Source organism: Ovis canadensis, chromosome 6 (genome assembly GCF_042477335.2).
Source record: "Ovis canadensis isolate MfBH-ARS-UI-01 breed Bighorn chromosome 6, ARS-UI_OviCan_v2, whole genome shotgun sequence".
Taxonomy (NCBI): Eukaryota; Metazoa; Chordata; class Mammalia; order Artiodactyla; family Bovidae; genus Ovis; species Ovis canadensis.
The window spans coordinates 114629828-114774006 of record NC_091250.1 but is presented as its reverse complement, the minus strand read 5'-3'; the positions used below and the strand labels follow the sequence as shown (position 1 = coordinate 114774006).

The 144179-nt window shown below is 42.4% G+C and overlaps 2 protein-coding genes and 1 non-coding gene across 3 annotated transcripts; 2 read left to right on the top strand and 1 right to left on the bottom strand.

The window, feature by feature from the left end:
• The first annotated feature begins 52013 nt into the window (after positions 1 to 52013).
• HPSE (heparanase) lies at positions 52014 to 102097 on the top strand. Its single transcript, XM_069594540.1, has 12 exons — positions 52014 to 52658; positions 72481 to 72626; positions 75153 to 75278; positions 84449 to 84622; positions 86967 to 87135; positions 87575 to 87622; positions 88104 to 88197; positions 88636 to 88742; positions 90328 to 90442; positions 93512 to 93630; positions 94794 to 94940; positions 100136 to 102097. Exons 1-12 carry the CDS (start codon positions 52390 to 52392, stop codon positions 100293 to 100295), a joined length of 1674 nt encoding a protein of 557 aa, XP_069450641.1. The 5' UTR covers positions 52014 to 52389; the 3' UTR covers positions 100296 to 102097.
• A 5874-nt stretch (positions 102098 to 107971) lies between these two features.
• Positions 107972 to 132248, top strand: COQ2 (coenzyme Q2, polyprenyltransferase). Its single transcript, XM_069594546.1, has 7 exons — positions 107972 to 108484; positions 117808 to 117974; positions 123347 to 123468; positions 125409 to 125494; positions 126992 to 127125; positions 130505 to 130693; positions 131567 to 132248. The coding sequence occupies exons 1-7, from the start codon at positions 108232 to 108234 to the stop codon at positions 131729 to 131731; spliced, it is 1116 nt and encodes a 371-aa protein (XP_069450647.1). The 5' UTR covers positions 107972 to 108231; the 3' UTR covers positions 131732 to 132248.
• TRNAC-ACA (transfer RNA cysteine (anticodon ACA)) lies at positions 124891 to 124962 on the bottom strand. The gene has a single exon. It is a non-coding gene; the product is annotated as a tRNA-Cys (tRNA).
• Positions 132249 to 144179: the final 11931 nt, after the last annotated feature.

Genomic DNA, 144179 nt, shown 5'->3' with positions numbered 1-144179 from the left:
CCTGTGGCCACTACTGAGTCTTTCAAATTTGTTGGCATATTGAGTGCAGCACTTTCACAGCATCATCTTTCAGGATTTGAAATAGCTCAACTGCAATTCCATCACCTCCACTAGCTTTGTTTATAGTGATATTTTCTAAGGCCCACTTGACTTCACATTCCAGGATGTCTGGCTCTAGGTGACTGATCACACCATTGTGATTATCTGGGTTGTGAAGATCTTTTTTGTACAGTTCTTCTGTGTATTCTTGCTACCTCTTCTTAATGTCTTCTGCTTCTGTTAGGTCTTAAGAAACCTGTATGCAGGTCAGGAAGCAACAATTAGAACTGGACATGGAACAACAGACTGGTTCCAAATAGGAAAAGGAGTATGTCAAGGCTGTATATTGTCCCTCTGCTTATTTAACTTCTATGCAGAGTGCATCATGAGAAACGCTGGGCTGGAGGAAGCGCAAGCTGGAATCAAGATTCCCGGGAGAAATATCAATAACCTCAGATATGCAGATGACACTACCCTTATGGCAGAAAGTGAAGAGGAACTAAAAAGCCTCTTGATGAAAGTGAAAGAGGAGAGTGAAAAAGTTGGCTTAAAGCTCAACATTCAGAAAACGAAGATCATGGCATCCGGTCCCATCACTTCATGGGAAATAGATGAGGAAACAGTGGAAACAGTGTCAAACTTTATTTTTGGGGGCTCCAAAATCACTGCAGATGGTGATTGCAGCCATGAAATTAAAAGACGCTTACTCCTTGGAAGGAAAGTTATGAGCAACCTAGATAGCATATTCAAAAGCAGAGACATTACTTTGCCAACAAAGGTCTGTCTAGTCAAGGTTATGGTTTTTCCAGTGGTCATGTATAGATGTGAGAGTTGGACTGTGAAGAAAGCTGAGCGCTGAAGAATTGATGCTTTTAAACCGTGGTGTTGGAGAAGACTCTTGAGAGTCCCCTGGACTGCAAGATCAAACACTCCATTCTAAAGGGGATCAGTCCTGGGTGTTCTTTGGAAGGACTGATGCTACAGCTCAAACTCCAATACTTTGGCCACCTCATGCGTGACTCATTGGAGAAAACTCTGATCCTGGGAGGGATTGGGGGCAGAAAGAAAAGGGGATGACAGAGGATGAGATGGCTGGATGGCATCACCGATTCAATGGACGTGAGTTTGAATGAACTCCAGGAGTTGGTGATGGACAGGGAGGCCTGGCGTGCTGCAATTCGTGGGGTCGCAGAGAGTCAGACACGACTGAATGACTGAACTGAACTGAATTGAATACTTAGCCCTGGATTAACAAAAGAGCCTGTGTTACTTGCTCTCATGATCAGTCCTGCAGTGGTGGCAAGAAGCTAAGAGGCACCCAGCACACCAGAAGTGGCATGACATGCAGTACAGGGAAACCCAGGAAGCACAGCCCTGAGAGCCAGCACCTCTGAGGTGCTGGGACAAGTACGGTCAAAGCCAAACAATTCTGCCAAGTGCCTGGCCAAGCAGTGATGGCTGCTTGAAATGCACTGAGGAAAATGATGAAGTTAGGTTGTTGGGTTTGGCCTCAAAGGCTATGGTGTTAATGGTTTTCCTGGAGCTTGTTTTGAGGCTATCAAAGTAGCCAGTGTCTTAACACATACATGTGGAATCTAGAAAAAAGGTACAGATGATCTTGTTTCCAAAACAGAAATAGAGACGCAGACATAGAGAACAAAAGCTGGGACATGAAAGAGGAAAGGCAGGGAAGAGATGAATTGGAAGGCTGAGATCGACATATACAGACTACTTTGTATAAAGTAGATAACTGATGAGAACCTGTTGTATATAACACAGGGCCTTACTCGGTGCTCTGTGGTGACCTAAATGTGAAGGAAATCCAGAAAAGAGGGGCTATATGTATACGTATGGCTGATTCACTTTGCTGTACAGCAGAAACTAACACAATACTGTAAAGCAACTACACTCCAATAAAATTAATTTTTAAAAATAGACTTCCCTGGTGGTACTGTGGATAAGAATCAGCCTGCCATGGCAGGGGAAACAGGTCCAAGCCCCAGTCTGGGAAGATCCCACAAGCCTCAGTGCAATTAAACCAGTGTGCCACAACTATTTGAGCACATGCTCCAGAGCCCTGGAGCCAAAACTACTGAAGCCCGTGGGCAGCCACTGCAATAGGAAGCCCGCAAGCTGCACCTAGAGAGAGGCCCCCGATCTCTGCAACTAGAGAAAACATGCTCAGCAGCCAAGACCCAGAGCAACCAAAAATAAATAAATTAAATTAATTTTAAAAGTTAATTTAACAGTGGTTTCAAAAATTTCAAAAACTGACTTCAAAAGTAGCCAGTATCTCTTTCAGCCTGAAAAAGAGGTAAAAGATCATAAATTGTGATGATGCAAAAACGTTAGTAGTGCATTCTGATAAAATATGTTTATATTTTACCTTAAAATACGTTTGAACATAAATTTTCAAAAATTAACAAAAGAGAATAATATTATATTCTCCAAATAATGTCTTTTTCATTGTCATGAAGAGAACCTAGTGTCATAGATATCCCCAGAAAATAGAGAGAAGACCACGCAAAGCCCCAACCAGGTAAGATTTTTTAAAAATATTCTCTTGTCTATGTCGATTGACCTCCAAAGTAAATTTCAAATAATGTGTTCCTGTCTTTTGTTTTATTTATTTTTAAATATAAATTTATTTATTTAAATTGGAGGCTAATTACTTTACAATATTGTATTGATTTTGCGATACATCAACATGAATTCGCCACAGGTGTTCACGTGTTCCCCATCTTGAACCCCCCTCCCACCTCCCTCCCTATACCATCCCTCTGGGTCATCCCAGTGCACCAGCCCCAAGCATCCTGTCTCATGCATCGAACCTAGCCTGGCAATTCATTTCATATATGATATTATACATATTTCAATGCCATTCTCCCAAGTCATCCCACCCTCTCCCTCTCCCACAGAGTCCAGAAGTCTGTTCTATACATCTATGTCTCTTTTGCTGTCTCGCATACAGGGTTATTGTTACCATCTTTCTAAATTCTATATATATGCATTAGTATACTGTATTGTTTTTCTTTCTGGCTTACTTCAGTCTGTATAATAGGCTCCAGTTTCATCCACCTCATCAGAACTGATTCAAATGTATTGTTTTTAATGGCTGAGTAATACTCCATTGTGTATATGTACCACAGCTTTCTTATCCATTCATCTGATGATGGACATCTAGGTTGCTTAAGTGTCCCGGCTATTATAAACAGTGATACGATAAACATTGGGGTACACGTGTCTCTTTCAATTCTGGTTTCTTCGGTGTGTATGCCCAGTAGTGGGATTGCTGGGTCATAAGGCAGTTCTATTTCAAGTTTTTTAAAGAATCCCCACACTGTTCTCCATAGTGGCTGTACTAGTTTGCATTCCCACCAACAGAGTAAGAGGGTTCCCTTTTCTCCACACCCTCTCCAGCATTTATTGCTTGTAGACTTTTGGATCACAGCCATTCTGACTGGCATGAGATGGTACCTCATTGTGGTTTTGATTTGCATTTCTCTGATAATGAATGATGTTGATCATCTTTTCATGTGTTTGTTAGCCATCTGTATGTCTTCTTTGGAGAAATGTCTGTTAGTTCTTTGGCCCATTTTTTGATTGGGTCGTTTATTTTTCTGGAATTGAGCTGCAGGAGTTGCTTGTGTGTTTTTGAGATTAGTTGTTTGTCAGTTGCTTCATTTGCTATTATTTTCTCCCATACTGAAGGCTGTCTTTTCACCTTGCTTATAGTTTCCTTTGTTATGCAGAAGCTTTTAATTTTAATTAGGTCCCGTTTGTTTATTTTTGCTTTTATTTCCAATATCTTGGGAGGTGGGTCATAGAGGATCCTGCTGTGATTTATGTTGGAGAGTGTTTTGACTATGTTCTCCTCTAGGAGTTTTATACTTTCTGGTCTTACATTTAGATCTTTAATCCATTTTGAGTTTATTTTTGTGTATGGTGTTAGAAAGTGTTCTAGTTTCATTCTTTTACAAGTGGTTGACCAGTTTTCCCAGCACCACTTGTTAAAGAGATTGTCTTTAATCCACTGTATATTCTTGCCTCCTTTGTCAAAGATAAGGTGTCCATAGGTGCCTGGATTTATCTCTGGGCTTTTTATTTTGTTCCATTGATCTATATTTCTGTCTTTGTGCCAGTACCATACTGTCTTGATGACTGTGGCTTTGTAGTAGAGCCTGAAGTTAGGCAGGTTGATTCCTCCAGTTCCGTTCTTCTTTCTCAAGATTGCTTTGGCTATTCGAGGTTTTTTGCATTTCCATACAAATTGTGAAATTGTTTGTTTTAGCTCTGTGAAAAATACTGTTGGTAGTTTGATAAGGATTGCATTGAATCTATAGATTGCTTTGGGTAATAAACTCGTTTTCACTATATTGATTCTTCCGATCCATGAACAGGGTATATTTCTCCATCTATTAGTGTCCTCTTTGATTTCTTTCACCAATGTTTATAGTTTTCTGTATATAAGTCTTTAGTTTCTTTAGGTAGATATATTCCTAAGTATTGTATTCTTTTCGTTGCAATGGTGAATGGAATTGCTCCCTTATTTTTCTACTTTCTCATTATTAGTATATAGGAATGCAAGGGAGTTCTGTGTGTTGATTTTATATCCTTCAACATTTCTATATTCATTGATTAGCTCTAGTAATTTTCTGGTGGAGTCTTTAGGGTTTTCTATGTAGAGGATCATGTCATCTGCAAACAGTGAGAGTTTTACTTCTTCTTTTCCAATTTGGATTCCTTTTATTTCTTTTTCTGCTCTGATTGCTGTGGCCAAAACTTCCAAAACTATGTTGAATAATAGTGGTGAACGGTGCCACCCTTGTCTTATTCCTGACTTTAGGGGAAATGCTTTCAATATTTCAGCATTGAGGATAATGTTTGCTGTGGGTTTGTCACATATAGCTTTTATTATGTTGAGGTATGATCCTTCTATTCCTGCTTTCTGGAGAGTTTTTATCATAAATGGATGTTGAACTTTGTCAAAGGCTTTCTCTGCATCTATTAAGGTAACAATATGGCTCTTATTTTTCAATTTATTAATGTGGTGTATTACATGGATTGATTTATGGATATTGAAGAATCCTTGCATCCCTGGGATAAAGCCCACTTGATCATGATATATGATCTTTTTAATGTGTTGTTGGATTCTGATTGCTAGAATTTTGTTAAGGATTTTTGCATCTATGTTCATCAGTGATATTGGCCTGTAGTTTTCTTTTTTTGTGGCATCTTTGTCAGGTTTTGGTATTAGGGTGATAGTGGCCTCATAGAATGAGTTTGCAATTTTACCTTCCTCTGCAATTTTCTGGAAGAGTTTGAGTAGGATAGGTGTTAGCTCTTCTCTAAATTTTTGGTAGAATTCAGCTGTGAAGCCATCTGGACCTGCTTTTGTTTGCTGGAAGATTTCTGATTACAGTTTCAATTTCCATGCTTGTGATGTGTCTATTAAGATTTTCTATTTCTTCCTGGTTCAGTTTTGGAAAGTTGTACTTGTCTAAGAATTTGTCCATTTCTTCCACATTGTCCATTTTATTGGCATATAATTGCTGATAGTAGTCTCTTATGATCCTTTGTATTTCTGTATTGTCTGTTGTGATCCCTCCATTTTCATTTCTAATTTTATTGATTTGATTTTTCTCCCTTTGTTTCTTGATGAGTCTGGCTAATGGTTTGTCAATTTTATTTATCCCCTCAAAGAACCAGCTTTTGGCTTTGTTGATTTTTGCTAAGGTCTCTTTTGTTTCTTTTGCATTTATTTCTGCCCTAATTTTTAAGATTTCTTTCCTTCTAGTAACCCTGGGGTTCTCCATTTCTTCCTTTTCTAGTTGCTTTAGGTGTAAAGTTAGGTTATTTACTTGGCTTTTTTCTTGTTTCTTGAGGTATGCCTGTATTGCTATGAACCCTCCCCTTAGCACTGCTTTTACAGTGTCCCACAGGTTTTGGGTTGTTGTGTTTTCATTTTCATTCATTTCTATGCATATTTTGATTATTTTTATTTCTTCTGTGATTTGTTGGTTACTTAGCAGTGTGTTGTTCAGCCTCCATATATTAAAATTTTTAATAGTTTTTCTCCTGTAATTGAGATTTAATCTTACTGCATTGTGATCAGAAAAGATGCTTGGAATGATTTCAATTTTTTTTAATTTACCAAGGCTAAACTTATGGCCCAGGATGTGATCTATTCTAGAGAAGGTTCCGTGTGCGCTTGAGAAAAAGGTGAAATTCATTTTTGGGGGGTGAAATGTCCTATAGATATCAATTAGGTCTAACTGGTCTATTGTATCATTTAAAGTTTGTGTTTCCTTGTTAATTTTCTGTTTAGTTGATCTATCCATAGGTGTGAGTGGGGTATTAAAGTCTCCCAATATTATTGTGTTATTGTTAATTTCCCCTTTCATACTTGTTAGCATTTGTCTTACATATTGCGGTGCTCCTATGTTGGGTGCATATATACATTTAATTGTTATATCTTCTTCTTGGATTGATCCTTTGATCATTATGTAGTGGCCTTCTTTGTCTCTTTTCACAGCCTTTGTTTTAAAGTCTATTTTATCTGAGTATTGCTACTCCTGCTTTCTTTTGATCTCTATTTGCATGGAATATCTTTTTCCAGCCCTTCACTTTCAGTCTGTATGTGTCCCTTGTTTTGAGGTGGGTCTCTTGTAGACAACATATATAGGGCTCTTGTTTTTGTATCCATTCAGCCAGTCTTTGTCTTTTGGTTGGGGCATTCAACCCATTTATGTTAAAGGTAATTATTGATAAGTGTGATCCCGTTGCCATTTACTTTACTGTTTTGGGTTTGAGTTTATACACCCTTTTTGTGTTTCCTGTCTAGAGAATATCCTGTAGCATTTGTTGGAGAGCTGGTTTGGTGGTGCTGAATTCTCTCAGCTTTTGCTTGTCTGTAAAGCTTTTGATTTCTCCTTCATATTTGAATGAGATCCATGCTGGGTACAGTAATCTTGGCTGTAGGTTATTTTCTCTCATCACTTTAAGTATGTCTTGCCATTCCCTCCTGGTCTGAAGAGTTTCTATTGAAAGATCAGCTGTTATCCTTATGGGAATCCCCCTGTGTGTTATTTGTTGTTTTTCCCTTGTTGCTTTTAATATTTGTTTTTGGGTTTGATCTTTGTTAATTTGATTAATATGTGTCTTGGGGTGTTTCACCTTGGGTTTATCCTGTTTGGGACTCTCTGGGTTTCTTGGATTTGGGTGATTATTTCCTTCCCCATTTTAGGGAAGTTTTTGACTATTATCTCCTCAGATATTTTCTCATGGTCTTTTTTTTTTTTTTTGTCTTCTTCTTCTGGGATTCCTATAATTCGAATGTTGGAGCATTTCATATTGTCCTGAAGGTCTCTGAGATTGTCCTCATTTCTTTTAATTAGTTTTTCTTTTTTCCTCTCTGATTCATTTATTTCTACCATTCTATCTTCTATTTCACCAATCCTATCTTCTGCCTCCATTATTCTACTATTTGTTGCCTCCAGAGTGTTTCTGGTCTCATTTATTGCATTATTCATTATATATTGACTCTTTTTTATTTCTTCTAGGTCCTTGTTAAACCTTTCTTGCGTCTTCTACAGGCTATTTATCTGTGATTCCATTTTTATTTCAAGATTTTGGATCATTTTCACTATCATTATTTGGAATTATCAGGTAGATTCCCTATCTCTTCCTCTTTTGTTTGGTTTGGTGGGCATTTATCCAGTTCCTTTACCTGCTGGGTATCCCTCTGTCTCTTCATCTTGTTTATATTGCTGCATTTGGTGTGGGCTTTCTGTATTCTGGCTGTTTGTGGAGTTCTCTTTATTGTGGAGTTTCCTCACTGTGGGTGGGGTTGTACGGGTGGCTTGTCAAGGTTTCCTGGTTAAGGAAGCTTGTGTCAGTGTTCTGGTGGATGGAACTGGATTTCTTCTCTCTGGAGTGCAATGAAGTGTTCAGTAATGAGTTATGAGATGTCAGTGTGTTTGGAGTGACTTTGGGCAGCCTATATATTGAAACTCAGGGCTGTGTTCCTGTGTTGCTGGATAATTTGCATGGTATGTCTTGCTCTGGAATTTGTTGGCTCTGGGATGGTGCTTGATGTCAGTGTAGGTATGGAGGCATTTGATGAGCTCCTGTCGGTTAATGTTCCCTGGAGTCAGGAGTTCTCTGGTGTTCTCAGGAGTTCTCTGGTGTTCTCAGGATTTGGACTTAAGCCTCCTCCTTCCGATTTTCAGTCTTATTTTTACAGTAGCCTCAAGACTTCTCCATCTATACAGCACCATTGATAAAACATCTAGGTTAAAGATGAAACGTTTCTCCACAGTGAGGGACACCCAGAGAGGTTCACAGAGTTACATGGAGAAGAGAAGAGGGAGGAGGGAGATAGATGTGACCCGAATGAGATGAGGTGGAATCAAAAGAAGAGAGAGCAAGCTAGCCAGTAGTCACTTCCTTATGTGCATTCCACAGTCTGGACCACTCAGAGATGTTCACAGAGTTATACAGAGAAGAGGAGAGGGAGGAAGGAGACAGAGGTGGCCAGGAGGATAAAAGGGGGAATCAAAAGGAGAGAGACAGATTTAGCCAGCAGTCAGTTTCCTAAGTGTTTTCCACCATCAAGAACGCGCAAAGAGATTCACAGAGTTGGGTAGAGAAGAGAAGGGGGAGGGAGGAGATAGAGGCGACCTGATGGAGAAAAAGGAGAGTCCAAAGGGGGAGAAAGCAGTCAAGCCAGTAATCTCGCTCCCAGGTAAAAATGGGTACTGAAGACTGGGTTCTTAAAGGTACAAAATTGATAACAAATACCAAAAAGCAAAGATTAAAACTCTAGAGTAGAGGTTGGATTTTCAAAAATACAATATTAAAGAAAAGAAAAAAAGTCACAAAAATTATAATATATATATATAAAGTTTGCTTTAAAAAATAGGGTCTCTATTTTTTTTGCAAAGTAATAGTAGGTCATAAAAATGAAAATTAAAGGAGTAATAGAGGATTTAAAATTTTTTTAATAAAAAAATAAAGAATGATAGTAAAAATATATCTATATCTAGGACTGTCTCTGATGTTGTTGCGGGCACTGTGGGGTCAGTTCATTTTCGGATAGTTCCTTGGTCCAGCTTATATTTCTCAAGATCTCTAGGCCCCTTCCTATGTAGTCGGTACTAACTACAGGGTTTTAATCTATTGCACCTGCCACTTCCAAGGCGGTCCCCTCTGTTTTAGTTTCTTATGCTCGCTGGTCTCTTCAGTGTCTAATATCCACCCTGACACAAGGGGGAGGTGGTGGACACTGTTTTAGGCTCACTTGTTCGGTCGCACTGTGGGGAGGGAGGGACACTGCAAACAAATAACACTGACGTGTGCTCACAGTGTCTCAGCCACACTGGGCCTGCCCCCGCTAACGGCGTGTGTGCTTTCCCTGTCTACACTGCTTAGGCCCTAGGTTGCTCTGCCGGAAACTGTCTGAGGCTGGCCCTGGGTTGTATGCACTTCGCAGGTCTAAGCCGCTCAGGTTCAGGCACTTGGGTAGTCCTCAGAGGCGCACACTCGTTTGGGCCTGTGTTTTGTGCCCTTCCCAGGTCCAAACAGCCCAGGTGATCAGGTGTTTGGCGAGCGCGGTCGCTGCAACTTGTCGCCTCCCCCGTCCCTGACGCTCAGTTTTCTGGGTGTCCAACCAGTGCACCTTCTCAGGCAGATGTTGACCGTCCAGAACCCCAAGAAGTCTTAGTTAGCAAAGAAGCCTGCTTGCAGTTTGGTAGATAATGCCTCTCTGGGGCTGCGATTGCCCCCTTCCAGCTCTGGCTGCCTGTCACCGGAGGGGGATGGTCTGCAGCCGGCTAGCTCTGTTCAGTCCTTTGTTCTGTGAGTGGGCCTGGAGGTGTCTTAGGTTAGGGCTTTTTGCGTGGTAGCTATCCCACAGTCTGGTTTGCTAGCTCAAGTTCCCTCAGATTGCCCTTGGGGCATTCAGGCCCAGTCCTTACTCTAAGCAATGCAGCCCACACCTCCCTGCCCAGCCCCTGCTTTCTAGTGGCAGATGCAGGCGTCTGCGCTGCTTCTCCACTGGGGGAGTTACCATTGGGCACAAAATCTGTGGGTTTTAATTATTTACTTATTTTTCCTCCTGGTCATGTTGCCCTCTGTGGTTCCAACGCTCACCACAGACTCGGCAGTGAGAGTGTTTCCCGGTGTTTATTAACCTCTCCTTTTGAGACTCCCTTCCCAGGACAGAGCTCCGTCCCTACCTCTTTCGTCTCTCTTTTTGTCTTTTATATTTTTTCCTACCTCCTTTCGAAGACAATGGGCTGCTTTTCTGGGTGTCTGATGTCCTCTGCTGGCATTCACAAGTTGTTTTGTGGAATTTACTCAGCGTTTAAATGTTCTTTTGATGAATTTGTGGAGGGAGAAAATGGTCTTCCCATCCTATTCCTCCGCCATCTTAGGACCGCCTCCTCCCTGTCTTATAATTTTAGAGCTGAGTGAACCTGTCAGGCTCAGCACTCATTTATATTCCTGAAACTTGCACACACACAAAAAAAAATCCAAACTGTTCACTGGTATTATATACTTCCTATTCCTAGACATAGGGAAATAGATTTATATCACCTGTATTGCTGGCTTTTTAAAATGTTTTAACTGTGCACTTACATATATCAGAAAAACTATTCATTTTTTCCTGGGATCAATAGAGAAATGTACTAAAGATCAGCCAATGGCAGTGATTTTAGAAATTATTATGTACTTCCATTTCTGGGAACATTACCATTTAGAAGATTAATGATATTTAGGGAAAACCATAATACAGTATAGTCTATGAAAGATGTCACTCTTCTTATTCTATTTATTTATGACTACTTACTCTATTTATGACTGCTTTTGTAAATGAAACAAATGCTTTAAGATGCTTGTCCATGTAAAAAGGATATATAGGACATCCCTGGTGGTCCAGTGGTTAAAAATCTGCCAGTGCAGGGGACATGGGTTTGATCCCTGGTCCAGGAAGATTCCACATGTCACAGGGCAACTAAGCCCATGTGCCACAACTGCTGAGCCTGCCCTCTAGAGCTCGTGATCCAAAATAAGAGAAGCAAACATAGTGAGAAGCCCACTCGCTGCTACAAGAAAGCAGCCCCTACACTTTCCAACTAGAGAAAGGCCGTGCACAGCAGTGAAGATCCAGTGTAGCCAAAAGTAAGTTAATTAAATAATTTGTAAAAGATTTAATATATATATGTAAAACTGAATCATTTTGCTGTACACCAGAAACACTGTAAATCATCTATACTTCAGTTTTAAAATATTTGTTGATTTGATGATCTAGATAGGCCTAGATTGGGAAACAGTGGGGAGTCTTTGAATCCTACTGATGTCTCTATAGCTACGTCCAATGGCCTGTTCTCAGTCTTCTTTCTGTATGGCATCTTTGAAATGCCTGATTCTGTCAATCAATCTCAAGATCTTATTTATTCTCAGGCTTTGTACAGACACCGATTCTCTGCGCACTACTCCACATCTTCTGTGTGTACATCTTTCCCCTCTGAGCAGGTGTATACCGGACAGACCTCACTCTCCACTATCACCTTAAGATGACAACTCATCTTGCTGGTCCTAAATTCCACTCTCCTGTCTCCAAATCACCTTTCCCCAAATGTTACCATGAACACCCAGTGAAACTTTTATTCACCAGCAAGCCTGCAGCCATGGCTCTTAGAAGCTGGACTGCAATTGAGAAAGCCTGGATCAAATCCCAGATTTGTGTGAGCTTGAGGGTGTCATCTTGCCTCTCTGAACCTCAGTTTACAACTTTGTGAAATGGGGATTTCTACCCTGCCTTGTATGATGGTCATGTGACATTATACACATGGAAACACTTTGTGAAAAGGTGACTGTTCTTCATCAAGATCTCAACAAAATGCAGGTGTTTTTTGAGGATATTTTGCACTTACTGTTTCATTTGATCTAACAACAGCTCTGCAAGATAGATATTATTCCTTTACAAAATGAAATAAATTGGGGCTTAGAATGCTTAAGTGTTTTGCTCAAGGCTGCAAAGCTAGTACTAGGGCTGAGATGAAAAAAGAAAGTGTTAGTCACTCAGTTGTGTCCAACTCTTTGCAACCCCATGGACTGTAGCCCACCGCTTCTGTCTGTGGAATTCTCCAGGAAAGAATGCTGGAGGAGTAGCCAGCATGATCCTTCTCCAGGGGATCACCGCAACCCAGGAATTGAACCCGCATCTCCTGTATTACAGGCAGATTCTTTACCATCTGAGCCACCAAGGAAGCCCCTAGGGCTGAGATGAAAACCTGTGTTTAGTTCCATAGCCCATCCTCAAACAACAGTCAGGTTTCTTGGCTGCAGGTCACAGAAACTGACACTGTCTATTATAACAAAAGGATGGTGAGTGTTTACTGTATTGACTTGAAACCTAAGAACCAGACTTGGAAAATTAGCTGCAACCAAGGAAGCTCCAGGGGATAAAAAAGAAAGTATATGGAGTCATCTTTTGAGCCGTGACAGTTGGGAGGGACACTGGCACCAGACCCTGCTGCCGTCGACAGAGCATCCCCGCAGGCGCCAAGGACAGCCGCTTGCTCCAGATTCAAACTCCCAGTGTCCGGTGGAGCGCGCCTGGTTGCCAAGGGATGGGAGAGCGGTGTCCTCCCATTTCCGCTTCTACTATCAGAGGGAGGGCACTGGGAAAGTTAGGCAGGGACTCCTGCACACCCCCACTGCCCAACACACACACACACACACACACACACACACACACACACACACACACACACACACACATACTCCCTCTCCTTTCCTCCCTCCCCAGAGAGAATAAAGTATTTTCTTTCTTGTCCACTGTCTCTGTCTCTCCTCTGATTTTAACCTCTCCACGCCGTTTGTTTTCAATCCCCACAAAATGAATTCAAATCTCTCCAGTCCCTACTGAAGAGATTTACACGATGGAGCTGCCGGTGTCCGCCTTAAATTCATGATCACCAACCTCAGATGGGCTCAGCCCTGCCCAGAAATCAGGCTACATCTCTCTGATCAACCCTCTTCCACTCAACAGAATGGCTATTTCAAACCTCCATACCCCTCAGATCTCTGAAGGTTGTAAGGATCCATTGTACAACAGGATGAAAAGAAAAATCCATCTTACTGTCTCAGAGGCCAGGAGCAAGTAATCCCAACCCCAACAGCTAGGAGTGATACAAAATTGAGGCTGGACCCTGGGTTACCGCAGAGGAGACCAGAGCAAGGAGGCAAGTTAGGCCGTTTGCAAATTACCATCCCAGGATGCCTCCAGACAGACTAAGGGATGTGCCAACTGAAAATATAAAGATATATTATGTCATTCATTCTGGTAAAGGTCTGAACCTTTTGTAGGTCTTGGGTACAAAACAACAAGTCTTGAGTATACAACAAGTAAAGTTGTATAAAAATACAACTTTACTTATTACTTCTTTATTATTGCTTATCTGTTATTACTATTTATTTTGTTATATTACTCAAATGAGTAAAGAAAGACATATTTAGAAGAGGATGCTGGGATAATTAGTTTAAATTTTAGAGAAATAAAAGCTATTTAAGTTCTCACTTGGATAATATCAAAACCACCTCAAGATACTTTAAAATTATATGAATAAATAGAACAAAAATAAGCTTTAAAAATTTTTTAAATTTTTAACTTTTCAAATTATGAAAGTATGATAACATATTTACAGGAGACTTGGAAAATACAGAACAAGCATTTGGTTAAGAAATAAGCTTTTATCAAATAATTAGAATATGGGAATATTTGACCACATAAAATTTTTATCTGTTATATGTAAAAATAAAATTAGATTTAGAAAAAAAATCTGTGTGGTATGAAAAATGCTGGGAACAAAATAGTTTAGTTGGCAAGGGATTTGTTACAAAGTGAATTGTTTCCCCCTAAACTCATATGTTGAAACCATAACCCCCAACATCTCAGGATATGACTGCATTTGGAAGGAGTCTTTAATGAGGTCATGAAGGTAAAATGAGGAGATTAGGATGGATCTTAATCCAATATTAATGGTGTCCTTATAAGGAGGGGAGATTAAGACACAGACACTCAGAGGGAGGCCATCTGAAGGTACAGGGAGAAGATGATTGTCTACAAGCCAAGAAGAGAGGCTTCGATAGAAACCATTACTGTCAACAAGGTCTTGAGCTTCTAGCCTCCAGAATAATGAGACAATAAATTTGTTTCAGCCACCCAGTCTGGTGTACTTTTTTATCATAGTCCTAGTAAACTAATACAGACATGTATAGATCTTTTACAGAAAATAACACAATTAATAAAATTACTCAAAGGCAGAATGAAAATTCTCATGAAAGAGATGACTTTTGAGCCTGGTTCTAAAAACCAAAGGAAAATTGTTGATACCCAATGAGCTTGTAATCACTGATGTAACCACCGATTTAATAAAAAATGAGTAAATCCAAAACACCAAACTTAAGGCTGTACTTGGGTATCAGTGAAATAAACACTAGCAACAAACTAATTTAAGCCTTGTTGAAACAGATGTATGTCAGATACAAACTTCTTGTTGTTGTTCAGTAGCAAAATTATGTTCAGCTCTCTGCGACCCCATGGACTGCAGCACATCAGGCTTCCTTCCCTGTCCTTCACTATCTCCCAGAGTTTGCTCAAACCCATGTCCGTTGAGTTGGTGATGCCACCCAACCATCTCATCTTCTGTCACTCCCTTCTCCTCCTGCCCTCAATCTTTCCCAACATCAGAGTCTTTTTCAATGAGTTGGCTCTTTGCCTCAGGTGGCCAAAGAATTGGGACATATTCAGGGTTGATTTAATTTAGGATTGACTTATCTGATCTCCTTGCAGTCCAAGGGACTCTCAAGAGTCTTTTCCAACCACAGTTGAAAAGCATCAATTCTTTGGCACTCAGCCTTCATTATGGTCCAACTCTCACATTCATACATGACTACTGGAAAAACCATAGCTTTGACTATATAGATGTCTCTGCTGTTTAGGTTTGTCATAGCTTTTCTCCCAAGAGCAAGCATCTTTTAATTTCATGGCTGCAGTCACCATCTGCTCAAGAAAAGAAACATGTCGCTGTTTCCACTTTTCCCCCATCTATTTGCCATGAAGTGATGGGACCAGATGCCATGATCTTAGTTTTTTCAATATTGAGATTTAAGTCAGATTTTTTCACTCTCTTCTTTCGCCCTCATCAAGAGGCTTTTTAGCTCCTCTTCACTTTCTGCCATAAGGATGGTGTCATCTGCATATCTGAGGTTATTGATATTTCTCCCAGCTATCTTGATTCCAGCTTGTGCTTCATCCAGCGTGGCATTTCACATGATGCACTCTACATATAAGTTAAATAAGCAGGGTGACAATATACAGCCTTAACATGCTTCTTTCCCAATTTGGAACCTGTCCGTTCTTCCACATCCGATTCTAACTGCTGCTTCTTGACCTGCATACAGATTTTTCAGGTGACAGGTCAGGTGGTCTGGTATTCCCATCTCTTGAAGAATATTCTTCGGTTTGTTGTGATCCAGACAGTCAAAGGCTTAGCAGAGTCAATGAAGCAGAGTTGGTTTGTTTTGGAATTCCCTTGCCTTTTCAATGATCCAATGGATATTGTCAATTTGATCTCTGGTTCCTCTGCCATTTCTAAATCCAGATTGTACATTTGGAAGTTCTTGGTTTACATATTGTTGAAGACTAACTTGAAGGATTTTGAGTATTACCTCGCCAGCATGAGAAATGAGCACAATTGTGTGGTACCTTGAACATTCTTTGATGTTGCCTTTCTTTGGTATGGGAATGAAAACTGACTTTTTCCAATCCTGTGGCCAGTATGGAGTTTTCCAAATTTGCTGGTATATTGAGTGCAGCACTTTCACAGCATCATCTTTGTGAATTAGGATTTGAAGTAGCTTGGCTGGAATTCCATCACCTCCACTAGCTTTGTTCATCGTGATAAGGCCTACTTGACCTCATATTCCAGGATGTCTGGCTCTAAGTGAGTGATCACACCATGGTGGTTATCTAGGTCATTAAGATCTTTTTTGTATAGTTTGTCTGTGCATTCTTGCCACCTCTTCTTATCTCTTCTGCTTCTGTTAGGTCCTTGCCATTTCTGTCCTTTCTAGTGACCATCTTTGCATGAAATATTCCCTTGCTATCTCCAATTTTCTTGAAGAGATCTTTAGTCTTTCTTCTTCTATTGCTTTTCTCTATTTCTTTGCATTGTTCACTTAAGAAGGGCTTCTTGTCTCTCCTTGCTGTTCTCTGGTCTGTGTTGCTTTGATAGGGTTTTGTGGTGAGCTAATCTTATGGGAAACAAATGACAAACAGATTAGGTAGACTGAATCTGTTTGTGCCGAGTAACTGTTGCTGTAGCATGTTTGCCATTGTCAGCCCTGGGTCTGCAGCTGTTTCATGGGGATGGATGTGGTGGACAGTCACACAGACAGTCACACAACGCATCCTGATTCCCTTCTAGAGGACCTGGAAAGTTGTGGAGGTGGGAAAACCCAGAGCCACACTTTGCTTCCTATACTTCTTTGTGGCTACAGTCCTAGATACGAAAGAGATGACACCATAAGATGCATGTTCACCTCTACAGCTACTATTCTTTACCTTAGGCTCCTTGTGTGTAAAACAGAGATCACAGCATCTACCTCATAGGGTTCTAATGAGAACTAGTAAATTAAATTATATAAATTGCTTAGCCTGGTGCATAGTATTGTTAGGGGAAGCACACTAATTGAAACCGCCCACCCTGGCCAGGCACCATAGTAACCATTTGCATGAGTTGTTTTATGACAAGAGATCCTGATAAGGAATATGGAACTAATAAGCCACCACCAACCAGAAGAGTTTGGGAAAAGTCAAAAGGAGACACCACGTGTCTATCCGCTTCCCAGAATCCCTCTCGCTAGCATCCATCTTGGCTGAGCAATGCGTGCGCCACCAGGAAAGACTCTGAATTAGAATGATTGGCCAAAGACCACCTGGAAACTAATCCCATCACCATAATACCTGAGCCTGCAAGCCATGCGGCAGAGCAGTTCTCCTGGGCTCCCTTACCCTACTGCTCTCCACCCAGGTGCCCTTTCCCAATAAAATCTCTTGCTTTGTCAGCACGTGTGTCTCCTCAGACAATTCATTTTCGAGTGTTAGACAAGAGCCCAGTTTCAGGTCCTGGAAGGGATCCCCCTTCCTGCAACAGTATCAGTAAGTGTTACCTTTATTACCATCTTTGTCATAGTAGTTATTTTGAAGGTGGAAGTGACGGGCAGGCTACCTTCCTGCTGTGTAGCTGTCTTCCTCTGCCCTGGGGATTTCTACAGCCAGGGTTTGGGGTCCCTCATTAACTTCCTAGTAGCCCCAGGCAGTTGGTTGTGGATCAGGGCTGTGGAACCGTTTCTTTGAAGTCAACAAGGCTCACTCAACCTCTGACTCCATGGTGGGCCAATTTTGCAACATGTCTTTGAGACTTATTACAGAGGCCCAGCCTGGAGCCCTTTCTTCCAGCTCCTGCAAGTGATTTTGTAAGAAAATTGTGAAAATTAGGGTTAGGGTTAGGGTCAGGGTTAGGGTTACCATTTTCGATAGCTCTTTCTGCATATGCATCTGTTGCCACAGTTGAGTCCTGAATGTGCCTTTCTCAGTGTCCCTTTGCCCATTTTCAGAGTTCTGAAAATGAACAGGAAAACTGGCTTAGAAGGCATCACAGAGCTGTCTTGCAAAGCCCAGTCTGGAACCCAAGGGTCCTGCTCAGCACTGTTCTGCTTTATCGGACTCCAAGGAGGATGTCCTGTCTAGAGCTGCCAACTGACTCTAGAGATCACGCCCCACCTCCCCACAGAGCTAACAACAGAGAAGGGGGAAGGGAACTTGTCCTTTATTGACATCCCCTCTGTGTTGGACATACCTCCGGAGGCAAAAGACCAATCGTATTCATCTTGTAGCCCCAGTACCGGCACAATCTATTCTGTTTATCATGTGTTTGTTATATATCTGAACTGAGCTGTTGAACAGGGCGTATTGCAGAATTCCCACATCTCCACTGAGAACTAAGTTTCTGAGGAAACCAAGGGAAAATGACGATGTGCTTATTTCCATGTATGTTTTAGGTTGGTATTTCAGATTGAATTTACTGTGCATTTTATTTGCTCTGAACTGAGAATGGAAGTCCTAACACAGTAGAACCTAAAGAAACTACTGAAACCATGATACCTCTCTCATTTAAGATTGCATTAACTAAATAAGTTAATTTTTTTAAAGATATTCAGATTCTTTGGCTACTATTTAGTAAGTGGTCTTTATTTCTTAGTCAAAGTTCTTTGGGTTACAAGTTAGAGAAAACCAAGCAGAAGAAGGTAGGGTGAATGGGGGGGTGGTTTATTCTAAAATGCAGGGTCACTGCACAGACTCAAAGGAGAGGATGTGCCCTTGGGGTTACAGGGGACGGAACCAGGAGCCAGAAAGCGATCAGACAGCTACTCTCTGTGTCTCCCATGCGGCCTAGCGCATATCTTCCTTTGCTTCGCCCAGCACTTCTGCATCTTTCTCTCTCTCTTTTCATTTCTCTCTCTCTCTGCAGGCAAGCTCCTTGGGCTCCACAGACATGAGGTGCAAGATGGCTGCCCCACCGTAGTAGCTTCACAACCCCCTTCACAGGGCCTCCCATTTACAGACCAGCAGACACTCTCCCACATCTCTAAGTCTCAACTTCCTAGAAAGGAATGACCAAGTTTGGCTTGCATTCCCAACCTTGGTCAATCAACTGTAGTAGGAAACAGTGGCCATCACATAGGACAAGCTTCCTGTAGAATCAGCTCTGTGGACAGGTGGGAGGGGCAGTTCTTGGGGGCACAGAGAGCAGGTAAACACACCATCCTGTGCATTTGACAATGTCTCAGATAACAGTTCCCTGATAGCTCTGTTGATAAAGAATCTGCCTGCAATGCAGGCTACCCTGGGTTGATTCCTGGGTTGGGAAGATCCTCTGTAGAAGGGATAGGCTACCCACGCCAGTATTCTTGGGTTTCCCTTATGGCTCAGCTGGTAGAGAATCCGCCCACAATGCCGGAGACCTGGATTCGACCTCTGGGTTGGGAAGATTCCCCTGGAGAAGGGAAAGGCTACCCACTCTAGTATTCTGGCCTGGAGAATTCCATGGGGTCGCAACTGAGCGACTTTCACTTTCACAGGGAACAAGGACTTTGTCGCTTTGATGTGAAATTGATATAACTCTTATACTGCCTGCATATAGTAGTATCCTCCTTCACATTTAAAAAATGACGCTCTTTTCATGTGAATGTGTATTTGCATTTTAAGTGTGTTTGCGTATGGCCACTTAAAATAAACCACATTAGCTCGGTCACTTTAGTATTTTCCTTATCTAAGCAGGATGGTATGGCTCTGAGAATAGTTATCAAAGTAACTAGAAAAAGTATCTAATGAGATAACTAAAAAAAGAATTTGTGGGTGTTGCTGGGTGGCTAAATCATCCTGGGGGTACAAATTAGGCCATTTGGAAGGGATATTCATTTATTCAGGCCACCAGAGCATCACTGGAGGAATTACTATTCTGGGAAGTCAGGGTAAAAAGGACCCTAGTGACTGAAAAATTTTAGACTGCTTCCAAAAGCTCCAATTTGCACCCAGGGAGTACAAAGAAGAATTTGATTGGAATAAATAGGCAGATAAATAATGCAAAAGCAGAGTGTCTGGGCCAAGGTGGAAGTCATATTTGTGAACTCAGGTACTGAGGGAAAGATTTAAAGCATGTTTCATAGAAAGGTGTGTGTGCCTGCACTTCGTTGCATCTGACTCCTTGCGACCCACCCCATGGACTGTAGCCCACTAGGCTCCTCTGTCCATGGAATTTTCCAGGCAAGAATACTGGAGTGGGTTGCCATTTCTTTCTCCAGGAAATCTTCCTGACCCAGGGATTCAACCCATGTCTCTTACATCTCCTGCACTGGCAGGCGGGTTCTTTACCAGCTGAGCCACTGGGGAAGCCTTGGTGACCATAGCAAATTAATTGGCATGAGGCTGTGACATTGGGGTGTCAGTATCTAGCACATATACCATTGTGGATACACATCTGAGTTTGGAGCCAAAGCCCCAAAATGTCATATCTGAAGTTTTGTAAGAGGAGCAGGCCCCTATTATCACTGCTTTCCAGGCTTTCCCACCCTCACAACCTGTTCTCTTCAACCCTCATCTAAAGCAAGATTCCTCCACTGCAGCAATAGATACTATCAAAGTCTTTTTTTTCTTTATTTTAATGTCCTCATCTAAAGCAAGATTCCTCCACTGCAGCAATAGATACTATCAAAGTCTTTTTTTTCTTTATTTTAATGTCCTCATCTAAAGCAAGATTCCTCCACTGTAGCAATAGATACTATCAAAGTCTTTTTTTTCTTTATTTTAATGTCCTCATCTAAAGCAAGATTCCTCTACTGCAGCAATAGATACTATCAAAGTCTTTTTTTTCTTTATTTTAATGTCCTCATAGGTAGTGTCTATGCACAGAGAATTATTTTTTAAAAATTAGTATCTCAGTTATTTAAAACGTGATTATTTCTTAAGCTTTTAAGAAGTCACAGTCTTTTTAAAATTTTTTATTTATTTATTTTTGACCACACAGGGTCTCCATTGCTGCATGTGAGCTTTCTCTAGTTGTGGCAAGTGGGGGCTACTCTAGTTGTTGTGTGTGACCTTCCCACTGCGGTGGATCCTCTTGTTGTGGAGCGTGGACTTATTTACCCCATGACGTGGGATCTTAGTTCCCTGACCAGGGATCAGACCCATGTCCCCTGCATTTGGCAGGCAGATTCTTAACTATTGGACCACCAGGGAAGTCCCATAGTTTTTAAAACATGTAATTCTTTTTATATATCTGGAAATTTTTAACACTCCCCTTAAGAATAAATTTTTTAAGTGAGTAGATTCCCTTAAATATTTCCTACTATGTTTATACTTTTAACATATTTACCTTTCAAGTACTATTGAAACAAACAAAACTTCCTATTTTAAAATCTTGTAAATTAAACTTATAACACCTCAACTTAAAATCAGGAGCCAAATCAGTTGCTCAGTTGTACATTTACCTGGGAGTTACAAAGCTAAAATATTATGAAAACAGGCCAAATTCTCTTAAAGACTTAAAAATCAAATATGTACAATTTCTTTAACCCAAAGATATTCATGTGATTTTCCTAAACACTCTTATACTAGTTGCCTTCTAAGGTGGAGAGGTGCTTATCCACCAAGGAAAAGATGATGTCATCCCACACCCAGGAAATTATCTTCTCAGGTGCTTGAGACATCGCAGAACAACCAGAAGTTTCAGCCTGACCAGCTTTTCTTACAACCCAGCCTAGGCTGAGCTCCCACCTCTAATTACTATAGTTTTTGTGCCATAATTTAAGGGAGTGGGTAGTGAACAGCAAGGCTGACATCCATTAAGCAACGGGCACAGTGTCTAGGACTTTTAGTGTGTGCCTGCGTTCAGTCTTGTCCAATTCTTTGTGATCTCATGAACTGTAGCCCACCAGTCTCCTCCGTCCATTGAATTTTCCCAGACAGGAATACTGGAACAGGTCACCATTTCCTACTCCAGGGGCTCTCCCTGACCCAGGATCGAAGTGGTGCCCACAAATATATTCTAATTTTCATTTGTTTTAAAATCAGAAGAGAATATTAATATGATAACAATGCATCAGTTCAGTTCAGTTCAGTCGCTCAGTCGTGTGCGACTCTTTGCGACGCCATGAATTGCAGCACGCCAGGCCTTCCTGTCCATCACCAACTCCCGGAGTTCACTCAGACTCACATCCATCGAGTCCGTGGTGCCATCCAGCCATCTCATCCTCTGTCGTCCCCTTCTTCTCCTGCCCCCAATCCCTCCCAGCATCAGAGTCTTTTCCAATGAGTCAACTCTTTGCATGAGGTGGCCAAAGTACTGGAGTTTCAGCTTTAGCATCATTCCTTCCAAAGAAATCCCAGGGCTGATCTCCTTCAGAATGGACTGGTTGGATCTCCTTGCAGTCCAAGGGGCCCTCAAGAGTCTTCTCCAACACCACAGTTCAAAAGCAACAATTCTTTGGCACTCAGCCTTCTTCACAGTCCAACTCTCACATCCATACATGACCACTGGAAAAACCATAGCCTTGACTAGATGGACCTTAGTTGGCAAAGTAACGTCTCTGCTTTTGAATATACTATCTAGGTTGGTCATAACTTTTCTTCCAAGGAGTAAGCATCTTTTAATTTCATGGCTGCAGTCACCATCTGCAGTGATTTTGGAGCCCAAGAAAATAAAGTCTGACACTGTTTCCACTGTTTCCCCATCTATTTCCCATGAATTGATGGGACCAGATGCCATGATCTTCATTTTCTAAATGTTGAGCTTTAAGCCAACTTTTTCGCTCTCCTCTTTCACTTTCATCAAGAGGCTTTTTAGTTCCTCTTCACTTTCTGCCATAGGGTGGTGTCATCTGCAATGCATATATACTACCAAATCAAGTTTGGATTATATTCATCTTTATTCCGATGCAGTAGTAAAAACACAATAAGATTTTTTCCCACAAAGGCAAAAGTGCCCAAAGCTTGCAGAAATCATCAGGCGACCCTGGTTCCTTAGCCCACTTCCCTGGGTGTGTACTCTATCAGGCCCTCATTCTTAAATCTACAGAATTTTCACACCTCACCTGGATGCATCCCTCATGCCAGTGCATTTCCTTAGCTTTTAAGGTACTTAGGGGTCAGAATTCTGTGTTCTTTTTATTTCTTTTTATTTATTTTTTTTCTGTGTTCTTTTTAAATTCTTACTATCTTGAAGGACATACAACACTTACTTATGTTAAAATGCTATACAATTCAGTCATTTCATAAAAGAAGCTGTTCAAATGACAATTGAGCACGTAAAATATGTCATTAGTCATCAGCAAAATGAACATTGAAACCACAATGAGATAGGTTTTTAGTGCCCTATATGGGCATATAATGGGTACAGTTTTTTAAACTGACAACGCCAAATGTTGGCGAAGGTATGGAAAAACCAAGACACTCAAACATGGTTTATAGGAGTGTGAAGTGGTACAGTCACTTGAGAAAAAATTTTGGCAGGTCCTATGACCCAAATAATTCCACTTCTGGATATTTACCCTGGAGAAATGAAAATATATGTCCACAGAAGGACTAAGGTAAGAATGTTCTGAGGACTTCCCTGGCAGTCTAGTGGTTAAGACTGCTTTTCCAACGCCAGGGGCATGGGTTCAATCCTTGGTCAGGGAGCTAAGATTCCACATTCTTTGTAGCATGGTCAAAAGATAAAAATAAATAAAATAATAAGAATTTTTTAAAAAGAAAAGAGAATCTTCTAAGTAGCTTTACTCATACTAGCCCAAAAGTGGCAATGCCCATTGATAGAAAAATGGATAAACAACCAGTGGTGTATTCATAGAATAAAAGTGAAGTCTCTCAGTTGTGTCTGACTCTTTGCAACCCCATGGACTATAGCCCACCAGGCTCCTCTGTCTATGGGATTCTCCAGGCAAGAGTACTGGAGTGTGTTGCGATTTCCTTCTCCACATAGGATGGAAACTGCCTAGAAAAACAGAATGAATTCTGATACATACAACAGCCTGAATTAATTTTGAAGACATCATGCTGACTGAAAGGAATATTATGCAACCGTACATAATGCATGATTCTAGTGGGGTTTTTTTGTTTTTTATTTTTAGTTTTAGAGCAGGCTGAAGTAATATTTGATGAATGAAGTCAGAACAGTGATTGCTTTGAGGGATGGGGGAAGGGATTTACTGAGGAAGGGTTTAAAGAAAGTTTCCAGAGTGATAGAGATTTGGATTCACACATTGTCAAAAGTCATCCAATGTTACATGTAGAATTTGTGCACTTCACTTGTTAAAAACAAAATTCAACTGAGGAAATTTCAAAGATTTTATTGACTATATTCAGTGATTCATGAACCAGGCAGCATCAAATGCAGCAGTCAGAAAGGAGTTCTGAGGAGCTGGACGAAACAAGACTTATATAGTTAAAAGGGAATGGAACAAGGAAGTTGTAGCGGGCAAAATAGCAGACTAGTTATTGCAAGGTCACTTGCCTTAGAGGATGGCAGGGGTCTAAGAAGCCAATTACCTAACTAGTGCTGAGCAAGTGATTCCTGACTGACTGGTTGAAGATTCCATTTCAGTGCTGAAACTGTCCTATCTCAGTTTAGTGACATGAATCTTTGCCTAAGTGACTCCATCTGGGGCCTGTTGTCTTGTTTTTAACACACTGTATGTAAATTTTTCCTAGAAACAAGCAACTATAAACAAATATTGAGCTAGAGGTAATAATTTTCATGTTGAAATGTTGAAACTACCACAGAATTGCACTCATCTCACACGCTAGTAAAGTAATGCTCAAAGTTCTCCAAGCCAGGCTTCAGCAATACATGAACTGTGAACTTCCAGATGTTTAAGCTGGTTTTAGAAAAGGCAGAGGAACCAGAGATCAAACTGCCAACATCCACCGGATAATTGAAAAAGCAAGAGAGTTAAAAAAAAAAAATCTATTTCTGCTTTATCAACTATGCCCAAGCCTTTGACTGTATGTATCACAATAAACTGTGGAAAATTCTGAAAGAGATGGGAATACCAGGCCACCTGACCTGCCTCTTGAGAAAGCTACATGCAGGTCAAGAAGCAACAGTTAGAACTGGACCTGGAACAACAGACTGCTTCCAAATAGGAAAAGGAGTAGGTCAAAGCTGTATATTGTCACCCTGCTTATTTAACTTCTATGCAGAGTACATCGTGAGAAATGCTGGGCTGGAAGAAGCACAAGCTGGAATCAAGATTGCCGGGAGAAATCTCAATAACCTCAGATATGCAGATGACACCACCCTTATGGCAGAAAGTGAAGAGGAACTAAAGAGCCTCTTGATGAAAGTGAAAGAGGAGAGTGAAAAAGTTGGCTTAAACTCAACATTCAGAAAACTAAAATCATGGCATCCGGTCCCATGACTTCATGGGAAATAGATGGGGAAACAGTGGAAACAGTGGCTGACTTCATTTTTCTGGGCTCCAAAATCACTGCAGATGGTGACTGCAGCCATGAAATTAAAAGATGCTTACTCCTTGGGATGAAAGTTATGACCCACCTAGACAGCATATTGAAAAGCAGAGACATTACTTTGCCAACAAAGGTCCTTCTAGTCAAGGCTATGGTTTTTCCAGTGGTCATGTAAGGATGTGAGAGTTGGACTGCGAAGAAAGCTCAGTGCCGAAGAACTGATACTTTTGAACTGTGGTGTTGGAGAAGACTCTTGAGAGTCCCTTGGACTGCAAGGAGATCCAACCAGTCCATCCTAAAGGAGATCAGTTCTGGGTGTTCATTGGAAGGACTGATGTTAAAGCTGAAACTCCAATACTTTTGACCACCTGATGTGAAGACCTGACTCGTTTGAAAAGCCCCTGATTCTGGGAAAGATTGAGGGCAGGAGGAGAAGGGGACAACAGAGAATGAGATGGTTGGATGGCATCACCAACTCAATGGACATGGGTTTGGGTGGACTCTGCGTGTTGGTGATGGACAGGGAGGCCTGGCATGCTGCGATTCATGGGGTCTCCAAGAGTCGTACACGACTGAGTGACTGAACTGAACTGAAGTCTTTAAGGGTATACTGACTATAGCTTACATTGCAATATCAATAAATAAGCTGATGGGCAAAGAATTTAAACGGCCATTTCTTCAAAGAAAATGTACAAATGGCTAATAAGAACATGATGTTCAGCATCATTTTTCGTTAGAGGAATGCAAATCAAAATCACAATAAAATCTCACTTTACAGCTCCTAGGATAAGTATAATGATAATAATAATTTTTTAAAAAGACAGAAAATAACAAGTGTTGCAAACCTGAGACCCAGCAAGTCTGCTTCAGCAAGTTTATCTAAGGAAATAATGACAAGTTAGTTGAAATAAATGTATGTGGGAAGAAGTTTCCCAAAGTGTTGTTTATCATAACACAACCTTTGGAAACACAGTAAATAAACACCGTGGCAGAGATGAATCTCAGAGCACAAATTGAGGTATGCCTTAAGTATAAAACTGTAAATACTTTTTCTGTGACAACTCAATTTTTACTTTGAGCCCATTCCATAGGAGGTGTAACAATCTCAGTCAATTAATAATTTTCCCTCTTCATGCGTAGAAAAAAGGGAACCCTCTTACACTGTTGGTGGGAATGTAATTTGGTACAGCCACTATGGAGAACAGTATGGAGAGTCTTCAAAAAACTAAAAATGGAGCCACCATATGATCTAGCAATTCCACTTCTGCACACATATCCAGACAAAACTCTAATTTGGAAAGATGCATGTACCCTTATGTTCATAGCAGCACTATTCACAGTAACCAAGGTATGGAAAAACCTAAATGTCCATTGACACATTAATGGATAAAGAAGATATGGTGTATACATATATATATATATATATATGAATATTGCTCAGGAATTAAATAATGCAACAACACTGATGCAACTAGAGATTATCATATTAAGCAAAGTAAGTCAAGAAGAGAAAAACAAATACCCTATAACATTCCTTATACAAGGAATCTAAAACACGGAACAAGTGAACACATCTGTGAAACAGAAATAGACTCACAGATACAGCAGATGGGCTTCTAGTTGCCAGGGGTTTGTGGTGAGGTGGGGTGAGGGATGAATTGGAAGTCTGGGGTTAGCAGATACAAGCTACTAATATAAAATAGATAAACAACAAGGTCCTATTGTACAGCACAGGGAACTATGTTCAATAGTTTATAATAAAGCAACATGGAAAAGAAAAATAAACATTTTAAAATAGAAACAAATTGTAAAAAATTTCCACCTGAAACTATCACAACATCGTTCACTGGCTATACCTCAATACAGAATAAAGAGTTTTTAAAAAGGAAATTTTTCCTACCTTGCAGGATTATATCTGAGTTTGAGGAGGGGCACTTGCATGGCGCCAAGGGGTAGTATTTGTAAGGAGCAGGCAGGTAATGGACCGAACTGAGCTTCCAGGTAACCATCAACTCTGGTGTCAGCTGGAACACCTATTGGTCCACCTGCCTCTTGGTCATTGTCAAGACCTTTCTGCCAATTACAACTTCATCAGTAATTTTGAAATACTTACCATGAAAAAGTTCAATTATATCTAAAAATATATTCACTTTATCATGGGAGATTTCAACATTATCTTTGTCATGAAATTAAAAAGGAATTGCTGTAAAATTCTTATAATAGAATTATAACTATTAAAATTTTTTGCTGTTTATTATATACTTGTATGAACAAAGAATTTAATCAAGATGATGGCCAACCATTTTAAGCACAACACTAGATATTAAAAAGTTTTGTTCATGGAATCATGCTCAAGTCTTTTGTTAAGAAAATGGAAGAGACAGTGTTTGGAAGTTGTGTACAAATCAAATATTTAGCAACTACATGCTCTGTATTTTATTTTTCTTATCATAATTATGTAATACACAAAATAGAATGATTGTTTTCACCAAGTGTACAAGGTTGGGCAACTGCACTCTGGTGACATGTTACCTCTGATGCACCTCACACAATCTCCTTAGAGCATTAGGCTTTTGGAAATGAAAGTTTTTTTATTTTTTAAATTTTTTCTTCTTTTTTTGCCTTGTTACATCCTTCCCATGGGACAATGAGTCTGGTGGACCACTTGTTATAAAGGGAAGACAAAAAGAAAAAAAGAGTATAAGTTGGTAAAACAAAATTTCAACTGTAAGTGAATAAGGTCTGAGGATCTAATGTAAAACATGATGACTGTAGTTGATGACACTATATTGAATATTTAAAATTCGCTTAGAGAGTAGAACTTAAATGTCTTCTCTCTGTCACACACACACACACACTAAATATGTGAGGTGATGGATTTTAATTAACAAGATTGAGGAATATTTTCACAATGCATACATATCGCAAATCACCATTATGTACACATTAAAAATCTTAACATGTTGTCAGTATACTTCAATAAAGCTGAAATTTTAAAAGTATTTTTTAAAAGACCCAGAATAATATTGATAAAATAACTGTTCTTGAAATGCAGCCCATAGTCCATAAAGGATCCCAATATCCTGGCAGGAGGTCTATGAGGTCAAAACTCTTTTCATAATAATACTAAAATGTTATTTGCTCTCTTCATTCTCTTAGGAGATAACAGTGCAGTTTTCCAGAAGCTACACATGTAATATCATAACAGACTGACTTTAGCAGTTGATAGAGAATCCAGCTGTCTTCCATTAAGCCAGACATGAAAAGGATTTGCAGAAATGTAAAACAATGCCACCCTTCTCACTAATTGTCTTGCTTTGTTATTGTTCAGATGCTAAGTCATGTTTGACTTCGACCCCACGAACTGCAGCTCGCCAGGCTTCACTGTGTCCCAGAGTTTGCTCAAACTCATGTCCACTGAGTCAGTGATGCCATCCAACCATCTCATCCTCTGCTGCCCACTTCTCCTCCTGCCCTCAATCTTTCCCAGCATCAGGATCCTTTCCAATGAGTCGGGTCTCACATTAGGTGTCTTGAACATGAACGTGAACGTGAAGTCGCTCAGTCGTGTCTGACTCTTTGGGACCCCATGGACTGTAGCCTACCAGGCTCCTCCCTTCCATGGGATTCTCCAGGCAAGAATACTGGAGCGGGTTGCCATTTCCTTCTCCAGGGGATCTTCCAGACCCAGGTATCGAACTCAGGTCTCCAGCATTCCAGGCAGATGCTTTAACCTCTGAGCCATAGCTCTAAAGCCAAATTGTGTTACTTATATTAATTTTAAGTGTGTTTATATAATCATTTTAAATGACTAAACATTTTAAGTTCCTCAGTTTTAATACCTAGTACATTAAATATCACAGATATAAACGCACAAAAACGTTTTTTGACTTCCCAATAAATTTTAATTGTGTAAAGGGGTCCTGAGGTCAAAAACTTTGAGAATCACTGCCAAAGTTTTATTCTGTCACACACCTAGTATGGCAGGAAGCTCTGCAACCACTGAAATGGAACATGGAAACCTATCTGCTGAATGAAAAGATAGCTTGTTTATTGTGAAAGTGGATATGATGTGATTCCATATTTATTTACTTAAAGCATTTTTTTATATGGACCATTTTTAAAGTCTTTATGCATTTGTTACAGTATTGTTTCTGTTTTAGGCTTTGGGTTTTTGTCCACAAGACCTGGGATCATAGCTCCTTGACCAGGGATCAAACCCACACCCCTTGCATTGGAAGGCAAAGTCTTAACCACTGGACCATCAGGGAAGTCATGTGATCCCATATTTAATTTAAAAAGTGTGTATGTGTGTCACCATAAGAAAAATGTACAGAAGGATATATGTCGATTAATGCTAATTATTTCTAGGCTGTAAGATTATGAAGACACCTGTTTTCTTTATTCATTTCTTTATGTACTAATATAAAGCACTTTATTGTGGTAATAAATACATAACTTACAGCTCACCATCTCAGCCTCTTCACGTGTACAATCCAGTAGTGCTAAGTATGTTCATATTGTTGTGAACCATATCTCCAGATCTCTTATATCTTGCAAATTTGAAAGTCTACACTCATTAAACAACCACTCCCCATCCTGCACACTCCCAGCCACTAGCAGCTACAGTTTTACTTTCTCTCTCTATGAATCTCACTAATCTAGGCACCTCATATAAATGGAACATACAGTATTTATTTGTATGTGTGTGACTGCCTTATTTTACATTGAATTATATCCCTTAACGCGAAAGTGTTAGCTGCTCAGTCGTGTCCGACTGCTGGTGGGCTACAGCCCACCAACCTCCTCTGTCCATTGAATTCTCCAGGCAAGAATACTGGAGTGCATTTTCTTCTCCAGGGGATCTTCCCAACCCAAGGACTGAACCCAGGTCTCTTGCATTGCAGGCAGATTCTTTACCATCTGAGCCATACCCCTTAGATTCATCTATCTTATAGCTTGTGACAGGATTTCCTCCCTGTTTAAGACAATAATATTTCATTGTATGTATATACCACATCTGTTTACATGTTTATTCACCAGTAGACATTTGAGTTGATTCTAAGCATACTAATTTTTTAATTTTTTAAAGAACATGAATTCACTTTAGAAATAGAAATAAAATAAGGCGATTTCCATTCTTGGAAAAAGATGACACATTCTCCCTTAAAAAGCACAGGGAACAAACAGAAGGAAAGGGAGGTTTCAGAATTCCTTAATTTAGTTGATCAGCCTGTTGCGCAACACTTGACTCATTGGAAAAGACTCTGATGCTGGGAGGGATTAGGGGCAGGAGGAGAAGGGGACGACCGAGGATGAGATGGCTGGATGGCATCACTGACTCGATGGACGTGAGTCTGAATGAACTCCGGGAGTTGGTGATGGACAGGGAGGCCTGGCGTGCTGCGATTCATGGCGTCGCAAAGAGTCGGACACGACTGAGCGACTGAACTGACTAAGGAAAAAAAAGATTATCCATAATCCTGTCACTGAAAAATTAATCAAGAAAGAAAGAAATGGAAAATTTTATTTGAACTAAATTTGAGGATTTCAAAAAGCTCCAAGAACTGTTCCTCTTTTTAGAAGTCAAGGCAGAGGATGGCCTAGTGGTTTAGACTCCATACTCCCAATGCAGGGCACACAGGTATGACCCCTGGTTGGCGAGCTAGGATCCCCCATGCCGCTTGTGGTGAGTGAAGTCGTTCAGTCGTGTCCGACTCTTTGTAACCCCATGGACCGTAGCCTACTAGGCTCCTCTGTCCATGGAATTTTCCAGGCAAGAGTACTGGAGTGGGTTGCTATTTCCTTCTCCAGCTTGTGGTGAAGCCAAGCAAAAAAAAAAAAGGCAAGGCAGAATTGTATCAGTTTTCTGAGACAGAGGGCTGTACATTAGATGACATATTTTTTAAATTGTCAAATATTTACTTTCTTTGTGTGTTATTTAATTTTTTTTGGAGTATGATTGATTTGCAGTGTTGTGTTAGTTTCAAGTGTACAGCAAAGTGAATCTGTTATACAAATGCACATACCCACTCTTTTTTAGATTCTTCGTAATATGGACCATTACGGAGAATTGAGTTGAGTTCCCTGAGCTATACAGGAGGTCCTTATTAATTATCTATTTCATATACAGTAGTGTGTTTATGTCAGTTCCAATCTTCTAATTTAACCCTCCTTCCCTTACCCCTTGGTAGCCATAAGTTTATTTTTTACATCTGTAACTCTATTTCAATTTTGTAGATAAGTACATCTGTAGCTTTTTTTTTTAAGATTACACATATAAGGGATATCATATGGTATCTATTTTTCTCCAGATGATGTAGTATTGACAGTTTATACAGTCCAGATCTAAGTGTCATCATGACTCCTTATAAGATCGAGAAGGAATGCTACCTTTTAAGGAGTCGTCTTACCAACGCTGGAAGAATGTTGCACCTTACAGCTGAGCAGATATTTCTGTCTACAGGTTTGCTCAATGCAGTAACAGAGATACACAATACCCAGTGTGGGAAGAGAGGAAACTAAAGGGTAGATAACATTTCTCATGTGTAAATTTTTCTTGTCTTGCCATAAAATATGTATTTTACTTCATAATCCAAATATTAATGAAGAAGAAATATGGGTTTGGACAGCTTCTCTGCACATAAAATGTAGAAACCTATCTAGAAGCTGCAATTTACTCTAATTTGACCCTTTTACCCTGAACACTAGAGTCTCCCCAGCCCACTGTCTCCTCAAACTCTCTCCTCTCCAAATTTATACAAAAAAAATCTCATCTAGACACTCTGACTTTCTCATAGGCTGCATGTACATGATCAAGGAATCTGAAAAGTTACCATACTGTAAGATGTATTCTATCCCCAGAGAGCTAAAACCATTGTAAAACCCTTCATGGCATCATATCTTTTAGACAACCTGATGTTGTATTTCTAGCATTTTATTTTTTTAAAAAATTTATTTATCTGGCTGCAAGTCTTAGTTACAGCATGTGGATTCCAGTTCCCTGACCAGGGATCGAACCCCAGGTCCCCTGCATTAGGAGCTCAGAGTCTTAGCCACTTGACCACCAGAGAAGCCCCTCTGAGCATTCTTTTTTTAATGCCCATACACATCTTTTGAAAACTTTTTATTATGGACAGTTTCAAATATATACAAAAGTAGATAAAGAGCCAAACGCCCCTCTATTTCATTCCTCTGTTGTTACATAATCTCAAACTTTGTGATATAAATCAAGAACCATTTTTCTACGTTCCTGGCATCTAAAGATCAGGAATTTGGACAGCACATGGCAGACGTGGCTTGTTTCTGCTCCACAGTGTCTGGGGCCTCAACTGAAAAGAGCAAAATGAGTGGTGTGATTTGAATCACCCAAGCTAGAATCATCTGGAGGTTTCTTCACTCACAGGTCTGTGCCTGTGCTGGGGTGATGGCAAGGCTGAAATTAACCGAGGTTGTTGACTGGAGTGTCTCCCTTTGACTTAGGTTTCTCCTAACGTGGCAGCTGGGTGCCCAGAGGGAGCAACCCGATTGAGCAAGAGAACCAAGGGCATCAGGTGGGAGCTGCGTGGCCTTCATGACCTAGCCTCAGAAGTCACCTTCCGTCATTTCTCTTATGCCACGTGTTTTATAAATTGGTCACACTATTGACAATCATTAATCCTTATGAATGTAGGGAAGGCTGAAAATGAAAATCACTATAATTTTGGACAAAAGGAAATAGGTTATTTCTATTCTTGTGTGTTAGTCACTCAGTCATGTCCAACTCTTTGCGACCCCATAGACTATAGCCCACCAGGCTCCTCTGTCTATGGAATTTTCCAGGCAAGAATCCTGGAGTGGGTTGCCATGCCCTTCTCCAATTTCTATTCTTAGTTAATTGAAAATTAGAATATTTTACATGGTTAACTGTATTTGACAATTCTTATCTGCTCTGAATAGGGAAGTCACAATACTCTTCAGTCAGTTTCATACCTAAAGGAAATGTGAAACTTTCCCATTCACCTTTATATTTCTTTCTTTTTAAATTTTTATTGGAGTATAGTTGCTTTACAATGTTGTGTTAGTTTCCGCTATACAGCAAAGTGGATCAACTATCTTATGCCATATTGATCAAAGTCATTGTAAGCCTGCTAATATTCAAGGGAAGAAGCATAGATCCTCACCTTTCTATGGGAGGATGGAAAGGTCAAGTTACAGAGGACATGTGGTTTGGGAAATACTGTTACTTCTAAATTTAGAAAATAAAATTGCATCCCCATCACCCAACTTCAAGAACTGTTCACTCAGGGTCAATCTTGTTTCATCCACACCCAAACCCTCCTCTGGCTGAGTGTTATTTTGAAGAAAATAGCAAACATCATACCACAGTAACCATAAACATTTCAGCATACACCTTTAAAAGATAAAGATTCTTGAAAAATAGCCACAATGCCATTGTCCTACCTAAAAAAAAATTGACAACTTGTCTAATATCATTAAATATCCAGTCTGTATTTCCCTAATTGCCTCACAAATGTTTTAAAACAAAGTTTCTTTGTTTGAATTGGGATTGGGATCAGGTTATTTCTAGCATTTTTGGATAGATTCTTTAGTATGAATTCACATTTGGCCTGCATATGTCTGAAGAACTTCAGATTGAGGATAAACATTTGTCTCTAAGTGCAGCCACTGTGAAAAACAGTATGAAGGTTCCACAGAAAACTAAAAATAGAATTGCCATATGATCCAGCAATCTCACTCATAGGCATAAAACCCAGAGAAAACTGTAATTAAAAAAGATGCCTGAACCCCCATGTTCATAGTAGCACTATTTACAACAGCCAAAGCATGGAAATAACCTAAATGTCCATCAACAGATGACTGGATAAAGAAAACGTGTGTGTGTGTGTTTAGTCGCTCAGTCATGTCTGATGATTTGCAGCCCCATGGACTGTAGCCCACCAAACTCCTCTGTCCATGGAATTTTCTAGGCAAGAATACTAGAGCAGACTGCTATTTCCTACTCCAGGGGATCTTCCCAACCCAGGAATCAAACCCTCATCTCTTGCATCTTCTGCACAGGTGGATTCTTTATCACTAGCACCACCTGGGAAGCCCCAAAGAAGATATGGTACACATAGGAAAAGGAGTGTGTCAAGGCTGTATACTGTCAGCCTGCATTTAACTTATATGCAGAGTACATCATGAGAAATGCTGGACTGGAAGAAACACAAGCTGGAATCAAGATTGCTGGGAGAAATATTAATAACCTCAGATATGCAGAAAGTGAAGAGGAGTTAAAAGCCTCTTGATGAAAGTGAAAGAAGACAGTGAAAAAGTTGGCTTAAAGCTCAACATTCAGAAAACAAAGATCATGGCATCCGGTCCCATCACTTCATGGGAAATAGATGGGGAAACAGTGGAAACAGTGTCAGGCTTTATTTTGGGGGGCTCCAAAATCACTGAAGATGGTGACTTCAGCCATGAAATTAAAAGACGCTTACTCCTTGGAAGAAAACTTATGACCAACCTAGATAGCATATTCAAAAGCAGAGACATTACTTTGCCAACAGAGGTCCATCTAGTCAAGGCTATGGTTTTTCCTGTGGTCATGTATGGATGTGAGAGTTGGACTGTGAACAAGGCTGAGTGCAGAAGAATTGATGCCTTTGAACTGTGGTGTTGGAGAAGACTCTTGAGAGTCCCTTGGACTGCAAGGAGATCCAACCCGTCCATTCTGAAGGAGATCAGCCCTGGGATTTCTTTGGAAGGAATGATGCTAAAGCTGAAACTCCAGTACTTTGGCCACCTCATGCGAAGAGTTGACTCATTGGAAAAGACTCTGATGCTGGGAGGGATTGGGGACGACCGAGGATGAGATGGCTGGATGGCATCACTGACTTGATGGGCGTGAGTCTGAATGAACTCCGGGAGTTGGTGATGGACAGGGAGGCCTGGCGTGCTGCGATTCATGGGGTCTCAAAGAGTTGGACACGACTGAGCGACTGAACTGAACTGAACTGATACATGGAATACTTCTCAGTGGTGGCTCAGATGGTAAAGCGTCTGTCTACAATGCGGGAGACCTGGGTTCGATCCCTGGGTGGAGAAGATCTCCTGGAGAAGGAAATGACATCCTACTCCTGTGGGTCACAAAGAATTGGACACAACTGAGCTACTTCACTTGACTTATAAAAAAGAACTAAATAATACCATTTACAGTAACATGGATGCAACTAGAGACTGTCATACCAAGTGAAGTAAATCAGAAAAACAAATACCATATGATATCACTTTTATGTGGAATCTAAAATATGGCACAAATCAATCTATTCTACAGAAACAGAATCATGGAAACAGAGAGTAGACTGGTGGTTTCCAAAGGGAGCAGGTTGAAGAAGGGATGGAGTGGGAGGTTGGGGTGAGCAGATGTAAGCTTTCAATGTGTAGAATGGATAACAAGATCCTACTGTATAGCACAGAGAGCTGTATTCAATTTCCTATGATAAACCGTAATGGAAAAGAATATGTGTGTGTATGTATGTATAACTGAATCACTTTGTGGTACAGCAGTAATTAATACAACATTGTAAATGAACTATACTTCAATTTTTTTTAATGCAAAAAAAAAAAAAGGTTTGCCTCTATCACCACACCTAATGATTTCTCCACCTGGTTGCAAATGAAATAACTTAACAAGACCCAAGTTTCTCAGCCACAGTGTTTTCCATTTTCTATTCATTTTATGAATAGATGACAAAGTCTAATGCAATATTCAAATAATTGCACAATCATGCCCAAATAACTGTTCAATGAGAGTTGTAGCAGCCACTGACCATCCAGCTCATTGAGCACTCCAACATGCACTTTGGCCACAATCTGGATGCAAACAATTACCATTACAAGGCCCAAGTCACCAGCGCTAAATCAGTTCCAACACAAGGCCTGTTTCCTACACAGGCCACCTTAACTCCTTATCTGGAGTCAACAAAGCAGGCAATATTTCCACTCCACTTCATAGCACTTATTTCTTAAGAGAGCCCCAAGCTAGCTGATTGTTTAGTCACTAAGCTCTGGGATTCTCCAAGCAAGAATACTGGAGTGGGTAGCCATTTCCTTCTCCAGGGGATCTTCCCAACCCAGGGATCAAACTCATGTCTCTTGCATTGGCAGTTACCTGATGCCTGGACCCAAACCAAGAACACAATAGATAGCATATGCTACATGTAATATGGGATAGACACCTCCTCCCTATCTCTCCAACTACTTCCCTATTTCCAGGGCATTTCTTTGCCCACGTTTGCATTGTTTATACTGTTTATAGAACCAGAGATAACAATGAATAATGTCCCACTTAATTCACTTTATTGTGCTTTTTTGGCATGAGTATAATAATTATCAGGGTCTTCCAGGCTCTTCGGGCTTCCCTCGTGGCTCAGATGGTAAAGAATCTGCCTGCAATGCAGGAGATCCAGGTTCAATCCCTGCGTCAGGAAGATGCCCTGGAGAAGGGAATAGCAACCCACTCCAGTATTCTTGCCTGGGGAATTCCATAGCTTAGTGACTAAACAATCAGCTAGCTTGGGGCTCTCTTAAGAAATAAGTGCTATGAAGTGGAGTGGAAATAATGCCCATCCCACTTCATCATCCCAGAGACTGGTGACCAAAACTGAGCAGTCTGTTTCCTCTGGCGACCTCTGAACAAATCCTCAGCTTACACCACAATAACCTACCTGGTTACTGTGAGTGACCACTGCGACTTATAGGTCCTTATTCTAGGAATACTTCCTGCTTTCTCTGACACCCCTAGGCTTACTTCCTGGCTCCAAGCACCTACTTTCCTATAGACATAGAGTGAAATACACATTTACAGGTATACATCGACATAAAGCTAATAAAAACAAACTGGGAACCTAGTCTAGAGCTGTAGAGAGATGCACATCCATGTTGCATAAACAGACGTCCACCCAAGAGTGGAAACAGAATATCTACAGTTTGCTTTTTAAAATATAAATCTAGGACTCTCCTGGTGGTCAGTGGTTAAGAATCTGCCTGCCAATGCAGGGAACATCGGTTCAACCCCTGGTTTGGGAAGATCCCACATGCTGAGCCCACAAGTACAATGCTACAATTACTAAAGTCTGCATGCCTAGAGTCCATGCTGTGCAACAAGAGAAACCACCGCAGTGAGAAGCCCAAGCAACTAGAGCGGAACCCCCACTTGCTGCAACTTAAGAAAGCCCCCATGCAGCAGTGAAGACCAAAATTTAAAAAAAAAATTTAAATGTTATATAAAATGTAAACCTTGTCATATCACATCCCTTCTCTGCCTGCCAAAAGCTTGAAGCCCTTCCAGTGCCCTCTCTAGCCCTATTGCTACAGGGATATTGCAAGACCCTGCAATGCCAGTCCCTGCACTCTCTCAGTCCAGCACCTTCACCCACGCACAAGCCATCTCCTTGGCCTCGAATACTTCCCACTCCCCAACTTTGCCATGTTGTTTACTCATCATTCAGCTTTCAACTTAACTTTTACCTCCTATGGAACAACCCCACCCACCCAAATTCAAATCTTTCAACATACGCATGTAAAGCACCGTGATCATCTTTGAAGCATCTGCCACACTTGCAGTTTCACTTCTGTGCGATTTTTATTTTTAATACCATCTGCCTCCCCAGGGAGACAGAGTTGCAGAGCACAGGGACTTCTGCTTGCTGCTTCCTACTGCCCAGCCCAGTGCTTGACACGTTATAGGCACCCAGTCATCTTTGAGGGGCTTCCCAGATGGGGCTAGTGGTAAAGAACCCACCTGCCAAAGCAGGAGACATAAGAGATGTAGGTTTGATCCTCAGGTTGGGAGATCCCCTGGAGGAGGGCTTGGCAACCCACTCCAGTATTCTTGCCTGGAGAATCCCATGGACAGGGGAGCCTGGTGGGCTACAGTCTATAGGACTGCAGAAAGCTGAACACAGCAAGTGACTTAGCACACAGGCACACACAACTTGGAATGACTAGATGAATTAATAAACCTGTAAGAGCTCCTCGAAGAATAACATATGCTCAGTACATGTTAACTTCCTTCTTTCCAACCTCTGACATATACTTGCTTTTAGTTTCTCTTTGCTTTAGACTGCAGCGGGATCATTAAAAAAATTTTTTAAACTTCAGTAAATCTTAACCCAATAACTGACAACATAGTAGCTGTGTACGATGCTAGTGGTAAAGAACCTGCCTGCCAATGCAGGAGACATAAAGAGAAATGGGCTCCATCCCTGGGTTGGAAAGATTTCCTGGAGGAGGGCACGGCAACCCACTCTGGTGTTCTTGCCTGGAGAATCTCAGGGACAGAGGAGCCTGGAGGCCTACAGTTCATAGTGTTGCAAAGATATGACTGAAGTGACTTAGCACGCATGCATCACAATCTGAAGGGAGCCACAAATGTCTGCGAGATTGCTCTCACTAAGGGATTTCTACATTAGGAAAATCTTAATTTTTCTAGACAGACAAGTGAAAACATTATTTTCTGATGATGCTCTGAAATCAGCTGTTGTCCTACAACTGTTTGCAGTTGTAGACCCAGGTAAACCTTCTGTGAGTCCCTAAAAACTCAGTGTCACAACTGAAGTCAATCCAAGGTCACATAGAAATGATGCCCCTGCATAATTATTGAGATTCACATGTACTGCTAATCATGATCATCACAAAATTTGGGAGTCACTGAGTCTGGGAGAAAATAGGGGGGAAATCTCTAGACTTAGAAAGCTGGGTCCAAATCTACTTTATAAGGCTATTATGAAGATTAAATGAGTCATAATAATAAGTACTCATCTCTTGAACACATACCTCATATTGCATATGGAGCTAGATTGTGTTACATGTATAAAGTTAATTGAGTCTCAAAACAAGCACTGTGAACTACGCATTATTACACCCAGTTTCCCAATGAGGAAGCTGAGGCTCTGGGAAGTTGAACAACTGGCCCAAACTTTCACACCCTCCCAAATTGCAGGGCTAGGATGCTTGTGTTGGGTTGGCCAAAAAGTTAATTTGGGGTTTTCTGTAAGACAGGGGTTCACAAAAAACTCCAAAAGAACTTTTTGGCCAACCCAATTAAAGCACTCTAGCTAGAATGTATGTAAGCTGGAGCATGCCACAAAACTGTAAGGAGTCTAATTATGAAGTGTCTCTGAAAAGACAAGATCTATTCATATCACCATATAGCTTCCCTCCCGTGTGCCTGTGTACTCTTATGTTATTAATATATTATCTAGCATAGTGGATCAAACCAATTGAGATCAGGATCCAGGAACTCACTGGATCTCAACCATCATTTACGCAAGTCAGTTTTCTTCACTTCCTCATTTATGTTTTCCCAGTTTCCATATTAGTAACTCACATGTGGACCGCACTGACCCACATCTCAGGATGTCACGAGGACTTACTCTTTAAGAAACTTGCGATGATCAATTTTTCAAATCGCCCAAATATTCCAGAGAAACCGGTGTTACTTTTGCCCCATGACGACAAGGGCATGGGTGAGGTGGGGTGGTTGTGGAAGCAATGTCGTGACAGAGGCAGAAAAAGAGCCAAACGTCTGCTTTTCCACCTCCATGTCTGTGGCCATATGATCTCCTGGGAACTTGATGCTTATGCAGGAATTTTTTTCTCATGGATTGCTGAAGGATATAAACCTGATTCAGATTGCAAAATTACTGAGTCACGGATACATACATATGTAAAATATCCAAATTGTAACCTTCCTCAATTGACTATACATTTAATTTTTAATGAGAATTTGGAGGCCCAGTGGATAGGACTTAGAACTTTTGCTACTGGGGCCCGGGTTTCATCTATGGTTGGGGATCCAAGAATAGATAGATCTGTGAAAATTAGATTTAAATTTCAGAATAATTCATTTGTATTTATTGCTTTATTGGAGGCACAATCTAAGCAGAAAATTCTGAGGGTTTTGATGTCATTTGCTTACTCAACTTTGATTGATGTGAGGGTGACTTGAGCTTCCATGAATGCAGTAGTAGTATAAACCCTATTTCTGGAGTTTATAATCCGGCAGGTGAGGACAACAGGGGAGCAATACTAACAGATGTGGTTTGAGTACTATCAAGTTCAGGATGCTGTGAGAGTGTGTCATGGGGGAATTCAGCTGCCTGGAGATTCAGGCAAAGAGTCTTTGAGGAAGTTAACATTTCAGCTGAGACAGACTGCTGTTTCTTCTGGGTTCTATAACTGCTTTCCCATCCGGATTCTGACACTTGGAAATGTCAACGTCTCAGAGCTTGGGTGCTCACATGTAAAATGAGGATAATACCCACTTATCAGTGTTGTGGGAGTAAGTGAGAAGACAGGTAAAGCATCTCTCATGGTACCAGGCACAGTCAATCCCAAGTGCATGGCTGGGTTTCCCAGGTGTGCCCAGTCACCTCCAGCTCTTTGCAACCCCATGGACTGTAGCCAGCCAGGCTCCTCATCCATGGGATTTTCCAGGCATATATACTGGAGTGGGTTGCCATTTCCTCCGTCAAGGAATCTTCCGAACCCAGGGATCAAACCCAAGACGCCTGGATGGCAGGCAGAATCTTTACCACTGTGCCGCCTGAGAAAACAGTCCATGGAGTCACAAAAAGTCCAACAACTGAGCAGGCACCCACGCAAGCACATGGGGCTTGTTATAATGTTGTCGCCACGCATTCCGGGAAACAAACTCACTCAGAAGGACAAAGCAGATAGTGGAGTGCAGTTTATTACACCAATGGGCCCAGGGTAGAGTCTCCTCTTAGCCAACGACCTCGACCAGTTTTTGTGAAAACCTTATATGCTCTAAGTGTATGTGCCCAAACCCACGTACTTCCCCAAATTTCCTGAAACTAGTCTGAACAAAGGAAAAGAAAGATACAATCAAAGTTAACCCATGATTCATATGCCTTAAGCCTAGGTAGTTAACAGTGGACAATTATCAATAGGCCTGTGGTCATACCCCAATAAGCATAATAGAATGTATGATTCTATTCGGTCACACAGATAATTAGGGTATTCTTTTAGGTGATGGGTTCTGGGAGCCTGGTTTTCTAGTTGGTATGTCGTTTCCATAGATACTGGGCTATAGTTCAAAATCCACAGTCCAGCCCAAGATGGAGTCCTGCTTTCAAGACAGAGCCTGTTCTGTTTCCTCCTTAAATGATGAATTATCAGTGTAGGGATCAAAGGGAAACTGAAGAAAACTTTGGCCGACAGCTGAAGATAAATGCGTCAGGAGAAAACTTGGCAAAGGATCCACATTAAAGGGACAGTCGCTACCCCTTATTTGTAAGGCTTTCAGTTCAGTTTAGTTCAGTCAGTCACTCAGTCGAGTCTGACTCTTTGTGACCCCCATGGACTGCAACACACCAGGCCTCCCTGTCCATCACCAACTCCCAAAGTTAACTCAAACTCATGTCCATTGAGTTGGTGAGGCCATCCAATCATCTCATTCTCTGTCATCCCCTTCTCCTCCCTCCTTCAATCTTTCCTAGCATCAGGGTCTTTTCCAATGAGTCAGCTCTTCGCATCAGGTGGCCAAAATAATGGAGTTTCAGCTTCAGCATCAGTCCTTCCAGTGAATATTCAGGACTGATTTCCTTTAGGATGGACTGGTTGTGAAGGAGGAAACAGACAGATCTGGACTCCATCTTAGGCCTATTCATGCTGATCATGCTCGGCCACCTCTCCAATGAACTCTGAACTCTGTGCTTAGTGGCTATGGAAATGACAAGAGAAGGATAAGACCCTCTCTGGACAGGGGAGCTTGAAGATCACATCCAGGTTAGTCATCACCTAAGAGAAAACACACTCTAATCACCCCTCCCTGCCTCCGGACAGGTCATAAATTCTTATTGATTATTAACTGTTTGAACACATAACACATGAATGATGGGGTTATTGTGATTGTATTTACCCATCCTTTGTTTTATGTAAGTCTCAAGGAAATTGGGGTGGTGGGTTCGGACACGTACACATGGGGTATAAAAGATTTTCACAAATGCTGGTCAGGGTCCTTGGCTAAGAGGAGGCTCTGCCTTGGGCCCAACTCCACTATCTGCATTGTCCTTCTGAGTAAGTTTGTTTCCCAGAATGCGTGGCTATTACATTTGGTGCATGGGCCAGGAAACTCCTCACTTTGAGAGGACAGGTCTCATTTGAGGCCACCCTGAGGCTTTGCGGCTTGAATCTCCTAGAGAGAGGAAGGCGCCTCGCCCCTCTGGAAGAATTCAGCCTTTCAAGCCCGGTTTCTTCGCTTTGGCAGGTAGTGAACGGCAGCAAGGGAACTGAGCACTCAGGTGAGGAGGAACCCACCTGGCAGGGTGGAAGAGGGGGCCTGATCACACCCCTGGGAGGGCCTAGAAGGGGCACAGACCCACAATAGGCAGGCAGCAGCGATTGCTTGGTACACAGGTTGACGAGCGTGCTAGGGTTTAGGAAGGAAATTTGTGAAGGTCACTTAGGAGGTGTGTCCACGCTGTCTCAGGGAAAATTATTATCAGCGATCGCCAGGGGATTTTTAGGATAGAAAACTGGTCCTTGTATGTTCATATTCTGCCCTCCCCCAGGAGGTGTCCCATTTGCTGTGAAATTCTTGACCCCCTCAAAACTGTAAGGCTAGAAGGAGGAGGATACATAAGTGAGTATGAATTGGCTTTTCCGGAGATGGCCTGGGACATGGGATATTTAACCCAATTGTGTTTTCATCAGCACCTGATCAAGCCCACCAAGGCAGAATGGACTTGAAGGGAGAAACAGTCTTGGACCACGTGGTGTTCTGGTACGGCTGTGCTGACCAGCAGGTGAAGGCACACCAATCCCCCTTCTCCCTCTGGGATCTGGCAGGTAAGGCTCTTCTCACCCCAATTAAGGAGGCAGAATGGCAATTTAAGTGTCTTGAGTGGAAATATCAGAAGTACAGAGGGTACTGAGAACTTTGTAGACGAAACGAAAAGGAAAAGTAGAAGGTCTGAGAAGGTAAGCAAGATGGGGGGAAGTGAATCTAAGGCGACTGTATTGGAGTGCAGGATTAAAAGTTTTAAGAAGGGATTTGGAGGAGATTATGGGGTGAAGATGAAGCCTAACCGCCTCCACATGCTCTGTGAGGTCGAATGGCCCCCTATGGGAGTAGGATGGCCGCCAGAGAACACCATGAACTTAAAAATAGAGGAAGCAGTCTATACAGCAGTCACAGGAGGGCCAGGATTAATATCCATATACTGACTCATGGCTAGGCTTAGCTCAAGACCCTCCTACTTGGACAAGGTTCTGTATCCAGAAGGGAAAGGGGAAAATATTAATGGCACAAAAATTGACTGATGATAAAAAAGGAAATTCTACAGGATTTGGACGGGGACGACCTGACCTCTCCCCCATACTGGATAATGACGCTCTTGCCTCCCAGTGCTCCACCAGGACCGGACGCCGCCTTACTGCCTGATCCAGGGCCAGGTGAAGTCCTGCAGCAGCCGCTGCTCCTCCACCAGCTCTCCCTGAGGTGCTAGAGCCGCCACCTCAGCAGGCTCCGATCCCGGTAACAGAAGCCTCTGGCCAGAACTTCCAGGATCCAGCTCCAGCCGAACTGCCCAAGCTATACCTCCCACTTCTCCCGGTGAGTACTGACAAGAAGGGGAGGGAGACGTTGGAATTAAGCAGAGACTGCGCTTTGCCAGAGAGCCGGAGGGAACAAAAGAGAACAGATAAGAGATTTGCAATGCTAGCTGCTGCTCTGGGAAAGTCTATCTCGGCCCTCCGGAAAACCTCATCTGCCCCAGGGACAGGACAGTCCTTCAGCCGGTCCAGTCCTGTTACAGCCAAATTAGTGTGCTTGGTGACAAGCTTTTGGCCACTGGAAGAATGAATGCCCTAAGGCAAGGAAGGAAGAGGAAGTTCCCGCAGTTGTGGGGCTTGCTGACTTGGAAATTAAATAGGGCTGCCGAGGCTCAGAGATATCAGGTCCCTGAGAGCCCATGGTAACCTTAAAAGTGGGGGACCAAAACACTGACTTCATGGTGGATATAGGAGCAGAACTGTCGGTAGTAACAAAACCTGTGGCACCACTGTCCAAAAAGACTACCGCCGTAACTGGGGTATTGGGAGAAGTGATGATTAAATCGTTTTGCCAGCCCAGAAAATGTCAGATGGGGGGCACCAAGTGATTCATGAATTCCTCTACATTCCTGAGTGCCCAGTACCCCTGTTGGGAAGAGACTTGTTCTCCAAACTGGGAGCACAAGTGATTTTCTCCCCTGAGGAGAGACCCACCTTCTGGAAGGACACTATGACTTATTAGCTCTCTTTCTCAATACCACCCCAAGATGAGTGGAGTTTGCATGAGCCCCCAAAGGAAGAACCGGGTGGGCTGGAAGAGCATGAGAGAGAGCTAACTCAATTATTCCCTGAGGTCTGGGCGGAAGACAAACCCCTCTCCCCTCAGGCTGGCTAAACATCAAGCCCCAGTGATAATAGAACTCAAAGCAGGCACCATCCCAGTTAGAAAGCGCCAGCACCTGCTACCAATAGAGGCCTGGGCCGGCATACTGCCCCGCATCAATAGATTGAAACAAGCGGGCATTCTAGTAGAGTGCCAGTTGGCTTGGAATACACTGATCCTGCCAGTCAAAAAGGAAGGAGGACAGGACTATAGTCCTGTACAGGATCTCAGGCTAGTCAACCAGCCCACTGTTCCAAACCCCTATACCTTACTTAGCCTCCTCCCGCCGAGGACTAAAGTTTATACTCGCCTAGATTTCAAGGATGCCTTCTGCGTATGCCTCGCCCCAGCATCACAGCCCATCTTTGCCTTTGATTGGGAAGATCCAGTTGGGGGCACCAAGCAGCAGCTCATCTGGACTCCCCCACAAGGGTTTAAGAACTCCCCAGCCATCTTTGGGGAAGCCTTGCTTCTGACCTGAATTCATTCCATCCGAAAGAGTATGGATGTTGGCTCCTACAATACAGGGATGACCTGCTGCTGGCCGCCGAGACCAAGAAAAAATGCTGGGAAGGGACAAAAGCACTGCTCCAGCTGCTGATGGGAGCAGGTTACCGGGTGTCAAAGAAGAAGGCACAGATCTGCAAGGAGGCGGTAAGGTATCTGGGGTTTGTTTTAAAGAAGGACACAAGGTTCCAGACCCTAGTTGGGTCCTATACACTGATGGCACTAGTCTGATAAAACAAGGACAGTGGCTTTCAGGTTAGCCAAAGCAGAAGGGGCCATCAAGACTCAAAAGGGATGGTGGGAATTGCCACGCGGCAAATTATTGGTACCAGAGGAGCTGGCACACAATCTGATAAGCCAAACACACCAAGCGACCCACCTAGGCCATGCTGCCTGCTCACAGGTTAACGCTGCCTCTTGGGTATTCAGACAAAAACCTCTGGGCATTCAGCTGAAAGGCACGCTGCCCTTTGAACACCTGGGAGTGGACTTCACTGAAATGAAACCTCAGTGACACTACCGTTACCTGCTGATCATGGTATGTACGTTCTCGGGATGGGTAGAAGCTTTTTCACCTGGGCTGAAAGAGCGTCAGAAGTAGCCCGGTGCTTGCTTAGGGAAATAGTTCCCAGATTTGGACTTCCTACCAGCATTGGTTCAGACAATGACCCGGCTTTTGTAGCTGATTTAGTACAACAAGTAAGCAAAACTTTAAACATCAAATGGAAATTGCACACTGCATATAGGCCCAGAGTTCTGAGATGGTGGAATGAACCAACCAGACGTTAAAGAGACTCTCCAAGTGTATCTCAGAGACTGATTGCTCCTGGGTGGACTTGCTTCCAACAGCTCTGCTCAGACTCAGGATGACCCCACAGTCCCATGGCTCTTCTCCATACAAAATTGTGTATGGCAGGCCCCCTCCCATAATAAAACAAGTGTCAACAAATTTGCCTTAGGTAAGGGGAGATAGGATTTCACAGCAGATGGAACAGGGTAAGGTAATAAATTGGGTAACTAAGTTTGTACAAGAAAGCGTTGGGGAACAGATTCATGAGTTTATGCTTGGTGACCAAGTATGGGTCAAAGATTGGACACATGATTTGCTAGCCCTTTGGTGAAAGGGCCCTTATGTTATTCTAACTACCCCTACTGCAGTTAAAGTTGCAGGTATTGTCCCTTGGATCCATCATACGAGGGTGAAGAGAACATACCACGCAGACCCCAAAAACGCTCAGTGGACTGCACAGAGGGACCCCGCTGACCCTCGAGAGACTAAGACCATCCTTAAGAAGAAGGAAAAGAAGATCCTGGATGAGCCTCTTCAGGATGAAACCGCACAATCAACTCCTGCTGCTTGGCCTCATTAACGTGATTTTGAATTTAACTTCCGTTTCAACTCAGGACAATGTTTTCATCTCATGGGCACATTCCTATGCAGACTTCCACAGCATTTCCAACTGCTGGGTATGTAGGGCTATGCCTCCATAAGTGATGGATGGACTTCCTTGGTGGGTGTCACTGCTCTGCCAAGGAGATTTACAACCACTCTGCTCTTTTCTGGGATGACAAAAAGAGACTTTCCTCTCTCTTATCAATCATAACCTCTCCTTGCTCTCTTGGTGTAAGACCTAGAGTCAATAGACTCAGGTCTTGAGGTTACATTTGATATAAATGCCAGTGTAACAAAAGCCTAACCTACAACAGTTCAGTTCAGTTGCTCAGTCATGTCTGACTCTTTGCGAGCCCATGAACTGCAGCATGCCAGGCCTCCCTGTCCATCACCAACACCCAGAATCCACCCAAACCCATGTCTGTTGAGTCGGTGATGCCATCCAACCATCTCATCTTCTGTCATCCCCTTCTCCTCCTGCCCTCAGGGTCTTTTCCAATGAGTCAGCTCTTCGCATCAGGTGGCCAAAGTACTGGAGTTTCAGCTTTAACATCAGTCCTTCCAATTCCAAAGAACACCCAGGACTGATCTCCTTTAGAATGGATTGGTTGGATCTCCTTGCAGTCCAAGGGACTCTCAAGAGTCTTCTCCAACACCACAGTGCAAAAGCATCAATTCTTCGGTGCTCAGCTTTCTTCACAGTTCAACTCTCACATCCACACTACTGGAAAAAACATAGCCTTTACTAGACAGACCTTTGTTGGCAAAGTAATGTCTCTGCTTTTGAATATGCTGTCTAGGTTGGTCATAACTTTCCTTCGAAGGAGTAAGCATCTTTTAATTTCATGGCTGCGGTCACCATCTGCAGTGATTTTGGAGCCCCAAAAAAAACGTCTGTCACTGTTTCCACTGTTTCCCCATCTATTTGCCATGAAGTGATGGGACCAGATGCCATGATCTTAGTTTTCTGAATGTTGACCTTTAAGCCAACTTTTTCACTCTCCTCTTTCACTTTTATCCAGAGGCTTTTTAGTTCCTCTTCACTTTCTGCCATAAGGGTGGTGTCATCTGCATATCTGAGGTTATTGATAGTTCTCCCGGCAATCTTGATTCCAGCTTGTGTGTCTTCCAGACCAGCGTTTCTCATGATGTACTCTGCATAGAAGTCAAATAAGCAGGGTGACAACATACAGCCTTGATGTACTCCTTTTCCTATTTGGAACCAGTCTGTTCCATGCCCAGTTCTAACTGTTGCTTCCTGACCTGCATACGGGTTTCTCAAGAAGCAGGTCAGGTGGTCTGGTATTCTTGTCTCTTTCAGAATTTTCCGCAGTTTATTGTGATCCACACAGTCAAAGGCTTTGGCATAGTCAATAAAGCAGAAATAGATGTTTTTCTGGAACTCTCTTGCTTTTTCAATGATCCAGCAGATGTTGGCAATTTGATCTCTGGTTCCTCTGCCTTTTCTAAAACCAGCTTGAACATCTGGAAGTTCATGGCTCATGTATTGCTGAAGCCTGGCTTGGAGAATTTTGAGCATTACTTCAATTGTGCGGTAGTTTGAGCATTCTTTGTCATTGCCTCTCTTTGGGATTGGAATGAAAACTGATCGTTTCCAGTCCTGTGGCCACTGCTGAGTTTTCCAAATTTGCTGGCATACAACAAGCCCCGGTAAATCTACCTTATTTACATGCTAGGTGGACAAGATCCGTGTTTTGATGGTATGAGTATATTGCTGCCTTTTTCGTAACCTCTGTAGGGACAACAGATATCATGATTAAAGCAGAGACCTTGACTAATTTCACAAAACAGGCCCTTCTAGATAGAACAAAAGCCATCCAAGCCTTAAATGAAGAGCAAATCCAAATGAGAAAAGCGGTAATTCATAGTAGAATGGCTTTGGACATACTCACAGCTACTCAAGGACCTGTGCTATGATTAAGATTGAATGTTGTGTATACATTCCTGACTTATCTGGCAATGTATCCACTGCTTTAGATAACATGAAAAACCATGTAAAAGCAATGTCAAATGAAAACATTCCTTTCTGGACTTCGGTCCTATCTTGGGTGAAGGGCGATTGGTGGAAAACTAAATTTACCACTGCTATAGTTAGTTGCCTTGATAGTTCTGCTTTGTGGACCCTGAATTTTACAATGTATTATGAACTTTGTAACCCGAAGGTTGTTGTCATTCTCCCAAATTGGTGGTTGGAGAGCCAGGGTGCAATATATCCCTATGAATGATGCTCATAATATGAGTTAAGAGCATCAAGAGCTGGGAATGAAGGAGGAAACAGACAGCTGGACTCCAACTTAGGCCTATTCATGCTGATCATGCTCGGCCACCTCTCCAATGGACTCTGAACTCTGTGCTTAGTGCCTATGGAAACGACAATAGAAGGATAAGACCCCCTCTGGACAGGGGAATCTTGAAGATCACATCCAGGTTAGTCATCGCCTAAGAGAAAACATACTCTAATCACCCCTGCCTCCAGATAGGTCATAAATTATTATTATTAACTGTCTGAACACATAACACAGGAATGATGGGGTTATTGTGATTGTATTTACCCTTCCTTTGCTTTATGTAAGTCTCAAGGAAATTGGGGTGGTGGGTTCGGACATGTACACATGGAGTATAAAAGATTTTCACAAATGCTGGTCGGGGTCCTTGGCTAAGAGGAGACTCTGCCTTGGGCCCGCCGGTGTAATAAACTGCACTCCACTATCTGCACTGTCCTTCTGAGTGAGTTTGTTTCCCAGAGTGCGTGGCTATTACAGTTGGATCTCCATGCAGTCCCAGGGACTCTCAAGAGTCTTCTCCAACACCACAGTCCAAAAGCATCCATTCTTTGGCACTCAGCTTTCTTTATAGTCCAACTCTCACATCCATACATGACTACTGGAAAATCATAGCCTTGACTAGATGGACCTTTGTTGGCAAAGTAATGTCTCTGCTTTTGAATATGCTGTCTAGGTTGGTCATAACTTTCCTTCGAAGGAGTAAGCGTCTTTTAATGTCACGGCTGCGGTCACCATCTGCAGTGATTTTGGAGCCCCCAAAAAACAAAGTCTGTCACTGTTTCCACTGTTTCCCCATCTATTTGCCATGAAGTGATGGGACCAGATGCCAAGATCTTAGTTTTCTGAATGTTGACCTTTAAGCCAACTTTTTCACTCTCCTCTTTCACTTTTATCCAGAGGCTTTTTAGTTCCTCTTCACTTTCTGCCATAAGGGTGGTGTCATCTGCATATCTGAGGTTACTGATATTTCTCCTGGCCATCTTGATTCCAGCTTGTGCTTCATCCAGACCAGCATTTCTCACGATGTACTCTGCATAGAAGTTAAATAAGCAGAGTGACAATATACAGCCTTGACGTACTCCTTTTGCTGTTTGGAACCAATCTGTTGTTCCATGTCCAGTTCTAACTGTTGCTTCCTGGCCTGCATACAGGTTTCTCAAGAGGCAGGTCAGGTGGTCTCAGAATTGTCCACAGTTTATTGTGATCCACACAGTCAAAGGCTTTGGCATAGTCAATAAAGCAGAAATAGATGTTTTTCTGGAACTCTCTTGCTTTTTTGATGATCCAGCGGATGTTGGCAATTTGACCTCTGGCTCCTCTGCCTTTTCTAAATCCATCTTGAACATCTCGAAGTTCACAGTTCATGTATTGTTGAAACCTGGCTTGGAGAATTTTGAGCATTACTTTGCTAGCTGTGAGATGAGCACAATTGCATGGTAGTACAAGCATTCTTTGGCATTGCCTTTCTTTGGGATTGGAGTGAAAACTTTTCTAGTCCTGTGGCCACTGCTGAATTTTCCAAATTTGCTGACATACTGAGTGTAGCATTTTCACAGCACCATCTTTTAGGATTTGAAATAGCTCAATTAGAATTCCATCACCTCCACTAGCTCTGTTCATAGTGATGTTTCCTAAGGCCCATTTGACTTCACATTCCAGGATGTCTGGTTCTAGGTGAGTGATCGCACCATTGTGACTATCTGGGTCATGAAGGTCTTTTTTTGTACAGTTCTTCTGTGTATTCTTGCCACCTCTTCTTAATATCTTCTGCTTCTGTTAGGTCTATACCATTTCTGTCCTTTATCGACCCCATCTTTGCATGAAATGTTCCCTTGGTATCTCTAATTTTCTTGAAGAGATCTCTAGTCTTTCCCATTCTATTGTTTTCCTCTATTTCTTTGCACTAATCACTGAGGAAGGCTTTCTTATCTCTCCTTGCTATTCTTTGGAATTCTGCATTCAAATGGGTATATCTTTCCTTTTTTCTTCTTTGCTTTTTGCTTCTCTTCTTTTCCCAGCTATTTGTAAGGACTTGTCAGACAGCCATTTTGCTTTTTTGCATTTCTTTTTCTTGGGGATGGTCTTGCTCCCTGTCTCCTGTACAATGTCATGAACCTCCGTCCATAGTTCATCAGATCTCTGATAGATCTCTGTCTATCAGATTTAGTCCCTTAAAACTATTTCTCACTTCTGCTGTATAATCCTTATGGATTTGATTTAGGTCATACCTGAATGGTCTAGTGGTTTCCCTACTTTCTTCTATTTAAGTCTGAATTTGGCAATAAGGAGTTCATGATCTGTACCACAGTCAACTCCAGGTCTTGTTTTTGCTGACTGTATAAAGCGTCTCCATCTTTGTTGCAAAGAATCAATCAATATGATTTCAGTGTTGAACATATTGTATGGCTTTACGTCCTGAGTTTCAGATGTTGGAGCACGGAATACTTCAGTGCTCTGCTAAATACAGTTTTCATGAGAAATTGATAAGAAATGTTTGGAGTTTTGATCTATTTCCAGGTGTAGGTTAGCTAATGTCGAGGTCAGATTTTTGTCAGGCAAAACTGAGATGACTGGGAAACAGCACTCCAGCCAGAGAACACACAGTTCATCAGATTCTGGCAAGCTCTAAGGGCTTCACTCATAGCTCAATTGGTAAAGAATCCTCCTGCAATGCAGGAGACCCCCGTTGGATTCAGGCCTTGGGGAAGATTCGCTGGAGGAGGGATAGGCTGCCCACTCCAGTATTCTTGCACTTCCCTTGTGGCTCAGATGGTAAAGAATCTGCCTGCAATGCAGGAGACCTGGGTTCCATCCTTGGGTTGGGAAGATCCCGTGGAGAAGGGAAAGGCTACCCACTCCAGTATTCTGGCCTGGAGAATTCCATGGACTGTACAGTCCGTGGGGGTCGCAAAGAGTGGGACAGAGACTCAGCAACTTTCACTTTCAGTGGCTCAGCTGGCGAAGAATCCGCCTACAATTCAGGAGACTCAGGTTTGATCCCTGGGTAGGGAAAATCCCCTGGAGAAGAGCATGGGAACCCACTCCAGTTATGCTTGCCTGGAGAATCCCACGGACAGAGGACAGAGGTTCCTGGCGGCCCCAGGCTATGAGGCTCCAAAGAGTGGGACACGGAGTGACAAGCAAGTGTTCCAAAAGCCAGACGAGAGTGAAGCGATGTATGCTCACTGGAGGCTTTAGTTGAGGTCAGAAGACCCGGTGGGCGCCATGGGGAGGACCTGGAAGGAGGAACCGCTGGCCTTTTCGCTAACTGACTTCGTGCTTCAGGGAGCCAGGTCCGGGGTGCCCAGCCCTCCTCCCCGGGAGCTCCTCGGGCCTCCTGGACACTTGGCTCCTGGCCACGTCCGCACCCTTCGAACGGGTGTGGGTGATTTCGTAAGTGGACGTGACACAGCCACCGTGGGGGAAAGCTTACAGGGAAGCGGGAGTGAGCCGGGAGGCGGGCGCGGTGGGAGGGGTGAGGGGAGGAGGGAGACGGGGAGGACCGCGGAAAGCACGCCGCGCCCGGCGTGAGGAAGTGCACAAGGTCTCGGCGCTGTCTGCGCGCGGCCGGCTGGAGGGGCGGCCAGGTGAGCCGGGGATGCTGGCGTGCGGGAAGCCGGGGATGCTGGCGTGCTGGAAGCTAGGGCTGCGGCCGCCGCCGCTGCCGCTGCTGCCGCTGCTGCTGCTGCTGCTGGGGCCGCTGGGTCCCTGCTCCCCGGGGGCCCCCGCCGCAGCCGCACCGGCCGACGACGCCGCAAAGCTCGAGTTCTCCACCGAGCGGCCGCTGCACCTGGTGAGTCCCGCGTTCCTGTCCTTCACCATCGACGCCAACCTGGCCACGGACCCGCGCTTCTTCACCTTCCTGGGGTAAGTGCCGGCCTGCGGGTCCCTGGCCTCCTCGCTCCTGGTCTCCTGACGTCCACGGCCTGCCCGCCGGCCACTCCTCCTCTCTTTACTCCGGGACCTTCTCACCATCTGTCTCTCTCTCCTTTCTCTCTCTCTCTGTCTCTCCCCAGCCCACCCCCGCTGCTGTGTTCCCCGAACCGCCCTTTCCCGCCTTCATTCATTCAGCAAGTGGTGCCTGAGCGCCAACTGATGGCTAGATATTAGGGTAGAAATTGAGAAAAGAAACTTTCCATCTGCCCCAGAAACTTGCCTGCAGGATGGTACCCACCTAGAACACCTGGAGGGCTTTGAGCGCTTGAATTTACTGCCCAGTGTAGGACAAGTAACGCTGTGCCAGGCTCCAGTCTCTTACACGCTGGTAATGTTGTAGCCACACGTTCTAAAAAACAAACTCACTCAGAAGGACAATGCAGATAGTGGAGTGCAGTTTATTACACCAGCGGGCCCAAGGCAGAGCCTCCTCTTAGCCAAGACCCTGACCAGTTTTTCTGAAAACCTTGTATACCCTAGTGTTCATGCCAAACCCACCTCCCCAAATTCCCTGAAACTAGTCTGAACAAAGGAAAAGAAAGATACAATCAAAGATAACTTTGGGCTTCATATGCCTTACGCCTAGGAAGTTAACAGCAGACAGTTATCAATAGGCCTGTGGTCATACCCCAATAAGCAAAATAGAATTTATGATTCTATTAGGTTACACTGATAATTAGGGTATTCTTTTAGGCAACAGAGAGTCTAGGTAGGAGCCCTGCGGCTCTTGCATGCAGGGGGCCTGGTTTTCCAGTTGATATGTCGTTTCCATAGATACTGGACATATAAGTCAAAGTCCACAGTCTGGCCCAAGATGGAGCCTGTTCTGTCTGTTTCCTCCTTCGTTCCCCGCCCTTGATGCTTTTAACTCATAGTAGGAGCATCATTCATAGGGCTGTATGCACTCTGACTCTCCAACCTCTAATTTGGGAGAACCACATCAACCTTTGCGTTACAAAGTTCATAATACATTGTAAAATAAAGGGTCCACAAAGCAGAACTATCAAGGCAACTATAACAATGGTAAATATAGTGTTCCACCAATCACCCCTCACCCAAGATAGGACGGAAGTCCAAAAAGGAAGATTATCATCAGACATAAGTTTTACCTGACCTTCCATGTCATCTAGGGTGGCTGATACATAGTCAGATAAATCAGGAATATATACACAACATTCAACTTTAATTATAGCACGGGTCCCTCTTTGTACTGAAACTATGGTCAGTCTCAAGATGATACCAGCAAGTCCTTGTAGCAGCAGTTGATTGTAGAGCTTCGTCTCTTTTTGTTCTCTAAGATGATCTTGGTTTCACGGGGATCAGTGGGGTCCTTTTATGTAGTCCGCACAGCATCCTCCGGGTCTCGTGGTGTGCTCTCTTCACCCTCATGTGGTGGATCCAGGGAGTGACACCTGCAACTTGAACTGCAGCAGGGCTGGTTAGAGCAACAATATATGGACCCTTCCAATGTGGGGCCAAGGAGTCGCTTTTCCAGTCCTTGACCACACCTGATCCCTGGGCACAAATTAGTGAATCTGTTCCCCAAGGGGGAACGGCACCCTTTCTTGGACAAACTTAGTTACTTGATTTATTACCTTCCCCAGTTGTTCCATCTGCTGTGAAATCTCATCTCCCCTTACCTGAGGCAAATTTGTTGACACCTGTTTTATTAAGGGAGGGAGCCTCCCATACACAATTTGTACAGAGAAGAGCCATGCGACTGTGGGGTCATCCTGAGTCTGAGCAGAGCCGTTGGAAACAAGTCCATCCAGGAACAGTCAGTCTCTAAGATGAATGTTGGAGAGTGTCTTGGAGAGTGTCTCTTTAAGTGTCCGGATGGTTTCTTCCACCATCTCAGAACTCTGGGGCCTATATGTTGTATGTAATTTCCACTTGATGTTTGAAGTTTTGCTTACTTGTTATACTAAATCAGCTATGAAATCCGGGCCATTGTCCGATCCAGTGCTGGTAGGAAATCCAAATCTGGGAACTATCTCCCTAAGCAGGTACCAGGCTACCTTTGATGCTCTCTCAGTCCAGGTAGGAAAAGCTTCTACCCATCCCGAGAAGGTACATATTATGACCAGCAGGTAATGGTAGTGCCAGTGAGGTTTCATTTCAGTGAAGTCCTCTTCCAGGTGTTCAAAGGGCAGTGTGCCTTTTACCTGAATCCCTGGAGGTTTCTGTCTGTGCTGAGAGGCAGCATTGACCTGTGAGCAGGCAGCGCAATTCTGAGATTTTGTCCTGCATAGGGAAAAGAGGTGGGGAACCAAGAAATAGCTTCCAATTAGCTCTTCCAGTTTATCATGGCCTAGATGGGTTGCTTGGTGTGTTTGGCTTACCAGAGTGGGTGCCAGCTCCTCCAGTACCAATAATTTGCCACTTGGCAATTCCAACCATCCCTTTTCAGTCTTGGCCCTTTCTGCTTTGGCTAGTTGGTTTGGGGCTTCAGTGTATTTTGGAGAGTCTAGCATTAGCTCAGGCAGCTCTGCCAAAATGAGAGCTTTAACAGGGGCCCCTCTTGTCACCCCCAAGCCCTCGGCTGGCTTGTTTAGTGGTCTTATCTGTCAGTCTGTTCCATGAGCCCAGGGGGTATCCTCTTTTTGACGTCCTCAGCAGTGTATGACTGCAACCCTTTCTGGTTCCCAGGCAGCATCTAATAGGGTCTTAATTTCTTCCTTATTTTTAATATCTTTTTCACTGACTGTCAAAGGCCTCCTTATACAGAGCCCTGTAGTGTGGCAAAAGCATACCTGGAGTCTGTGTAAATGTTTGTCTTCTTACCTTTTGAGAGCTGGAGGGCCTTGATTAGAGCATATGGTTCGGCCATTGAGCAGACCAGTGTGATGGCAGAGAACTAGCCTCAACGATGGTTTCTTCCATGACTCTTGCATATCCCAAGAGTCATTGTCCCTGTTTCACCAGGCTGGTGCCATTGGTGTATACGACCCAATCTGGGTCCGGGATTGGCTGGTCTCTCAAGTCAGGACTGCTGGCCTATTTCCTTGCAATCATGTGAGGGCCCACCTTCTCCCACAAGAAAGAGAGCTGCCAGATTCAGGGCCTGACAAGGCTCAGTAGTAACATGGGTTTCTCACATAACAGTCTCTGGTATTGAGTAATCTGGGATGTTGCCAGCCATTTATGGGAGTCCCCTGGCAGGGGAGTGTTGACCTCATGTGGGACTTTTAGGAACAAATCTTGGCCCAAAGTCAGCTTGGTTGCCTCCCGGACCAGTAAGGCAACTGCAGCACCAGCCTGTAAGTGTCCCAGCCACCCAGTGGCAACATGGTCCAGCTGATTAGAGATAAGTCACTGGTCTGTCCCATGTCCCCATAGTCTGGGACAACAATCCCGTGGCCATGTTGTCCTTTCCAGTCACATAAAGAATAAATGGCTTAGCAAGGTCTGTCAGGCCCAAGGCGGGTGCTGACATAATTGTACCGGGTTTGAGTTCTCTTACCAGTGGGACTTGTTTTGCAAGCCTGGGGTGGGTTGTCTTCCGCCCGGACCTCAGGGAATTGTTGAGTTAACTTTCTTGACTGTTTAGCCTATCCGGTTTCCCTTCCGGGAGATCGTGCAACCTCCATTCATCTTGAAGGGTTACTGAAAGGAAGAGTAAATAGGTGGTTGAGCCCACTCGAACAGTGGGTCTTTCGTGGGGGGAAAGGTCACTTGTGCCCCCAATTTAGACAGCAAGTTTCTTCCCAACAAAGGTACTGGGCATTCAGGAATGTATAAAAACTCATGAGTCACTTGGTGTCCCCCCATCTGACATTTTCAGGGTAGGCTAGAGACACAAAGGCTGCATTTATCACCATCTGAGATCCAGCTCTCGCTGGGTCTACTGGCGTATAAAGTCTATAGGGTCGCACAATCTTTTTGAGAACTCAGAGGGTGATTTGCTTTCCCTTTGAATCACTTGGGAGGGTTTTGAGATACTCATAGCTTTTTGGGCCCCCCTCTTGAGACCTTGTAAAATAGTCACCTGATATCTCTCCAGGTGGCCCGTCCCTTTTTCTGTGTTACAGTCCCAACTTGGCCTCTCATTGGGGGTAGCTAGTTCTCTCAACCGCTGCGGGTTTGCAGTACACTCGGGTTCCACTTCTCTTAACCATTGTTTGGCCTCAGTTAGGATTCTGTGTCTTTAAAAAAAAAAAAAATCCTGTGTCTTTCCTCATTGCTGAGAAGGGAGACTAGTAGTTGGATTATGTCATCCTATACAGGGCGGTGGGCTCGAAAAATAGCCTCCATTAGCCTAATCATCGGAGAAGGCAATGGCACCCCACTCCAGTACTCTTGCCTGGAAAATCCCATGGACGGAGGAGCCTGGTGGGCTGCAGTCCATGGGGTCACTAAGAGTCAGACACGACTGAGTGACTTCACTTTCACTTTTCACTTTTCACTTTCATGCATTGGAGAAGGAAATGGCAACCCACTCCAGTGTTCTTGCCTGGAGAATCCCAGGGACGGGGGAGCCTGGTGGGCTGCCATCTATGGGGTTGCACAGAGTTGGACACGACTGAAGCGACTTAGCAGCAGCAGCAGCCTAATCATGGCTTGTGGCTCCCCCAAGTACGGTGGAGGGTATCTCTGCCAGTTTAATACATCCGTAGAGGAAAATGGCTGGTAATACTAGGCTACAGGGGGCTGATGGTAGTTCCCTTGAGTCCTGAACTGGAGGCTCTTGTAGCTCTCTGAGGGGCATCTGTAGTGGGGTTCTTCCCCCTGTTCCTTAGCAGAGCGCAGCCTCTGTCTAATTGCTGTGTTTTCTTCCCCCTTCCCATCAGTACTCACCGGGAGATATGGATACAATCTAGAAGGTCTAGCTGAGGCGGAGTTCTGGGGGCATTGACCAGAGGTCTCCATTGCTGTGATTGGAGCCTGGTGGCTCTACAAACTCCGGGAGAGCTGGCGGAGGAGCAGCGGCTGCTGCAGGACTTCACCTGGCCCTGGATTGGGCAGTAAGGTGGCGTCCGGTCCTGGTGGAGAACTGGGAGGCAGGCCCATCATTATCCAGTATGGGGGAGAGGTCAGGTCGTCCCCGTCCAAATCCTGTAGAATTTCCTTTTTTATCATCAGTCAATTTTTGTGCCATTAATATTTCCCCCTTTCCCTTCTGGATGTAGAACTTTGTCCAAGTAGGAGGGTCTTGAGCTAAGCCTAGCCATGAGTCAATATATGGATATTGATCCAGGTGTCCTGGCCCTCCTGTGACTGCTGTATAGACTGCTTCCTCTATTTTTAAGTTCATGGTGTTCTCTGGTGGCCATCCTACTCCCATAGGGGGCCATTCGACCTCACAGAGCATGTGGAGGCGGTCAGGCTTCATCTTTACCCCATAGTCTCCTCCAAATCTCTTCTTTAAAATTTTAAACATGTATCTAATACAGTTGCCTTAGATTCACTTCTGCCATCTTGTTTACCTTCTCGGACCTTCTTCTACTTTTCCTTTTCATTCTGTCTACGAAGTTCTCAGTACCTTATGTACTTCTGATATTTCCACTCAAGACACTTAAGTTACCATTCTGCCTCCTTCCTAACTGGGGTGAGAAGAGCCTTACCTGCCAGATCCCAGAGGGAGAAGGGGAATCAGCGTGTCTTTATCTGCCGGTCAGCACAGCTGAACCAGAACACCACATGGTCCAAGACTGTTTCTCCCTTAACTTTTAAAGTCCATTCTGCCTTGGTGGGCTTGATCAGGTGCGGATGAAAATACAGATGGGTTAAATATCCCACATCCCGGGCCATCTCCAGAAAAGCCAATTCATACTCACTTATGTATCCCCCTCCTTCTAGCCTGACAATTCCTTGAGGGTCAAGAATTTCAAAGCAGATGGGACACCTCCTTGGGGAGAGCAGAATACGAGCACACAAAAAACAAGCTTCTTCTCTTAAAAATCCCCTGGCAATTGCTTGGTAATAATTTTCCCCAAGACAGTGTGGACACCACCTCCTAAATGACCTTCACAAATTTCTTTTCTAAGCCCTAACACACTCGTCAACCTGCGTACCAAGCAATCGTTGCCACCTTCCTATTCCAGGCTCCTGTGGGTCTGTGCCCCTCTTAGTCCCTCCCAGGGAGGTGATCAAGCCCCCTTTTCCACCCTGCCGGGTGGGTTCCTCCTCACCTGAGCGCTCAGTTCCCCTGCTACCGTCCACTACCTGCTAACATGAAAGGTCCGGGCATTGAGAAGCAGAATCCTTCCAGAAGGGCGAGGCGCCTTCCCCCCACTAGAAGATTCAAGCCATGAGGCCTCGGAGTAGTCCCAGATGGGACTTGTCTCCTCAAAGTGAAGAGTTTCTTGGCCAATGCACCAAATGTTGTAGCCACGCGTTCCAGGAAACAAACTCACTCAGGACAATGCAGATAGTGGAGTGCCGTTTATTACACCAGTGGCCCAAGGCAGAATCTCCTCTTTCTTAGCCAAGAATCCTGACCAGTTTTTCTGAAAACCTTATATACCCTAAGTGGACATGCCAAACCCACCTCCCCAAATTCTCTGAAACTAGTCTGAACAAAGGAAAAGAAAGATACAATCAAAGATAACTTTGGGCTTCATATGCCTTAAGCCTGGGTAGTTAACAGGGAACAATTAGGCCTATGGTCATACCCCAATAAGCAAAATAGAATTTATGATTCTATTCAGTTACACAGATAATTAGGGTATTCTTTTAGGCAACAGAGTCTAGGTACAAGCCTCTTCCATGCAGGGGGCCTGGTTTTCCAGTTGATATGTCGTTTCCGTAGATACTGGGCATATAGGTCAAAGTCCACAGTCTGGCCCAAGATGGAGCCCTGCTTTCAAGATGGAGCCTGTTCTGCCTGTTTCCTCTTTCAGTAGGAAGGTTAAAGAAAGAAGGAGGAGGTGGAAAAGGTCATCAAGGAGAATAAGCTTACTTATTATCCTATAATAAAACTTTAATTTTTTAAATTTTTATTTATTTGACTGCATAAGCACACAGGATTTTTAGTTGCCACGTGTGGGGGTCCAGCTCCCAGACCAAGGATGGAACATCAGCCCCTTACATCGTGAGTGAGTCTGCCCCTTCCATTGTCTCAGCCACTGGATCACCAGGAAAGTCCCAATAAAACTTAAAGGGTAGTTTTAGGTTCACAGCAAAATCGTGCCCTAGGTACAGAAATTTCCCATTCCACAGTGATACCTCGGAGAAGGCAATGGCACCCCACTCCGGTACTTTTGCCTGGAAAATCCCATGGATGGAGGAGCCTGGTAGGCTGCAGTCCATTGGGTTGCTGCAGGTCGGACTCGACTGAGTGACTTCACTTTCACTTTCACTTTCATGCATTGGAGAAGGAAATGGCAACCCACTCCAGTGTTCTTGCCTGGAGAATCCCAGGGAAGGGGGAGCCTGGTGGGCTGCCTTCTATGGGGTCGCACAGAGTCGGACATGACTGAAGCGACTTAGCAGCAGCAGCAGCAGTGATACCTGGAAGATTATTACAGTGACTTACAGAGCCTTAACAAAAAGCTTTCTCTCCAAAATGAGGCTGCAAAATGTGGCACTGCTTTATCAGCTGGAATTTTTTTCTCCTTTGAGGAAGACTGAGCCTGGTGTAGGCAGGTTCCCTGGCCCCTGCCAGTGAGTGTGGGCTAATCCTGAGATAGGGCACTACCAGACCCAGGTCATCCAGGCCATTCATCTGGTTCATGTGAGCCTCCAGAGAATGCCACGCCTCTCACCCAACTCAAAACAACTGGGAGTCCTGCCATTACCAAACACCTACAGTCTAGCCTTCTGCTGTCATTGGTAATTCTAGTTATTTATTATGCAAATAGGGCTCAGAGGTAAAGAATCTGCCTGCAATACAGGAGACCTGGTTGATCCCTGAGTCAACAAGATCCCTATGGAAGGGAATAGCTACCCACTCCAGTATTCTTGCCTGGGTAATTCCATGGACAGAGGAGCCTGGAAGCCTACGGTCCATGGGGTCGCACAGAGTCAGACACGACTGAGTGACTTAGCAGCAGCGGCAGCACTGTGCAAATAAAAGCACATGGTCTAACACGACTGACACTGAGCCCAGCCTTGATTCCCAGCTCTGTCAAAACCTGGTGGCTTGGTCTTTACAGGTTGCTTGGCAACTTCAACTTTAGAATGGAACTTCTAAAACCTTCTTGTAGGATTGTGATGCGCATTTGATGAGATAATAAATAAGTACTTAACATAATGTTTGACAGTGTTCAAAATTTAATTGCTACTTTTGTTTAATTGTTTTTTGTTTAATTGCTTTTTTGTTAATTGTTTCCTAGAAATTGGTGAGTATTTGCTAACCATTCATCAGTTCTCTGTGGATTTCTTTCAATGGTCACTAACCTCTATCAAGTGTTTCCTTGTGGGAAGAAGTTCCCACTTTGAGCCCTTCCCCTTACCCATAGTGAGCTGATATTGTGCAGCCCTTGGTGCTGGTTGAGAGAAAGATTACTCTGGTGAAACACTGGGCTACAGGGCTCCATATGTGAGGACCCCCAGGCTTAGAAGGGATGTGAGGAGTGGGGATGGGAGGATGTGATAGGGGAAGAGAGAATGGAAGGTGCCTTACTGCAAACAGAAAAACTAAGTAAATAACCATTTACTGAAATGTGAGAACTTAAGTCCTTTTCTGCTACTGTGGCCAGCATATACCCTACCCCACCCCTCCCCAAAGAAGGGCATTTGAGGATCCCTTTCTGGGGAAACAAGTCCAAAAAACCCCTGAAGTATGACTTTTGGGGTTTGGGTCTGATCACCCTGCAATCAAGCTAACCAACTCACAAGCAATACCCTCCCCCCACCCCCACTCCCCCACCCCAGTCCCAGTCCCAAACACACACACACAACTTCCATCCTGTGATTTAGTGAGTGGAATACCCTCTCCTCTTCTTAAATGCCTCTCTTAATTTCTCATAGCACTCTTTCTTTCCCCACTGATCTCCACCTTTTTGTTAAAGGCTGAAGGATAATGAAAACCAAAACAGTATAGAGTGCAATTAATAAAACTGTTTGCTTACAAAACACAGAGCATTGTTGTTCCCAAGGGCTTCAGGGCTGGCTCCCAGATGAGCTGCTGCTCATCTTCCACGTCTACTGGCAGAGACCTTAAAGATTCCAGCTTAGGACGCATAAGCTCCCTCCCCTTCTCACCTAGGACAGAGCTTCTGAATTAGAGCTTCCGGTGGGTCCATTTCCCCAGGAGGGTTGGCACAGTGCCCAAAATGACCTTGTCATCTCAGAAGACAAAATATTTAGCTTCCATCTCGGAAGACAACCCAGGGCTTATCTGTCACAGGAGCCGAGAGTCACACGGGCATTTTTGTATTTCATTTCCTCAAAAGTTAACTGCTTGGGTGAAGAGCTGAGCAGATGAAAGCTGAAATGCTAAGAAGGAAAGGATTATAAAAATAGTTGACACTCATTGCGCCGCCGTCACAGGCCAGTCCCCATTCTAAGCATCTCCTGGGTATTAGTTCACTTAAGTCCTTGCTACAAAACTCTAAGGTCAGGAATATTATTATCCCCATTTTTAAAATGAAGAGGTTGAATCTTAGGGAGATTCAGCAGCTTGCCCATGGTCAGCCAGCTGTGAGACGAAGGAGCAGAGTTTGAAACCAGATGCTAACTGCACAGACACGAGGACACAAAAAGAAAGTAAAGCATTTTATATATTTTTAAAGGCAGCAGAGGAGGGGTGGGAGAAAAAGATCGTCTGGAAACGAACTGAGATGACTGATGGACCGAATTGAGAATAGAAAACTCAAGGTTCATACCTCGACGGTACTTCAAAGGAGATCACAGCAAATTCAGTCAGGTGGTTCTGGTTCCAGTTTCCCATAATGGCAAACAGATGTGTTTGGTGGTTTGTTTGCTTGTTTCCCACATTTGCAATTAAAGAACATGGAGTACGTAGAACGTCAATGACAGTGGAAGAACAATCTACAATCAGAAAGGAGCATCTTTTCAGTTTGTCCTCTTCCCAGAAGAAACTCATCAACAACCCAGGCAAAGACTTCCTAAGCCCGAAGATCTGGTTCTCAAAGACGGGAGGACAGAGGCCAGCACAACTCAATGGAAATAGAATGTGGGCCTCACGTGCAAGCCTCGTAATATAATTTAAAGTTCTCTAATTCAGTTCAGTTCAGTCACTCAGTCGTGTCCGACTCTTTGCAACCCCATGAATCGCAGCATGCCAGGCCTCCCTGTTCATCACCAACTCCCAGAGTCTACCCAAACTCATGTCCATCAAGTCGGTGATGCCATCCAGCCGTCTCATCCTCTGTCGTCCCCTTCTCCTCCTGCCCCTAATCCCTCCCAGCATCAGAGTCTTTTCCAGTGAGTCAACTCTTCGCATGAGGTGGCCAAAGTATTGGAGTTTCTTCTAATAGCCATACTTAAAAAAGGTAAAAAGAAACAGGAATAACTTATTTTAATATTATATTTTGCTTAATACAAAAGTAGCCAAATTATTATCATTCAACATACAATCAATACAAAATATTAATGAGATATTTTACACTGATTTTCGAGCCAAGTCTTCAGAGAAATCTGGTGTATATCTTATATTCACAGCATGTCTCAGTTCAGACTAGCCACATATCAAGGGTTACCGCATGTGGTTACCATCTTGGCAGTGCGGCCACATTTCAATCAAGACACATATTAAGCACAGTTCACTAATTCAAGATAAAAAATTAGAGTGCTGAGCCAGTGGTAGAAATCAGGAGTGCTACAGAGAAAAAAACAGTGGTGCTACACAGTAACCATGCAGTAAAAATAAGACTCCAAGCTCCCCATGCAGGGGGCCCAGCTTCCATCACTGATCAGGGACTAGATCCCACATGCTTCATGGCATGACCAAAACAAGAAAAATGGTTTGCTTATTTTATTTCAGCAAAATACACCTCCTTTGCCAATTTGACAAATACTTAGTATTTGTAACTTCCAATAATCAGGTTCCTTCATCTTCATTGACAAAGTTGCTTTTCCTCTTGGGAAAAGCACTTATCAGCAATGCTAAATGCAGGTCTGGATAACTGATGTTTGCTTCCCTCGTGGCTCAGACAGTAAAGAATCCGCTGCAATGCAGGAGACTTGGGTTCGATCCCTGGGTTGGGAAGATTCCCTGGAGAAGGGAATGGCAACCCACTCTATTATTCTTGCCTGGAGAATTCCATGGACAGAGGAGCCTGGCCGGTTCCAGTCCATGGGGTCGCCAAGAGTCAGACATGACTGAGCGACTAACACTTGGCTTCACTCTGTGTGCCTGTTGCTGAAAGAAAGAACCACAGCCAACAAAACAACTGAGGGCAATCACAAGCCATAGGCTCATATGTTTTGACCCCTGAGACTCCCCTCTGGTTGAACAGTGCTCACTATTCCCTTCCCTCCCAAACCATTCCCCGTGCAGCCTGCAGCCCTTTGCATAGTAATCCTGCTCCATCCTCCTCGGAGAAAATTCCTGCTTCTTCTTTGCCTTAGCTCAAACTGAGCTCTTCTCTGAAGACCCAAGTGGAGAAATAGATGCTGCTTCTCCTCTGAAGTAGCCCACCAGAGTAGAAGCTGTGCCTTGTCCAACACTGTAGCCCCTTCCCATTACCCAGGGCAGCTTCTAGATCATTGCCCACTGGTTTGAACTCCAGTTGCTGTGGTTCAAATCCCCAGTGGCTTGTTACCTTGGGCAGATGACCTAGCCTCGTTTTGTTCAGGTTCCTTGTCTGTAAAATGAGGGTAATAAAGACACCTACCTCTTTGGGTTGTTTGGGGATGAAGTGAAATAATCTACGCAAAGTGTCTAAAGCATTCAGTTTGGACAACTGCTGCCCGCTGGAGAGGACTGTCCTGATCTGTGTGAGGTTCACTGTCTCGTGTCTGGCTCTCCTCGTCTGCTCTTTGCCACTGCGTCCACTCCCTTCTTTCTTACTCCTCCTTATTGATGATCAGCACTGATTTGTCTCCTCTGCACTTCCACGCCCCGCCACCTTCCTAGGTGACTTCAAGTCCACTTGAATACTGTCTTTCAATTTCTTCACATCTGCATTTTCTAATAATCTTCACTCGGTGTTTTATTGGAACCAGCTTCCACTGGCTTGTGAAATGTGTTCATTTCTTCCCAACTCCACATTCAGTGACATCAGTACCATTATCTTGAAATATAGCCCTGAAGGGAATATTACATCATGGCAATTGTTAAATGCAAAAAAAAAGGGGGGGGGGCAGTTTTCTGGGAGATGGGAGCCAGTTTCCTAGCACACACCGCTTCATTTCAGCCACCTGATGCCATGTCTGTGGCTTGACTCTTCCCATAACTAAGAACCTTTCAACATCTGAACTCTTAAAACTTCTATTCTTGAACTATACTCTCCACTCTCTTAGGTTTTTTTGAGTCTGTGGATCCCAGTACAACTATTTTTTAAGTACCTCTACTAAACAGCCTCTTTTTCTATTCCTTCCATATCTGATTTAGGCCTCTTGGTTTATTCCATGAGTCATTCTTATGATAACACCCCCAAACTCCTGTCTCATTTTCTTCTTGCTAAAACCCAAACCTAGCTTAGTCTAGCTATATTTTCCCTCTTGGGAATCTATAAGGTGGCCATAAAGTCTGGAAATGGAAAATATTATCTAATCATGAATAGTCATGTGTATTAATAAGCCAGTTTTAGGTATTTGCCTCTTCTTTCTGTCTCAATGGACACCCTGTGTAGCTGGGCTGTTACACTCTTAGGGGCAAAGGGGAATCTCCCAGCCACATGGATTGATGCTGCATTAGAAATTCCTGGCCTCCAGATTTAATTGCTCTTTTTTAGAAACAATTTTAAGTAAGTGGCTGAGGTTTCTTTATAATTTATTTATTTATGGCTGTGCTGGGTCTTCCTTGCTGCTCAGATGTTTCTCTAGTTGTGGTATGAAGGCTTTTCACTGTGGTGGTTTCTCTTGTTGCAGAGAACAGGCTCTAGGGTGCATGGGCTTCAGTAGTTGTAGCTCCCAGGCTGTAGAGCTCAGGCTCAATAGTTGTGGCTTAGTTGTTCCAAGGCATGTGAAATCTTCCCCAATTAGGATTTGAACAGGTGTCTCCTGCATTGGCAGGTGGAGTCTTTACCATTGTACCAACCAGGGAAGCCCCCGGACTAACTTGGTCTTTAATGCTACCCTTCATGCTCTATTTCCCTGTCTTTCTCATTCTCCACTTCCTTCAAATCTCTGATCCCACCTCCAACTCATCACTCTTAGCCTATGACCACATTTCTCATTCCCAAAGAAAATGAAGTCACTAGACAGGAACTTGGGCTTCCCATAGCTCCATTAATAAAGAATCCGCCTGCAATGCAGGAGACCCTGGTTTGATTCCTGGGTCGGGAAGATCTGCTGGAGAAGGGATTGGCTACCCATTCCAGTATTCTTGGGCTTCCCTGGTGGCTCAGCTGGTAAAGAATCCACCTGCAATTCGGGAGACCTGGGTTCTATCCCTGGGTTGGGAAGATCCCCTGGGGAAGGGAAAGGCTACCCACTTCAGTATTCTGGCCTGGAGAATTCCATGGACTGTATAGTCCATGGGGGTCACAAAGAATCAGACACGACTGAGCGACTTTCACTTTCAGACAGGAGCTTCTTTTTCTTCCTGCTGTCGAACCTGCAGGTATAGCACGGATGAGTCTAGCTTTCTTCCTTTCTCTCTTCTCAGGCCAGTTCTTCCAGCTCTGCTGTTGCTTCCGTCCACTCCTGCCTCCCCAAGGACTCTGCTCTAGCACTCATCTCTTCTCTCTCCTGTACCTTTTACCCCTCCCTTATTATTGGATCCTTCTTCTTAGCCTAGAAACATCAAGTCTTTCCCCTCTCAAGCACCTCTGCAGTCACTGCTCTTTCTCCTATTTGCAGCCTTTCTTACTGCTAGTGCTTTCCATGTTCCACCCACATGATGACCCCATCATCGTGTCAAAAAATCAATCTCTCCAACATCATTAGTGACCTTACTTTTTCAAGCTTTTTTTTTAAATTGTGGTAAAATTAATATAAAACATACTATTTTAACCATGTGGAGGAGGAAATGGCAAATCACTCCAGTATCCTTACCTGGAGAATGCCACGGACAGAGGAGCCTGGTGGGCTACAGTCCATGGGGTCGCAAAGAGTCAGACATGACTGAGTGACTAACAAACACATTTTAACCATCAGGCTTCCCTGGTGGCTCAGAAGTAAAGAATCCACTTGCCAATGCAGGAGACATGGGCTTGATCCCTGGGTTGGGAAGATCCCCTGGAGAAGGAAATGGCAATCCACTTCAGTATTCTTGCCTGGGAAATCCCATGGACAGAAGAGCCTTCAGGGCTACAGTCCATGGGGTCGAAAAAGAGTCAGACACAACTTAGCGACTAAACAATGATTTTAATCATGTTTAACTACACAGTTCAGTGGCACTAAGTATATTCATGTGATTGTGCCGCTCTCCCCATCATCCATCTCCTGAATTTTCCACCTTCCTACACTGAAACTCTGTCCCCATTAAACACTAACTCCCCAGCCACCCCACCTCCTCAGCCCCTGGCATCTACCAATGTACTTTTTTATGATTTTGACTATTCTAGGTACTTTGTCTAAGTGGATTCAAATAGTATTTGTCTGCACCTAATGTATATTGGAATGCATTTTTAAGTTTCACTTAATGTAGGATCCATGGAATTTATACAGTCCATGGAATTCTCCAGAATACTGGAGTAGGTAGCCATTCTTTTCTCCGGGGGATCTTCCGAACCCAGGGACCAAACCCAGGTCACCCACATTGCAAGCGGATTCTACCACCTAAGCTATCAGGGAAGCTCAATATATGATCACTGACCTTCATTTATTGAGAAATCCAATCCTTGTCTTACTTGTCTCTATTATGGGTTGAATGTCTGGATGGCCCCCCTACAGTTCCTATGTTGAAGTCCTCATCCCTGGCACCTCAGTCTGTGCCCTTATTTGAAAATAATGTCATTGCAGACACAATTGGGCTTCCCAGGTGGTGCAGTGGTAAAGAACCCACCTGCCAATGCAGGAGACCTGGGGTGGATCCCTGGGTCGGGACAATCCCTTGGAGTAGGAAATGGCTACCCACTCCAGTATTCTTGCCTGGAGAATTCCACGGACAGAGGAGCCTGGTAGGGTCGCAAAGAGTCAGACACAACCGAAACAATTAAGCATGCACACACGCAGACATAATTAGTTAAGAATTGGTCATACTGGAGTGGAGTGGGCCCCCATTCAGTAGGACTGATGACCTTATAAAAAGGGGGAATTTGGAAACAGGCACGAACACACAGAGAACACCATGTGTCCTTGGAGCTGTACTGCTCTGAGAAGCTTTCAGAAGCTGGGAGAAAGGCCTGCAGTAGATCCTCCCCCAGCACCTGCAGGGGGAGCGTGGCCTTAACAACATCTTGATTTCAGACTCCTTGCCTCCAGAGCTATGACACAGGTCCATTGTTTAAGCTGCCCAGTTTGTGGTGTTTTGCCACTACGGCCCTAGCAAACCAATTCAGCCTCCCAGAAGCATTTGGCAAGAGTGACAACTGAAATGCCTTCTCATCCCTTCAGATCGGTGTCCCTGCCATCACTCTAAGGTTCTTCATCACCTCTTCCTCAAGCTTGTCTCAGTGGTGCTGTTCCCCGGGCTTCTGACCTAGGCCTTCACCTTCTTTTTTTATTATATTTATTTATTTATTTATTTGGCTGTGCCGGGTCTTAGTTGCAGCATGCAGGTTCTTTAGCTGTGGCATGCAAACTCTTCAGGGTTGAACCCGGGCGCCCTGCATTGGGAGCATGGAGTCTTAGCCACTGGACACCAGGGAAATCCCGAGGCCTTCTTTTTTCACTTTACATAATCTCCTGAGTGGTTTCATCTCATCATTTAAATTACTGTTCAGGCAGTGGTGTGTCAAGCAATGTTTCACAACTGGCTCTCTGAGAGGAGAGGAGACTGATTTTTTTTTTCTAATTTCTGTGGTCTAAACACCCCCACCATGGCTGATTTCAAACTGCCAACAGTTAAACACTGGTTCTCAAAACATAACAGTTGGCGCTCACAAGCTGGTACCAGCCAGTACAGGGTGACTCCCACACACCTCCGCTTTTGTGTCAGAGATAAGTAACTTATTTTTACACATACAGTAAAATAAAAATACCTGCAGACGTTTCTTTCCACTAACGAACTGTTCCAGAAACGCAACACCTGCCACAGCTTTTGTGTGCTCTTTGGTTATTTCCATGTCATGGTGGTGGTGGTGAATTATTTTCCTCCTTTCTTTTTTCCATGTGTGATAGAAATACTGTACCTTTGTTCAGTTTTGTTTTTAAGACAAGCTCGCAGGTGTTTTAAATGTGGCTTTTATCAGAGAGCATCAATATTGTTTCTCAAAACAAGAAAAGATTCCATTGTATCAAGGACAAAAAGGTCCTTGATACAATACTCTGAAACATGTGATTTTGTTTACTTGGCAGAAGTCATAGCATTGGGTTTTAATTTTGTTCAGGAAACGGTCTATGTCTGACCCCTCATGCCCTGTTGTCAGGTTGGACTAGATTGTTCATGCACTTGGGCATGCTTGCTGAGTTGCTTCAGTTGTGTCCGACTCATTGCAACCCTATGGACTGTAGCCCACCAGGCTCCTCAGTCCATGGGATTCCCCAGGCAAGAATACGAACCTTTATTAAGCGCCGGCTGTGTGCCAGGTACTTGTCTAGGTTCTCATCTGGGTGCTGAGGCAATTCTGATGATCCGGACAGAGTCCTTCCTTTTCACAGAGCTTAGCTCGAGATGGGGGTGGGGATAGATAATAAACCAAGCAATCGCAATAGAAAGCTAATTTCAGAGACTGCTGGATGCTCAGAAGAAAACAAAGGCAGAGTATTGTGGTTGAGAGTGACCTGAGGGGGTACAGCCACCACCTCCGGGAGCCAGGCTGTGGTGCTCCGACTTCAGAGGCAGGCGGTACACAGACGCCTGCCTTGAGATCCCACAGCTCCTGCCTGCACTCGTGTTCCCTTCATTTCCCAGAGAGCGCCATTTCAATTGCTCTCCCATCTCAACTGCTTACAGACATCAGCCCCACAAATCTAAAAGAACTTCCTCTGTCACCACACACAACCAAAATCAAAATCTAGGACCAGTATCAGTGCCTGGCCAAAAAGCACCGGGGCAGGGCCAGCCCGAAGTGACTCTGCAGAAGTTCCTTGTATCAGGTTTAGGGGGGCAACTCTACTCGCGGGGTTCACTAGTTCACACCAGTGGTTCACATTAGTGAAACCACGTTAGTCAAAGCACCAAAGATGAGCACTGGAGAATTGATGCTTTTGGTGCTGTAGAAGACTCTTGAGAGTCCCTTGGACAGCAAGAAGATCCAACCAGTCAATCCTAAAGGAAATCAGTCCTGAATATTCCTTGGAAGGACTGATGCTGAAGCTGAAGCTCCAAGACTTTGGCCACCTGATGCAAACAGCTGACTCACTGGAAAAGACCCTGATGCTGGGAAAGATTCAAGGCAGGAGAAGAAGGGGACTACAGAGGTCCGTTGAGTCAATTGGATGGCATCACTGACTCAACAGACCTGAGTTTGAACAAACTCCAAGAGATAGTGAAGGACAAGGAAGCCTGGTATGCTGCAATCCATGACGTTGCAAAGAGTCAGACATGACTGAGTGAACAGCAACAAAAGGGTAACCACACTAGTGATTCACACTAAGCATTCACTGACTTTTAAACTGAGGACTCACCTCCCCTTTATGTCTTTTCTGAGCTCCAGACACACATGGCCAGGGGCCTGATGGAAATGGTTATTGGTGCCCCACTGGTATCTTGCAACACTGAGTCCCAAGCCTGCCTTCATCCCTGTCTCCAGTCTAATGCCTATTTATTTTTCATCTCATCAAATGATATTTCCATCTTCCAAGATGCTTCCCAGGAGTAATCTTGGATTCTTCTCCAACATTCCATTAAATACTCAAGCTAGTATTTCTGGGTTTCCCAGGTAGCTCAGTGGTAAAGAATCTGCCTGCCAATGCGTGAGGTGCAGTTTCAATTCCTGAGTGAGGAAGATTCCCCAGAGGAGGAAATGGCAACCCGCTCCAGTATTCTTGCTGGGAAAATTCTGTGGGCGGAGGAGCCTGGTGGACTACAGTCTGTGGGGTCACAGAGTCAGACATGACTGAGCATGCATGGACACTAGTATTTCTATCTCCACTTGTGTCTTGAATTTATCCACCTTGCTTCATCCCTGCTTTCATTACCTGACCTCAGCCCGTCACTTTCTTTCAATATTAACACAACCACAGTCTTGGTCCTTCTGTTCAGTGATTTACATGGCAGCCTGGGATTCTTCTCTAAAACAAAAGTCTGGTGCAGCCACTCCATTGCTTTAAATCCTCCCATGGTGCCATCTTATAAACCAGATCTCCTTCCAGGACATGGCAGCTCACCAGCCATCCATGATATGGTCCTGCCTGCCCTGCCAGTCTATCCTCTCCCAGCACCTCCCTGCCCTCAGTCTCTAGGTTCAAGCCACACCTTGAGCATCTTAAAAGAACTTGAAGTATTTTCAAGGGTCCCTGAACCTACGGTGGGTCCTGGCACAAGGAGATGAAGCGCAGAGTGAAATTCATTCAAGGATGTTATCAATGAGGAATTGATTGAAATCCCTGACAGCACTAGAGAACTCAGGGAACGGTGGCCTCTTCCAGGAAATCCTTAGAACCTCTTGAAAACAAAGGGGAATGTTAGCTCGCACCAAGTAAGGATTCAGAAGAAAGTCATTTCCCCTTTGCTACGAACCCAAATGAAACTAAACTGTAGGAAGGGGGGACAGGATGTCAAGAAATATTGGCAATTAGATAGTTCTCTGGCATGATTTTCCAATTTGAAACAAACCCACATGCAAACTAATTAACTGGGCCATTTTGAGAACACACAGAGTCAGTCCCGTGTATTTTAAGAGCTATCCAGAGAGCATGGTGGCCAGGATCCCATATGCGAGGCTTCAGAAATACATGGCAGCTTGTTCCTGTTACCTGCGTCTTCTGTTTTCTTAGTTTTGTTCACTAAGTATTCATGACATCTTCACCTTTCTGAGAGAATGTATTATAAATCATTTGAATTCGGTTCTATAACATTCTGTACTATTCTGAGCACCTAACAGGAACATTTTTGGCTTGATGACTTATGCATTTAGAATTGCTTGAATTGGAAGTGTCCTTGGTGGGTAGGAATCAGAATCTTACACCATTCTAAGTCATTTGACTTATATTGAAAAGGATAGTTTTCCTTGGGGTGGTGGAGGTGGAGGTTGGTGAGGGAGAGGAAAAGCACTCGTAAGTCACTTATGAACTTCTCTGGGAACAGAAATTTTTCAAGACAATATATTTTTCAAAGAAACAGAGTCATCTTTCCTGTAGTTTCCACTCTCTTATGTCTTTTCCTCCATCAGTCACAGAAGATTATGAATTCTCTGAAAGCACTAAACACTGTCCTGCTAGTCAGGTTGAAATATAAGCTCTTGGCTGAGTCAGCACTCCCAGTTGCCTTCAGATGCCTATAAGAGCAGCCTTGCAATTAGGAAGATTCCAATTGAGACTATGTCCCCGATAGAGTGATATGACTTCTTTCTCCAGTGCCCTTACAGCTAGATGTTAGAAAATGGGTCCACCGAGAGAGGGGACTCAATGTGTAGACGTAATTGTCTTGGGGAAAAAAATAATTTTAATTTCTTGCTTGTCTTCATAACAGTTCTTCAAAGCTTCGTACCTTGGCCAGAGGTTTGTCTCCTGCATACCTAAGATTTGGTGGCACCAAGGCAGACTTTCTCATTTTTGACCCCAAGAAGGAACCAGCATTTGAAGAGAGAAGTTACTGGCTATCTCAAGTCAACCAGGGTGAAATTTTTTAAAGATTACCCATTTATTTGAGTTCGCTTGAGTCGGTCACGAGCATTCTCAGAGAAGAGTGGTTTGTCATATCACCAATTGATAAGAGATGAAGGGCTCCCAGTGGAACTGTGGGGATGCCTACACAAAAGGAGGAAGCAGTGGGCAGGTTTCCTCCTCTTGATGTTCTCAGGAATGTGAGACATGGGGGGCACCAGGAAGGTGCTGGACACGGCTGTAAGAGAGTTAGTGTTACTCGCTCAGTCTTGTTGGACTCTTTGTGATTCTATTGACTGCAGCCTTCCAGGGGATCTTCCCAACCCAGGGATCAAACCCAGGTCTGCAGCATTGCAGGAGAATTCTTTACCATCTGAGCCACCAGGGAAGCCCTTAAGAGAGTTAATTGTGCTGTAAACAGAACAAAGATTGTAGCTAAAGGGCAGAGCTGCCTAGAGGAACCTGTGGGGAGAAATGAACCAAAACAGAGAGTATTCCCTGCTGAAGAGACAGCACTGATTGAAGCTCATTTATTCCAGAAAATGTGGATAAAAAGTGTAATAAGGGGATGTGGAGCTATGCTCTACATCTAAGAATGGATTTTAAGGCTTGATTTGTTGGGCAGTGGTTCTCAGACTTTACTGACTATACACAGTCACCCAGGGGGAGTTTGAATATTTGAATTCCTGGGCACCAACCTTAGATTACAAGTTGAGCCAGCTCCTCCTTGTGATTCTAAATATTAGGAGTCTGTGGGCTTCATCTGAGAAACACTCTAAGGCACCACGAGGATTTGCCCTTGTCTTTCATAAGTGCTATACAAACATCAAATGGAAGTTAAATTAGTATCTTAATAATTATTGAATGACATCTGAATGACAACAATGTATTATATATATATTAATGAACAATATTTTGCTATTTTATATATTACATTTTTTTGTGCTTAGGAAGTGTTTAGAACAGTTCATCAGTAACTGGGCCAAAGTCGATAAAATAGTAATTAGAAAAAATGAACAAAAGCCAGGAGGGTTTTCCTGGAATAACACACTGGAATATGTTTAGACCTGGCCCTTTCCCCCCAGTCAGTCATACGCGTTTTGAAGTTCTCATAAGTTTACATAGGAGACTGTCCTTCATTCATCAGCTTTCTTCATCCTGGTGGGGAGAGAGGATCACTGGGATTATCCAAGTGCTTCTGAAACATCCGTTATGAGGGGCTTCCCTGGTGGCTCAGACTGTAAAGAATCTGCCTGCAGTGCCGGAGACCCAGGTTTGATCCCTGGGTCAAGAAGATCCCCTGGAAAAGGGAATGGCTACCCACTCCAGTAGTTTTCATTCTGTCTGCCCTCTGATGGATAAGGATAAGAGTCTTGTGGAAACTTCTTGATGGGAAGGACTGACTGTGGGGAAAACTGGGTCTTGATCTGATGGGCAGGGCCATGCTCAGTAAATCTTGAATCCAGTTTTCTGCCAATGGGTGGGTCTCTGTTCCTTCCCTGTAGTTCAGCCTGAGGCCAAACTATGGTAGGGATAAAGATTTAAGGGAGGAGGAGGAGGGGACAACAAAGGGCAAAATGGTTGGATGGCATCACTGACTCAATGGACATGAGTTTGAGCAAGCTCCGGGAGATGGTGAAGGATAGGGAAGCCTGGCATGCTGCAGTCCATGGAGTCTCTAAGAGTTGGACACGACTTAGCGACTGAACAACCCACTCCAGTATTCTTGCCTGGAGAATTCCTTGGATCGAGGAGCTTGATGGGCTGCAGTCCATGGGGTCACAGTGTCAGACCCGACTGAGCGACCAACACGTTCTGAAACATCCTTTTTATGAACACAGGATGGATGAGGCACCCGCTGTCTGGAAGCCAGAATGTGAAGCTTCTAAGAAAGGAAGTCACGGGGGGCCAGCCAGTCCTGGCAGCCCGAGCCTGGCAGCCCTGCTGCCTCATGATAAAGAAGTATGACAAGTACTGTCCTGCCGGACAGGATGGGGTGGCTTTGTCCAAGTATACACGCTGTGGTCTCGGGAGCTTTGATGATACCAGATATGAAGGAATATAAGTCAGCATTCCCTGTCCTACCATTTTGGCAAGAGGAGATTGCCACAAAGCAGATATAATCCATGCAAAGCAAATTACTGTGTATTTTGACAGTGAACTTTAAGAGAACTGAACAATGTTTTGTCTTCCAGAGGGGTTATCTAGTAATTTCAAGTTTCGGAGGAGCCTCCTGAATTGCCAAATAACTTGAAGTTATGTGCAGTGTATCTGTGTCCAGTATATGTGCGGTGTTTCTTAGGAAACATGCCTTTGGCTGTTGGTTTTTTGTTTTTTGTTTTTTTGTTTTGTGGTGATTGGTCAAGCAGCAAATTTGACATATATAACAGAATACATCTTTCTCTGATCTTAGACCCCAAAACCAGAAACTCACCTATCCTGCTTTAGTTCACATATATAGCTAGGTAAATAAGCGTATGGGATTTCAACCTTATCATTGTAAAAGTAGATTCTCTGAATTATTCATTTCATTTGCAGATATTTGCAAATCCAGATCCATCCCTTCTGATGTGGAGAAGAAGCTGCAGTTGGAATGGCCCTTCCAGGAGCAAGTGCTGCTCAGAGAACAGTATCAGAAAAAGTTCACAAACAATACCTACTCAAGTAAGAAATGAAAGGCACCCTACTGGTGTCCCAGCCCCCGAAATGTTTGGATGGCTTGAACTTGGACTAAAATTTAAGAAGCCCTATAGCAGTCATTGAAGGCTGCATAATCTTCAGATGTTAGCAAGAGTTAGTGGACAATCTTGAACCTCAAGTTTCTGTTTTCTTTACCTGACTTTGCCTACTAGCCAGGGAGTCATTCAGTCTATTTTATCCATAGTATCGGTAGTATATATATATCAATCCCAATCTCTCAGTTCATCCCTCCCCACCCCCAGCTTTCCCCTCTTGCTCTCCATACATTTGTTCTCTACATCTGTACCTCAATTTCTGCTTTGCAAATGAGATCATCTATACCATTTTTCTAGGCTTCCCAGGTGGTGCTAGTGGTAAAGAACATGTCTCCCACTGCAGGAGACATAAGAGACTCAGGTTCGATCCCTGGGTCGGGAAGATCCCCTGGAGGAGAGCATGGCAACCCACTCCAGTGTTCTTGCCTGGAGAATCCCACGGATAGAGGATCCTGGTGGGCTGTAGACCATAGGGTCACGAAGAGTTGGTCACAACTGAAGCAATTTAGCATGCATGCACACACGCATATTGCTTTTCGAAGTAGATAACTATTGAGAACCTACTGTATAGCTCAGGGAACTCTACTCAGTGCTCTGTAGTGACCTAAATGGGAAGGAAATTCAACAAAGAGGGAGTATATGGATACGTATAGCTGATTCACGTTGCTGTACAGCAGAAACTAACACAACATTGTAAAGCAATAACAATTTTAAAAGTGAATCATTCATTCACAAGCTAATGATGACCTTAACTGCTCTGAAGAATTAAGAAGTCAAGGAAGACATGAATACATTCCTTGAGAAAAAGTAAAATACCAAAGTGTGAAGAGTGAAATGTGAAATCATTCACACCTCATTGTCCATACTGTTTCGCCTCTCAGAAGCAGCCCCTGTGATGAACTGTGTATCACTGGCAGGACAGTTTTCTCATTTTCTTTCCTGCATGGCTTTGAAAACTTAGGACTAGCTCAGCTAACCAGGAATTTATTTCCATTCGTGGAAAAAGTTTTCCAGTGTTTAAACAGGATGATGTTGTCACGTGTATCTGTGGGTATGCTGTGTGCTCAATTGTGTCTGACTCTTTGCAACCGTATGAGCTGTAGCCTGCCAGGCTCCTCCATCTGTGGAATTCTCCAGGTAAGAATACTGGAGCAGGTTGTCATTCCTAAACCAGAGCATCTTCCCAACCCAGGAATCAACACATGTCTCTGGCATCTCCTACACTGGCAGGCAGACTCTTTACCACTCTGCCACCTGATGTTCTTACGCAGGTCTCTAAAACAAACAAGCAGTCCTTATCTAACTGTGAAACCTGAAAGTTGATGCTTTATACCCAACTAAGGGATGATGTTGCCCCAGATCTCAGTTAAGAAAATGTCCTGTGTAGATACTCTACACCTATCTTCTTTTGACTTCTGAAAAATAAATGATCTTGAGAAGACTCTACACATGGGCATCACCAGATAGTCAACACCAAAATCAGATTGATTATATTCTTTGCAGCCAAAGATGGAGAAGCTCTATACAGTCAGCAAAAACAAGACCGGGAGCTGACTGTGGCTCAGATCATGAACTCCTTATTGCCAAATTCAGACTGAAATTGAAGAAAGTGGAGAAAACCACTAGACCATTCAGGTATTACCTAAATCAAATCCCTTATGACTATATGATGGAAGTGAGAAATAGATTTAAGGGACTAGATCTGATAGATAGAGAACCTGATGAACTATGGACGGAGGTTTGTGACATTGTACAGGAGACAGGAATCAAGACCATCCCCAAGAAAAAGAAATGCAAAAAAGCAAAATGGCTGTCTGAGGAGGCCTTAACTGTGAAAAGAAGAGAAGCAGAAAGCAAAGGAGAAAAGGAAAGATATACCCACTTGAATGCAGAGTTCCAAAGAATAGCAAGGAGAGATAAGAAAGCTTTCCTCAGCAATCAATGCAAAGAAATAGAGGAAAACAACAGAATGGGAAAGACTAGAGATCTCTTCAAGAAAATTAGAGATACCAAGGGAACATTTCATGCAAAGATGGGCTCAGTGAAGGACAGAAATGGTAGGGATCTAACAGAAGCAGAAGATATTAAGAGGTGGCAAGAATACACAGAAGAACTGTACAAAAAGTATCTTCATGACCCAGATAATCAGGATGGTGTGATCACTCACCTAGAGCCAGACATCCTGGAATGTGAAGTCAAGTGGGCCTTAGAAAGCATCACTACAAACAAAGCTGGTGGAGGTGATGGAATTCCAGTTGAGCTATTTCAAATCCTGAACGATGATGCTGTGAAAGTGCTGCACTCAATATGCCAACAAATTTGGAAAACTCAGCAGTGGCCACAGGACTGGAAAAGGTCAGTTTTCATTCCAATCCCAAAGAAAGGCAATGCCAAAGAATGTTCAAACTACCGCACAATTGCACTCATCTCACACGCTAGTAAAGTAATGCTCAAAATTCTCCAAGCCAGACTTCAGCAATACGTGAACCGTGAACTTCCTGACGTTCAAGCTGGTTTTAGAAAAGGCAGAGAAACCAGAGACCAAATTGCCAACATCCACTGGATCATTGAAAAAGCAAGAGAGTTCCAGAAAAACATCTATTTCTGCTTTATTGACTATGCCAAAGCCTTTGACTGTGTGGATCACAATAAACAGTGGAAAATTCTGGAAGAGATGGGAATACCAGACCACCTGACCTGCCTCTTGAGAAACCTACATGCAGGTCAAGAAGCAACAGTTAGAACTGGACCTGGAACAACAGACTGCTTCCAAATAGGAAAAGGAGTATGTCAAGGGTGTATATTGTCACCCTGCTTATTTGACTTCTATGCAGAGTACATCATGAGAAACGCTGGGCTGGAGGAAGCACAACTGGAATCAAGATTGCCAGGAGAAATCTCAATAACCTCAGATATGCAGATGACACCACCCTTATGGCAGAAAGTGAAGAAGAACTAACGAGCCTCTTGATGAAAGTGAAAGAGGAGAGTGAAAAAGTTGGCTTAAAACTCAACATTCAGAAAACTAAGGTCATGGCATCCGGTCCCATCACTTCATGGGAAATAGATGGGGAAACAGTGGCTGACTTCATTTTTCTGGGCTCCAAAATCATTGTAGATGGTGATTATAGCCATGAAATTAAAAGACGCTTACTCCTTGGAAGGAAAGTTATGACCAACCTAAACAGCATATTAAAAAGCAGAGACATTACTTTGCTAACAAAGGTCTGTCTAGTCAAGGCTATGGTTTTTCCAGTGGTCATGTATGCATGTGAGAGTTGGACTGTGAAGAAAGCTGAGTGCCGAAGAATTGATGCTTTTGAGCTGTGGTGTTGGAGAAGACTCTTGAGAGTCCCTTGGACTGCAAGGAGATCCAACCAGTCCATCCTAAAGGAGGTCAGTCCTGGGTGTTCGCTGGAAGGACTGATGCTGAAGCTGAAACTCCAATACTTTGGCCACCTGATGCGAAGAGCTGACTCATTGGAAAAGACCCTGATGCTGTGAAAGATTGAGGGCAGGAGGAGAAGGGGACAACAGAGGATGAGATGGCTGGATGGCATCACTGACTCAATGGACATGGGTTTGGGTGAACTCTGGGAGTTGGTGATGGACAGGGAGGCCTGGCGTGCTGCGGTTCATGGGCTCACAAAGAGTTGGACATAACTGAGCAACTGAACTGAACCGAACTGAAGTTAAATTGGGTAGTCAACATTTCTAAGAGTATATTTTTGACATTAAATCATTTCTTTGTAAGATTTTACTATAAACTATTTGAATTCCAGTGTAGTCAATGAATTTTTTAAAATATTTTTAATATATAAGGTACAGGAGGAAACTAACATGTAAGAAATCAGAAAATAGGTTATATGCTAATAGAAAATGTAGTCCTCTAAATTATTTTTTGCATTTTGAAGCAGAGGGCTGTGGGGGAAATATTCTAATCCTTTACTGATATGATCTATGGGACTTCCTTGGCAGTCCAGTAGTTAAGATCCTGTACTTCCAATGGAGGGAGTATTGGTTTGATCCCTGGTTGGGAAAGTAAGATCCCACATGCCTCATGGTGTGGTCAAAAATTAAAATATATTTTAAAAAAAGATTTTAAAAAATAATATGATCCATGGTTGAACAAAATTTGGCATAACAGGGCCTTCTCAGATCCCATTAAAGAATGACACAAGTCCAAGAGGCCCACACAGTAAGATCTCAGTTGTAATAAATCATCCGATATAGGCCTGCTAGAGAAGATGCCACGGTATTAGGCATATAGAGTCACACATGTTTTCTTGGTCATCTTAAACATATTCCAATTTACCTTAAATTTTTCTTTAAAAATGTTTGCTGCCTCGCATGATCTTTTTAGAACCAAGATGGTATGTTTTTAACATCTTTTCCCTGCCTCTGGAACTTGGACCTTCCTAGTCTCTACACCAGGGGAAAGCCCTTCTTTCACTAACTGTATCACAGGGTCAGTATAATCCCAGCCACCCTGTTGGCAATGCTACAGTGTATGACAAATACTACAGATAGTTAATTGTGTTTGGAAAGATTTTGACTTCTGAGTTGAAAGTTTCTATTTTAATCTGCATGTCTTAGAAACATACTGATAGGAAATTTACTGCATTTGGTCTGGGCACCAACTCATTGCAGGAATAAGTATCTAAGAAGCTCATAGATGTTGCCACACTTGGTTCTGTATCATGGCCAAGGCTGGTAATTTCTGAGTAACTGAGAGTGGTATCATGTGATGGAAGAGGTAGCAAAAGTCTATTTTGTTTTTTGCTTAGTTAATGGCCTGTCCCTTTGAAACAGGTGTCCTAGAAGCTCTAGGTAAGTTTTCTAATTACAGGCCACATCGGATGCTGTGTTTCACTTAAGTAGAAGATGACAATAACATTTGTCATGAGAATATAAATTCACATTGTAAATCTGTCTGGGCAGAAAAAGGAAGCAGTGTTACAGGTGTGATTTTGGGTGTGACTGCAGAAAGGAGGATTCCTTTATTAAAATAATCATATTTAATGAGCTATTTTTTTTCTCTCTTTCTTCTCCACCTTCCGCATTGTTCCACTCCCAGACTGGATGCTGGACACACTTACACAAACGGAAATGGTACAATAGTCAGTGCCTAGGTTTAATGGTTCATTTAGATTATCTTGGTCCCGGGGAGTTGTCCACCCTCTCAGACAGTGAGAGATAAGAGACTGGATAACGCCTGGGAATCGGATAACTCACTATGAGTTTTCTTATTTTTATTTTGAGGAGGGAATAGGTTGGGTGAGTTTTATTTTTAAAATTTTTATTGAAGCGTAGTTGCCGTGCACTGTGTTAGTATCTACTGTACAGCAAAGTGAATCAGCTGTGCGTATACATACATCCCTTCTGTTTTGGATTTCCTTCCCATCTAGGTCACCACAGAGCACTGCCTGGAGTTCCCTGAGCTATGCAATATTTTCTGGTTAGTTATCTATGTCATACAAAGTATCAATAGTGTCTATATGTCAATTTCAGTCTCTTAATTCACCCCATCCCCCACAACCCTCCCACACCCACCCCGCCACTTGGCGGGTTTTTTATTTAATTATTTTTTGGCTGCACTGTGTCTTTGCGCTCAACTAGAGCTCTCTCTAGTTGTAGTGCGAGGGCCTCTCATTGCAGAGGTTTCTCCTGTTGGGGAGCACAGTCTCTAGGTATGAGGGCTGCAGCACTTGTGAGGTAGGGGCTCGGTAGTCTAGACTCAGGCTCTAGAGTGCAGACTCAATAGTTACGGCACATGGGCCTAGTTGCTCCTCGGCATGTGGGATCTTGCCTGACCAGGGATTGAACTTGTGTGTCTGCTGCATTGGCAGGCAGATTCTTCACCAATGGACCACCAGAGAACTCCTGCAGTTTTATTGGTCAAGAGTGGATTTGAACTCTGTAAGATACAGCCCTTATCCTAGGAGGAGTTACTGCTATAGAATTTGAAGCTACTTAAAGTGTATTTGGAAAGAGGAGATAGAGGAAGAGGAAGGTATGAACTGAATAAATACTTGAAAATGTAAACATTCTAGGTTTCTTGAAAACGCTATAAGCTTTGTTGTGGTTCTAGGCAATCACAGTGCTTTACATCTATAAGAGTTTTCTGTGGTTTACCAACGGTTTTCCCATGTGCTATCTCAGCTTGGTTCTGTGAGGTAGATGGATGATGGGACCAGTTCCAGGTCTGTAGATCAGTACCTTGGGCTCATGCAGGTTGAAGGGTCATCGCTGATGATTCAGTCTGTAAGTGGGAGGGTAAGGCCCAAACCCAGATATATGATTCTTGATTGAGGACACGTTCTCAGCTTGATTTGCTATAGATGTGTAAAATATAGCTGTGACCATGAATGACAGTCAGAGGGCCTTTATAACAGGCTCTAGTAATCTGGCACTGTCCCCAGATAGTTCTGTGATATTGGGCAGAGCTCTTTATCTCTTTGGGTGTCAGTTTCCTCATAGAAAAATGAGGATGGGCACCATATTGTAGGAGTAAGTATCTAAGAAGCTCATGGATGTTGCCACACTTGGGGAAGACTCCATAAAGGCCATGAAGGCCCACGCTGTCCTCCACTGCAGCCCCAAGAGCCCAGGAAGAAGCTGCAAGACTCAGAGCTTTTCAGCCCCCGATGTCTGTAAGTCCTTGATGAGAGGCAGTAGTCTCGTGGAAGCGGGTGACAGAGCAAATATCAAAAACACCGAAAATAGCTTGCTAGTGTCATTACCGCTCCTCAGCTATTATGGGCAGTATTAAATCTATGGTTTCACTGCTATGGTGACCCAAGTAGTTCAGCCTGAAGACTCAGAAGTGAAAGTGAAGTGAAGTCGCTCAGTCGTGTCCGACTTTTTACTACCCCATGGACTGTAGCCTACCAGGCTTCTCCTTCCATGGGATTCTCCAGGCAAGAGTACTAGAGTGGGTTGCCATTTCCTTCTCCAGGGGATCTCCCCAACCCAGGGATCGAACCCTGGTCTCCTGCATTCCAGGCAGACACTTTAACCTCTGAGCCACCAGGGAAGTCCAGACTCAGAAACAAAACCAAGACAAAACCGCTTTTAGGGAGAAAGCTGGTAAATTTGCCAGATACAGATTTTTTTTTAACTAGCGGAGGGACTTCCCTGGTAGTCCAACGGTTAAGAGTCCAAGCTCCCAATATAGGGGTATAGGTTCAATCCCTAGTCAGGGAACCCAGAGGACATGTCCAGAAAAGATAGAAATTTTAAAAAAGGAAAATGAACTAAAGGAGTGAATTTCTGTTTAATAGATAACTCTAAATATACATTAAGATCACCAGATTTTTGCAGATACTAACTGATTTAAAGACGACACTCAAAAATTGTTGCCAGTCTTCCCTGGTAGATTAATGATAAAGAATCTGCCTGCCAAGGTGGGAGACACGGAATTCAATCCCTGGTCTGGGAAGATTCCATATGTCACGGGGCAACTAAGTCCACGTGCACCAACAACTGAGTCAGTTCTCTGCAGCCGGAGCTCCACAACAAGAGAAGGTACGGCAGTGAGAAGCCAGTTCACCACAGCTAGAGAGTAGCTACCTGTCCTCAGCTAGAGAACAGCCCACGAAGCAACAAAGACCCAGCACAGCCAAAAATAAAAACAAATAAGTAAATAAAATAAATACACCGTTGCCAGTCTCAGAAAGAAGTTGCTATTGCTATTGCTAAGTCACTTCAGTCGTGTCCATGTGCGACCCCATAGACGGCAGCCCACCAGGCTCCCCTGTCCCTGGGATTCTCCAGGCAAGAACACTGGAGTGGGTTGCCATTGCCTTCAACGCATTAAAGCGAAAAGTGAAAGTGAAGTCACTCAGTTATGTCCGACTCTTAGCAACTTCCTGGACTGCAGCCTACCAGGCTCCTCCGTCCATGGGATTTTCCAGGCAAGAGTATTGGAGTGGGGTGCCATTACCTTCTCCACAGAAAGAGGTTAGAGGCTAGCTAATCGTTAAAAAACTGAGTTCAAAAGTTCCAAAGCTTTAATAATCCCTTAGTGATGCTGTAATTTTTTTTTCACAGCACATCTAGCCCAAAAGAAATGCCTAAGAGTTTTCAATTAAACTGTTAGGTCCGAACAACCTAATAGTAATAGTTTTCATCATGTCCAACAGATGCTAATGTGTTCCCTTGCAAATTTAAAAGATCCTGCAGTACCCTTGTAAGTCGAGTTGCCTGGTTAAATTTTAATTTCAAATAAACAATCATTTCTTTACTGCAGGTTTTTCTCAAATATTGTATTTGACATACACTAAAAACTATTCGTTATTTATCTAAAGTTCAAATTTAACTGATGTCAGATGTCCTGTAAATTTATTGTCTAAACTGTCTCAGTAAATTCACTCCTCAGGGTGCCTTAAGGCCAAAGGAAAGGGGGCAACAGAGGCTGAGGTGGTTAGAGAGCATCACTGACTCAATGGACATGAATCTGTGCAAACTCCAGGAGATAGTGGAGGACAGAGGAGCCTGGTACGCTGCACTTCATGGGGTCACAAAGAGTCAGACATGACTTAGCGACTGAAAAACAACGAAAGGCTACCTTGGCACTGAGTTTGGAAACCATGTCCCTAGAGCTCCAAACCAGTTTTTTAAATGTAAAATTTCATTTGTTAATATTTTGGATTAATAAATTATATACATGATTTTTTCAAACAATGTTTTAAAAAGCTAATCAAAATTACCAAGTTATTTTGTGAGTGAAGATTTTTAGGTTATGAAGAGTGGGATTTATGTTGACTAATGAAAAGTCTGGCCTGTGTGTGCTGAGCATTGAGTTTCCCCAGTTCACCTGAGGTCACTTGAGCAAAACCCAAGTGTCAGACCAAAGCCTCTGGTACCTTCCTTGGACTTGATTCAGCAGCTAAAGCAAACAAAGTCATATTGGCTTTTTTTTTTTTAGTCCAATTTTTCTGGACTCCTATTCATAATTATAAGGACTCATTAGGACTAGAATTCCTTCCATTTAACTACAGAAATAGTAATTTATTACGAGGAGCAAATCTGGAAGCCTTCATCACTTTGACATTCAGGTGCCGACCTAACCATGTAATGGCAACATTTTTCTTTTAGAACACTCAGTGGATATGCTGTACACTTTTGCCAGTTGCTCAGGACTGAACTTGATCTTTGGTCTAAATGCATTACTACGAACTGCAGATATGCACTGGGACAGTTCCAACGCTCAGTTACTCCTGGACTACTGCTCTTCCAAGAATTATGACATTTCTTGGGAACTAGGCAACGGTAAGTGCCTCCCACCTCCAGAAACATTTCAATAATAAGGAGACCCCCCTTTGGCATTATTTGTTCCTATTTATGACCTTTTTAATAATAGTAAATGTGACTTTTCTCTTGGAATATTTGTATAAGTGCTCAATGGTATAAGTTTGGAATTGTGGCAGAAAACTCCTTACGTAGCCCAGATGTTATGGCTCATCCCAGTTTACATTTGAGCACTTCCACAGCTCCCTTGCCTGCCAATGCAGGAGATTGTAAGAGATGAGGGTTTAATCCCTGGGTCAGGAATATCCCCTGGAGGAGGAAATGACAACCCACTCCAGTATTCTTGCCTGGAGAATCTCATGGACAGAGCAGCCTGGCAGGCTACCGTCCATGGGGTCACAAAGAGTTGGACATGATTGTAGAAACTTAGCACACACACACACAGCTCCCTGATTCCTTTGAGATCTTTGGGGTCACTTGGCAGGTCACTTGGCAGGTTGGACTCAAGCAGTTTGCTTCTGCCTTTCCATCTCTTCCTCTGTTCTCCGCTTGTCATTTAATCTCGGCAACCCCATCCTAACATTCATCATAGGTTCAAGCTAGAAGTTCCAGGACTGAATTCCCTCTGGGTCAAGCTCTTGAGTGTCTCCTTCTTCATTCTTTTTTTTGCAAGAACTTCTAAATTCTAATTAAAGTGGGTCTTCTCTGGTGGCTAAGATGGTAAAGAATTCTTCCTGCAATGCAGGAGGCCCAGGTTCAATATCTGGGTGGTGAAGATCCTCTGGAGAAGGAAATGGCAACTCACTCTGATATGCTTGCCTGGAGAATTCCATGGACAGAGGAGCTTGGTGGGTACAATCCATGGGGTTGCAAAGAGTCAGACACAACTGAGTGACTAATACTTTCACTTGTAAAGTGCTAATTAGCCACGTTCATTGAAGTGTTTACAGTGCTTTGTCTATACATCAGCTAATGGAACTAAACAGAAAATGGAAAGTGAGATGGTGAATACAGTTTTGACCTTCATTTCATAGATGACCAAAGAGGCACAAAAAGTGTTAGCTAAATATATAGCTGTGCGCATACATCTGTGCTTAGTTGCTCAATCATATCCAACTCTTTGTGACCCCATGGACTGTAGCCCACCGGGCTCCTCTGTCCATGAGATTCTCCAAGGCAAGAATACTGGAGTGGGTTGCCATTTCCGCCTCAAGGGGATCTTCCCGGGGATTGACCCCATGTCTCCTGTCTCCTACATTGTAGGCAGATTCTTTACTAATAACGCTAGGCAATTATGAGTTAGAGAAATCTTAGAGGAGTTAGCATTTGAACCCAGGCAGTCTGGCTCTAGAACGAGGTCATTGCTCTCTTGAGACTTCTGTTCTGGAGGTAAGGAGCCAGACCTACCAGAAAGCAAGCAAAGAAGTGATACATATCTATAGTGGCATGTGTTATGAGAAACTCCAGCCACAGATTTGGGGGCTCGGTGGCTAAGGATAACTAACAAGGTGAAGCACTGAAGCAAAATGGAAGGGTAGAGGCAACCATGTCTTAGCTAGATGCTGCTGACCAGGCTTCCTGCAGCAACTATGTGAACCATAGGTCATCCTTACCTGTCTCTGTACATCCCTGCCTCCCAACTTTTCTACCCTACCCATCCCCAAGTCTTTCTGCTCTTCAGGGCAAGATAAAACAGTGATGTCATCACGTGTCCCTCTTCCTTAGGCTCCATTTTGCAAAGAGAAGGTCTGGTTTTCAGGGTAAAGGAGAAGAGTAAAGTCATTTGGGAAGTAGATTAGACATTTCCCGTGCCTTCCTCCCATCTCTTCAGTTTTGTTACTTCCAGATTACTTCATATATAATTTGCCCTTGTAATTCTCAATAAGACTTTTTTTAAAGAATTTGTCTTAATTTTTATCTGCTATTAAGATAACTTTTGACATTATAGAGGCAATATGGAGCTTCAAAAATTCTAATTAGTGAAGATGACACACGCGTATGGCAATATAAGCTCAACAAGACTTTTAATTACATTGTAGAAATGGGTTTTTAAATGCCTTCTCCTCGCAGTCTTTTTTAAAGTAAATTAGGCTATTAAATACTGGATATAGACTATTTCCTGAATATCCATTGGTTTAATATACCCATCATTAATTTCCAACTGTTTTATTACCCCCTCATACTTCAGTTATATAACTTAAATTTTTGTTTTCTTGTAACATCTCCTTTATAACTAGGTATTTTACCTTTCTTGACTTTGGATTTTAAGGTTTCGTAATGTGAAAAATGCCCTGTTGCTTTTATGTTTGCCTCTAAATAGAAAAAAATTCTAGGTGAGCATTTATTTTGAGAATTGCTCTTTCAGAACCTAACAGTTTCCAGAGGAAAGCTGGTATTTTCATCAATGGATGGCAGTTAGGAGAAGATTTTATTGAATTGCGTAAACTTCTAGGAAAATCTGCTTTCAAAAATGCAAAACTCTATGGTCCTGATATTGGCCAGCCTAGAAGAAGTACTGTTAAGATGCTGAAGAGGTAAGAACTAGAGGAAGCAGAACCATTCTTAAAATTATTTTTCTTCGGTGGAGGATCCTCAATAAACCACCTGTTATTAAATAATCTTTGGACTTCCCTGGTGGTCCAATGGTTAAGATTCTGTGCTTCCATTTCAGAGGGGCCTGGGTTTGGTCCCTGGTCAGGGAAGTTCCAAGTGCCACATGGTACAACCAATAAATAAGTAAGCCATTTTGTTGCCTGACTAGATGGTTTACCAAAAGAGCAAACACTGACTGGCTCAGAATATCAAAGATTTGGGGGCAAATGGCACCTGTGATTAAAAATTTGTATTAGAATTAGGAAGTTTGTGTTGCTTTATCCTAAAGTAGTAACCAGCCCATTTATAGGGAAAATAACTTGTGTGCATATATTATCCATAAAAGAATTAAGTGATAATATAATAGATTTTTTTTTCTAGTTTCCTAAAAGCTGGGGGAGAAGTGATTGATTCAGTTACTTGGCATCAGTAAGTATGTCTCCTACTGTTAATACTAAGAAAGTACAGCTAGCTTTACTTATGACCTAGTTTTCAAAACAATGTTTTCATTAAGTGCTAATTGACTTTATAGTGTCTCAAGCGGCATTGTACTAGGATTTTAATATTAATAAAGCAAAAATTTTAACTAATTTTAAGTAACATGGTGATTTCTACAAGATCAAAGCACACTTTCATTTAAGTCATAGAACAGATATGTGGCTAAAATGAATACACTTGCCAATGAATGGATAACCCACAATACATACACTTATGACTATGTTTTCTCAAGACAGAGTAACTGGTCTCCTCCCATCTTATTCTCTCCTTAGTAGAACCTCTGCCTTTTTTTTTTTTTTTTAAATAGCACAGGGGTGGGAAGAAGTAGAAAGGAGGACAAAGGTTGCTAGTTAACTTAAAAGCAGAAAGTAAAGTTTGGTATTTCTTCCTGAATATGTTCTGAATAATTCAGCTACTATGTGAATGGGCGAAATGCTACCAAAGAAGATTTCCTAAACCCTGATATACTGGACACTTTTATTTCATCTGTGCAAAAAACTTTCCAGGTAATAGTCTTTTTTTTTTCCCCCTCTCTTTTTAATGTAAAACCACAGTACTTTGTAGTCTAGCTAGTCCTAAATTCTGTGGGTATATAAATGTACATGTTTTTCCAGTTTTAGAGAACAGGCACTAGGTCTTATTTACCTTCAGTTCCTTCCTCTTGGGTCTTACCCATGTATATTGATTAGAAATTAAAAATATTTCCCACAGCCGTTCAGTAGAATAACTCTCATAGTCTGTAAGAATGGGGTTATTTGCATTCCTTCCACACCTAGTATTCCAATAAAAGTTAATTGCCCCAAACCTAAATGACTGTGAACATATTTTATAACTGTATTGGATGGTGGGTCTTGGGAATGCAAGGTTTTGAATGTGGAGTAATCTTTAGCATCATATTTTGTCCTCTCACTTGCAATTACAAAGGAGACTTTTCTGTTCCACAGATTGTTGAGAAGATAAGACCCCACAAGAAGGTTTGGTTAGGAGAGACCAGTTCTGCATTTGGGGGTGGAGCACCCTTGCTGTCCAACACCTTTGCTGCTGGCTTTATGTGAGTGAGCCTGCACTTGTCTCAGGGACCATATAGTACTCTCCTGTTCTTCTATTCAGCTGAAATAACTCATCGGCCAAAAATCAAGGACAATTTCTATGGCAAAACTCCAAAATTCATGCCAGATTTTACAATAAAATAATTTACTAAATTAGTTGGACATCTTTAATGCGTGCCTCAGATTAATCATTGTATGAATGAACTGCTTTAGAAGTTTTGTTCCTTAATTATGGCCCAGAACTATGTGAAGCATTCCTTTCTCTAAAGAAGCACGTGGTAAAAGAGTGTATCAAGAGCCTTGACCCTGAGAAGGATACTGAGTACTTATAGCTCTGTTCATAGATTCTCAAGACCGTTTAGAGCCTGGAAGTAGGAGGTCACACCCGAGGGGCTGCCAATGAATGTGAAGATTTACTAAATCACCACCTTGTCCAACCTCCACAAACTTGATTGCTTGAAAACCAACTTGTTTCAGTTCAGTTCAGTTCAGTTCAGTCGCTCAGTCGTGTCCGACTCTTTGCAACCCCATGAATTGCATGCTATTACTCGGTTAACGCCCTTAACCTAACGTTCTGTATCCTCACTGAGCTTTATTCTCTTTCCTTTCCTACCCTCATTCTTAGAAGCCCTGAATAAAGCACACATCTTTATCCTTATGTAGGGGCATGAGGAACAGAGAAAACAGTGGAAGTGTTTGTTTTGCCACTAAATAAAGATGTGGAGGAGTCCCCTGGTAGTCCTGTGGTTAGGACTTTGCCTTCCAATGCAGGGGGTGTGGGTTCGATCAACTGGTTAGGGACCGCATGTCTCTAGATCAAAAACCAATCGCCAGTCCAGGTTCGATGCATGAAGACAGGGTGCTCAGGGCTGGTGCACTGGGATGACCCAGAGGGATGGGATGGGGAGGGAGGTGGGAAGGGGGTTCAGGATGGGGAACACATGTACACCCATGGCTGATTCATATCAATGTATGGCAAAAACCACTACAATATTGTAAAGTAATTAGCCTCCAGTTAAAGTAAATAAAAATAAAATTAAGTTAAAAAAGAAAAACCAAAACGTAAAACAGAAGCAATACTGTAACAAATTCAATAATGACTTTAAAAATGGTCCACATTAAAAAAAAAAAAGATGGAGGAAAGAGATGTCCATAGAAGCTTTATTATTTTGCGTTTCACTGACCACCAGCAACCTTTACTTCTATCCTCAACATGGGGATGGTGGTGGAGAGGTGGCGGGTGGGAGGGGGAGCATGGATCCAACAGGATGGAGAACAATTGTCCGTATTGTCTAATTGTCTATAGCTGTGGGCATCTATGGCTTTGTAGACGTTATCCTACCCTGATAGGGACTCCTATGGCATATTAACAGTCTTCAAGACTTTGTTATCATGCAGCAGTGTGAGAGCACATGAAGAAAAGGATAGTCTCTATTTCATCGGAATGTCTTATTCATGACTAATACCACTTTTCTGGTTTTCTGTCAACTCTTCCCACACAGAGGAATAAATCAGAATAGTGTAGAGGTAAAATTGAGTTATTTTGTTTTCCAAATCTGAAGAAAGCTTGGCCTCACTCTGTTCCAGGTGGCTGGATAAATTGGGCCTGTCGGCCAGAATGGGCATAGAAGTGGTGATGAGGCAAGTGTTGTTTGGAGCCGGAAACTACCACCTAGTGGATGGAAATTTTGAACCTTTGCCTGTAAGTGACCATTATTTTCCTATTATTGTGAGTCGTTTAAATTACTGAGGTCGCCCATTTTAAGCTTTTATGAGGAGTCAATTCTCTCGTTAAATTCAGGGCTCTTAGTAAGTAGCCAAACCATGGAAAGGTGGACTGGAAGAAATCTTAGAAGAAACCCACTGTAACATTTTTGTGTCTCAAGAGATAGAGACCCAGAAATAATGATTTCAACGTGAGTCACTGGGGTCATGTCATGAGATTTTTTTTTTAAGGGGGTAATTTGAAATTTTATGACTTCAATTTTACATGATAACAAACTTGAATCAACTAGTTTTCAAAGTAAATCAAAGTTGAAATTGCCATTAGTATCCAAAGTTTCAAAATGTTTTTATGTCATGTTACTTAACTTTTAGATGACCTAGTACCATGTATTTGTTCAAAAATATCACCCTAAGATTGGCTATTTTGTTAATAATCTTCAAGATATTTATGAATAAAGTCTCATTTCCACCCTATCTCCAACTACATCTGGTGCTAAATCAGGAACTGTAGCCTTTCATATAAAAACCACCTTGAAGATATATATATATGAATAGTATAGATATAGCTCTGAGAAGTATGACCTTGATTTTTGTTGTCTAAAATAGCATTTGAGAATATCTGTTTTCTAAGAATAATTCCTACGGGAATTATTTGAACACTGTAGGAAAGCTAAGAAGGTCTGCAAAAAGCACATGCTAAATATAAGCTAGGCTTTTGTGGTTTATAGATATCCCCCTAAAATTGCTTTTAATCTATAGTGGTCCAAGCTCATGGAGCACACTGTTCATAATAAAACATTTCTACAAAATGGAATCTCTTCCCCAAGTCATTTATAAAATGAGTTAAACCAAGTATGATCATTTCACTGAACAAATATCCAAAATCTACTACTGGCCATTTCTTAAATGGACCTTGAACAAGGAAGAGAAGTTAATAATTTCTTCACAATGTGCTCTAAGTACAATATCTAGAAATTCGCTACTTTACCCCGTCACTCTTTATAACTAATGCCAGCTATTTATAATGTTGTCTAAAGCTTCAAACACAAACTTTTGACTTAAGAACTCTTTGTATATATGCTAAATATATTTCTTCCTCAAGGTTTACAAGTCAGCTAGAAAAACTTGAAGGAGTAAATGGTACCATTGACATCTGCAGGATCCTAGGGAATCAGCCTTAAAGCTATTGTACATGTCTGTTTTCTTATTTGATTTGCATAACAGTCCTGGAAGGTGGCAACACAGGTGTCTTAGATTCATCTATCTATTTATTAATTGTTTAATTGGAGGATAATTTCTTTATAATGTGCTGGTTTTTGCTGTACAACAATGCAAATAAATCATAATTTTATATATGTGTGTGTATATATATCCACTCTCTTTTGAACCTCCCTCTCTCCTCCCATCCCACCCCTCTAGGTCATCACAAGACGCCAGGCTTGACTCCCCATTTTTCAAATGTTTTTGTTGTTCAGTGGCTAGGTGGTTTCCTGTTCTTTGTGACCCCGTGAACTGCAGCACACCAGGCCTCCCTATCCCTCACTATCTCCTGGAGTTTGCTCAAACTCATGTCCATTGAGTCAGTGATGCCATCCAACCATCTCATCCTCTGTCGTCCCTTTCTCCTCCTGCCCTCAATCTTTCCCAGCATCAGGATCTTTTCTAATGAATCGGTTCTTTGCATCAGGTGGCCAAAGTACTGAAGTTTCAGCTTTGGCATCAGTCCTTCCAATGAATATTCAGGGTGGATTTGCTTTCTCATTTTTCACACAGGGACGTTCAAATTAAGGGATGCTTGTGGGATTTGCTGGAGGTCACACTGTCTTGTTATTCTAAAGAATCCTATACAAATCCTGGCTCTTAACCTGCTTGCTTTCTATCCACCCACCCACCTCCCCTCACAGAATCGTGCTAAAGTTATGCCTCTTTTGAAAGCATTTAATTGATTCTTCTCTGTAAAACCTTAAGTCTCCAGTGTAAAATCTAAAGCAGAGAAACAAAAGCTGTTTGCCTATTAAATCTGCTTTATCTCAGTTCAAGGGCTTCCCTGTGGCTCAGCTGGTAAAGAATCCACCTGCAATGTGGGACACCTGGGAGGAAGGGCTGACGTTATATATATCTAGTGAATTAAAAAATAACTTTCTTATTATGAAAAATTTCAAAGTAAAGGGAAAAATATATGAAGCCCTAATCTTGTTTAATCCATAATCCTACCTGTCCCTCACCTCCCACTTACTGGATTACTTCCAAGCAAACCTCAGGTATATCATTTTATCTGTAAGTATTTCAGTATGTTTCTCCTTTGGAAAAACATAACACAATATAATTATCACACTTTAAAATATTGACAATAACTTCTTAATATCATTAAATATTTAGTCAGTGTTTCACATTTTCCTTACTGTCTCAACTGTCTTTAGCAGTTGGTTTATTCACATCAGAATCCAAACAAGGTCCATATATTGCATATATTATGTCTCTTTTTTAAGCATTTATTATATCTCTTAAGCCTGTTAATCTTTAACTTCTCCCTCCCTCTCTTTTTTTTTTTTCCCTTGGAATTGATTAATTAAACAAACCAGGTAATTTGTTCTATAATGTTTTCTACATTCTGCATTTTACTAAGGTTTCAGAGGCAGTTCTGTTCCACAGATAGAAGTTTTTATCTTTCAAACTTGGCTTTGTATGTGTATATGTGTATGTGAGTGTGTATCTAAAATTTTTGCTTTGAGTTTTGAATTCTTGGATGACAGACAACACAGAATATTTATACTGCCTCTGAGCAATCAGTTATATTCTTGAGATCTACCTCCTAGCAGACATAGCCCTCTGAATCATGGAAATATAGTCCTCTGGTGATGAACAGCAGCAACAAGATCCTGCCCTCAGATTCACGGTGGCAACACAGACCAAAAGATGAATCTTTTAAATACCTCCAGGATAACAATCACACTGTTTGTAGGATAGCTATTTGTTTGACACTGTTTTTGTTAAAAAGTAAGTAAAGATCTATTTTGTCCCTCCCCTCTCCAATCACTCCAACTAGGATTATTGGCTCTCTCTTCTGTTCAAGAAACTGGTGGGCAACAAAGTGTTAATAGCAAGTGTGAAAGGTCCAGACAGACACAAACTGCGAGTATATCTTCATTGCACAAACATCAACCAGTAAGTGTGTAACACACCCTTTACCAATCAAGTTTTAATAAGTAAGCACACAACTTCCTACTCTAACACCCTGCTGTCTTCTATTTATACAGTGGATCTAATGTGTCTCATTGTCCTTTATTTGTTTTCATTCTCATAGTGATATGGTGCCAGAGTCAAGCTAAAAAAAAAAAAAAAGAGGTTAAATGTAGGCATTTACAGTCCAGCAAAGATTTGTACAATGATTTGATTAACATAATACATAATAAAAATATATCCTGAATTTAAATAAAGAATAGTACAAATGTAAGCACATAAAACAGATTTCATATGCATGATTAATCAATTGAATGACTATGGATGAATATAAATATGAATTCATATGAGTGAATAGTTATGTGACTATACTTATCATTTTGAATCATATCTGATTAATTTAATAAAGAAGAAAAATTAAAAGGTGACTGATAACAACTCTCATGTTTTCAGAAGTTTTAACCCAATTTCTGGAATTGAGAGGCCATAGAGATTTTTATAGTATAGTACTCTGGCTTTAGGTAGCAAAAAATATTCCTAAGTTTGAAATTTTTCTCTTCTTAGTTTCAGTTTGTCTTTCCTGATAGAATAATACCAAAATATTAATTTTAGCTACAAAGGCTATCCGCGGTTTCCTATTTCACTGAATGGGAACTCTGTGTTTGGTGAGTGGCCCCATTAGGACTGGTAGGGAATGACTTAGGTGGATAAATTCTGTAAAATGTTGGTAGATTTAACTTTCTTATTTGTGTTGGTCTTTTCATAAGGTTAGAAAAAGTCTTGGTTTATATGGTTTATAATATGAATTCATATGAGCCCACAAAATTTTCCTTTTATCATTTAGCTTTCCTAAGTTTGAACATGTATGAGCTGACTGACTTCCTCACAAGTCAGTCTGGCAAAGCAGCAAAGATTGCAAAGTGCTAAAGCCCAGGAAATGGTTGTGTAAAGAGCAATATTTTTATCACATTTTCAAAACAGGACCACATCAGCTGTCTGATACTATCATAACTGGAAGATGCAAAGAGGGTGCAGCATCACTAAAAATACTAAATACATTTGGTATTATCTGTGATTATATTGTAACCAACTACTTAATTGCTTAAATTAAATAAACACTTTTATTGAGTTCATGTATTTGCTTTCAGCCCTAGGTATAAAGAAGGAGATTTAACTCTCTATGCCTTAAACCTCCATAATGTCACCAAGTACTTGAAGTTACCACATCACTTTTTTAACAATCGAGTGGATAAATACCTCGTAAAACCTTCAGGACCTGATGGCTTACTTTCTAAGTGAGTAATTTTCTTGGTTCATTTCCAACTTTCACCCAAAGTGAATTTTATTGGTATTTGCCAGAATATTGTGTGTTGACAGGGAGCAAAAGAAAAAAAATCAACTATTTCAAGTTCTAACAATTCTTAATATTCAGGAAGTTATATGCGAATACACACCAATACAGGTGTAACTCATTTGGAGAATCAAAGCAGAAGGACGGGAAGACAAACAGCAGTTATCTTACAGAAATGTTTTCATTTCAAGACAACTTGGTGTATATCAGGATCCACTCAATGCATTTAGATTATTTGCTCCAAAAAAATAATCCTTGGTAATACAGTCACTAACGCAAAAATACCTGTATGTAATTGCTATATAAAGGCATAGGAGTTGCTATAAAATATCATGTGTCATGGATGTGATTCTCTTACAGTATCGCAATAGTTTTTTATTGGTTAGAGTGAAGAAAAAGGGTGGTCAGAAATGTGCCTTTAGGTGAATTATTTAAAGTTGGTTCTTAAACATTTTACTTTTAAAAGCCCATGATTGAATATGTCTTAAAAAGCTTATATTCAACAGAATACCCAAGGGACTTCCCTGGTGGTCCAATGGTTAGCACTCCACGCTCCCAATGCAAGGCACCTGGGTTTAACTCCCGATCAGGCAACTAGATCCCATATGCTGCAACTAAAGTTTGCATGCCATAACAAAGACTGAAGACCCTGCATGTGCAAATAAGGCGCAGCCAAATAAATAAACAGTCTTCTAAAACCAGACTACCCAAGAATGAGTTAGGCATGACAAATATTTCTGTCCAGCATGTGTTGGAAGGATCTCTTTTCTTCATGGCTATTCTCATACTATGTGTGTGTGTGCTCAGTTGCTCAGTTGTGTCTGACTCTTTGCCACTCCATGGGCTCTGGCCCGCCAAGCTCCTCTGTCCATGGGATTATCTCGGCAAGAGTACTGGAGTGGGTTGCCAGTTCCTCTTCTAGTGGATCTCCCATCTCTGCAAATGCTCTATGAGTGATGTTTTCAGTGACAGCATCAGAACCTGAAAAAGTGCCATAAACATGCTTTCTCCAAAGTCCTATCCCCATGCTGCGAAGTCGCTTCAGTCGTGTCCAATTCTGTGCGACCCCATAGACGGCAGCCCACCAGGCTCCTCCGTCCCTGGGATTCTCCAGGCAAGAACACTGGAGTGGGTTGCCATTTCCTTCTCCAGTGCATGAAAGTGAAAAGTGAAAGTGAAGTCGCTCAGTCGTGTCCGACTTTTCACAACTCCATTGACTGCAGCCCACCAGGCTCCTCCGTCCATGGGATTTTCCAGGCAAGAGTACTGGAGTGGGGTGCCATTGCCTTCTCCGCCTATCCCCACAGACAAACATTATTAACAATGGGTATCACTCCATGGTTTTTTTCCTGTCCTTTATTTTACTATATATAACTGTAATCATACAACTTCTAATAGGAGAAATTGAAGGAGAACCCACAAGTTTTCCCAAGTATCTTTCCATTTATAGTCTTTGTAGACATTTTAATGGGCTGCATGTTTTATAAAATACCATGGTTTGCTTACTCATTTTCCTACTGTTTTCTCCCATACTTTTTCCCCCGTTATAAATAATGTATATTTGAATAACAGATACTTCTCTCTTTGGGGATTTTGACACTTTTTAAAGCTCTTAGCATATTTGTGTCTGGCACCAGGAAGGGAAAAACTCTGAAGTAACCGAATAACAGTTGTAGAGTTAGATGTATCTTAAGAGGGACTTCGCTGGTGGTCCAGTGGTTGAGACTCTGTGCTCCCAATGCAGGTGTCACAGGGTCGATCCCTGGTTGGGGAACTAAGATCCTGAGTGGCATAGCAAAAAGCAAAGTCTTCGAGATCATTTTTGTTTAGCCTTAGATGGGTATCTAGGGCCATTCAGCCCTGTTTGTTTCCTCTCTGTTGGATCTCACAGCATCTGCTGGTGACTGTTCTCTGTGGCAAGGAGTAGGTGCCTTTGGACCTTTCATCTGCTGCTCTTAGTTCTATTCCCTGGAGCAGAGGATGGAATCTGCACTTCATGCCTGCGGACAAGTGGGTTTAGAGGATTTTTTTTTTCTTCTCTTTCTGGTAGGGGAGAGTAGCATACACTCTGTGTTAATTTTTATTTCCAATTAGGTGTCAATGTTGTAAAAATTGACAAGTATTAAAATATCTGGATTTCTAGCTTTCCTTTGAAAATAGGTGCTCTGGCAACTCTGGGGTGTTTTCCCAATTCGATGGAGCTGAACTGGGATTATTCACTTTAGACAACTCATCTAGCTCTCTGTTCCCCTTAGTCCCTATGTGACCCTGCTGTCATGGGCCTGTCCTACTGCTGGTACGTCACTTCCTTGACCCCGAGGGCATTTGAGTTTGCTACTCTTAATCTGAAACAACACAGAATGCTCTGTTTTCTCCAGAATAACTCTCAGATATTTGAGGGACAATCGGACTGTCTTCTCTCCAGGCTCAATATGCCCAGTTTTTTCAGTGATTCTTCTCTATGCTTTTTTACCAGACCCTGTTGCATTCTGATCATATATTTCATGCTTTATACTTGGAAAACTGGTGAAATTGTGGACATTGTTGTATTACCCTAAGTTCTTCTTGATGACTATATATTACTTATATTTTTCTCTCTTTAAAAGGTTGCAAAAGTATCCCAGATACATTTAATGAATGCACAGTTTGCACACATGCTCATGCTAACAGCCTCAGGGGGTTAAATAATGATTACCTTTAAAAAGTTAGTTTTCACTTATATAACTTCTATAGTGCCCATATAAGGTCCTGTATCATAAGTATTTAATAAATATTTGAACTGAATATACGTTAACATAAAAGCAGTATTTTATAGTTATCTCAGATGACTTTTGCCCACCTTCTCCAATTCTACCAAATCTGTTGCTTGCTAATTCCTTCCAGCTCTATTTGGTCTGAAACTTGACAAGCATGTCTTCTATTTCTTGTCACCATATTACTAACTTAGAAATAGGAAATAAGACACTACCTTCAAATAAAACCCTACCCTTATTGGCCAGCCCAATAAGGAAATATTCCGCATGCTTTAAGCTTACACTCAGTATGCGGATAACACCTTTTAGATATATTCATAGCTGATTAAACAGTGTAGACAGGTAGATTAGATATTACCTTGCCCATGTTTCATCATCTTAACCCAGAGCAGCATTAATTTACAGTGATCAGACTTAGCTTTAAACCCTGTGACCTCTCTCAAAGACTTTCTGAAACGTTTTTGTGCACCTCTGTCACAGTCCTCAATCTCTTGCAGAAGAGCTCTAACTATCACCATTTAGAGATGTTGTCGAGACCTATTTTTGTTTGCGGTTTCCTGATGGTGGTCATGGCGTTTCCTCCTCCACCCCTTGCAGGAAGTGCTGTGATATAGGTGCTGAGACAAAGCTCGGGTGCATGTGAGCTGAGTGTAACTGCAATGCAGGCTTGTTAGCCTTCAGCACAATTATGGTTATCTTATTACATCTTTAGGTACAGAGCCCACAACTGGGCATTTAAGCAAGGAATAATGGAAACTAATTTCTCTGCTGACTGATACTTGGTAAGGATAGAGTGTGAGAGCTCTTTAAAAATGAAAACTTTGTAACAATGCTAAACTGGAAACAAACAAGTGTCTAACACTAGACAATTTAGTAAATAAAATGCTGGTACAATGGAATCTTGTGCAGTCATTAGAATGATGCAGTGGATGAATGTTTAATGGTGTGAGCAAATGTTAGGATATGTTAAGGGGGAAAGAATTAAGTTTTAAGAGACTATATACTGTATGCTCATTTTTGTCCATATGAAAATATGTATGTTCATACATACATTAAAAAGAGATGAAGAAATATACATCAAAATCTTAAAAATGGTCATGAGATAGTTTGCTTCTGTTATATTTATTTATCTGCATAATAAGGATGATGATAGATAATACTTTTACATGCTTATTATGTATAAGGCACTGTTATAAGTATTCTACATATAATATATGTATTACAGGTATGACATAAACTCTGGCATTAACCTAAATTTTCAACAACATAAAACTTTTTCTTTATAAAAATTTCATAACATAAAAACCATTTAAGAAAAAGATAAAAGAGATAAAAATATCATTTAGAATTATGGAAGTAAGTATCAATAAAACTAAAAGTAGACTAAAGCTTTTTTCCTAAGCTCTTACTTATATAAGATTTGTTGCCGTAAGAATATATTGCTGTGTTTAGTTGCTTCAGTTGTGTCCGACTTTTTGTGACCTCATAGATTGTAGCCCACCAAGCCCCACTGTGCATGGGGATTCTCCAGGCAAGAACACTGGAGTGGATTGCCATACCCTCCTCCAGGGGATCTTCCCAACCTAGGGATGGAACATTGCATCCCTGGGTTGCAATCTCCCACATTGCAGGCAGATTCTTTACCGTCTGAGCCACCAGGGAAGCCCAAGTATATATTAATTTGATTTCAATAATAATAAATATACATAACACTTGTCCTTGATTTTTTTCTATTTTTGACTCAGTTTTTAATTTAAATTTTAATAGTGAGATGCAAAGAAAACAATTATTTTTTTAAATCCATGGTTTAGCTAAAGAAAATCATTTTTCTTCACCGCAGCAATATATATTCTACCAAAGTAGCTTAACAGCTTAAGAAAATGAATACATACCTCCTGGGAGACGGGAAGTAAGAGGGTTTACAGACATAGTTACAAGTGGGAAATTGACAATCATTTTGTATGTTAAATTCATGCAAGTCATATTCCATCCTATATATTTGCTTCATATCTAGATGTTTACAATTACTTACCATTCCCCCCAAAAATGCCACAAATCCAGAAGTGTGTCATCTTCATCCTTTTTACACCTCCATCATCTTGCCTAGTATGGATTGTATGTGCTTCATTTTCTGTAAAGGGCCGGATAGTAAATATTTGGGGGCTTTGCAGACCGTATGGTTTCTGTCACAACTGTTCAGCTCTACCAGTGTAGCTTAAAGGTCATCTCGGTCAAATACTTACCTGACATAGTGTTCAAATACAAGTTACATGATATAAACTGCCACAGGAAAAAAATTGGGGCCTTAAAAAGTTCTCAGGACTTTTATAGACTAGATGGAAGATGTACAGCTTGGCTAACCTGGATGCATCTTTCCCCTTTGCAGATCTGTCCAGCTCAATGACCAAATTCTGAAGATGGTGGACGAACAAACCCTGCCAGCTTTGATAGGAAAACCTCTCTACCCAGGAAGTTCACTGGGCATGCCACCTTTCTCATACGGATTTTTTGTGATAAGAAATGCCAAAGTTGCTGCTTGTATCTGAAAGTGAAAGACATGTACTAGCCTGGAGATTGAATTTTTGAGTGTATTGATAAGAGGAAAGCAAAATTCAAACTATAGGAAGGCAAGCAGATGTATTACAGACCCAGTGGGTGGGAGATTTCGAGTCCTTGGGAGACTCAGTATGAGATTTAGCACAGAATTTTGTTCTAAGTGGACCCCTGCTAATAAGGCCAAACACCATGGTTATATGTTTACATGTAGTATTTTAAAGTTATTAAAAATGTACATGATATAATACAGCCAGGAGCCAAGTATGTGAAGGATATATTATTAGTTTCAAGAAAGTATTTAGTTGTTTTTATTTAAAATAAAACAGTTACTAGGAAAGTGTCAGAGTCTTCCCTTATATGCTATCTCTACTGACTGCTATAGAAAAAGTTTGCTATCACAAGCTCCGAATCGTCTATGAAAGAGAGACAATCTCTTTGCATCTTAACGGAGAGCTGAGTTCAGTTGCTGTTTCCCTTCCCTTTGTTGTTTGTCTTTGTCAGTAATACCATGTGAGAAGACAGATGGCTAGATGTGATAGTATTTTCTAAAAAGATTAATGACAATTCAGAGGGAAGGGATTATATACACTTCAAATGAAATAAAAAATGACTGCAAATGAAATAGATTTACCAGGAGGAGAAAATTTAACTCCATACATTACAACCATCTGTTCGTGTTTATCTCTGTTAGTCACGTAGTCGTGTCCGACTCTGTAACCCCATGGACTGTATGTAACCCACCAGGCTCCTCTGGCCATGGAATTCTCCAGGCAAGAATACTGGAGTGGTTGCCATTCCCTTCTCCAGAGGATCTTCCCGACCCAGGGATTGAACCCAGGTCTCTCTCATTGCAGGCAGATTCTCTACTGTCTAAGCCACCAGAGAAGCCCCATGCTTACCTTTAATTTACCTTAAATTCTTGCTTTAGTTGGCTGCAAGTAACAGAAAACCCTGATTCCAGTGGCTTGAACCACCAGACATTCGTAATCCCACATAGTGAGAAGTTCAAGTTGGGTGAGCTCCACTGCTGAAAATGTCACCAAAGAAACAGGTTGCTTGTATCTCTCTGCTCTGTCACCAGCTTCATTCTCAAGCTGGAGGCATGATGTCTGTAGCTCTTCCATGGGCCCATTCAGACCTGGAAGTAGCCAGAGAAAGATGAGCCCTTTTTCTGTCTTCTTCATAGACTTTTGAACGTCTCAGAGGTTCTCTCACCAAACCTCTCTTCCTGTGTCCTTGTGTCATACTGGCCAAGAGAGGGTTGTATAGCCACTGTCTTCAACTGCCAACATCAGTGAGATTCCTCCAGTTGTCTCCTAATAATCTTGGAATGAAGGGTGTTGAGAAGTCTGTGACATTGATCACTACAGCTCCCTGCTTTTATCAGTAACAGAATGTATTATTTTCTCCTGTATCTTAATTCTACTGCTAACTGCTGCTAACTCGCTTCAGTCGTGTCTGACTCTGTGCGACCCCATAGATGATGGCAGCCCACCAGGCTCCCCCATCCCTGGGATTTTCCAGGCAAGAACACTGGAGTGGGTTGCCATTTCCTTCTCCAGTGCATGAAAGTGAAAAGTGAATGTGAAGTCGCTCAGTCGTGTCTGACTCCTAGCGACCCCATGGACTGCAGCCTGTAATTATATTTATGCCTGTTATGAATATTGTCTCATTTAAGTACATTTATAAGGAGCTAAAGCTGGTACCTAAAGTTTGGATGCTTTAATATCTTTAAATTTTATATGTCAGTGGTTTTTATATTTTCACATTTGAAATAAAGTAATTTTTGTAACCTAATGTTACAATGATTATTCTTTTAATAAAGCGTAAGCCTACAGATCCCTTGTTTCCTTCACCACTTTGTTTATACCCTAACCTTTGTTTGTCCTTTCAGCCTTCCCTACACCAAGAGTTGACCTTGACGAAAAGAGACCATCAGGCACAAACATAATTCCCTCCCTCATCGTGGAGATCGGATCATGATCAAAGTTCAATCCAGTCTATTTTTCTTCTCCCTGTCCCTTCGGCCACTTAATAAATTCAAGGCCCAATTTTTCACTGGTATTGTTATAATCTCCTAATTGGTCTCTTTGACTTTGCTTAAAATTCTTAAAAATTTTAATGGGCTTAAATGGGCTTAAAATGTGCTTAAAAATTAAAATGGCTCTCCATTCCCTTAGTAGATAGGCCCTTCCAGAACAGCACGGGCTGTTTTCTTTGGCCTCAATTCTTGCTGCTTACCCCATGAATTCTGTTCTCCCACCCACACGCTGGTTGAACAATCTGGACAAACGGCCTCCTTCACCTTTTGCTTCTGGACCTTTAGTGCTGCTCCTTCTGCTCTGCATCTGGACTCTTCTAATCGTCCTCTCTATGCGGCAAACTTTTATGTTTATTAAGACCCAAGGTCTTCCCTGGTGGTCAAGTGGCTAAGACTCCAAGCTCCCAGTGCAGAGGGCCCAGCTTCGATCCCTGGTCAGGGAACTAGACCCCACATGCTGCAACTAAAGATCCCACATGCGTGCTAAGTTGTTTCAGGGTCGTTCATGTCCACCTCTGTGCGACCCTATGGTCTATAGCCTACCAGCCTCTTCTGTCCATGGATTTCCCAGGCAAGAACACTGGAGTGGGTTGCCATTCCATCCTCCAGGGGATCTTCCTCACCCAGGGATTGAACCCGAGTCTTTCATGCCTCCTGCATTGGCAGGCAGATTCTTTACCACTAGTGCCACCTGGGAAGCCCCAAAGATCCCACACATCACAGCAAAGATGGAAGATCCCCCATGCTGCAGCTAACATCTGGCACATCAAATAAAAAAATATTAAAAAAAGGAAAAAGACCCAGCTCAAACAGCAGTTTCAATGCCTTCCCCATCATCTGAGTAGCTTTAGTCATATTTCTTTCCTCCTATAGCAGTTTAGACATTTATTTTTGTATGGTTGATGATAGTCCACTAGTTTTTAAATTAGTTCTTAGGTTACTTTATCAAATGCAACTTATATGTTTATTTACATTCCCATAGACCTTGCAAAGGACACTAACACGGCTAGTTTACCTGAAACTGCAGCACAACAAACTTAATAAGGCAAATCTGCATATTTAACAAAATATTTCTAAACATACCTTAAAAAATTTAAAACACAATTAAAAAAAATTCTTATACATCTAAAAAAAAATCACACAAAAATTTAGTAGATCAAGTTCCCTAAGCATTTAAACACCTTAAAAACAACATTAATTACAAAACCTATATAAACACAATTTGTACGAAAATGTCATTTTCTCATGCCAAAGTTACAAATTTACTATCCTAGCCAGAGTTAACAGAATTACCAGTTCAGGGCCTCTATACCAAGTACGGTAACCATTAGCATTTGACTAGAGAATCTAGAAACAGGATATAGAACCACTAGTGTGTTGGGTTCAACCCCTTCCTATGCTTAGGTAGAAGAAAAGTCTGAGATAAGGACTTGGGGTCCAGTAGTTTATTTGGGATCTCAGGAAGCAGGCATGAGAGATCAGGGAGAGTGAGATGGAGGAAAAGGAAAAGCCAGTATTGAAGTTTGTTGTTGAATTTGCTGCAATAGGCAATGAGAGTTCAGTTCCACCAGTACCACTGAGAAACAGGGATGCCTTTCATAATTTTTCTCTTATTATTCTCATGTTTCTTAGCAGGTATCATTTCATACTCACTTTATTGTCAATTATAATTTTCACAAAGAACATCTGCTTCACATAAAATAGTTTTAAGGCCAAACTGAAAGCAGTTAGGAACTCTCTTCAGAGAGGAGCCAAGGGAAAGACATTCAAAGAAAGTGTGGAAACAGGAAAAAAGAAATTATCTGGCTATCATTTGAAACTTAGTTTGGCTATTTGTGACTGGTTATCCTTAGTATTTTGATCGCCTAACCCTGAGGTAATTACCAATTAAATGACTGAGCAGGTATGCATTTAGACCACCACAGCACAGAATCACATCAGTCTAATAACTTCCTTGTTGAATTAATGTAATAGAACACATGGAGGAGGAGGGTTGTGTGATCAGGAGGTATTCCCTGGCAATGCTGACCCTTGGCCTAAACATCATACTTGTCCCCCAGAAACCCTATGAAGACCCACATCCTCAAAGAGTACCCTTATCCTAGGGTCAGTACACACTCAGAAGCTCTCTGTTGTCCTCCACTGAATCAGGGTTGCAAGAACGCCTATCCCTCTGTAGCAGATCCCAACTGGCAAACTATTGCAACATTTATAACTGGGGGTGGGCGGGGTGAGGGGGATAGGTAGGAAAAGTCCACCTTGGATGGCTAGACCAGCAAAGGCAGCCACTTTAGAATGTACCTCATCCTCAGAGGCAGGCGTATGACCCTTTACCTGAAGTGCTTATCTGTCTCAGTCTATTTGTTTTGGCTGCAAATGAATGGCAGTCTCTAGATTGCTATTTATCACTGCCCTCCAGTTATGTGTCTTTAACAGTGAGCTCATCTGTTTCCAGCTTCTGAAAGAGTAAGTTGCATAGCCAGCTGGAACAAGTACGCTTCAGCACGCTACTGCTCTCTCGTCCTTGGAGCATGTCTTTTATTTTCACAGAAAATGTCCTAAGCTAAGTCTAGTGACCTGACTACAAACACTTGCCTGTTTGTTTCTTTAAGGAAGGAAGAAGTTTATGCAGGTTAAGTTTATATTAGGACTAGAATGGCTATATCTTTTAAGTCCCCTTCTGACTTCTATATACATGCTAAGTCACTTCAGTCGTGTCCGACTCTGTGTGACCCCCATAGACGCAGCCCACCAGGCTCCCCCGACCCTGGGATTCTCCAGGCAAGAACACTGGAGTGGGTTTATAACATTTATATATGGAACACATATTTATGAATATTTATATAATATTGTCATATAAGAAAAAGATTTGATCTTTGCCCCCAGTTCTTGGCACAAAGTTCCTGAAATCCTTAGAATTTCCTGAGTGGTAAGAGTGTCTTATCTCATTCGTAAGGAACCCCCTTTGAGCACAGCAGAATTTATACTAAAGAGGGGACTTTTAGAAGTGACTGTGTTAATCGCTCAGTTGTGTCTGACTCTATGTGACCCTATGGAGTGTATGTAGCCAGGCTCCTCTGTCCATAGAATTCTCCAGGCAAGAATACTGGAGTGGGACGTCCTGCAGGATGGAGGCTAGCAGCAAGAAGAACCAACCACCTGTTAGTGAGTTGGAACTTTTACTCCCACTCAGACCTCCAGAGGGGGCAGAAGGACAAAAGACTGAGTTCAGTCATCAATGGCTAGTGATTTTGTCAATCATGCCGATATAATGAGGCCTCCAAAAAACCCCAAAGGAACAGGGTTCAAGGGCTTCAGGATTGGGAACACATGGTGGTGAAGGGAGAGTGGTATCTGTCTAAAGAGAGTGGAAGCTCTGTGCTTGCCCTGTTCATCTCTTCCATCTATCTGTTTCATAGTTATGTTCTTTTATTAAGAAAAAAAAGCAAAACTGATCATTGGTAAGTGAAATGTTTTCCTAAGTTCTCTGAGTCACTCTAGTAAATTAATCTGGATGGCAAATGCATGCATCCTCAGTCATGTCTGACTCTTTGCAACCCCATGGACTGCAACCCACCAGGCTCCTCTGTCCATGGGATTTTCCAGGCAAGAATACTGGAGTGGGTTGCTATTTCCCACTCGGGGAGATCTTCCTGACCCAGGGATCAAACCTGTGTCTCTTGAGTCTCCTGCGTTGGCAGGTGGATTCTTTTACCACTGTGCCACCTGGGAGCAAAATTTATCACCCCAAAATATGTCTCTTTGGCGTGAAGATTACTGTAGACTGGTTGTTTTCTAAAAAAACAAATGGATCAGGAAGAGTTTTTATCTCCTTCCCTCTTCAATTGCCTACAAACTGGAGAAAGAGGATTTGTTCCAGGAAGGGAGCTATCACCATAGATAAGTACAGTACAATGTGAGCTAGGTTTGGTAGACAGGGAGGAACCTAGCAAAATCTGTTTGTTAAAATTCTCTGTCTGGGGAATTCCCTGGCAGTCAAGGGGTTAGGACTTCAGCTTCCACTGCAGGGGCCACAGGTTCAATCCCTGGCCAGGGAACTAAGATCCCACAAGCCATGCAGCATGACCAAAATAAAATAAAAATAAATAAATAAAACTTCATTTAAAAAACATTTGATAAAAAAAGTGAAATTCTGTGTCCTATTATTTCTATATGGCCCAGCAAATATTTGTTTACCAAACATTTGCTCTTCTTGTTCCCTCTGTGAAATTTCTTTCTCTTTGAAGTCCCAGACCCCTATCCCTTTCTCTTTAGTCCAGGAGATCATATATACCTCATTTTACCTGTCTCTGGGGGCTCTCATGTTAGGATTCCTCCTACAAATGTAATTAAATTTCACTTTCTCTTATTAATCTGTCTCATGTCAATTAAGTCTGAGACTAGTCAAAAGAACCTAGAGAGGCAGAGGAAAACTTTTTTCCTCCCCCACAAGGATAGCTCAGAAGCACAGGTAACAATCCAGACTTTTGACGGGCTTTGCTGGTGGCTCAGAAGGTAAAGAATCCACCTGCACTGAAGGAGACCTGTGTTCAATACCTGGGTTGGGAATATCCCCTGGAGAAGGAAATGGCAACCCACTCCAGTATTCTTCCCTAGAGAATTTCATGGAAGGAGGAGCCTGGTGGGCTACAGTCCATGGGGTCCCAAAGAGTCAGACACAACTGAGCCACTTTCACTGAAAGGGGACTATCAACAATCTTACAGGACTCAGCCTAAAACCTGTGGGAGCTGATGCAAACTCCAGCTAGATAGCGCCAGGATTGAGTAAAATTTCAGGACACTTGAGTGTTGCAGAAGCGTTTGATGTGTGGGAAATCCACACGTCTGGTGTCACAAATCATATAGTGCTGTAGTTGAGAATAGATAGGTACAGGAGAATGTGTCTTTTCCTTTACAAATATAGAATAACATTTCCCAGTGCCTGGATCCCACTGTCTACAACTAAACAGAGTGTTCAGTATGGAAGCCCTTCCACATTCATTATGTTTCTTCTTCCCCATTAAGCTGGAAGGAGGAGAAGGGGAAGACAGAGGATGAGATGGTTGGATGGCATCACCGATTGGATGGACATGAATCTGAGCAAGCTTCGGGAGTTACTGAACTAGTGTGAACTAGTTTCCTAAATTTATTAAGGACTACTTCCTTGACCACCACCACTGGAGACTCAAGATATCACTGAATTACTGATCCGGGTTTTAAAGATAGGCGCTTAAGACTAACCTAATTCCCTGGAACACTAAAATTCAAACGCAAGACTTGCCCACAGTCACTCAGTAATGATTAAATGGGATAATACATGTAAAGTGCCTGTCAAGGAGCCTGGCACAGAGGGCCACCCAGGAGTTGACTAGAATGAAGTGCTCAGACCAGATGTTCCAGCTGCAAGCTCACAGGAGCCCACACACTCGCTGCCTCTGGGTTATGCGAACTCTGAATTGACTATCAAATTTAAGGTTTTCATTTGTGCAGTGAACGTCCCTTAACCCTGAATATGGCTTTAGTTTACCTTCTTGGCTTTTGGCCGTTTGGTGACCTTTTAGCTTTAAAAAGGAAACAGTTTCTACTGCAAACCAGTATTGGGCTTCCGTAGGTTTTTCTCAGGTGGTTTTATTTTATTTTACTTTTCCCTATAACAACTGCTACGTATTTTGATACCAGGAATTCCTTCCTCTGAGGAACTCCTTCACAGCGCTAGGTGACCGCGACACTTTTCACTTCACGTTACTCGAAAGGATCAGGCCACTGGGCCATGGAGCCGGACCGGCGCGGACGGTCATCCCGCTTACGTCACCCCGCAGCCTGCCGCTGACCTGACGCTCGTGAATGACGTCAGGCCGCTGCGGGTCCAGGCTCTCCCGAGCGCCATGCTGGGCGCTGGCGGCGCGAGACTCGTGCAGGGCCTGCGGGCTGGGACGCAGGCATGGCTGTGGGGCGCGCGCGGCCGCTCCCTGGCCCTGGTGCACGCGGCCCGCGGGCTCCAAGCGGCGAACTGGCAGCCCTCGGCCGGGCGGGGGCCGCGCGGGCGCCCGCTGAGCCTGTCGGCAGCCGCGGTCGTGAACTTGGCGCCCCGCCCTCTGCAGCCCTACCTGCGCCTCATGCGGTTGGACAAGCCCATAGGTGAGTGCGGACGGACGCGGCGGTCCGGGGGCTGGAAATGAAGCCCGAAAGCCGCGGCTTGGCCTCTAGGTGCTCCTTACCCGCGAGAAACCCGAACAGGGCGATCTCCGAAGTGCCCGGCCGGCTGTCACCCGCTCCCTGAATCCTGAGCGCCTGAGCGGGGCAGAAACTCCGCTCATCCCACAGACCGTGTTTGCAAGTTATGAATCGAGCGGAAATTCCGTGCCCGCATCCCTGGATTTGCGCAGATTTACAGTGTGCAAGCGGAGAAGGCGATGGCACCCCACTCTAGTACTCTTGCCTGGAAAATCCCATGGACGGAGGAGCCTGGTAGGCTGCAGTCCATGGGGTCGCGAAGAGTCGGACACGACTGAGCGACTTCACTTTCACTTTTCACTTTCATGCATTGGAGTAGGAAATGGCAACCCACTCCAGTGTTCTTGCCTGGAGAATCCCAGGGACGGGGGAGCCTGGTGGGCTGCCGTCTATGGGGTCACGCAGAGTCGGACACGGCTGAAGCGACTTAGCAGTAGCACAGTGTGCAAGCATTTCCACATTCATTATGTTTCATCTTTCCCTTAATGCTGCAAGGCCCCCAAAGCAAATGCAGAGGAAACCAAGGCTCTCTGGAGAGCAGACCGGATGATGCTGAGTTTCTTAGCTCTTTGCCCTGCACTGTTTGTAGCACAAAGATTTAATTCATTCGAATGCTGCAGGCATTGTACTTGTCTACTACTTATCAGCTCACGGTCGCCTCCTAAGGGAGGATTTCCTTGACTTTTCTGTGTAACATACTCACCTTTCACTGCAGTCTCTATCTCTTTACCTCTCATTTTTCTTCATAACCTTCGCTGCTAGCCTTATGCGTTTATTGGTTGATACACTTTTCCAATACAGCATAAACTCCACTTATATGGGACTTTTATTTCTAGTGTCTAGAAGACCCTGGCAGTAATATTGAAAGATTGAAGTCCTACTACATCGTCTAGCCTTAGGGATAGAAAGAGCTGTGGCCACTTTGTCCTTTCAGAGAACTCCCAGTCTGGTTTAAAAAAAAGTAACAAAGTATTGGGTGAGTTGGGAAAGTATGGGATCAAATATAAGTGATACAGATAGTAAGTACAGCGGGAAAAGAGTAATTATTGTGAATGTTCATTGCTGGAAAAAAGTTGAGAAGAAAGTATACCTCAGAGCAGTGGTCCCCAGTGTTTTTGGCATCAGGGACTGGTTTCAAGAAAGACAGTTTTTCCCAATGTTGGGGGTTGTGGGGGACTGACATGGTTTTGGGTTGATTCAAGTGCATTTTGGGCTTGGTAAAGAATCTTTGGTAAAGAATCCAGCTGCAATGTGGGGACCTGGGTTTGATCCTTGGATTGGGAAGATCCCCTAGAGAAGGGAAGGGCTACCCACTCCAGTATTCTGGCCGGGAGAATTCCATGGACTATTTAGTCTATGGGGTCGCAAAGAGGTAGACAAAACTGAGCGACTTTCACTTTCGCTTCACTTTTCAAGCGCATCACATTTATTGTGCACTTTATTTCTATTATTATGACATCAGCTTCACCTCAGGTCATCAGGCATTAGATCCGAGAGATTGGGGACCCCTGCCTCAAAGGACAGGTAGATTTTGCAGAGGAGGAAAGAGTTCCTCATTGGTGGGGGAATTATTTTTGCAAAGACTCAAGTATAGAGTGTTGGTACACTAAGGATATAAGCTCATCTGGAACCCCAGTTGAGCATAGAAAATAGTGGGCATCAGGGCTGGATAAGAGCTGGATGGAATAAGAATACACAGAGGGGAGGGTGGGGTGGAGGCTGAACTCCAGGTAATTTGGCTGACGGCATGTACCATTGCAGTGGATGGTTCAGTTCAGTTCAATCGCTCAGTCGTGTCCAACTCTTTGTGACCCCATGAACCGCAGCACGCCAGGCCTCCCTGTCCATCACCAACTCCTGCAATCCACCCAAACCTATGTCCATTGAGTCAGTGATGCCATCCAACCATTTCATCCTCTGTCGTCCCCTTCTCCTCCTGCCCTCAATCTTTCCCAGCATCAGGGTCTTTTCCAATGAGTCAGCTCTTCACATCAGGTGGCCAAAGTATTGGAGTTTCAGCTTCAACATCAGTCCTTCCAATGGACACCCAGGACTGATCTCCTTTAGGATGGCCTGGTTGGATCTCCTTGCAGTCCAAGGGACTCTCAAGAGTCTTCTCCAACACCACAGTTCAAAAGCATTAATTCTTCAGTGCCCATCTTTCTTTATAGTCCAACTCTCACATCCATACATGACCACTGGAAAAACCATAGCCTTGACTAGACGGACCTGTGTTAGCAAAGTAATGTCTCTGCTTTTTAATATGCTGTCTAGGTTGGTCATAACTTTCCTTCCAAGGAGTAAGCCTCTTTTAATTTAATGGCTGCACTTACCATCTGCAGTGATCTTGGAGCCCAGAAAAATAAAATCAGCCACTGTTTCCCCATCTATTTGCTATGAAGTGATGAAACAGGATGCCATGATCTTAGTTTTCTGAATGTTGAGCTTTAAGCCAACTTTTTCTTTTTTTTTTTTTAAGCAGTGGATGATAAATACATTCAAATGCCTAGATATAGTCCCTCCACCTTTGCTCAGCTAAGACCCCCAAATTAGGCCTTGTTTTTGGTATTCTAAATTTATGCACTACCAATTTGAGATCAGAGCACTAAGAATTTATAGCAATCAGCAGTTAAAGTGAAAAAGTCAATTAAATGGTAGGCACAGTCCTGTCGTCATGACCCATGGCATTTGGGGCCAGATTCAAGTTGATAGGCATAAAATTTTAAGCCTAATTCTAACCTGAAGCCTAATGTTATTCTGTTGTGATATGTGTCACAGAGCCGTACGTAGTGTAGGCTTATGGGCTTCTAATATCAGCAACTGCTCTAAGTCCCATTTCCATAAATCTCTGGCTTCTCTCTTAGAGGCTCGACCACATAATAAGAGACTGTAAAGAGTTTATATATGAGTAAAACTCTAGAGCCAGACTTCTTTGAATCTTCACTCTGCTCACTTGAGAGACCTCTGGTAAGTTACTTTACCCCTCTGGGCCTTCATGTCTCATCTATAAAATGAGGATACTAAGAATACTGACTTTCTAAAGTTGTCATGAGAATTTAATAAGTGTCAAGTCCTCAGAACAGTGCTTAACATAATAAATGCATGAGAATGTTAGCCATTACTTGAGAAATTGGAATTGGAGAAGACTGGGTAAGTAGTATTAAGTATGTTAGGAGGATACCTGCCTGCTTGCTTTGGTTCTAAATAAGATGACTGTAGGACTTTTCAGACAACCTATTAACAGTCTCAGTACTGTGCCGTGTGCTAAGTCGCTTCAGTCGTGTCTGCCTTTTCAAACCTGTAGACTGTAGCCCGCCAGGCTCCTCTGTCCATGGGATTCTCCAGGCAAGAATACTGGAGTGGGTTGCCATGCCCTCCTGCAGGGGATCTTCCTGACTCAGGGGTTGAACCCAGGTCTCTTTCGTCTCCTGCATTGGCAGGCAGGTTCTTTACCACTAGCCCCACCTGGGCACTCTCAGTACTATTATAATTCATTCAGCAAGCATCGTTTTGAGCCCCTACTGTATGCCAGGAATGATAACTTGACAGTAGTAGAATTCCAGATTTGATTTTTCTTTGCTTAAATTCTTCTTTTGTGGGTATTATGTGTATGGTTTTATAATTTTACTTATTTTTGACCGTGCTGGGTCTTGGTTGCTGCGTGGGTTTTTCTCTAGTTGCAGCGAGCAGGGGCCACTCTCTAGGTGTGGTGCGGGGGCTTCTCACTGTGGTGGCTTCTCTTGTTGCAGAGCACAGACTCTAGGCCCACGGACTTCAGTCGTTGCGGCACGTGGGCTCAGTAATGGGCATTCTCGAGGGTCAGTAGTTGTGGTGCACAGGCTTAGTTGCTCTGTGGCACGTGAGATCTTCCTGGATTAGGGATCGAACCCATGTCTCCTACATTAGTAGGAGGATTCTTTACCATTGAGCCACCAGGGAAGCCCCTATGTGTGATGTTTTAATTTGCTGAAGTTTGCTATTGTTAAAAAGTGGGTTTCACTGTTTTTCGGAAAGGATTACAACTTCCTACAACCATGTCACAGACTACATTATTTCAGGAAGTTGCAGCAGGTGGCGCTCTTTCCACTAAATTGGTGTAACTGGTTTTACTGCGTTTATGGCTGTTGGTGGTGTCTTGAAGATAGTATCTATTAGCACATGAATCTTAGACTCGGTTTACACAAGCTCCTGGTCCACTCATCACCTTTCAGAATGCTTGCTCAATTTATCTGTAGTTTTCCAGAGAGTCTTTACCTTTTCTTTTAAAAAAAAAAGTTTTATTGTGGTAAAAGTCACATAACATAAATCATACTATTTTAACCATATTTAACTGTACAGTTCAATGGAACTAGGTAAATTCACATTGTTGTGCAGAGAGTTTTTACTTTTTATGTAATGAATATATCTTTCTAAAACCTATTTGTATTCTCACTACCTTTCTTCATGGGAGAGAACAGAATGAAAATATTATGTTGATAGTCAGTCGCAAAAGTGTCATAGGGAAGACAAAGACATGTTGCTGAGTATCAGGAGGGCAAAAGAAAAAGAAGGAATTCATGGTTATATAGAGATTTAGATATCCAGAGTGATAGTCTGGAGGCAAACTGCCTGGATTTGAATTCCAGCCACGTTGAATTCTGCCATGTTTTATCTATGTTGTTCAGTCACTAAGTTGTGTTGGACTGTTTGTGACCCCATGGACTGCAGCTCACCAGACTCCCCTCTCCTTCACTATCTGCCAGAATTTCCTCAAATTCATGTCCATTGAGTTCGTGATGCTATCTAACCATCTCATCCTCTGCCGCCCCCTTCTCCTTTTGCCTTTAATCTCTCCCAGCATCAGAGTCTTTTCCAGTGAGTTGGCTCTTCGCATCAGGTGGCCAAAGCATTGGAGCTTCAGCTTCAGCATCAGTCCTTCCAATGAATATTCAAGGTTGATTTCCTTTAAGATTGGCTGGTTTGATATCCTCGTAGTCCAAGAGACTCTCAAGAGTCTTCTCCAACGTCACAGTTTGAAAGCTTCAGTTCTTCAGCGCTCGCCTTCTTTATGGTCCAACTCTCACACCTGTAAATGACTACTGGAAAAACCATAGCTTTGACTCTAGGGACCTATGTCAGCAAGTGTTGTCTCTACTTTTTAATGTGCTGCCTAGAAGGCGATGGCACCCCACTCCAATACTCTAATCCTGGAAAATCCCATGGATGGAGGAGCCTGGTGGGCCACAGTCCATGGGGTCGCGAAGAGTCAGAAGGTAAGGAGTCTGCTTGCAGTGCAGGAGACCTGGGTTCAATCCCTGGGTCGGAAAGATTCCCCTGGAGAAGGGAATGGCAACCCACTCTGATATTCTTGCCTGGAGAATTTTCATGGACAGAGGAGCCTGGTGGGCTACAGTCCATGGAGTCTCAGAGAGTCAGACACGACTGAGCGACTGACTCTTTCAGGTTTGGCTAGGTTTGTCTGTGTGGCTTTAGGCAAATTACTTTCTCAGTGCTTCAGTTTCTGTGTTTGTTAAGTAAATATAATATCCTACCGCATACGTTCATTGTGAGAATCAAAAGTATTAGATGACAGCACCTGTCGCAGGTAAACACTGAACTTTAATTGTTTTCCATTATCACTGTCATTAGCATTGTCATAACAACTCTAAGAGGTAGGTGTTCTTTCCCCTCTTTTCTAGATAAGAAAGACTGAACGTTCAAATTTAATATACTTGAGTGTCTGGTATAACTTGGTAGGAGCAGACACTAGAACCTTCATTACAGAAACCTTCCTCATCTATAGGAGTACCCTACAGCTTCCCATCAGTGCATGCAGAACCTATAACACAGACTTACGGCCAAGGAAATCTTGACACCAACATGAAATGCTATCTTTGTCTTCAGAATTCTTCTTTAAGTGAAACCTTCAGTTCTTATTGCATCAGGAAAATGCCTGTGAACAGAACAGGTTCAGCTAGCCACTCCTGTCCCTCCGAACTCTACTGGTAGGTGCAGGGAAAAGGAAGTTCTGAAACCCACTGTGTATTACTTAACCTCTCTGTGCATCTGTTTCCTCATCTGTAAAATGGGAGTAATAACAGTGCCTGCTTTATAAGGGTGTCTTTGACAATTAAATGAGTCTGTATGGAGAGAGCATCAGGAGCACTGCCTGACACTCCACAAATGTTTACCGAACGTTATTGTTGTTACTGTTTGAGATGGGACACACTGAATGTGAGTCTATCCAGGACAACCTAAATTCAGCTCTAGATTGGTCCTTCCTGTGTCTTAGCCTCTCCTTGCCTTGCCTTTTCTGCAGTGTGTGTTTATACCCCTTTTGGAAAAGCTTTCCTGATTTTTCCCTGCTCCGTCCCCAGTTAACTTGGGTGGCACTGTCTTATGCCTTTGTAGGATCCTGTACTTGCCCTGTTGTTGAATTGGTCTATTTTATTGTTATTGTTTGCTTAACTGGGTTTCTCCCTTTTGATTTACAAGCTGTAGGAAGGGAGAAACCATCTCTCTCTTAGTCACCATTGTATTCACAATTCCTGGAACATCTCTAGTACAAAGATGTGCTTTATAAATATTTGCAGATGAATAAAGCTTGAATTTAATGAGGCTTAAACATGAGCCTAAGGACTTTGTCATCTGACCATTTTTGTGCAGTATCTGATTTCTTTAGCCACATGTCCTGTTTTCACTTTTTGAGGAGGAAGAAATTATCCTCCACCCTCCTAAGTCTAAGAATTAAGTTGACATGAGACACATTAATAGGAGATAATCAAACAAAAGTTTCATTGTATGAATGCAGGAGAGAGACTCAAGAAGACTGAGCAACTCACCAAAATGGTCAAAATATCCTCATCATAAATACCATCTTTAGCTAAAGACATGGCAGGATATTGTAGGTAGTGGTTTGGAACCTCAAAGGGGTGGGGAGGAAGATAATTCACTGGAGATAGAAAAGCAGATGTTTAATAAACAGTTATCTCTGGTCTCCAGGTCCTACCAAGTTTCCTACAGCACACCTAGCCCATGTTTTTGGCAGTTATCTGATGATAGCACTATTCTATAACAAGAAAACTTCCTCAATCTTCTGTTTCTTAAAGATAATCAGCCTAAATTAATCGTCATGCCAGAGGGACACATTTGAGGGATTGGGGAGGAGGGAGGGGTGGGTGTTGTACTCTTATATTTCTTAGTAGGAAAGGAAAGCTTCAATTCAGTTCAGTTCAGTCGCTCAGTCGAGTCCGACTCTTTGCCACCCCGTGAATTGCAGCACGCCAGGCCTCCCTGTCCATCACCAACTCCCAGAGTTCACTCAGACTCACGTCCATAAAGTCAGTGATGCCATCTCATCCTCTGTCGTCCCCTTCTCCTGCTGCCCCCAATCCCTCCCAGCATCAGAGTTTTTCCAGTGAGTCAACTCTTCGCATGAGGTGGCCAAAGTACTGGAGTTTCAGCTTTAGCATCATTCCTTCCAAAGAAATCCCAGGGTTGATCTCCTTTAGAATGGACTGATTGGATCTCCTTGCAGTCCAAGGGACTCTCAAGGGTCTTCTCCAACACCACAGTTCAAAAGCATCAATTCTTCAGCGCTCAGCATTCTTCCCAGTCCAACTCTCACATCCATACATGACCACTGGAAAAACCATAGCCTTAACTAGACGGACATTAGTCGGCAAAGTAATGTCTCTGCTTTTGAATATGCTATCTAGGTTGGTCATAACTTTTCTTCCAAGGAGTAAGTGTCTTTTAATTTCATGGCTGCAGTCACCATCTACATTGATTTTGGAGCCCAAAAAAATAAAGTCTGACACTGTTTCCACTGTTTCCCCATCTATTTGCCATGAAGTGATGGGACCAGATGCCATGATCTTTGTTTTCTGAATGTTGAGCTTTAAGCCAACTTTTTCACTCTCCTCTTTTACTTTCATCAAGAGGCTTTTTAGTTCCTCTTCACTTTCTGCCATAAGGGTGGTGTCATCTGCATATCTGAGCTTATTTATATTTTTCCCGGCAATCTTGATTCCAGCTTGTGCTTCTTCCAGCCCAGCGTTTCTCATGATGTACTCTACATAGAAGTTAAATAAACAGGCTGACAGTATACAGCCTTGACGTACTCCTTTTCCTATTTGGAACCAGTCTGTTGTTCCATGTCCAATTCTAACTGTTGCTTCCTGACTTGCATGTAGGTTTCTCAAGAGGCAGGTCAGGTGGTCTGGTATTCCCATCTCTTTCAGAATTTTCCACAGTTTATTGTTAGAACTTATCTAATAGGTGCTATATCCAAACAATCATTGAAAGATTTTCTTTTGAAAATTGGATATCTATTCTTTTGAAAATTGGATATCTACTAAAGTTGATGTGTGAAATATCCATCCCTGTAGTCTCCTTGGTTTTAGCTTAATTTCATCTAGTTTAGGAGCTGGGTACCAGAACTACTCATATTTGTGCACGTCTTGTTCTAGCAAAATATTTTATTTAAAAAAAGTAGGTTAATTCCTCTCTCCCCAAGTCATTTTAGTATATTGTGTTAACAACAATAAATAGTTTTATTCACTTTTTTGAGCAGGTAATCCACACATATAATAATGCATATGACACGATTCAGAAGGTACAAGGGTGTATGTAAAGTGAAAACTAAGTCTTCCGCTGCTTTTTCCGTACCAGTTCTCTTCCCTGAAAGCAATTGTTATTATCAGTTTCTAATGAGTGCTTCCTGGCATAGTTTATGAACATACATTCAAATGTATATATTTGTGTAGTATGTATGTGCATGTGCCTATATATACACATACACACACATATATAGTAAAAATTCTCAGCTGTCCTCCATAGAATCGTTGGTGACCTCATCAGAAATACATGAGTATCCAAATCCCCAGAGTATGTCAGACTTTGGTTTTTGTCAACCTGATAGGTGAAAAAATATTATCTCAATGTAGTTTTGATGTGTGTTTATCAGGTTGAGTATCTTTTCATTGGTATAAAAGCCGTTTGCATTTTCCATTATGTTTTTTGTCCATTTTTTTCAGTTGGGCTGTTGATGTCTCTCCAGTTTCTGGGAACCCTACATGTTAGGGAGAATAGCCCTCCGTGACATGAGTTTCAAGTTTATTTTCCCAGTTTTGTCATGTGGTTTTGCCTTTGTGTTCCTTACTTCTTTTGGCTGCAGCGTTCAAGCGAACGAAAGCAGTTAACTGACTTGACTCTGTACCCTGTTTTGTCTCTTTATTTTTGCTCAGGAACCTGGCTGCTGTATCTGCCATGTACTTGGAGCATCGGTCTGGCAGCAGACCCAGGCTGTCTCCCAGATTGGTACATGTTATCTCTGTTTGGCACTGGAGCCGTTCTGATGCGTGGAGCCGGCTGTACTATTAACGACATGTGGGACCAGGACTATGATAAAAAGGTAAATTCATCCCAGAAAGGCACAGGGACTCCTCTCAGTTCTGCAGAGTAAGACCGTGGCCTGCCTTTTGAATGCCACACAAAGGGACAGGATCACTTAGTGTCCTCACTGAAATAACAAGTGCCGGTATCCTCTGAATAGCTGGTGTTGTAAAGTGCAGAGAGCTACCTTTCTTAACCCAGGAGCAGCTGCGGGGGCCGTGTGCACTTCCTTTTTACAACATAAATTCAAACTTGGAAGGCCAGAGTAAGGATATTAGAAGTGAAAGTGAAAATTCCATCCTGAACCTGGGGGTGCCTGAAAGAACTGTCAGCCCTTCCTTTGAGAACTTTTGGGACCATAACCATTCTTGTGTAAATCTAACCTTAATTTAAATGAACCAAGGCAGCCCTACTAGCATTTGCAAAACATAATTTCATCTTTTTTTCCTCCTTAGAAAAAGCAATACATGCTTACTCTGAAACACTCAATACAAAAAATAGAAAGGATAGAAAATGCCAGTGTTCCTTATCTGCCTTCCCCAAGCCCCAAGAGAAAACTTCATTTAAAACTTGATACATTATATTTATTTTCCCAAGGGAAAGGTCCATTTTGTTTGCCTTTTATTCCAGCAGCCATACTATAACAAGTACAAGCTCATTAAATGCTTGAGTAAATAATCAAATAAATATTCAATTTGTAAGAAATCCAGGATGAATTATGTAAAGTAAATAATCATATAACACATAAAGTGAATAATCTTCTGGGGTTTGTCTTTCCTATAAGTCTGAGTTTTCCTTAAGTAAAGCATACCTATAATGATGTTTAGTTCAGTTCAGTCGCTCAGTTGTGTCCGACTCTTTGTGACCCCATGAATTGCAGCACGCCGGGCCTCCCTGTCCATCACCAACTCCTGGAGTTCACTCAGACTCACGTCCATCGAGTCAGTGATGCCATCCAGCCATCTCATCCTCTGTTGTCCCCTTCTCCTCCTGCCCCCAATCCCTCCCAGCATCAGAGTCTTTTCCAGTGAGTCAGCTCTTCGCATGAAGTGGCCAAAGTATTGGAGTTTCAGCTTTAGCATCAGTCCTTCCAAAGAACATCCAGGGCTGATCTCCTTTAGAATGGACTGGTTGGATCTCCTTGCAGTCCAAGGGACTCTCAAGAGTCTTTTCCAACACCACAGTTCAAAAGCATCAATTCTTTGGCACTCAGCTTTCTTCACAGTCCAACTCTCTGCATACATGACCACAGGAAAAACCATAGCCTTGACTAGATGGACCTTTGTTGGCAAAGTAATGTCTCTGCTTTTGAATATGCTATCTAGGTTTAATATGCTATCTAGATTTTTAGTTCACATTAGTATTTTTTTTAATACAAAAACATTTATCAAATACCTATTGTGAATGAGACACAGTGACGGATTCTGGGATTGCATGGATGAAAGATAACATTGCTGACTTCAGTTTAGTACTGTTAGCTATCAAGAGATAGTGTCCATAAAGAAACTTACTGAAGACCACCTACCTTACCTTAGCATCATGGACGGGGTTAGAGAGACTTTTTCAGGTAGGGTAAGGTGACTTTCAAACTATGACAGAATAAGATGCCAAAAATAAAGTCTGGGCTGGAAGGTGAAGGCCACTCTAGGTAGAGGGAATCCAGAGGCATGGCTGTGAGCTAAAGTCTGTGATGCTTTATGGTTGCAACTGTGGGTTTGTGTGTGTGGCTGGAGGGTAGGACAGTAGCAGAGAGTCACTTGATCCACAGTAAAGGCATCTCTATGTCTCACTGACCCAGTTGGGATGCCTTGATCCATGCCAAGCGATGCATACTTTCTTAATTTGGGAGGTTGCACTTCCTGGTAGATTTTTCATTCTGTATAACCATATGAACAAGGGTATACTAGTGTATATCCCTTCAGAATAATTATTGAACACATTTAGAGCAGCTTGGTGTCAGTTTCCTGATTGTGATGTTGTAAAGCTTTACAGAATATTCCCCTTAGAGGAAACTGGATAATGGATACAAAGGGTTTCTATATTTCTTAAAATACAGAGATTTTTTTTAATTGCATATTAATCCACAAATTATCTCTAAAAGTTTAATTAAAAAATAACATAATTAACTTTAAAATAACATAATCAAACCGACCAACTTTTTCTACTTCTAAAATTAACAAAATAGAGCCATTTTAGTTTTCTCTTAAGTAAATTTTTTTCTCCCTAGATAAAAGGGAACTGATTAGATATCTTACATCTCCCCCATGCCTTTTTCACTGATTAGAAGAATCCAGAGTCTGTGTTGACGTACAGCAGAGCACTTAAGTGAGTGTTTTATAGCTCTGGTTTTGCTAACATGAATTTTAAAATGTTGTGAGCATCTCTTTGAGGGAGTGGGTTGAAAAGCTTGGTCAAATTGTAATGCTTACCTTACAGTTTCTTAAAGGCTGTATATCCATAAGTATATGTTTATGGCTGAAGGTTTTGTTTAATATGTGTGTGTGTGTGTTGCTCAGTCGTGTCCGACCCTTTGTGACCCCATAGGCTGTAGCTCACCAGGCCCCTCTGTCCATGGAGTTCTCCAGTCAAGAATACTGCAGTGGGTTGCCATTTCCTTCTCCATTTGGTTAATATAGTAGATGACTAAGTAAATTGCTGATACATTAAATGATAAGTGAATTGCTATCAGGTTATATGGACCAAATGTGTTTTGTTGATAAGGTATGTAGTCTGCTCAGTTCAGTTCAGTTCAGTCGCTCAGTCGTGTCCGACTCCTTGCGATCCCATGAATCGCAGCACACCAGGCCTCCCTGTCCATCACCAACTCCTGGAGTTCACTCAGACTCATGTCCATCGAGTCAGTGATTCCATCCAGCCATCTCATCCTCGGTCGTCCCCTTCTTCTCCTGCCCCCAGTCCTTCCCAGCATCAGAGTCTTTTCCAATGAGTCAACTCGTCGCATGAGGTGGCCAAAGTACTAGAGTTTCAGCTTTAGCATCATTCCTTCCAAAGAAATCCCAGGGTTGATCTCCTTCAGAATGGATGTAGTCTGCTAGTCATGTGATAAACATTATGTCCCAAAATCTCAGTGCGCAGGTGTTAATGATTTGGTTTTGTCAGCTGTGAGCATTCTAGTTCCATAAAAACCACATAGAATATGTTTTTTGATTATCATGTTACATCATTTTTAGTCTTTTGATGGGTGCTTTATTTTCAGCTCTCACGTTTAGCCAGGCAGTTTCCCTTGTCCTGAAGGGGCAGTGTAATCTTGTGACTAGTACCGTGCTTGGTGGGACTGGACTGACTGTGCTACCTTCATGTCTGTGACCTTGGGGAGTTCCTGAGCCTCTCCGTCTCAGTTTCCCAAAACTTAGAAGTGGCAAGAACTTCAAGTGGCTAAAAACGGTCGTTATAAGGACTCAACAATGTGATGTGTATATGACTCTTAGATTAAGTAGTCTACTGTAACACTCAAATACTGGCAGGAATAAGCATAATATCCTAAGTCAAATATAAGAACATAAATATTATTATTACTTAAAACTACAAATCGAGGATAAAATATCCAGTTCTGGCACTGACCAAGATGAATCATTACAGTTTCTGACAAACTGTTTCATTGCACAGTGAGGCATGCTCTAAATCTGGTCAGCACAACTTTTCTTTAAAGGGCCAGACAGTAAATATTTTAGCTTTGTGGGCCATGTAGTCTTTGTTGTAACTGCTGCGTTCTGTTGCAGCATGGAAGCAGACACATACAGTATGTAAGGAAATGGGCATCTCACTGATTCAATAAAATTTTATTTATGGATACTGAAATTTGAATTTCAGCCTGCTTGCATGTGGCACAATACTTTACTCTTTCTCTGATTTACTTTCAATCACCAAAAAAAGTAAAAGCCATTCTTAGCTCATCAGTTCAGTTCAGTTCAGTCGCTCAGTCGTGTCCGACTCTCTGCGACCCCATGAATCGCAGCACGCCAGGCCTCCCTGCCCATCACCAACTCCCGGAGTTCACTCAGACTCATGTCCATCGAGTCAGTGATGCCATCCAGCCATCTCATCCTCTGTCGTCCCCTTCTCCTCCTGCCCCCAATCCCTCCCAGCATCAGAGTCTTTTCCAGTGAGTCAACTCTTCGCATGAGGTGGCCAAAGTACTGGAATTTCAGCTTTAGCATCATTCCTTCCAAAGAAATCCCAGGGCTGATCTCCTTCAGAATGGACTGGTTGGACCTCATAGTGCCATATAAAAACAGAAGGCTGAATTTGGCTCACAGGCCATAGTTTGCTGAACCCTTGATATAAGTCATACAAAATATATTAATTATAGTAAATATTTATGGCATCAGACATTGCACTGTGAAGTAGGTACTATTATTACCTCTCCCTCTCTTTCTCTTTTTCCTTTAGTAAGTAAGTAACCTAAACCTTGGAGAAGGCAATGGCACCCCACTCCAGTACTCTTGCCTGGAAAATCCCATGGACAGAGGAGCCTGGTGGGCTGCAGTTCATGGGGTTGCTAAGAGTTGGACACAACTGAGCGACTTCCCTTTCACTTTTCACTTTCATGCATTGGAGAAGGAAATGGCAACCCACTCCAGTGTTCTTGCCTGGAGAATCCCAGGGACAGAAGAGCCTGGTGGGCTGCCATCTATGGGGTCACGCAGAGTCAGACACGACTGAAGTGACTTAGCAGCAGCAGCAGCAACCTAAACCTGTGGGAGGTCAAGTAATTTGCCAGAATTCACAGAGCCAATAAGTGATGGAATTAGATTCAAATGCTAGGCTCTCTGATACCAGACCCTGAGTTCTCAACTTCCAGCAGTGCTGAAAATTTTGGTTATGCTGTTTATTTGTGGTTGAGTTTAGAATAATCACAAGGTTTCAAACCCTGGCTCCCTGCATTGGAAATTTGAAGTCTTAGCCTCTGGACCACCATGGAAGCCCCATTCCCACTTTCAGACTCACATAATCTGTCTTCTTTCTTCATAGCTGACATCTGTTGTAGTGCTCCCCATACTCACATGATAGCACCCTTATCTGACTTGCTCTGCACTTTCCCTTCCTGACAGTCCCGTTAATTTTGTCCCTCATTGCTCTCTAGAAATTGAGCATATACTTGCTAAGCTGGGTAGCTAGTTAGATTGGGAAGTTGCTTTGTTTTGTTTGTAGATGGGGATGGGCGACAGAAAGAGGAGTGAATGGTGGGACTTTTTAGTTCTTTTCAAAGCTGTTTTAAATAGGAACTTTGATTCTTGGCAGTACTTCCAGTGTTCACTTTTTATTCATGTATCTGTGTTAGTGGGTACCATGGGCCAGTCTCTTGAGTCAATGTTTAAGTAAATAATTGAGCTATTTCTCAACGCTAAGGGATCTGTTTTATGTGTTAAGGTTACAAGAACAGCAAGTCGCCCAATAGCTGCTGGAGACATTTCAACGTTTCAGTCCTTTGTTTTTCTTGGGGGACAGCTGACCTTGGCCCTGGGCATTCTTCTGTGTCTGAATTACTACAGGTACAGTAAATGTGTTTTTCATAATCATGCATAAAATCTCTCATTTGGTACAGAAGTAGATATAAGATAGAATCAAAATACCTGAATCACAAAGTTGTTTAGTACCTAATCAAACATCTGTAAAGTTAACAATCTAAGTAAATCACCGCATGTTGTATAAAGTCAGGAATGCTTTCGGCCAAAGGAATGATGAGAGCAGCAATTTCATTTATCCTTCCCTGGTAACTTAGACAGTAAAGTATCTGCCTACAATGCAGAAGACTGGGGTCAATCCCTGGGTCAGGAAGATTCTCTGGAGAAGGAAATGGCAACCCACTCCAGTACTCTTGCCTGGAAAATCCCATGGACGGAGGAGTGTGGCAGGCTACAGTCCATGGGGTCGCAAAGAGTCGGACACGGCTGAGCGACGTCACTCATTCACTCGCTCACACCACCTCCAGGACTTGCGCTGTGTGTTCCCTCAAGGACTCAAGGCACTTTCCTAGGTTTTCTAGGTGCATGCATGGGAGTGTGTGTGTAAACCCATTTGTGTAATTTTTCCTATCCACGTAGTGTCTCTGAAGTGGTAGGGGCAGGAGAGGCAGGAATGATTGTACTCACTTTGCAAAAAAAAGGTCTTTCCCAGAGTCGTATTCCTAATCAGCGACAGAAGAAAAAGGACTCATTTGTGAACCTCTTAAACGCAGACAGAATTAAACTTTTGTGTATCAGATGGCTGCTTACTACATAGTGCTTCAATAAGACAGAAAAGAGGAGGAGCTCAGCGAATAAGCATATGGAGACTAGACTTACTGCATATCTTATCCTGATAGTCTAGTGGTATCTTATCAGTCGAGTGATAACACTTTGAAAGGTTATTCCTGGAGGGGTAATGCCGGGTGAGCTGTGAGCATCCTGAGAACATCTGATGTCTTCCTCCTTTCCTAGGTGCTTTGTGACCTTATCCTCCAGAGAAATAATGCCTTGTCGTGCGTACAGGGAGGAGTATTTGGACTCCCATTCTCTGTTAGGACATCTCAGTTTACCTGCTGTCTCGATGTTTTAAAGTGAAATTTAGACAGGCAGTAGCATATGGGGAATATCGTGTTGGATTCTGGGGCCAGATGCCTTAGGCCTGAGTCCAGCCCCGCTGCTGACTAGCTGTTATGACACGTGGCAGATTACTTTCTCTTTGTGCTTTAGTTTTTCCCTCTGCGCCCCGCCCCGCCAAAAAAAACCAACCAACCAAGAAGGATAAAACTGCCCATCTCTTAGGGTTGTAGTGAAGATTATTATGACTTAACCATATGTAGAGCCGTTAGAGTAGTAGTCGTGTCCGACTCTTTGTGACCCCATGGACTGTAGCCTACCACGCTCCTCCGTCCATGGGATTTTCCAGGCAAGAGTACTGGAGTGGGTTGCCATTTCCTTCTCCAGAGAATCTTCCCAACCCAGGGATTGAACCTGGGTCTCCCGCATTGTAGGCAGATGCTTTACCATCTGAGCCACCAGGGAAGTCTAATACAGGAAAGCAATATATGTGTTAGCTATTCTTATTTTGTTTGGTTGTTTATAAACTGAAGGTATTTTAAGTTATTTTTGAGTGGAGGATAATTGCATTATAATGTGTTAGTTTCTGCCATAAATGCGAATCAGCCATAAGTATACATATAGACCCTCTCTCGAGCCTCCCTCTCACCCCTCACCCCACATTGCACCCTTCTAGGTCATCACAGCACTGAGCTGAGCCCCCTGTGTATAGCACTTTAGGTATTTTCTAATCATCCTTTATACTAATTAAAGTTCAGGAATCAAAGTCTAGGAAGAAAATTTTACCAAATAAAAAGGTATAATTTAAGATAAATCATTTCCTAATTAGTGTTACTGTTGTTATCTTTTGGTGATTTTTAAGAGATGGTGACACTAATCTTTTTAATTTTTTTTTTTTTTCTTGATTTCAGTATAGCTCTTGGAGCAGCATCCCTACTTCTTGTCATCACCTACCCGCTAATGAAACGAATTACATACTGGCCTCAGTTAGCCTTGGGTGAGCTTGAAATAACTACTTAAGTATCTCCTTCAATACCCTCAAGCTATGCTTTTATATATAATATCATACACACATGTGTGTAATGTGACAGAGATAACATGTCAGGTCAGTCGTGAAATTTTCCAAACCAGGAATACATTGTCATATTTTTAAAAAGGGCAATTAGCTGCTTTTTTGGCTAAAAAATCTTGGACATTTACTAAGGTCATCATCATTATTTCTTGAAATGGTCTTAAAAATCTGGGTATGTCATGAAGAAAAAAATGAGCTGCCTCGAGCCTACGTGTCCTAAGGATGCCATGGACTGAGAAGGGGCACAGTTTGTGAGAGCTTCCTCCCTCTCTGTGAAGCTTCCTTAGACTTAGCCAGTCTCTCTCATAGCACTCTCATGTGGCACGACTCATTTCAACAGCAGCAGTTCAACAGGAAGACGCTGAGAGCCTGCCCTCTGTCCCCGTTAATAAACTGTAGACGCCTGGGAGATAGAGTATTCTCTATATATGGATGGTGCTGCATCTAACGTAGCACTCGGCACATTTGGTAGAAAGAGGAAGATAGGTACGTAAGTCAAAATCTATTGCAAAAAGAACTGTTCCTTGACTTTTCTATTCTATTCCTAGAATAATCTTGAAGAGTATTAAGAAAGCTAGTATATTTAAGTATTTCTTGAAACCCTAACTTTTACTTTGTGTCAGGAATCATACTAAGTGCTAGAAAAATAAAAATGACTGAAACACACTCACCACCCTGAAGGAGCAAGTCCCTCAGGTCCCTCAGACTCAGTGAGTCCCAGACAGCTTTTCTCAGACACCCTTTGTTTTTCCCCCCGACGATGCCTGTTTCCACTTAGACTCCCTCTTCGTCAGCTGATGAAGTGCCTCTCATCTGCGGTCCCACAGAGCATGCTTGTGGGCGTGCCTGAGCGACTTGCAGGTTGGGGATGTCTAGCAGGCAGCTCAGTATCTGATCTGAAGCTGAGAGAAGTGATTAGGCTGACACAGAGATACTTAGGAGTTGTCGCCATGCAGATGTTTGTTTACAGTCCTTAGAGAGGGGGTAAGGAACCAGTGTTTCTGTCTGTGCTCTTTGTTTCTGTAACTTGAAGGGGAAATACAGCAATAAAGAAAAGGACACAGGAGTTTGACTCAGACAGGTCTGAGTGCAAACCCTAAGGCATCTCCTATTTATTGGTTGTGCCAGGCGTCATACTAGGTAGGACACATGTTCTTCCCACGAAACCCCCTGTTTATCGCGGGATATTCTCTCTGTTAGCAATGTAATTTTTAATTATGATTTCGGGTTCTGTTTTCCTGTTTTGTAAAGTGTTGCTAATAACTACCACAGACACTTGGGAGGATTTAAGAAAGAAGCGTGAGAAAGCAGCACACGCAGAGCCTGATACATGGAAGCACCTCATGCACATGCCGCCTTCCTCCCCTGTGGATTCTAAAGTACATTTAGACTTTTCTTCTCTTTCTGTTTCGCTGATTGTAGGGTTGACATTTAATTGGGGAGCATTGCTTGGATGGTCTGCTGTCAAGGGCTCCTGTGATCCATCTGTTTGCCTTCCTCTCTATTTTTCTGGAATTATGTGGACTCTGATATACGATACTATCTATGCCCATCAGGTAAAAAAATATCCTTTTTTGTAACTTTGGTTTAACTGTTGGTTGTTTTTTGTTTTGTTTTCTTTTGTTTTGTGTAAGAACTTTAAAATAAGAAGCAAATTAAAAGGAAAGCTTTTTCTTTAGGCTTTTTAAAAAAATTGAGGTAATTGGTTTATAACGTTATGTGTGTCATTTGTACAGCATTGTATTTTGACTTCTGTATACACGTCAAGGTACTGACCACCAGAAGTTTAGTTTCCACCCATCTCCATACTGTTGACTCCCTTTATCCATTTTGCCCTGCCCACAGCCCCTTCCCCTCTGATAACCACTAATCTGTTCTCTATCTATGTGTTTTAGTTTTGTTTGTTCATTTATTTTTTTAATATTCCACATGTGGGTGAAATTGTATGGTATTTGTCTTTTTCTGTCTGACTTTTTATGTAATATAATATTTTATCTAGCATAATACCCTCAAGATCCATCTATGTTGTTGCAAATAGCAAGATTTTATCCTTTTATGGCTAAATAGTATTCCATTGTGTGTGTATATAACACATCTTTGTCAGTTCATCTGTTGATGGGCACTGAGGTTGCGTCCATATCTTAGCTTGTATATGGTGCTGTGATAAACACTGGGGTGCATATGTATCTTCTTGAATTAGTGTTTTCGTTTTCTTTGGTAGATACCCAGAAGTGGACTAGTTGGACCATACAGCAGTTCTGCTCTGTTCTTTTTGAGGCATCTCCCTTCTGTCTTTCCACAGTGACTGCACCTGTCTATATTCCCACCAGCCGTGCACGAGGGCTCCTCTTTCTCCCTCACCTTGTCAACACTTGTTATTCATGTCTTTCTGATAGCCATTCTAACAAGCATGGGGTGATATCTCTTTGTGGTTTGGGTTTGCATTTCCCTATTGATTAATGATGCTGAACATCTTTTCATATGCCTGTTGGCCATCTGTATGTGTTCTTTAGAAAAACTCTTCAGGGCAATGTCTGTTCAGACCCTTTGCCCATTTATTAACTAGGGTTTTTTGTTGTTGTTGTTGAGTTCTTTATATATTTTGAATATTAACATCTTACCAGATATATGAGTTGCAAATATCTTCTCCCATTTGGTAGTTTGTCCTTTCACTTTGTTGATGGTTTCCTTTGCTGTGCAGAAGCTTTTTAGTTTGATGCAGTCTTATTCATTTATTTCTGCTTTCGTTTTGCTTACCTGAGAAGATATATCCATTAAGATATTACTAAGACTGACATCAGTCAGAAGTGTACTGCCTATGTTTTCTTCTATGAGTTTTATGGCTTCAGGTCTTACATTCAAATCTTGAATCCATTTTGAGTTAATTTTTATGTATGATATAAGATAGTGGTCTGGTTTCATTCCTTTTGCACGTGGCTGTCTAGTTTTCCCAACACCATTTATTAAAGAAAGTTGTTTCCATTTTATGTTCTTTGCTCCTTTGTTGTAAATTAATTGTCCATGTACAGGTGAGCTTATTTCTGGGCTCTCAATTCTGTTTCCAGTGATCTATATGTGTCTGTTTTTCTGCCAATACCATGTGATTTCGACTATGATAGCTTTGTAGTATAATTTGAAATCAGGACATATGATGTCTCCAGCTTTGTTCTTTTTTCTCAAGATTGCTTTGGCTTTTTAGGGTCTTTTGTAGTCCCATACAAATTTTAGGATTTTTTTGTTCTGTTTCTATGAAGAAAGTTGTTGGTATTTCGATAGAGGTTGGATTGACTGTAGATTGCTTTAGGAAGTATGGATATTTTAGTAATTTTAATTCTTTGAATCCATCAGCATGGAACAACTTTCCATTTCTTTTTGTCTTCATTTCTTTTAACAATACCTCATATTTTCAGACTCTAGGTCTTTTACCTCCGTGGTTAAATTTATTCCTAGGCATTTTGTTGTTGTGACTGTAAATGAGATTATTTTCTTAATTTCTCTTTCTGCATGCTCAGTGTATAGAAATACAACAAATTTTTGTATGTCAAATTGGTCCCCTACAGCTTTACTATACACATTTATAATTTCTAATAGTTTTTTGGCAGCGTCTTTAGGGTTTTCTATGTATGAAACCATGTCATCTGCCACTAGTGACTGTTTTACTTCTTCCTTTCCAATTTGGGTGTCTTTTCTTTCTTTTTCTTGCTCAACTGCTCTAGCGAGGAATTCCAGTACTATGTTGAATAAAAGTGGCAGGAATGGATATCCTCATCTGCTTTCTGACCCTGGAAGGACAGCTTTCAGATTTTCACCATAGAGTATGTTTGCTGTAGATTTGTCTTATATGACCTTTATTATGTTGAGGTACATTCCCTCCATGCCCACTTTGCATGCAGTCTCTAATGTCACATGACCGTGATTACAACAATAAATAGAAACGCTTACAAATAAAGTTGCTAGAAGAGACCAGTCTGCCATGTGTGAGTGTATCATCAAGACCTAGCTCTACTTAAACAGGAAGGGTTTGACAGGAGAAGCAAGGAATAAACTGAGCCGGACGTGAAATCTGAATGGCTGTGGTTAGGTAGCAAGTGATCGTTTTTCTACATGTTTGATTTTCACAAGATTGAAATATATAGGAAATCATTGAGATTTGAGAACTCTGAAGTAAAGAAGAGCTTATGTGAAGAATTAGACTTGAGTTTGATTTCTGATTTAGTAAAAGTCAGTGTAGGATTGTAAAAGTACAGTGATGCATAGACCTGGAAGATCATTTTAGCAGTTACATTTAACTTCGAGTTGGCCTGCACATTCATATTTGATCAACAGTGTTTCTGAGTTACTGCCATTTTTTACAACTTACGGTATATCTGCATGGTTTCTATGGTTTTATTTTTTCGTTATGCTGGGTCTTTGTTGCGGCACGTGGCCTTCTCTAGTTGAGGCTCGCGGGCTCTCTTATTGCAGCACATGGTCTTAGTTGCCGTGCAGCATGTGGGATGTTAGTTCTCCATCCAGGGATTGAACCCATACGCCCTACATTGGAAGGCAAGTTCTTTACCACTGGACCACTAGGGAGTCCCTGCGTGGTCTTTAAAACACAGTTTCTACTGGAATGAGATGTTAGTGATGGTTGCACAAGGCTTCTTGGGTGGCCCTAATGGTAAAGAACCCACCTGCCAATGCAGGAGATGCAGGTTCGATCCCTGGGTCAGGAAGATGCCCTGGAGGAGGGCATGGCAACCCACGTCATTACTCTTTCCTGGAGAATCTCATGGACAGGGGAGCCAGGTGGGCTATAGTCCATAGGGTTGCCAAGAGTCGGATATGATTGATGTGACTGAGCATGCACTGAATTACATACTTCAAAATGGTGAACTTTGTGGTATGTGAATTAAGTCTCAGTAAAATCAATTTCTTACTGCTTTCCAATGTTAGGATAAGAAAGATGATGCTTTGATTGGGCTCAAGTCTACGGCACTGCGGTTCCGTGAAGACACCAAGAAGTGGCTCAGTGGCTTCAGTGTGTCCATGCTGGGGGCTCTGAGCCTGGTGGGAGTGAACAGTGGTCAGACTGCGCCCTACTACGCTGCCCTGGCTGCTGTAGGGGCCCATCTGACTCACCAGGTTTGGTCTTTTTCTTTCCTTTCCCTCTTTTTCCCTTGGCATAAATTATAAAAATCATTTAAACAAAATGCCCTCTGTGTTTTACCAAGCAAGACACTTCCTAAAACAATTGCTTGGATTATACCGATTTGACTGTCCCTTCTTTGCCCTAGTATGCCATATAAAAAAGCTAGCTGTATTATTTTAGAGAAACAGTATGAACCTAAACCTAGATATTTTTTTTCCTTCTGATTTTCTTGGAATTATTTCTGATGCATGTCTATAAAAATTTGAGCAATGTCTTAATGGTGTGACTTGAGTTGAATTACTCTGAAAGCAAACTGATCAACACAACCATGTTGTGTAAATGTGATGGTTAGCAAACTAATCACTCACATGTTCGGGTCCCACTGGCATTGAGACCAAGGCAAGATAAGACACGAAATGCTAAGATGTAGACAGTGAGGGCCACCAGGTACATTAAACATCTCTTGATGCATTGGACAGCCCTGCACAGTAGAGAGCTGTCCTGCCCAAATGTTACTTGCTCTTCTGTTGAGAAACATTGCTCCAAAGGATAAGGCTAAAATGGAGGGTGGGAGCTGGGGGAAGCAGATCTTAGATCAATCAGTGTAAGGAAGAACTTTCTAAGTAGAACTAAAAATGGCATGTGTTGCCTGTCCAAGTGTTCCTCCACCTGTCAAGAGCTGGTTTTTAGGACAGCTTAGAGGCTATCCGTTGAAAGATATGGTCGATCATTTTCTACGTTGGGAAATAGTCTCAGGTGCATTAAAGGCTTCCTATTGCTTGAAATTCTACAACGTTATCTTCTTCATAGTGACATGTTTATCTGTGATGCTGAGGTCTCACATGGCATGTGCTCTTTCCTCCTAGATTTACACTCTGGACATCCACAGACCTGAGGACTGTTGGGAAAAGTTCACCTCCAACCGAACAATAGGACTAATAATTTTTGTAGGGATTGTCCTTGGGAACTTGTGGAAAGCAAAGGAGACAGATAAAACAAAGAAAAATATAGAAAATAGAATAGAAAATTAGCAGATTAAGTTTATCTAGGGATTTTTAAAACAAACTTTTACAAAACACTTTCAGGTCTTGTTACCACATAATTAGATTTGAATAAGTCTTATGGTATATAACTGAATTACAAACCGGTGGATGAAGTTTTAGAGCATTTTGGCCTAGATTTTAGTTCAAGTATGTACATGTCAGATTCTTCTCCTGTCACAGGAAACAGGGACTGTTTAGGATTTGCAGTGACCTGGAGTATTTAAATTAATGCTTTCTTCCTGTTGTAATCCTCATCTAGAGTCACAGGAATTACATGATTTTTAGCACTTTAGCAATAAAAACTCATATATGTCTCATCTAAATGAATGTCTCTAGGAAAGTGGGCACTTTTTAGGGGAAAGAATAAAAGCTGTTACAGAAAGTTGGGGCTTACTGTTCTTTGCATTGACCTTTACTTACTGCCAAAAGCTGTAATTCAGGAAACCATTCTGGTTTTTATATTTTAGGAGAATTTAAGTAAGTAAATAAAATTTTTTTTACCTACTCTACCTGTACATACTGGTGTTATTTTCAACCCTGACATTTATTTGCAAAGCCTCTATGTGCAGCCATAGGGACTAGAATGAGCAGGCGGTCACCAGGGACTATTTTAGTTTCTGTTTATTTTTTATCTCAGCTGATTGTAATTTATAGGATAGTGGTATATTGGTTACGTGTAATAACTATTTCTTTCCTTGCCCCCTTCAGAATATTCTCAACACAGGAGCCAGAATCATTTTTTTAAGTCCTCTATCAGATCATGTCATTGCTCTGCTCAGAACCCTCCAGGACCTTCACAGCCACCAAGTACAAACTAAAAGTCTAGTCACCTGGAAAGCCCGCCATGATCTGGCCTTGTCTATGACTCGTCTTCTCCGGGGGAATCTTCCCAACCCAGGGATCAAACCCTAGTCTCTTGCATTGCAGGCAAATTCTGTACCATATGAGCCACCCAGAAGCCCCCATTAGATAGAGTTTGGTATATGTTAAAGCCTGTTAAGGGCTGAATTGTTTTGCCCTAAAATTCATATAGTAAAGTTGTAACCCACCCTCAGTAACACAGAACATAACCATATTTGGTGACAAGGTCTTTAAAGAGGTTAGTAAGTGAAAATGAGGTTGTTGGGGTAATTCCGAAACCACTGTGACTGGTGTCCCTATCAGAGGAAATCTGGATACACACAGAGACACAGGCACAGAGAGATGACTGAACACACAGGGAGAAGACGGTCGTCCTCAAGCCAAGGAGAGAGGCTTCAGAAACCAGCCCGTTCAACACCTAGACCTCAGACTTCTGGCCTCCAGAACATGAGAAAGCGAATGTGGTTTTTAACCACCCTTTTGTTATGGCAGCCCAAGCAAACTTCATACCAAGCTGTAGTTCTGAACTGTACAAAAAAGATACTTTACAAGCGCAGTTCCTAGAAAGCACTCCCTTTTCCACCCCAACCGTGACTTTTTTTACTCAAAGTACAAGTTTTAACCCATATGGTGCCTATAATAGTAGCAATCGGAATACAACCCTCCAAAGATGTCCATGTCCTAATGCCAGAGCCAGAAAATATATCACCTTATATGGTAAGGGGGCTTTGCAGATATAGTTGAGGAGGATCTTGAGGCAGGAAGATTATCCTGGCTTATCCAGGCGGCTGCAGTGTAATCACAAGGGTCTTTACAAGAAGGAGGCAAGAAGGTCAAGTCAGTAGTAGGAGATGTGATGACAGAAGCAAGAGGTTAGAGTGAGGCAACAGAGGGTTCACAAGCCAAGAAATGTGGGTGACCTTTAGAAGCAGAGAAAGACAAGGACACAGCTTGTCCCCTCTGAGCCCCTTGAGGGTCCCAACCCTGCGGACACCTTGACTTTAGCGCCATGAGACCGAGTTTGGACTTCTGACCTCCAGAACTGTAAGATCATAAATTTGTGTTGTTTTAAGCCACTAGATTTGTGGTAATTTATTGCAGCTTCCACACGTAAACTAATAGAACAATTATTTGAGCTCTATTGACCTGTCCTCTGAACTCTTGGTACCAGTGGAGCAGTGGCTGAGAATGCAAGTCCCGGTGACAGCTCACCTGGGTTTGAGTCTTTCCTCTAACACACACCAGTTACCTGATCTTCCTGTGGTTCAGTTTCCCAAACGGGGCTAACAATAATCTTATAGATTTCAGAATCATCTGTCTGAAAGCAGAGTCCATGATAACTGGAACTTTGTCTTATCCACTAAAATAGCCCCAGTATAGCACACTGTAGGCATTCAATAAATATTTGTATTTTATCATACATCAGTGAGCCAACATTTGAATACATGCCAGAACCAGGGTTAATTGCCACTGTTAGAAATTTTGAATGGTGTTCAACAACACATTAAAAAATTCACAATGTGAGGCACCATAGTAAAAACATAGATTTTCATGTTGTTTAGTTGTTTCGTCATGTCTGACTCTTTTGCGACCCCATGAACTGTAGCCTGCCAGGCTCTTCTGTCCTTGGAATTCTCCAGGCAAGACTGCTAGAGTGGGTTGCCATTTCCTTCTCCAGGGGAATCTTCTCGACCCAGGAATTGAACCCAGGTCTCCTGCACTACAGGCAGATTCTTTACCAACTAAGCCATCTGGGAAGCTCAGATTGTGATGTACACATGATTAAAATACATACACATATATATAATTAAGATTAAAGAAAAAGAGATATGTCATGGGTAATAGCTTATTATAATATGGCTTTATAATAACATTAGATAGGCACTGGTCTTAAATTTCATGTTTTAAACGAATAAATGAATGTAAACGTTAGTTCTCCTATGGCATCACGGCAGAGAAGGCGCTGGCAGCCCACTAGAGTCGGACACGACTGAGCAACCTCACTTTCACTTTCCACTTTCATGCATTGGAGAAGGAAATGGCAACCCACTCCAATGTTCTTGCCTGGAGAATCCCAGGGACGGGGGAGCCTGGTGGGCTGCTGTCTATGGGGTCGCACAGAGTCAGACACGACTGAGGCAACTTAGCAGCAGCAGCAGCAGCATGGCATCACCGACTCAATGGACATGAGTTTGAGCAAGCTCCAGGAGATGGTGAAGGACAAGGAAGCCTGGTATGCTGCAGTCCATGGGGTCGCAAAGAGTTGGACACAACTGAGCAACTGAACAACAGCAGCAAGATGTTATTTCTGGGCTTAACTGGTGGCTCTGCTGTGTATGCTCTACTGCCCAGTGTAGCTACTGGCCACATGAGATGATCAAGCACTTGACACATGGCTTAACTGAGATATCCTGTAAGTGTTAAATACACACCAGACTCCAAAGACTTAGTGTAAAAGGTGCAAAATATCTCATTCGTAACTTACTGATTTCAAGCTGAAATCACATTTTTTTGTATTGAGTCAAATATATTATTACAATTAATCTTACCTGTTTTTTAAATGTGGCTACTAGAAAAACATTGTATTGCACTAGTCACTAACGTATTTCTGATATACAGTAACACACTATATGGGATCATCCATATGCAAAACATTTGATCTATAACAATTACATAAACTCAGAGCTTTAGTTTCCTTATCTTCTATACATGGGAACAAATTTAACTTCACTTGGTTGATGTGAGGCAAAACTGATAAATTTCCTGGCACATGCTAAAAAAGAATGTTAGTTTCTTTCTCCCCTATTCCCTTGTTCGAAAGGTAAGCAGCTATGGAAAAAGAAAAACACTGAAGCAAACCAGTATGTCAGCACTTTCAAAGCTCAGTGCTACCAGCAGTATTGTCTTTCTATTTGTCTGGATGCTTTTTCTTGAATTAGTTGAGAGAGATGATGATACATAGAAGATTGATAATGGACGGATGGATAAACCGGCCAATAGAAACATAGATCTTCAGTTGGTCCACCTCATCTACTGACATTTTAATCAGAAAATGGGAAAAAACTTCCTAGCTTTCCTTCCCTTCCCTTCTCAACCTTGAGCTAGAATCATAAAAGCAGTGCACAGAGCCCAGAACAGTAGGAACACCCACTAATTGCTTGTTGGATGAATAAATGGGACCTATTGGAATAGGTAGGGGATGTAGAAAGGCTTCCCGGGTGGTGCTAATTGTAAAGAACCCGCCTGCCGATGCAGGAGACATAAGAAACAGATTCGATCCCTGGGTCAGGAAGATCCCCTAGAGGAGGGCAGGGCAATTCACTCCAGTATTCTTTGGAGAATCTCATGGACAGAGGAGCCTGACAGGCTACAGTCCATAGAATCACAAAGAGTCGGACACAACTGAAGCAGCTTAGCAGCAGCAGTGTCCATAGAGACTACCTAGTCCAGTGACTCTCTCTAACTTTTGTTAAATAGGCAACAGAAATGCATTCTGCAAATAGAAGCTTACATAAAGTCCCAATATATAAATTACAGATTAAAACAGAGACTTGACCCTTTGACCTGTGAAGGTGCCTGAGTCCTTCCTCTGAGCCTCCCTTTTTCATTCAGTGGTGTCCCTGCTGGACTTCTGGGGAGATTTTGGGATTTTCACACCATCCAGTAAGAAAACTGTTTCTCCTCTAATTCTGCAGGAAAGGAAACTAGGAAAAGAAAGAATTTACCTACAGTGATTTACCCATAGGGCTTCCCTGGTAGATCAGTGTTAAAGAATCCGCCTGCTAATGCAGGAGACGTGGGTTCGATCCCTGGGTCAGGAAGACCACCTAGAGAAGGCAATTGGCAACCCACTCCAGTATTCTTGCCTGGAGAATCCCATGGACAGAGGAGCCTGGTGGGCTACAGTCCACGGGGTTCCAAAAGAGTTGGACACGACTTAGGGACTAAGCAGCAACAGAATTATTGCCAGATGAAAATTGAGATAAGAATGAACATTTAAGTCCACATGTTTACTAACTGTCCAAGAGCCAACTAAACCTTTCCAGCTTCAGATTCTTTATATCTAAAATGAGTAAAATACTACCTACCTCGTGGCAGTGGTATAAGGATTGCACAAGAAAACAATCTCATCTGGTCTCGTGACTTTAAATGTCATCTGTATACTGATTATTCCTAAATATACCTGCAGCCTAAGCTTTCCCTTTGAACTTGAACAGAATTGACTGTTAAACTGCCTGCTTGATGCTACTCCTTGAGTTCCAAATAGGTACCTCCAGCTCAACATGTTCAAAACTGAGCTCTCCGTCTTCCCTCTCAAACCTCCTCCCACCATCTGTACCACCTCAGTAATGGTATCCACTCTCCCAGTTCTGGCCAAACCCTGGGATTGCCCATGGTTCCTCTCCTCTCATATTCCACATCCAAGACATCACAAGAGCCTCTGGGCTCCACCTTCAAAATTGGTGCAGAAGCCCACCTTTCCTTACCTCCACTTCAACCACCCTGGTCCACATCACCATCTTTTTCTGAACTACATACTTATACGCTACAAGTATTTTGTGATATACCCTGAATATACTGGTACTTCCTAACTGGCCTCCCTCCTTTCCTCTTGCCCCCTCTCGTTCTGTTCTTACCGAGTGATCCTATGACAACACAAGCTAGCCCTTGTTGAGCCTCTCAGAACTTTCCAGGGGTGCCCGAGTTATCTCAGTGTAAAGCCAATGTCCTAAGCATGGCCCGCTGGTGCTGTGTGATAAGGCTGCCTGTTTCCTCCCAACTCTCCTTCCGGTCTTTCCCTGCTCCCCTGCTCCAGCTCTGCAGTTCCTGGAATTCTTCCCCTGGGTTCCATCAATGCTGCTCCCTCACCTCCTTCAGGCTTTGCCCGAATATCACCGTCTCTGTGAAACCTACATGTTTGTCTTCCCTTTCTCAAAGTACACACTTAAAATAGACAAACTTCCTTTTCTCTTTTCTTGCTTTATTTTTCTCCATAGTAAAACACAATGTAATTTGATTTGCTGCTGTTATTAAGTCATGGCTGGCTGTTTTGCAACCCCATGGACTGGAGCCCACAAGGTTCCATTGTCCATGGGATTTCCCAGGCAAGAATACTGGAGTGGGTTGCCATTTCCTTCTCCAAGGGGTCTTCCTGGACCAGGGATCTCCAGACTTGGCAGCTGGATTCTTTACCATTGAGCCACCTAAAAGTGTTAGTCACTCAGTCATGTCCGACACTTTGCAACCCCATGGACTGTAACCCACCAGGCTTCTCTGTCCATGGCATTCTCCAGGCAAGAGTCCTGGAGTGGGTTGTCATTGCCTTCTCCAGAGGATTTTCCCAACCCAGGGATCAAACCTGTGTCTCTTGCCTCTGCATGTGGATTCCTGTTAGCTGAGCCACCTGGGAAGCCCCATACATAATTTGATTTTACTTATTGTCTATCCTCATCATCTAGAATTTAAATTTCATGAGGGCAAGGATGTTTCCTGTTTTACCAGTACTTATATCCAATGCCTGGAAGAGTGTTTAACACAGAGCAAGCCCTCAATAAATATTTGTTGGATGAATCATGTATGTAAAGCTTTTTATAGCATGGAACATGTTTATTAAATATTGTGACTGTTTGCAGGCATCTTCAGCTTTCCTTTTCTTCCCAAACTCCCTCTTTCTCGAAATCATCAAGAAGGAACTACTCAAGAGATAGCTGATTTTAAAGTTCTATTCTAGAAGAATGATTTTCACATTCAGTTCCTAAGCCTGAGTTTCTTAAATGGTTTCAATTTTTCAGAGTTGGGAGAACGGGGAACAGAAAATAGAGAACTTGTTGAAATTATAGATAAAATTTAAAGGAAATACCCTACCCACTAATAAAGTACAAGTTCAATGTAAAGAAATGTAATTATGCTAATGCTAATTGGATTTCTGTTTGTTTACTTAGAGCTTAAAATTCTAGGAATCTTTTTGTAAAAATTAAAGATACTGTTGGTTATTACAAAATACCGGCTGTATAACTCTAAATGGAAAGTAACCTTTAAAAATTGTATATAACATTTTAAAATAATGAAATACAAAATTAAATTAAAATTATCATTTAATTTTTCCTTAGGCAACAGTGAGCATTGTAGCAAAAATACATGGTCGTGATTCTAACTTCCTTTATGCTTAGGCATCAGAAATACTTGTACTGTATCAGTGAAAACTACTGGGATCCAAATTCACGTCTTGTTTCAGAAATGCCTCATAAACACTAATTCCTTTCTGTTTGTGTTATTTCCTTAAAAAGAGACAAGGGCAACCATAACACTTTAGCATCAAGAATGAGTTTATGTCTCTGACATAACATACTGAATTCTCAATGAATATTTTAAATAAATTTACTTGAAAACAAGAAAGGTTTTTTTTTTTTTTTTGGCCACATGGCTTGTGGGATCTTAGTTCCCTGACCAGGGATGGAACCCAGGTCCTTGGCAGTGAAAGGACAGTCTTAACCCCTGGACTGCCAGGGAATTCCTGAAAACAAAGTTTTCAGCAGATTAATTAACCACTAGTTGAAAATTATTACGATCTCATGATGTGCAGAAGATTGTAAGAAAAAGGCATACAGTTTCATAATCTTTCCCCCTTCCTGCATTCATGTTTCTGAGCTTCTTCAGTATGTTCCTGGCTGGTAGATACTGTATGTGTAGCTAGACCCTCCTCCAAAGTCAGACGTGCATGAAGTTACAGCGACAGATGTGACTGTGTTCTAGGAAAAAGGAACAGCAAGGGCAAAGCCTGGAAGTAGAGAAAAACCAAGCCAATCCAAGGAACAAGAAGGTCACATTTCTTATTTATCCCTAGTGCCATGCTGTGTTATAACTCATGGTGTCCACGTGCCAATGGACTTGCAAATGGCGCTGTCATTTTGGAAGACAGTTTGGCACTTTCTCCTAGTTAACTTGGCTTTTACCACTTGACTCAGCATTCCCATTTGTAGATATTTATGCAAGAGAAAAGGGAACAGGTTCACACAGAAACCTGTGCATGAATGTTTACAGTAGCTCAATTTATAATCGCCCCAAACTGGGGAAAAAAAAAAAATGTCCTTCAACTGGTAAAAGGTAAACAATCTATGGCACGTATTCATGATGGAACACTACTCAGCAATAAAAAGTAATTACTGATCTAGGCGTGGCTCTCAAATGCATTGTCCCAAGTAAGAGAAGGGCTTCTAGTGGCTCAGATGGTAAAGAATCTGCCTGCAGTGTGGGAGACCCAGGTTCGATCCCTGGGTTGGGAAGATCCCCTGGACAACCCACTCCAGTATTCATGCCTGGGAAATTCCATGGGCAGAGGAGCCTGGTGGGCTACAGTCCATGGGGTCACAAAAGAGTCAGACATGACTGAGAGACTTAACACTTTCACTTTCAAGTGAGAGAAAACAGATTCCAAAAGCAATGTACTGTAAGGATTCCATTTATATGAGATTCTGAAAAAGGTGAAACTATGGGGAGAGCAAACAGATCAGTGGTTGCTGGAAACTGGAGGTCAGGGGAGAGGTTGAGCATGAAAAGGCGTGAGGGAGTTTGGAGGGATGCTGCAACTGTCCTATATATTTTTTTTAAACTTTTTGTTGATGTGGACCATTTTCTCAAGTCTTTATTGAATTTTTTGCAATATGGCTTCTGTTTTATGTTTTGGTTTTTTGGCCACAAGACATGTGGGATCTTAGCTCTCTGACCAGGGATTGAACCTGCACTCCCTGCATTGGAAGGTGAAGTCTTAACCACTGGGTCACCAGGGAAGTCCCTCTTCTATATCTTGATTGCAAAGATTTTACACAATTGTATACATTTGTCAAAACTCATAGAAATGTGCATACACACCCAGGTGAATTTTACTTGTTAATTATACCACACACACACAAAGTAAATGAATGTCATTTTTATCAAGTTGAGGTGAAAACAATCAAAATGCAATCACGTTGTTATGCTAATTAAGCTAGAAGCTAAAATTCTATCTGTCTGCATATGGATTTATGTTCCAGAAGAACCACCTATTAACACCTAGAGTTATTCATTTAATTAATATTTCTCAAATACCTACTATATGCCATGCACTGTCAATGAACAAGATGACTCCCTACCTAGCTAGAGTTTGCATTTTAATAACAAATAAATGAGGGAATGCATAGGTAAAGAAATAAATATACTATTTAAAATAATATAATTTGGCATAGTGGTTAAGTTGTAAAGAAAAATAAAGCATGGTAAAGGGAAAGAGGGTTAAGGGTAAAGGAGGCTATTTTTGATAGAATGTCTGGGAGGAGATTCTGAGCAGTAGTTGAACAGAGGATTAAATGGTGTGATGGAGGAACTATGTAATAGCTGCAGGACAATTGCTCCAGGAAGAGAGGACAGCAAGAGTATCGGCCTTGAAACTGGAGAAATCAAGCAGATACGAGGAGCAACCAGATTGCTGGACTTCTGGTCTTGTTTCCATAGTCCATAATCATGCCCCGTTATGAATTCAGATCATTTTAATTTACACTTATCAAAATAATAATATACTAGGGGAAATTTGATCTATTTATCCCAAAGTGATAACTTAAGATACAATCATGCCCAACTACTGTCAAAAAAGTCAAAAACACAAGGGTGTCAGTTCTTAGTTGCAAACGGGTCAATCTCATCAGACAGTTTGTCGAGAGAACATCAGAAATCTCACAGAAATGAAGAACTGGCATGCTAGTTAAGTTACTGCCTCCCAGCTCTAAGTTCAACCCGCATTACCTGCTCTATGATAATGGAGCTGGACCCTGGAAGCGTTTCTCCTTGGCAGTCAACCTGATATTAAACTTTGCCAGTAGAGGGTGCTGGAGGGACATCGCAGGAGGAAGAGGCTCCCTTTCCTGATTCAGGTGTGTTTCTACTTGCTTCTTGCTTTCAGTACATGTGGCTGTCAGTGGCATGCGATCAGGAAATACACATTTTCTGTGAGGAAATACATATCTGTTGTTGAAGCCACCCAGTCTGTGGTACCCAGTTGTGGCAGTCCTAGTGAATGAACACACCAGCTGTGCACAGAAAGGTAAGCTCTCGGTGCCAACACAGCTAAGCTGCAGCCCTCCTGACAACAGGCCTCATGACTGCTGGCTGGAAAATGGGTTCTTGGGCCCTAAATCTCCACACAGACCCACATGCCAGCCTCTGTCCTCCTGGATGCCAGAGTCTTTGCCAGCCTTGCCTGTTTGTATCCCAGAGGTGTTTCCTCTTGCCAGTCCTGCTGACCATGATTCCCTGGCTAGCCCTCCTCCTGCTTGTCTGATGCTTATGCTGAAGGGCATCCCATGGGCTGCAGCCACTCCTCTAGGGTTAGGGTTAGGCTTCCACAGGTTTGAGTCCCAGCCTGAGAACAGGGACCATTCCAAGTTTGCTTCTTCCTTGGGTAATTTTCTCAGACCTAGGGTACTCTGCGGAGAAGGCGTTGGCACCCGACTCTACTTCTTGCCTGGAAAATCCCATGGACGGAGGAGCCTGGTAGGCTACAGTCCATGGGGTCACTAAGAATTGGACACAAATGAGCAATTTCACTTTCACTTTTCACTTTCATGCATTGGAGAAGGAACTGGCAACCCACTCCAGTGTTCTTGCCTAGAGAATCCCAGAGATGGGGGAGTCTGGTGGGCTGCCGTCTATGGGGTCACACAGAGTCGGACATGACTGAAGCGACTTAGCAGCAGCAGCAGGGTACTCTGTAGAGTTCTCTTTACCTCTCATAGTATTATTCTGTTACAGTTCGTAATTCTTGATCTTAAATTTTCACTTTCATATTATAAATGGACACTCACTGCTACAGTCTGTTATAGAATTAGTGCTGGAAGCTGCCGTAAGAGGCAGACCTGCAGAGATGGGATTTGGAAATTTGCCTGGTGATGTCCTGGCATTTGAGCCCAGTGTTGAGCTCTTTGCCAGTGGGGTGAAAGTGAAAGTCACTCAGTCATGTCCAACTCTTTGTGACCCCATGGACTATACAGTCCATGGAATTCTCCAGGCCAGAATATTGGAGTGGGTAGCCTTTCCCTTGTCCAGGGGATCTACCCAACCCAGGGCTTGAACCCAGATCTCCGGCATTGCAGGCAGACTCTTTACCAGCTGAGCCACCAGGGAAGCCCAAGAATACTGGAGTGGGTAGCCTTTCCCTTCTCTAGCAGATCTTCCCAACCCAGGAATTGAACTGGGGTCTCCTGCATTGCAGGCCAGTGGGGTATAGGAAGCTAATAATTCTTGGCATGCTGAGATAACACAACTAAACTCTCACCTGTGGTTGACGGTATCAAAGTGCAAACTGTAACAAATGTCTTAGCATCCCAAGCGGTTGATGCACCTGTTATAGCAGTCAGTGATGACAATAAGAAATGTGGTGCAAGATCAATTATGTCAGGGCACACTTGAGTACTTTACAGAAAGAAAATGACCAACTCAAATCTTTTAACTCTGAGCTCAAGTCACACTTGGAGAGGAACTTCCCTGGTCCAGTGGCTAAGATTCTGGGCTTCCAGTGCACAGGGGGCTCAGGTACGCTCCCTGGTCAGGAAACTAGATCCCACATGCCACAACCAAGAGTTCTAATGCTGCAACTAAAAAATCCTTCATACTCCAATGAAGATAGAAGATTCTGTGTGTGACAGCTAAGACGCAGCACAGCCAAATAACAACTTCAACAAAAAAGTCGCATTTGGAGAACTAGAACTCTTCCATGAAAGCCCTAAAAGAAGCTTATGCTGGCACTACTGAGAAATAAGAAATTTAATTGTTTGAGTTGCTGAATTATCACAATGGTGGAACTTAGTTTCTGAGCCTCTCTTTCCTGTAACAGCAGCTTGCAAACTAAGTCGAGCAAACAAGCCTTCCCTTGCTTAAATACCTGTGGGAAACCCACCTGAGGCCACTCAAGATGTCTTGAAAGGGATCTTTCATTCTCAAGACCCAGTAGCCCAGTTTTGTAACTAGATGCATAAGTCAGGTTGAACCTCAACATGTTCCCACAGGACAGGTACACATTATGACCCAGGAAGAAATGGTTTCCGTGCTAACGGAACTGCCACATTTTCTAATATAGCTCATCAGAAACCTGAGAAACACATGTGGGAATTTATTTTAGAGATGTTGAAACCAGAAGAATGTGATACAACCCTAGGTCAGGCCAAATGGGCTTCCCTGGTGGCTGAGACAGTAAAGAATCTGCCTGCAGTGCAGGAGACCTGGGTTTAATTCCTGGGTCAGGAAGATCCCCTGGAGGAGGCCATGGCAACCCACTCCAGTATTCTCGCCTGGAGAATTCCACAGACAAAGGAGCCTGGTGGGCTACAGTCCGTGGGGTCTCAAAGGGTAAAACAGGATTGAGCAACTAACACTTTCACTTTTCAGGCCAGATGTATTGACCCGAGTATGCTTACCAGACTGCTTTCCTGGCATAATGTGGAGGAGGGGCTGCAAAAGCTTAAGGAGACAGGAATGTTGGACCTAATTTATCATGTGTGATCATCACATCCACCTCCCAGCTCTGTTCCAGGAAAAGGCCCAGAAGATC

Coding starts and splice junctions, on each gene's coding strand:
- HPSE (XM_069594540.1), top strand. CDS start 52,390: ATGCTGGCGTGCGGGAAGCCGGGGATGCTGGCGTGCTGGAAGCTAGGG. Junction 52,659..72,480: donor CGCTTCTTCACCTTCCTGGG/GTAAGTGCCGGC, acceptor TCTTCATAACAG/TTCTTCAAAGCTTCGTACCT. Junction 72,627..75,152: donor GCTATCTCAAGTCAACCAGG/GTGAAATTTTTT, acceptor TTTCATTTGCAG/ATATTTGCAAATCCAGATCC.
- COQ2 (XM_069594546.1), top strand. CDS start 108,232: ATGCTGGGCGCTGGCGGCGCGAGACTCGTGCAGGGCCTGCGGGCTGGG. Junction 108,485..117,807: donor GCGGTTGGACAAGCCCATAG/GTGAGTGCGGAC, acceptor ATTTTTGCTCAG/GAACCTGGCTGCTGTATCTG. Junction 117,975..123,346: donor ACCAGGACTATGATAAAAAG/GTAAATTCATCC, acceptor TTATGTGTTAAG/GTTACAAGAACAGCAAGTCG.